The sequence below is a fragment of the Lissotriton vulgaris genome, unplaced genomic scaffold, assembly GCF_964263255.1.
Source record: "Lissotriton vulgaris unplaced genomic scaffold, aLisVul1.2 SCAFFOLD_300, whole genome shotgun sequence".
In the NCBI taxonomy this organism is placed as follows: domain Eukaryota; kingdom Metazoa; phylum Chordata; class Amphibia; order Caudata; family Salamandridae; genus Lissotriton; species Lissotriton vulgaris.
The window spans coordinates 385,369-529,547 of record NW_028250131.1 but is presented as its reverse complement, the minus strand read 5'-3'; the positions used below and the strand labels follow the sequence as shown (position 1 = coordinate 529,547).

Here is a 144,179-nt window from a genome sequence, read left to right as displayed (position 1 = left end):
ACGAGCTCGTCGGCGCTCGAGATTCCGCTCGAGATTGCATCACCTCTTTATCTTGCGCGAGGCTTGTCACCCGCGCCAGCTGCTCATCTGAGAAGTGCTCGCGCTGCAAGACGTCAGCAGGGAGAGACATTGGCGCAAAGGCAGATCAGCGCGTGGTGACGTAATCACGCATTCATCTCAAGCGCGGCGGCCATTTTGAATTGGGATTGAATCAGATCGCGTTTCCACAGCAACCGATCACCGCAATTCTCCGTTTTTTTTTCACTCGTGTTTCTTTTAAAGTTGTTAACTAAGAAACGAGGATACTTTTAGAAGGAAACAACAGAGAAACAAGGATATCTTCACTACTCTGGTATCACACATTTTTTTTATTATTCAAATTATTTTTCTTACTCTGAAGGAAAACGCATGGGACAAGGTTCACATCAGGAAGTTACAGAAGGCTTATATAGTTATTTACTGTTGTGTTTTGACTTACCTGCTATTTTGTTTGTTCAGAAGTTATTTACAAGACATTTATATGAAACTGTGTTCACTTGTTTTATCTGGCAAATTAGTTATTATTATTTTGTTTTATTATTTAAAAAAAAAAGAGGCACTAAAATAGAGAATATGCAGTTTGACCCACCTGAAATTTTTTTGCAGAATAAGGGTGATCCACCCATTCCATGGACTCGTTGGAAAGAAGAATTTTTCAACTACATGAAGGCAATAGATGGGGAATGCATGGGTGCTGAAAGGAAGAAAAGTATTCTTTTACACTGTCTGGGTTCTGAGGGGCAAATGGTATTTAGAGCTTTACCTCCTATTCCACCTGAGTTAGGTGAAGGAGAAGGTACTAATGTATATAAAGAGGCTCTTCTTAGAATTGAGAAACGTTTTAAACCAGTTTCAAATATAGCACTAAATAGGTATAAATTTTACACTCGTGCGCAACAAGAATCTGAATCGTTTGATGAATTTATGACTGCATTGAGATCTTTGTCTATTCATTGTAATTTTGGTACCATTTGTGATGAGATGTTGAGAGATCAGATTATAGTCCATGTGAAAAACAAGAAAACGCAAGAACGCTTATGGGAGTTAGGTGATCCAAAGTTATCTGAAGCAATTGCTATTGCGAAGTCTTTAGAACAGTCTGAGAAATGGATGCTCACTGTCCAAAAACATGTTACTAATAAGCCTGATTCCCATGATGAAGTTTGTCTGATTAAACATAAAGAAGGGCAAATCAATGAAAGTCAACATGCAATTGCCAATACCAATAGATTCAACAACACAAGTAATTTTAAGAGGTATGGGAAATCTATGATTTGTTATAAATGTGGTAGTAAAATGCATGTTGCTTCATATGCTGGATGCCCTGCTATCAACAAAGAGTGCAGGAAGTGTGGAAGGTTAGGACATTTCTCCACTGTTTGTAGAGATTCAAGGATGTCTATTCAAAGTCCCAAAGATAAAGTAGCAGTTGTTACAGAAGGTCCTTCAAAAACTTGCAGTTGTGCCTGTATTAGTTCAGAGTATTGTGATACACCCAATAAAGGTTTTGTAGTTTATTTGGCTGAAGAGATTTCTTTGATCGATGACAATGATCAGCTTATTAAGAAACCCATTTGTGGGGAGGAGCCAAGATGGCGACCGGAGCGGACGTGTAAGCTCCCGGCTCCGCCAGTCCTTGCGCCCCGTCGAACTATCCTGCCTGCTATCCTGTTTGCTTCATCGGCTGCTCCGACGGGGGCGACGTGCTGATCTCGCCCATGTTTTTCCGGACTCTCGGCTCGTCCGGACGGCTGAGATACCCTGGTGCCGGTCCCGACGCCATTGCCCCAGCGCTCCTCGCTGCCTAATCCCGGACCTCGGCGGAGTGGGGACGAGCAACCTTCCTGTGGAGCGCTCGCATTCTGGAGGGAGCTGCTCTCCCTGGAACGTGGATATCAGCATCCCGGGCGCTGCGTAGTGCGGACCATCGTGCTTGCCTCGCGACTGTCGGGAAGATTGCACGGCACTCCGGCTCCATTGTCTCGAGTTGAGAGGGGGCGTCTTGGCTCCATTGCGGGACTCGCCCGCACATTGCTGCCTGCCCGTTCGCCCAAACCGCCTGGCATTGCTGCCGTGGGCTCCTCACTGGCGACGCTACTTAGCAGCTCGCAGCGGTGGGGGACGGAGCGAACTCCTCGCTGACCCGCGGGGCGGAGAAGACCGTCCGCCATTGCCCCTTGCCTCTGATGTCATGGCCGCGCCGGTGACCGAATTGCCTGCACCTTCTGATATTGGGGGCGGGGGGGGCATACTGCCAACCCTGTCCTACGGAGATGTCCTGTTTGCCCTACGTGAACTACGGGCGACGCTGCGGCGAGACTCCCAGGAGCTCTGTGACAAGCTCGACGACATCGCCCTGGACCTGGCGCAGATTCGGAGGGACTGCTCTCTGCAACAACAGATCGCTCCCCTGACGGCTCCTGCTGAGGATATTGTGTTGCCGAATGTTTCCAGTGCGACTGTGCTCCGCCATGCCATGCTTGGCGCTTACAGACGATCGTATACTGACTCTGCCGGGGATACATTGTTCCCGCACTCGGCTACTGTTTCAACACGATCGCTGCTCATACCGGAGGTGGGACTGCTGGCTATTCTACTCCTGGCCCCCTTGCAAACTCATGCATTTAAACCTTCGCCTTTTCCCCTGCTGTGTTTGGTCTTTCAGAGTACTTTTGGGGCTCTCTGTATTGTAACCAAAGCATTATTGGGTAGGTGGTGTCATCCATTTTGTGCTTGTGGGTCTCCCCCCTCCTCTCTGCTTCCATCTTGTTTCTTTGTTGATGAGGGGGTCGACGCTCATAGAGGGTTGTGTACTGAAGGGCATCCGAAATCAGGTCAGGGCTAGCCTGCTTGTTTGCTGTATTGCTCTCTTACCTGATGGGGGTCGGGTTCAAAATGCCGAGTGGGGGGAATGTGTGGACCGCACGCAGAGTACAAATTGAATTTTCCAGCTGGTTGGGAGCTATTGGATATCGCTTGGCTCTCGCTCTTGGCGCCTCCTTTGTGTTACTGCATTCTTGTTCACGGCACAGTCGGAGCCTCAATTGACTATCCTGATACCTAGTGAGCCGTCGGCTCTGTTAATTTTTTGGGGTGTCTGACTTGCCAATAACGACTACTGGGACGGGGGGTTGCCTGTAACGGGTGGCGTCCATTTTAACTCTTTGTCTCTGCTCTGCCCGGGGCGGTCATCTTAGTTTTTGTTCTGGCTGAGGCGGGGTTTTGGGTGGGTACCGTGGTGTATTGGTCGCTTGCGACTTAGATAGCACTAGGGGGGTCCGGGTATCAACTTGTGTTGGCCTACTTGATGTGATTTGGAATCACGGCGCCTTCTTGGCGCGCATCGCCGCTACAGCTCCTCGCATTTATCCACTTCTTGTCCATCCTGACACCTTTGACTGTGCATTGGAGCTGCTCATATCCTGTGTTGTTGACCTTAGTCCCCCTAGATTTTAATGGCGTGGGATTCGCTAATTGATGGGAGTCCGGGAGTTTTGTGATTGTATTGGCTCCTCCCCACCTCCTTCAGTGGGAGATCTGGGACTACTTTTCCTTGCTCCCCTTATCACTAGTGAATGTTTTTCTTTGTCTTTCTTCCTCTCTCTTTCTTCCCTTCCTTTTCTTCCTAAATTTCGGGTTTTTTGGGGTGACAAGCACTCTGCTGGGGGGGGGGGGGGGGCAGGCCGTAGCCTCTGCATGTGTGTAGGGTGGGGGGTTATATTTCATTTTTCCTTGGTTTCTATGGTGCCTATGTATTTCCTTTTTATAATTTTCTCTTTTCTGTTCTGGGTCTGAGTGACCGGGGTTCAGTAGGGGGCGGGTGGCGCTGGGGGTGGTACGTGGACGCGAACTGTTTCCGCTGTTGACTTGTGCAATATTACCATCCTGACTGGAGGATTCTCACTAACTGTTGGTTCTCTTGATGCTGCCTGCCCATGCTGTGAAGCGAATGTACGGACTCAGTTCTCCTTGCCTCTATTCTTCACCGCATTATTTTTAGATACAAAATTTTAAAATTTAACCTTCAATGCTCCTTCTCCCTGGCGGCATGTCTTCGTTCAGTGTAACTGCTGTTAATTTTAGCTGTATTGCCTGATGGCGCTGGGGACACGTAATGTTTGCACATGTGCTTCAAAGTATCGTGGCCGGCCTGCCGGTTGTAGGCCCGTATTTGTATCATGTTTTAAGCACAATAAAGGTTTTCAAAAAAAGAAACCCATTTGTGAGATGTTTGTTTTGGGTGTCAGCCTTAACTTGATGGCTGATTCGGGTTCACCTTGGACCATTATTACCAAGGATTATTTTGAAGAACGGTTAAAACAGGTTCTGAATTTCAAAGACATTCTTCCCTCTGAGATTAGTGCAATTAGTTTCAATGGTACTAATGTAGCAATGTTAGGTCTTTTTCAAGTCAAAATTACTTTCAAATCCAGGACTGTTGAGATTAAATTGTATATTGCAGTCAAAGGCGTGAATGTCATTGGATGGAAAGATTTGTGGAAATTTGGTATTATTTTAAATCCCCGTGCCAAAGATCCTGTTATTTTAGGTGAAATTTTTGAAGATAATAGCATTTCCTCTATTTCAAATGAAGGAGGAACCGATATTATTAAAAGTGAATTTAAGGATGTTTTTTCTGATAAGTTAGGTATGCTTAAAAAATTTTCTCACAAAATAAAACTGAGATCTGGTGCTGTTCCGGTTAGGCAAAAGCTGAGAGGGGTACCCATTAATGTGAGGGAAGATCTGAGGAAAATGTTAGATGATTTAGTGGCTGAAAAAATCATTGAACCAATTGATTCTGCAGAATGGGTTTCCCCGATTGTTTTGGTCAGGAAACCGGACAAATCTTTGAGAATGTGTGTGGACCTCAGGGCACTTAATTTGGCCATTATTGTGGACTGTCATCCCCTTCCAAATATAAATGAGGTGGTTTCTATGTTGGAAGGTGCTAAGGTTTTTTCTACCCTGGATTTAAGATCGGCCTATCACCAGATCACACTTACTGATGAATCCAAGTGTCTAACAGCATTTATTACTCCTCATGGTCTCTTTCAGTATAACAGAATGCCGTTTGGTTTAGCCTCAGCTGCCTCAGTTTTTCAAAGGGTCATGTACAATATTTTAAGGGATGTGGATCAGTTTGTAAAGTGTTTTCAAGATGACATTTTAATTTTTTCTGGTACTGTGGAGGACCATATTGGTCATTTACGATCTGTGTGTGAAAAGTTAAGGAAAAGCGGTTTAACCTTGAAAGCCAGCAAGTGCAAGTTATTTCAATCTTCAGTTGAATATTTGGGACACACATTATCAGGTGATGGTGTAGTGCCGAAAAGATCGAATGTAGATGGTATTAGTAATGTTCCACCGCCAACAAATAAAGACCAGTTATTATCCTTTGCAGGAATGTGTGAATACTATAGTAAATTTGTAAATAATTTTGCCACCAAAATGGAGCCTCTGAGGAAGCTCTTGAGACATGGTAATTCGTTTGTTTGGGAAGGGGAACAACAGGTAGCATTTGAACGCATCAAGTCTGATATTTTGCATGCTCCAACACTTAGACCTTTCTGTTTGAATAAATTGTGTGTCATCACGGTGGATGCCAGTATGTATGGTCTTGGGTCTGTTTTGTCTCAAAGGTCTGGCAAAGATGAGTGGAATGTTTGTTTTGCGTCCCGTACCCTCAATGATACGGAACGTAGATATGCGGTCATTGAAAAAGAGCTTTTAGCTTGTGTTTGGGCTATTGAGCACTTTAGAAATTTCATTTGGGGAAATAAATTTGTTCTGAGAACTGATCACAAACCATTGGTTAACATTCTGTCCCCAGATGGAGGTTGGAATGCCACAGCTCGCATTTCCAGACTTACTTCACGACTCCAAGAATATTCTTTCACTCCGGAGTATGTCCCTGGTAAAAGAAATGTGGTGGCAGACTTTATGTCTCGTCATCCATCTCCAGTTTCTGTGTGCAAGAGTTTGAATGACACTGATGTGGTCACTTGTTTGCAGGATGTCCTTTCTACCTCTTTCAATGAGATTTCTGAAGACTTATGGAAAACTGCTGATGAACAAGATCTCACTTTACAAAATATTAAAAAATTCATTCTGGAAGGTTGGCCTGATAAAAAATTGTTAAAAGAAAATTTTATGCCATTTTTTAATATTTCAACTGAGCTTGAGTTGGAGAATGATTTAGTTTTTAAATCTGGTAAATGTGTTCCACCTTTTGATATACAAAATTTGATTCTAGATCTTGCACATAAATCACATCCAGGTATGTCGGCCATGAAAAGATTGATTAGGAATTATTTCTGGTGGCCATCGTTGGATCGTTTGGTTGAACACAAGGTCAGAGAGTGTTCTGTTTGTGTAGGAAACGACAAAATGTTGAAAGTTAATGTTCCTCCATTGAAGACGACCCCTTGGCCCACTTTGCCTTGGAAAAAACTTGCCTTTGATATTTCTGGTCCTTTTATGTGTCTTCCCTCTGATTCCCGCTATGCACTTGTTCTTATGGATTACCACTCAAAATGGCCAGAAGTTAAATTTGTTTCTTCTACTTCCACCAATGTTGTGGTAGAATTTTTTAAGGAAGTTTTTTCTAGAGAAGGCTGTCCGTCCACTTTGGTCACGGATAATGGCGTGCAACTTACCTCACTAGAAATGGAGAGTTTTCTCAAATTACATTCCATCAAGCACAACACTGTTTCTTTTTATGAACCACATGAAAATGGTTTGGTGGAGCGTTTTAATAGAGTTTTGAAGGGCTTTATATCTGAGGTCTGTAAGTCTGGGTCAGATTGGAAAACTTCCTTAAGAGAAAAGTTGTGGTGTTACAGAATTACTCCTCATTCAACCACTGAAGTCAGTCCTTTTCGTTTGCTTAAAGGACGTGATCCTGCTTCTACCATTTGTCCTTGGTGGTTCAGGGATAAATGTCTCAACAAGTCTTTTTCACAAGAGTTGGTTGAACAAGCATCTCAGAAAGTTGAGAATAAACAATCTAAAAGTAAATTGTGGTATGACAAAAAGTGGAACGTTAAATCTCCTGATTTTTCTGTGGGAGATGTGGTGAGGATCAAGAGACCTGGTATTCTTTCAAAATGTTCTGATAAGTTTAGTAAGCCAATGAAACTTGTAAAAGTTTTTAGAAATAGTGTCATTACCCAGGATGGCAGGTTATGGAATTTTAAGCGGGTTGCAAAGTGTCCCACTGTGCAGCAAACTTCCATTTCCGCTGCTCCCAAGCCTACCAGCAGTTCCATTGCTTCAAGGGTTAAGTTATCTAACCGCCCCAGATCGTTTCCTGTGAAATTTCATGATTATGTTTCTTAACCTTTTTCTTTCTTTTTTATAAAAGGGAGATGTGTTACATTTTCACCTCATTGCATTTTCCTGTACCTTTAAATCCTGCATGTTTTTCTTTAAGTGTTCTTAGAACACTACTGTGTTCTTGCCTACAGGTCAGTTGCACTGTTCCTGTGGACCAAGAGACTACTGTTTATGTTGCTGTGCTGCTTAATAAATCAACCTGCATTCCCACCAGTTCCTGTGGATTATTTAACACATGGTCCAGTAAAGGGCCTTCTCCTGGGTTCCGGCTTCTAGAAGGCGTGTCTTTAGAGTGCGATGGCAGACCGTGTTGAAGGCGGCTGACAGGTCCAGGAAGATGAGGGCTGATGTTTCGCCATTGTCTAGTTGGCGCCTGATGTCGTCTGTGGCAGCGATGAGGGCTGTCTCGGTGCTGTGGTTTCGTCTGAACCCGGACTGGGACGAGTCCAAGATGTTGTTGTCTTCCAGGTGGCGTGCCAGTTGCATGTTGACGATTTTCTCGATGACTTTTGCCGGGAACGGGAGCAGGGAGATGGGTCTGAAGTTCTTGAGGTCCTTGGGGTCCGCCTTGGGCTTCTTGAGGAGGGCGCTGATTTCGGCGTGTTTCCAGCTTTCGGGGAATGTCGCTGTTTCGAAGGAGATGTTGATGACCTTCTGTAGTTGCGGTGTGATGGCAGCGTCTCCGTTGTTGAATACGTAGTGTGGGCACGGGTCTGACGGAGATCCTGAGTGGATGGAGTTCATGACCTTGCGTGTCTCGTCGTCGTTGACGTTGGATCAGGAGGTCAGGCGGTTGGCGCTAGTGGTGTTCACAGGGGAGATGGGGTCTGGCGTAGTCGGGGTGGTCAAGGTGTTGAAGCTGTCATGGATGTCAGCGATCTTGCGGTGGAAGAAGTTGGCCAGTGAGTTGCACAGTTCTTGTGAGGGCGGTATGTCGTTGCCGTTGGCGCTGGGGTTGGAGAGTTCCTTTACGATACTGAAGAGCTCTTTGCTGTCGTATGCGTTGTTATCCAGGCGGTCTTTGAAGGAGGATCTCTTGGCTAGTCTGATGAGGTGGTGATGTCTGCGGGTGGCGTCCTTGTGGGCTGCGCGGTTGTCCGCATTGCGTTCGTGGAACCAAGATCATCTACAGCGTACCCCAAGGGTATACTCAGACATGAGTCCCTTGCTCACTACACCATCATTGGACTGGGTAAGAGTGGTCTGCTTAATTCAGACACTCTGTTCATCACCACCCCCTTTTCTGTATCGTTTTTGGCCACTATAGGTGTGGCAGGGTATACTCAGACATGAGTCCCTTTCTCACTGCACCATCAGGATTCAAGCAAGCCGGGCCGAAGACGGCTGAAATGCCAGAAACCGGTCCCCGGTAGCTTGTCTCCTTTCTGGTGAAGAATTGGCTTGGTAGTTTAGTCTGCCCTGTTCCCATGATGCACTGGGCCAGGGACAGACTGATTTGCATATAGCCAGGTTCTGAGCTGGGATGGTGCAGTGAGATAAATAACGGTGATGGATCAAGCCCTGATCTTTGGACTGGGTAAGAGTGGTCTGCTTAATTCAGACACTCTGTTCATCACCACCCCCTTTTCTGTATCGTTTTTGGCCACTATAGGTGTGGCAGGGTATACTCAGACATGAGTCCCTTTCTCACTGCACCATCAGGATTCAAGCAAGCCGGGCCGAAGACGGCTGAAATGCCAGAAACCGGTCCCCGGTAGCTTGTCTCCTTTCTGGTGAAGAATTGGCTTGGTAGTTTAGTCTGCCCTGTTCCCATGATGCACTGGGCCAGGGACAGACTGATTTGCATATAGCCAGGTTCTGAGCTGGGATGGGGCAGTGAGATAAATAACGGTGATGGATCAAGCCCTGATCTTTGGACTGGGTAAGAGTGGTCTGTTTAACTCAGACACTCTGTTCATCACCACCCCCTTTTCTAAATAGTTTTTGGCCACTATAGGTGTGGCAGGGTATACTCAGACATGAGTCCCTTTCTCACTGCTCCATCAGGATTCAAGCAAGCCGGGCCGAAGAAGGCTGAAATGCCAGAAACCGGTCCCCGGTAGCTTGTCTCCTTTCTGGTGAAGAATTGGCTTGGTAGTTTAGTCTGCCCTGTTCCCATGATGCACTGGGCCAGGGATAGACTGATTTGCATATAGCCAGGTTCTGAGCTGGAATGGGGCAGTGAGATAAATAACGGTGATGGATCAAGCCCTGATCTTTGGACTGGGTAAGAGTGGTCTGTTTAACTCAGACACTCTGTTCATCACCACCCCCTTTTCTAAATCGTTTTTGGCCACTATAGGTGTGGCAGGGTATACTCAGACATGAGTCCCTTTCTCACTGCTCCATCAGGATTCAAGCAAGCCGGGCCGAAGAAGGCTGAAATGCCAGAAACCGGTCCCCGGTAGCTTGTCTCCTTTCTGGTGAAGAATTGGCTTGGTAGTTTAGTCTGCCCTGTTCCCATGATGCACTGGGCCAGGGACAGACTGATTTGCATATAGCCAGGTTCTGAGCTGGGATGGGGCAGTGAGATAAATAACGGTGATGGATCAAGCCCTGATCTTTGGACTGGGTAAGAGTGGTCTGTTTAACTCAGACACTCTGTTCATCACCACCCCCTTTTCTAAATCGGATCAGGAGGTCAGGCGGTTGGCGCTAGTGGTGTTCACAGGGGAGATGGGGTCTGGCGTAGACGCAGTGGTCAAGGTGTTGAAGCTGTCATGGATGTCAGCGATCTTGCGGTGGAAGAAGTTGGCCAGTGAGTTGCACAGTTCTTGTGAGGGCGGTATGTCGTTGCCGTTGGCGCTGGGGTTGGAGAGTTCCTTTACGATACTGAAGAGCTCTTTGCTGTCGTATGCGTTGTTATCCAGGTGGTCTTTGAAGGAGGATCTCTTGGCTAGTCTGATGAGGTGGTGATGTCTGCGGGTGGCGTCCTTGTGGGCTGCGCGGTTGTCCGCATTGCGTTCGTGGAACCAAGATCATCTGCGGCGTACCCCAAGGGTATACTCAGACATGAGTCCCTTGCTCACTACACCATCAGGATTCAAGCAAGCCGGGCCGAAGACGGCTGTAATGCCTGAAACCGGTCCCCGGAAGCTTGTTTCCTTTCCAGTAAAAAAATTGGCTTGGTAGTTTGTTCTGCCCTGTTCCCATGATGCAATGGGCCAGGGACAGACTAATTTGCATGTAGCCAGGTTCTGAGCTGGGATGGTGCAGTGAGCTAAAAAACGGTGATGGGTCAAGCCCTGATCTCTTGACTGGGTAAGAGTATTCTGCTTAATTCAGAAGCTCTGTTCATCACCACCCCCTTTTCTGAATCGTTTTGTCCACCCTTAGCGTGGAAGGGTATACTCAGACATGAGTCCCTTGCTCACTGCACCATCAGGATTCAAGCAAGCCGGGCCGAAGACGGCTGTAATGCCAGAAACCGGTTCCCGGAAGCTTATTTCCTTTCCAGTAAAAGAATTGGCTTGGTAGTTTGGTCTGCCCTGTTCCCATGATGCAATGGGCCAGGGACAGGCTAATTTGCATGTAGCCAGGTTCTGAGCTGGGATGGTGCAGTGAGCTAAAAAACGGTGATGGATCAAGCCCTGATCTCTTGACTGGGTAAGAGTATTCTGCTTAATTAAGAAGCTCTGTTCATCAGCACCCCCTTTTCCGAATTGTCCACAACAGGCATTGACTTTTCCAAATTAATCCTGTCAATTTGTCTTTAGTGTTCAGCTTCTTCCACAGTTCATTGTAAGTGGCGTATATGAATCAGTTAGAATGTGGTGACCTAGGACCCAACAAGATATCTTGTAATTTCATGTCATCAGAAAGGAGAGATAGATGTTCCTTAACTGCAGATAATGTGGAAGGTTGTGACCACTGCTGTGTTGAAGCAGGTTCTGATTATCAAAAAATAGAAGCCCTTCTCAATCAGGCAATCGGGAACAGTTTAAGTGTAATTAAACAATAATGGCCAGGTATAGCAGCCACATCTCTTACAGTTGCGTGCTGGAATTCAATTTGCATTAGGGACTTGGCATGCTTATACTGTACACCTGGTACAATAAAGTGAAGCTTGTCCCTATTGGGCAGGAAATACTGGTATAGTGGGTCAGAAATTGTGTGTTTACATGCTTGATCCCACTCTGATAGAAGCAGCCATAAATACCAACTGGAGGTCACATTCTGAGGTGGTCCAGGTTGCCAGGTGTGTCATGTGTGTTAAATAGGGGAACGATTGCTACTAGGCATTTTTTGAGCTTTATCTGATGAATGCAACTGACCGGCTGCTCATCCTTGGCCAGAATGCAGGCTCTCTGCTGTGCATTTATTTGTATTTGAGTGTGTGCATCTGACTCGTTACTTTAGGTATTACATCCTGGGGCCATATGTGATTTACTACGGCAGTCTTCTAGGTGTGTTTGAGGCTTGTTCCATATCTCGTGTCTCCATCACATGAAGTGCTCGGGGTGAACAGAGGGCAGCTGTGTTATGTTGATCTGATTAAGGGTCACTCTGAAACCGTAACAAGTGTTTTACGCCGGGACGCCCCGTTGCTGGGGCAGCTGTTGCGCTTTACAAATACATAACATAACATAACACATGGTGAATTTAGGTAGCGCAGGCAACAGTTGTTCCGTGGTATGCTGGACTCCTAAGAGCGGGATCTTTCCATAAATTACTCGAAGCTAACATTCCCCCCTCTAATTGAGTTATCAACTACTACCGTGTCTTGAGGAAAGACGCAGGAACATCTCAAGGCCCTGGTCCGAACTGAGATTGGGGGCCCCTATTCAGAGCAGATTTGGATTTATGATCCAAATCCGGCACTTTCATCCCCTCTTTGTCCATGTCACTGATAGTGCACATGCTCACTCCAATTCAAAATGTGTTTACATCTAATATTCAGAAATATTAAACATTGTAACACAGCAGCAGCTCAATAATATTACTGAAAATAACCTCTGTGACCCCCTCACATTTCTCATATGTCAGGTCCTGTTTTGATCGGTGTGAAAAGAAATGTATGCTTGTTGCATGAAACAGTCACAACATTTGTCACACTCTTCCGCACTGTATCCTACCCCTACTCAACACCTCCCTTAACTCTGGCGCAGTCCCCAGGTCGTTTAAGGAGGCGGTACTGGTGCCTCTGCTAAAAAAAACTGGCGCGGACCCAGCGGTCCTCACCAACTACCGGCCCATCTCCCTCTTGCCTTTCCTGTCTAAAATCCTGGAGGCACATGTTACTACTTGCCTCTCGCAATTTATCGAGGAGTCCAACTTCCTGGAAACAAACCAGGCCGGCTTTAGACCAGCCCATTCCACTGAGGCTGTGATTCTCGCCGTGTTGGACAACCTCAGAAGCAATGCTGACAGAGGACTCCCCCAGGTATTAGTCCTACTAGACTTATCGGCGGCATTCGACACGGTGGATCATAACATCTTACTCCACCGTGTCGAGGCCGCCGGAGTCTGTGGGCCTGCCTTGTCCTGGGTCAAATCTTTCCTAGAGGGTAGATCTCAAGCAGTGAGCTTGGGTCCCTTTAGCGCCACCAGTGTTCCTTCATCCTGCGGGGTCCCCCAGGGATCTTCTCTGTCCCCCCTCCTTTTTAATTTATACCTTCAACCTCTCCTTCACTCCCTAGGTAGGTGGGACGTCACAGTGTTCAATTACGCGGACGATTTACAAATTATTTTCCCCCTCACCTCCCCTGATGCTGTCACCAACTTCCAGGCGGTCATGACACACATCCAACACTGGATGAACCAAAATCAATTAAAGCTCAATCCTGGCAAAACTGAGCTTCTCCTCCCTGGGAGAAGTGCCCCCCATTGGGGCCCTCAGTACTGGCCAACTGAGCTTGGGTCACCTCCCTCTCCCATGGCGATTGAGAGTGTACCATTGTCCAGGTCTTTCATTGGGAAGAAGGTACAGCCACTGTACCTATCTTCGCGCATATACACCCTTCGATTCTGGTCCTTAAGTCCAACACATACCGATGCTGCATCACCATGAGGCAGATGGTGCGCAGTTTTTCTTTGCGTTGTGGCCATCTTCGTGGTGTTCATAATTTTCAGCAATTGCCACCTGGTGATCTGCAGCCACCGAGCGTAGGCCTTGGTTTCCACTGTGATGAAGCCGGTCGAACCTCCTACACCTATCTGTGCATCGGTGAAGAGCCTGAACTCTTCAGGAATGTCTTGAATCTGTCCCAACCAAAGTACTGACCTGACCTGCTTTTGAATACTTGGTGTAGAAGCGTGGTGCCTTTACTGATGGGGTGGTCATGCAGCGCAGAAAGATCTTCTCCAGGTATGACCAATGTTGGCATGTAATAATAATAATAATAATAATAATAATAGCTTTATTGCATGATTAATTAAAATCTTCACAATCAAATAAAACATATATTCACAGAAAGCAGCTTCATCATTAAATAATGCTAAAAGAGATTACAAATGTACGGTGATCCTATAAAAGTTGCAGAAGAATAAAAACTGATAGGAGAGGCAGTTCATCAAAAACGCTTGGTCTCATAGTTAGTTACGCCCCGTGAGGAAATGTTTATAGAACATTGTAAGGGCGATGAACTGTGAGCGTACCCAGGCTTGCTGCTGACAGCTTGTGGACCGTTGCAGTAGGCGTGGATCTGATCAAGGTCCTAATGGTCGGTGATGTTGTGCTTGTCTCATGAACCAGATGACATGGGCTGAGGACCAGAAGCTTGTGGACCTTCCAGGGTTAACTTTGTGTTTGCTTTCCTCATAAACCGGACAAGGCTGTAAGCAAGGCGAATGTTGCAGCCTTCGAATCAGGCCTTTACCGCTTCCCTGCATGATCGAACCTGACTTACGATCAGGTGCTGCTTTAAAACAGGCCGATGCAGATGCATAGTTGGTGTATTACATCTTCATTTTGGTCTCCACACAATCTGCAGCAGTTTGAGGTGTCTGTATGTTTCCACGAAGGGAGGTAACGCTTTGCTGGTAGAATTCCCAGCCTCAGATGTAGGAACCGCTCTTTTGTAATTCTTGAAAAACCTGCTCCTAAGTATGACTGGGGCTTATTGACTTGTAGCTCTTGATTACAAACCAGCCGTGGGCCCTCCTACTGAGGGCAGCTTTATCTTTTGCGAGAGATACTATCTTTACTGACTTGTTTACCAGGTCCTTGAAACTTTTTGGGGATGAACAGGAGTCCCTTAGGTCATGTAGAGCTAACAGCCTGATTGCTGATTGAAGGTAACTCATAGCTGGACTATCGTTTTCCTTATGATTTCCGTCCACAGGTGTGAGTTCAATGTACCCTGCTCGGCTCCCTTTATTTGAAATCAGCACGTAGCGTAAGCCCCCTTCCGTGCGATTTGCTGCTTTTGGAGTCCGAACTCTAGTCTTATCTGGGCAGGAGAGGTGAATTGCGGAAGATTAAATATTATTCTTATGGCCTTAGTGACCACTGTATCCAAAGTAAGCTTGTCTCTCCCTCTCATTGATTCACTTCCATACATGATCGAGGGTAGTAGTTGGGCTCGAAGCACTTCTAATAGTGGGAGAAGACTAGGGCCAGTTATTTTTTGCTTAATGTTTTTTAATGCAACTGCCAGTGCGGTCCCTCTGCCTTTGATGGTTGCTTTCTGTTTGGTAAATGAGCCGTTTCTTTCAAATATGACTCCCAAATACTTATACTTTTCGGTTGGCACCAGCAGCCGATCCCCCATTGACCATCGTAGGTGGCGTTTGTTGATTCTTTGGCTTAATGCCATTACTTTGGATTTTTCTACGATTATGGTCAGCCCATTCCTGTCGGCAAAGATGCTTGTGGTGTTTATCAGATGCGGGAGTCCGATTGGAGTAGGGCTGATTAGTAGCAGATCATCTGCGTACAAGAGGTTGAAAAGGGTTAGGCCCCCCAAGTTCGGAGCGTGATGGTTGCACTTGTCCAGCTCGGTGGAGAGGTCTGAGACAAAAAGGTTGAACAGGGTTGGGGCCAGGACACAGCCCTGCTTCAGCCCTTTGGTAGTTGGTATTCTCCTAGACAGGGTATCGCCCGCTCCAACTTTAATCTGGACCCACGTATCAGAGTGAAGCAGAATTAGCTGGTTTAGAAGGTTTGTGGGAAGTCCCCACCTTGTAAGTTTGGCCCAGAGTATCCCCCTATCGACGCTATCATACGCTGCTTTGTAATCAACAAAGCAGACGAATAGCGGTTTGTTGATGTTTTTAGAGGCGTCAATCAAGAGAGAAAGGGCGAGAATGTTTGTCGTAGTCCCCAGACCTTCCTGAAAGCCAGTTTGATTAATAGGAATTAGGGCTTTTTCCTGTGCCCAGACTGTAAGTTTGTTTAGTAAAAGCCCTGCATAGAATTTGGCTTTAATGTCAATTAAAGCAATGAGCGTGTCATTTTTCGAATCAGTCATGGCGCCCTTTTTGTGGATCGGTGAAATGATTGATCCTTTCCAGGAGTCGGGGATTTTCTCAGTTTCCAGGATGTTGTTGTAAAGGGGTAATAGTGCTTCAACCCAGTAATTTGAGTCCTGTTTAAATATGATGGGCGGAAGGCCGTTGGGCCCAGGAGCTCCGTCTTTCCAACCTTTCATGATTCTACCCCCAAGCTGCTTGCTTGTAAAGATGATGGGAAGGTCCGGTCCTTCGAATCTGGAGTGCTGTTGCGCACTTTGGAGCACCAGTGAGACTTCAACGATTTTGCTGGCTTCTGTATTGAAGTGACTCAATAAGTACTTTGCCCAGGTATCCTCAGTTGTATTTGAGTTGATTCCTGGAGCAGATGGATTCTCTAGGGTTCTGACGGTCTGCCAAAACCTGGCGCTATTGTTGTTTTTTGCATTGTATGTCAGTTTAGCCCATGTTGATTTATCGCTTTCTTTTTTAGCGAACCAAATAATTGTTTTCCTGCGTGCCTTGAGCCGCCTTAATTCGGACTGGATGTTATCAACTGGGCCGTGTATGTGGAGACTGCGCAGTACCCTGTTGATTTTGGTTTTTAACTCCCTTAGTTCGGCATCCTGGTGTCGTGAGAGGTGGATTCTTTCGCTTCTTGCCTGCTTGCATAAGGCGGCCCCGTCACTCTTTGATCTTGCTACTCCATCTGTTGGCTTATTTTTTGGCTTTATTGGGACGAAACTTTCCTTGAAGTTCTCCCATGCCGTCAAATGGTTAGTGCTCGGCTGCTTACTTTCCTCCCCTCTTTTTTTTGCAATAGCCTGGAGTTGTTCTGGATCGCGAGTCTTGCATTTGATTCGTCGGTGGCTTGCTGTTATCATTAAGTTTGAGTCCTCCTTTGGAAAGGTGGTTGCTGTTCCGTGAGCATCGAGTACAAACTCTTGGGGTTGATGGTCGCTGTAATCCTGCTTTCCGATCATAAACCCTTTTATTAAGTTGAAGATTGATAGAGAAGTGAAAGTGTAGTCGATTGCGCTGTTAAATTGGGCAGTGTGGAAAGTAGCGGCCTGTGGGCGGTCTCCTACGAAACGCCCGTTTAATGCAACCAAAGACAGATTCATCAGTTCGATCAAAAGGTCCCTCGAAACTTTGGATGGTTTGCCCCATCTGCAGTTATCCAGACTTGGGATTCCCCATGCTGCGTGACGTTTTGCTGCAGAACTATCCGGGTCGAAACCCCTGTAAGGGACATATTAAATTCCCCAGAAACGATATAGTTTGAAGATGGTTCCTCAGTGATGAGTTTTGTCAATTCGGCTACCAAAGTGTTTGCGCCGATTTTTTTATTGAGGGGGTGAATATAGGAGTTGACAATTGATAAGGGTTCTTTATTTCTGCAGCTTGATATTTCAAACTGTATTATTTGTATTCCGTTTGTCGCGGTGTTTATGCTTGTTAGCTCCTTCGCTGATGATATGGATTTAATTGAAGCATAGGTTGTGAGCCCGCCTTTCAGATGGCCAAATTTTGAGTTTCTAGTCCCTGGGAGATGGTATGATTTGAAACCTTGTATGTGGAAAGGCTCTTCCAGCCATGTTTCTTGAAGTAGGATTATGTCGAATTGCTGGAGATACATTAATAATCCTTTGTCAGAAATTTTTGCACCAAAGCCGTTTGTTCCAGGAGCAGAATTTTAGTTTCAAAGAGCTTGTTGTTTTTTCTGCTCTCTGTCAATGTGCCTCGGGTCTGCAGTTTATTGTTTTTGAGATCCATGACTAGTCAATTGATGATTCCCTTCCTCTTTCGTCCCGACCCTTCAGGGTAGTTGCTCCGCTGTATCGTGTGGCCTCGCTGGAGGTGCTTCTTGCTCCTTTGAGCACGGAGATGCAGGGACCAGGATTGGCATTATTTTTTGAGTTGTCGACGTTCGATTCATGGAACTGGTCGAGAAGGGATTCCGGATATCCCACTTCACAGTGGGCATATAGTCTAATCCCCCAAGCTTGCATTTGGGGCTCCTCTTTGAGAATTTTCTCTATTATTTTCTGGTTGATCCAGGTAGTTTTTGGTGCTTCCTGGTCCAAAAGGTTTTTGAATGTTTTGAACTGAACAGGTACTAAGTCTTGTGATCCAATCCCTGCCAAATTACTAATGGCGGTTAGTATTCAAAGAATATGCCCTCTATTGAGAGTATCTCCCCGACCTTTAGATTTGTAATCGGGGATGAACAGTATTGACTGGGTAGGATCCCGTTGGTGGCTATTTGTTAAGGTGACGAAGTGCGGGACCGTTTCCCTCTCCACTGGGGAACAGGATGACTGTGTTGCTGGGCCCTCTCTATTTCCTGATTCTGGATTTGTCCCTTTCTTCCACCACCCTACGTTGCGGGAGATTAATCCGGCTGGGCCTTCCCTTGTTCCTATTTCCATTTTTAATTTAGAATTAGCTGGACTTGCTAGCTTGGGGGAGATCATTGAGGCTGCCTTTAAGGAAGGGGGGGTTCCCCTTGTGATTGGAAATGCCGAATTGCTTGCTGACTGTTCCGAAGTGTTGATGCTCGCAGATTGTTTCAGTTCCTTTGAGTGTGTGGTTCCTGTGTTTTCTAGTGCTGTTGTGCCTGGTGCCGAGACAGTGGTGGCAATGGGTTGGGGAATTGAAGGCTCGCTCCGTGGTCTTTGTTCAGACTTGTGTTCACTTCGAGCTTCGTTTGGAGCTTGGAAGAAAGTGTTGATGGCAGGAGTGGTATACCTCCCTTTCCTTCTTTGTTTTCGCCGTTGTTTAGAGGTTTGGATTTTGATTGGCGAAGCTTCCCCTTCAATTGGATGGATTGAAAGTTTTTTGAAGATGCTGGATCCCTGCACCGCCAGTGGTTGATCTAAAGGGGCCGTGTTGCTGGTGGAGGCGGGGCTTGGGTGGGTGCTCGCGCTGCCCCTGCCTTGGGTTCCTAAGTCATCTCGGGGAGCCAAATTGATGGCCGCTGCATTGCTGGAAGGTAGTTAGATTCTGGCCTCAGCAGAGATAGAAGCCGGGAGAGTTCTGTTCTTGTCAGTTAGGAGTTGGCCGTTGTGGTCCTCGGTAGACGGATGCCTGTTATATTTGAGATTTCCTGTTTGTTTAATGTTGTTAAAATGTTGTTTACCTAAATTGGTTAACTCTGTTGTGTTGATATTTTTTAAATCCGTTAGGAGGTCAGCCATCACCGTAGGTAGTGTTGCAAGTTTGTCGATGATTAGGTGACACGAACAGCTTGGTGGAATTATCGTTGTTTCGGCTTGAACTTTTGTGATAAGGTTATTCAAATCAGATAGCTTCCTGTCGATGCTGGTAACGTGTAGGGCTAGACAGTAAGGTAGGGTTAGCTGTATATCCATCTTGTCAGAGTGGTACTCCATAGCCTTTGTTGTAGGTTGCCTTGTGTTGAGCAGAGGAGCCCAGATTATGGTCTCGGCTGTTGGCGTGTCTTCCTTAGTGATTGCCTTGGTTCATGACCCCCTATTTCACCTTTGGACGCAGAGGAATATGTGGTGACGAGATTTTCCCATTCATCGTTTGAAAGTGCGGGTGCATTGCCTAGGACGAAAGCTGAGACCTCTACATCATCTCCACGGGCCACCCCTGGGCTGCTGATGACTGCTGGCATGCAGAGGGTGACCAGTGAGCAGACCCCTCTCCAGTCTGGGCCCAGCTAGGTGTAGTCGTGGTCGCCACATTACCATTAGTATTCCATCAAGGTGGAGGTGCCTCACTGCAGATCATTATTATCGGTTAAACTCTTGCATTTTGCTGTTCACTCCGACAGGTATTGTCCTCTCCCCCCTAAAACACAAGGAATACACTGGTAGCTTCCTGGCCACACTGGGTTTCTTCTTACCTTCTATCCATGTGTACACTCCTGCCTCTGATCTCCAGGTGTTGTGTCTTGGCATTGCATCAATGTTGTAGCAGAGAGAACCAGCATTACAGGAAGGGGGCCTAGAAGCAGCTGTAGTCCCAGAGGCACTGGAAAGGGAATCTGAGTTTGAGAGAGTGGACTGATAGCAAATGAACCTTGGATCTGTTGTGGCTGCGCCCGTAAAGCAGGGTGTTCCTTAGGATCCTTTTATGCCCCTTGCTGATATTGTCTGACAGCTGGACCCTCACCTCCCCCCTCAAGGCAGGCATCCTCTAGGTGTTGTGCTTTTTCAGTCTCTGCTCCTCTCATGGAAAGGGTCAAAGTCCAATCAGTCATAAAAAGGTGGCCATAAAAAGGCGGCCAATGCACAGACACTGTCTCTGTGGTGAGACTTTGCTGCTAGACACAAAGCGCTTTTAAAAACTGTGTCATTGAATTTTAATATTCTTAAAAATTGAGTGCTGCTACTGAATCCTATGAATTTGATTGTGTGGTGGGGCGCGATTCGCTGGACGTTCTTCACCATAGTTGAGCTACTGTTCTCCTCAGTGGCTATTTTGTTCTAACTGGCAATCAAAAAGAGAATGGACACTAGTTTCTGCAAAAAACCAAATAGTTTTTTATCGAGAACCCTCATAGACTTCCTGGAATTGTATCGTAGCGGTATATCTTTTTTCCGCCCCGTCAGGAGTCATGGCATAGTCATAGGGTTAACGATTAACGTGCAGGATGCCTGCCTCACCAGAGGCTACTTCTGGTATTTACAGAAGTGTCCAGAAATAAAAAGTGGGTTTGGAAAAATTTTTAAAAAAATAATGACTAGATCAAAAATAGACTTTATTTACAAAAACAGGAGACTAATCACTATACTTAAAACCGTTGTGACATATCGGTAGTCGAGTTATTGAACTACCATATCGTTTTCAAAAAAGGTGTCGACATGTTTCAGCTCTCGGGGCCCTACAGGGTCAGGGGAGCTTTCGTCAGGACAAGGACAAATAACAAACATACATGAAAGCACACACACTTGTTGTGTGATTCGAATATTTGATGAAATGGAATTTCCAAGCTGTATTAAACAAAAAGGAAGAAAAAACCAACAATCAAATTGTAAGTTGGTTTTTATGTGAGGCACGGCATTCTAGAGCACACATTATGTACTAAGCATGATTGATGCTATATAAGACTACCCTTATTGTAGAAGTAATCTAGAGGAGAGGTAAAAAGGGAGAAACTACAGGTCTAAAATGAGGGGAGTGGGAACCAGGCAAATGGCCGTTAGGTGATCAATGTCTTAAAGACGGATGTCATGCAGAAGTCTTTATTTGGTGACCGAGTTGGGAGCAGAACATTGGGTAGTGATCATGATCCAAATCTCTGCTCTGTAACCACACCATACATCAGGCAATCAGTGACTGTTTACAACTGCCGTGTGTAACGTATCCAAAGGATACCCATGCATTCATTAAAGTTTTACCTTTTTTAGTTGAGTTATTTGGCATCAACAGGGACTGGGAGTCGCTCCTGGAGTTTTACTGAGTGGGAGACAACAGAGGGTCTATGGTTATTAGCAGAGGCGTTCTTACCTGGTTGATGCAGGAAATGTCAGGAAACGCCATTCTTACCCATGCGGCCCGGATTTCGTGCCTAGTGCTGACTCTGCCCCTGGTTCAGGGTGGGTCTAAACTCTCTGCGCTTATATACTGGTCGCAGACACTAAAAAAGGACTCATGGCTGGAAAGAGAATTGACACTGTAAGGTGGTGGACTCACTGGTGGAGTATTATGGTATCCTTTGGGTAAGATGATTGGGTCCGTGCGGTTATCACTCCATTGATTGGCAGGATTAACCGAACTGATGCCATGGAATGTGGTCATTCATACCTACTACGTCAGTTCTCAATCGATCGACCCATCTCTGTTCTTTGTTGAATAGGACTTGCTCAGCATTTTGGTCTTTGAAGTCTAGCATTTCCAGAACTGTCCATTTTAGATCATCACACGTATGACCAGCTTCTACAAAATGGGCACACAGTTTGGTTGTGTTCTTTTTCAGCCTCTCATTGCTCCGGTGTTCTCCTATACGGAGTTTGACTTTGCGGCAGGTCATGCCGATATATTGTTTTTGGCAGGGGCATGTGATTAAGTAAATCACATGTGTGGAGTTGCAATTCGTATGACTCCTTTGTGTCCAGAGTAGGTTATCATTCAATTGAAGAGTTTTCGTACAAGTGGTAAATTTGCAAACCCCGCATGTGCCACAAGGGTAATGTCCAGTGACTGGTATCATATTGATGTCTCTGATGTTTGACCTAGGTAAAGATTTTTTCGGTCTTGTGTGAACAAGAATGTCTTTTATGTTTTTCGTTCTTCTGTTTGCAAACCTTGGTTTAGGCCAATTTAAGTTTCCAGAGGTGAGTATTTGCCATTTTTTCTTTATATGTTTTTGGACTTCGTAGGTGGCAGGGCAATAGGTTGTTGCACAGGTCACGAGATCTTTCACCGGTTCTTTAGTGACACTTTGTAGGAGGCACTCTCTTGGCTGGTGTTTAGCTCGTTTCTCGCACTTCTTTATTATTGCCGGTGTGTAGTTTCTTTTCTTTAATTTCCGACTGAGTTCCTCGGCTTGTTTTTTATAATCAATTGTTTTGCTGCAGTTACGTTTGTGTCTGAGAAATTGGCTGTACGGAAGGTTGTCTCGTAATGGCCGGGGGTGGTAACTGTAGTATGACAGCAGGCAGTTTTTGGCCGTCGGCTTCGTATAGGTTTTTGTTTCTAGTTTTCCATAAAACAAAAACCTATACGAAGCTGACGGCCAAAAACTGCCTGCTGTCATACTACAGTTACCACCCCCGGCCATTACGAGACAACCTTCCGTACAGCCAATTTCTCAGACACAAACGTAACTGCAGCAAAACAATTGATTATAAAAAACAAGCCGAGGAACTCAGTCGGAAATTAAAGAAAAGAAACTACACACCGGCAATAATAAAGAAGTGCGAGAAACGAGCTAAACACCAGCCGAGAGAGTGCCTCCTACAAAGTGTCACTAAAGAACCGGTGAAAGATCTCGTGACCTGTGTAACAACCTATTGCCCTGCCATCTACGAAGTCCAAAAACTTATAAAGAAAAAATGGCAAATACTCACCTCTGGAAACTCAAATTGGCCTAAACCAAGGTTTGCAAACAGAAGAACGAAAAACATAAAAGACATTCTTGTTCACACGAGACCGAAAAAATCTTTACCTAGGTCAAACATCAGAGACATCAATATGATACCAGTCACTGGACATTACCCTTGTGGCACATGCGGGGTTTGCAAATTTACCACTTGTACGAAAACTCTTCAATTGAATGATAACCTACTCTGGACACAAAGGAGTCATACGAATTGCAACTCCACACATGTGATTTACTTAATCACATGCCCCTGCCAAAAACAATATATCGGCATGACCTGCCGCAAAGTCAAACTCCGTATAGGAGAACACCGGAGCAATGTGAGGCTGAAAAAGAACACAACCAAACTGTGTGCCCATTTTGTAGAAGCTGGTCATACGTGTGATGATCTAAAATGGACAGTTCTGGAAATGCTAGACTTCAAAGACCAAAATGCTGAGCAAGTCATGTTCAACAAAGAACAGAGATGGGTCGATCGATTGAGAACTGACGTAGTAGGTATGAATGACCACATTCCATGGCATCAGTTCGGTTAATCCTGCCAATCAATGGAGTGATAACCGCACGGACCCAATCATCTTACCCAAAGGATACCATAATACTCCACCAGCGAGTCCACCACCTTACAGTGTCAATTCTCTTTCCAGCCATGAGTCCTTTTTTAGTGTCTGCGACCAGTATATAAGCGCAGAGAGTTTAGACCCACCCTGAACCAGGGGCAGAGTCAGCACTAGGCACGAAATCCGGGCCGCATGGGTAAGAATGGCGTTTCCTGACATTTCCTGCATCAACCAGGTAAGAACGCCTCTGCTAATAACCATAGACCCTCTGTTGTCTCCCACTCAGTAAAACTCCAGGAGCGACTCCCAGTCCCTGTTGATGCCAAATAACTCAACTAAAAAAGGTAAAACTTTAATGAATACATGGGTATCCTTTGGATACGTTACACACGGCAGTTGTAAACAGTCACTGATTGCCTGATGTATGGTGTGGTTACAGAGCAGAGATTTGGATCATGATCACTACCCAATGTTCTGTTCCCAACTCGGTCACCAAATAAAGACTTCTGCATGACATCCGTCTTTAAGACATTGATCACCTAACGGCCATTTGCCTGGTTCCCACTCCCCTCATTTTAGACCTGTAGTTTCTCCCTTTTTACCTCTCCTCTAGATTACTTCTACAATAAGGGTAGTCTTATATAGCGTCAATCATGCTTAGTACATAATGTGTGCTCTAGAATGCCGTACCTCACATAAAAACCAACTTACAATTTGATTGTTGGTTTTTTCTTCCTTTTTGTTTAATACAGCTTGGAAATTCCATTTCATCAAATATTCGAACCACACAACAAGTGTGTGTGCTTTCATGTATGTTTGTTATTTGTCCTTGTCCTGACGAAAGCTCCCCTGACCCTGTAGGGCCCCGAGAGCTGAAACATGTCGACACCTTTTTTGAAAACGATATGGTAGTTCAATAACTCGACTACCGATATGTCACAACGGTTTTAAGTATAGTGATTAGTCTCCTGTTTTTGTAAATAAAGTCTATTTTTGATCTAGTCATTATTTTTTTTAAAAATTTTCTAAACCCACTTTTTATTTCTGGACACTTCTGTAAATACCAGAAGTAGCCTCTGGTGAGGCAGGCATCCTGCACGTTAATCGTTAACCCTATGACTATGCCATGACTCCTGACGGGGCGGAAAAAAGATATACCGCTACGATACAATTCCAGGAAGTCTATGAGGGTTCTCGATAAAAAACTATTTGGTTTTTTGCAGAAACTAGTGTCCATTCTCTTTTTGATTGCCAGTTACTCATACAGGGGAACCGAATGGACTCCGTATCCTCTTCCCTCCCTTTTTGATATCGAAGCTATTTTGTTCTAGCCACAGAGTGAGAGAGGTTAGCAGTCTAGTGGCTGCCACCTGGGGAAAGCTCTATGAGCCCGATCTGCTATAAAATGGCTTCCATTGCGCAGATGCGCTGAAGGTGCACCTAAGGCAAGCCTGTCAGTGCATGAGGCCAGAACCCCTGCTCCCTTGGTATCGCCTAGGATTACCCACTCTGCCCCTTAACCGCTGTTATTCAGACCACTTTGTACCAAGGTTTGCCTACACCCGTTTGCCTTTGGGGGAAACGGCATGGCTGGAGTGCACTGCAGACATTGTCTTTTTGCTTCAACTATTGAGGGTAACTTCACTATTTCTGCTACTACTTCCTCTAAGGTTAACTCAATGTCATTAACTTAAAAAATGCACAGCATTAACTTTTGCTCACTGACCTGCCATTCTGCTGATATCCCAGTCCTTGTCCTGGATCACAGGCTCAGCGTCTTATTCCTCTCAGAAACATGGCTCACTCAATCTACATATGTAGAACCTGTTGGGCAGACCACCAGTCAGTGCTCTAGTTGTAAAGTAAACTCTTTCTGGCCAAACCACAGGAGCAAGAAAAAAGCACAATGGAGTGGAGCCAGACAACTGAAGGGTAAAGGAAAGAGAGGGTCTCTGATCTACAACAGACTTTCCCAATTTGCATCGACCTGAAGGAAGACTAATCTTTACCCGTAAACATGCAAAACCATTATACAATCTAAGACATAACCACCTACAAAGAAGCTTTACTTTCCACAATATGTAGTTGGCGAGTCTTGTATTTCATTGTGAAATCTGAAATCAAGCGACCAAAATGCCACACACATACAGGGAATGTGAGAATAAAACAAGTGGTTTAAATCATGTTAGCTCTTCAGGAAATGCAGTCATGGGAAGCAGACAAATATAAACCCGACCCAGAGACACTAACCAAGAAAGAAGAATGATACACAAGCAGCAAGATCTTTAGTTTGTCATCACTACTAAAGAGCCATCAGCAAACACACACACAGGAGAAGCAACGTGCAATTGCAATGAATGTGTGAAGAACTTTAGTCAGTTAGCACTCCTAAAAGATCATCAGCGAACACACACAGGGGAAACACTGTACCATTGCAGTGAGTGTGTGAAGAAATTCAGTCGTTTATTAGACCTCCAATTACATAAACGAACACACACAGGGGAAAAACCATTCAAATGCAGTGAGTGTGTAAAGAGCTTTAGTGGGTCATCAGACCTACAAAAACATAATCAAACACACACTGGGGAAAAACCTTACCATTGCAATGAAGGTGTAAAGAAATTCAGTCAGTTATCAACTCTCAGGATCCATCAGCGAACACACACAGGGGAAAAACAATTCAAGTGTAGTGAATGTAAAAGTAATTTTAGTCGTTACTCAACATTAAGGAGCCTTCAGCGAACACACACAGGTCTGCCAAGAATCTGTTCCATCACTAGTTCCATCCACAAACTACATTGGCTGCCAGTGGAGAAAAGCATCTAATTTAAGATGTATTGCCCACAGAATCATTTTTCTCCAATCTCCTGCTATTCTGGCTAGCCTCATGGTGCCCTATAGACCTACTCGTCAGCTGCGCTCTATGGTACAGCATCTAGCAGTTGTTCCTCGGTTTTAGAGAGTACGGGCCGGAGGGCGCTCCTTCCGCGTTTGTGCCCTAAGCTTTGGAACTCCCTCCCTGCACATATTAGAAACATTCAAAATCATTTTCTCTTCCGTAAATCCATCACAACTCCCCTCTTCCCTGCATAATTGCCTCCTGGGTGTTCTTGGTTTGCTTATGGCGGTGACATTTTAGCGATGGGGCGCCCCGTTGCTGGGGCAGCTGCGCACTTTATGAAACCCCTTAGCATAACATAACATAACAAGCAAAAAGAAACCCTTGTTTTATAAAATGCCAGTGAATGAATGGACATAAAATGTATCTGCTGCCTCTTGAGCAAACAGTGAAACTTTGTGATGCAGTTGGCACGTCCTCAGACCACAAATAAGATAGATCGTAGCAGTCTGAATCATCTTTTGTGTTGCTTTACCTGTCAAATACACAGTGTTCTCATAGCCCAGCCCTGCTTAGAGGAAGGAGTTCGCCGATATAATATGAATATCAGGAGAAAGGATACATCTTCAGTAGCCAAAGATAGTAGAAACTAATGCTTTCCACTGATGTCATTTTAACAAAGTGCTGAGTCCGGGAAGTTTTTCCTACTGCCGACCATCATCATCACCACCACCACCACCACCACCACGCAACCAGTGAGGAAAAGCAACAAGACTGCTCTTCAGCACACCCATCCTATACATAACACACTACAGGAGTTTGCTCCAGGGTAAAAATCGCTTTAATTTCACGTTAACAGCAACAAGTTCTAAACTGGACAATTTTTAGTTAGGAACAAACCCAATACCTCATAAATCTGCATTAATGATTGTGACCGGGTGTAGGGGTGAGGGGTTAACCGTAGGTCCGATAATAGGCTCTGGGACAGGACTGATAGGCAAACCCGGTATTGAAGCAGAAACTGAATGGACAACAGGTCTTGGGAGTAAGGAGGGTTTTATTGGTATAGTACGTTTAGGGTTTGGTTGCAAAGTTCTCTTGGTCCTAAACGTTAGTCTCTCCCTAGCAAATTGACTGGGATCCGTCTTTGAACCGTGGTGTTCTCCTTCTCTTGGGTCTTTGGTCTTCCGGTCTTGTCCTCAAGGTCTGGTCAATGAGGCGTCTCGTTTTTCCGGAGCCCATGTAAAGGAAGACCAACAGAGAGGGAACCGTTAGTTCTACAGTCTTTTGGGGATTTGCACCTTGGGGCCGTGTGAAGTGGGGAAAGGTCACCAGTGTTGAACTTACTGCTATGTAGTCGGTGACGTGGGGAGGGTACAGAAAGTGAGGGTGAAACGCGGGGTAATGAACACAAGAGGAGAGGGATACGAGGAAACATAGACGGGGTTTTCTATACACTATTTACACGCACGCCGTTTTCCCACCCACACCGCCATACGGTCCCGTACCTGGGATAGCCACGCTCCTCCCCCGGGAGAGTGGCACGGCGGCTCACAGGGTCGTTGGCCTCCTGGCTCTCCGTGGGGTTCGTCTCTTTCGGCCTGCTCTTCGGAATTCCTTCGGTGTCCTTCTTTACCGACTTCTCTGCTTCTCTCCAACCGCTCTCCGACGCCGCTCCTCGCCTTCTCCTCCTCCGGGGTGATGTCACACGCTTCTGTCCGTACTTCCAGCTCTTTATCCAATCTGGCCTCGCAGACGAATACAGGAGGAGGGGTCACCTCCTCCTCAGAGTACGCCCAATTAAAGGCGCCGCGCTCTTCTTCCACGTCGTCCAGTCCTGTATCCCAGGGGTCAGTCTGTAAGGAAGGAGGTATGACAGGATCAGTAATGGGAGACCACCATTCCTCGGTAGCGCTCCGCCTCGCACCTTTACAATGATACATAACCAAACATCCAAACACCACCAATGTATGGACATCCAAGAGCCTTTTAAACACCACATACAGAGGTGTGTATCAAAATCAAACCCAATTTACTTTAAAGTTACATGAACTAAATTATGATATAGCAAGAACAATCATGATGCTATGAAATGTACACAATGATGATTTGGTTTTACATATTAATAAGAAATGTATATTTTTTGATATATAATAAAACAAACGTAGTATGTGTTAGAACATGCACAACGGAAGATAGATAAGTTGTTCCAATTGTTGCGTGTGCCTCTGGGGTCTCACTCTCTGGTCAAAGGAGTGTGAAATGAATATGAAAAAGTAGTGTCTGCTGGTTAGGGGACGTCCCCCTGAGCACAGCATGAGACACGCTAAGCAGGTATTATGAATTTGTGAAGAATCATACATATTGTTGTGCAACATGACGCTGAAGATGACGACTTGTTAAGGGACCTAAGACCCAAAAGCACCCATATGGCTCCGGTCAGCCACAAAAGCCTTGATATTTTTGAGAACTTAGTTAAACATGATTTACAGTCATTTAATTTCCAATAGAAATCAAAACAACGCAATCTAACCATCAAAGAAACGGAAGTGTTGAAACGTTTAGCCAACAACCCAACCAGCCCATGTCAAAATACAGATAAATGATGGGCATTGGTAACCATGGACACTAGTTTTTGTAGAGAACAGGTTCAAAATCATATTATGGACACTGATACTGATTCTATGCTTGACTACGATCTCACTTAATAGTTTTCCAACATCCTCAAATGTTTGTTAAAGAGAGCAGTCGACAACGGAGTCCTCACTGAGAAAGTGAGCAGATATCTTACGTAAACCATTCCCAAGTCGCCCGTAATGTACGTTACCCAAAGTACATAAAAATCTGCACCTTCCTCAATTTAAACCTATTGTTTCTACAAGATGGAGCATACACAAACCCGTACGCAAATTCTTTGATAAACATCTACAACCCTTTGTTCAAAGTATGAGAACCTACATTAGAGAAACTACAGATTTTATTTCCAGAATTAATCAAATCTTCTTTGCTGTGGATGACGACATGTGGCTATGCGCAGTGGATATGAAATCCTTAAATACTCCCATACCACTCCATACCACACGACTTGGATCTTAAGCCACTTAAGACACTTTGTTACATTCCAACTTCGACTTCAACCATGAACGTTTCCTCATGGAACTGTTACACTTCACGCTCTATCAAAGTTATTTCAAGTGGGAATACTAGTGTTTTTTTACAGTTCACTGAGACTTCAATGGGCAATTGTGCCGCTCCAGCTTATGCTCACATTTTCATGCACAAATTTGAGGAGAACAATAATTTGAGGTTGACTACCTGGAAAGAACACTCATTAGTTTTTCTGAGATACATCGATGATATTTTCAGCTTATGGAAAGGGTCACATAGCAGTCTAATCACTGCACTCAATTCTTTGAATGAAATTCATGACAGAATTCAATTCACTTATGAGGTTCATGAAAATACGATGGCATTCCTAGACGTTAAAATCAACAGAGTCTCTAACAAGCTAGAAACCAACATTTTCAGAAAGATACATGAACAACATGCTGCATTACAACTGCATTCCCCAATAATTCTTTAAAAATCACCTACCATACTCGCAACTTTTGCGAGTCAAACGGATAGTGTCATACCCTGTAACTTGCTCTGAACAAGTCAACAACATGTTAACTAGATTTGAGATATATGGACACCTTCAAAACGTGTTGGAACACACCAAACTACGAAGTGCAGCTAGAACCCGGGCTGATCTACTCAAAAGAAAGATCAGAAGAGGATGGTAGTGGAGTCCAAATTTTCCACCATGAGCCTTCGCTATAAGAAGTCCATTAATAAACATTGGTCGATTCTAGCCATGGAACCAGATTTCAAGGGACTCTTCGTTGAGAGACCAATCTTTGCATACAGTAGAGGCAAAAATATCAAAGAGCTGCTCACACAACAACCCAAAGTTGTCAATAAGAATACTTACAAGGATCCACACCCTGTTACATCTGCAGCATTTGTAACAATGTTGTAAAAGGAGCTTGGATGACGCATCCAATGAAGGGGACAAGAATCAATCTCAGAGTGACAGCGAACTGTGATACCACCAATGTCATTTATCTTTTGAAATGCCCCTGTGGCCTAGTATATGTGGCAAAGACTGAAAGAAAAATCAAATCCAGAATCCAAGAGCACAAAAGCAACATTTGGACCAAAAACACGGAATCAGTGATTGCTGCTCACTTTCTCGAACATTACAGTGGAGAAATTGGAAGGAAGAGATAATAATAACTGTCGTTGTTGTCTTCTTCAAAGAGGAAATCATTAGATTACATTTCTCAACTCACTCAAGCCCAATGGCTATAATGACAGAATGGAATTTTCTTGTTATCTGTAACACCAGCATGGACTCTTATAATGCTCTCTTTTCATTTAATGATATCATCTCATAGTAATTTCTGTAGCTTGAGTGTAATTACTTTCACCACCAATCACACTCGTTTATCTACTTACACATTTTTCTTACTACTCTTATATGTTCAGAAAACCGTTTTTTATTCTAACGTTTTGTTCGCGCACTTTGTTCTTGGTGAATTCCTTTTGCATCTTTAGGTTATCAACTCTTGAATACACTCACTCCTCTCCACTTCACTGGTCTCTCATGTTAGTTTCACTCTTACTGCTCCACTTTCACTCTTCAGCTCATTTTACCATTGCACAACCCTTAGTGTAATCATTTTTTATTGTCATTGTCATTATTGTATCTTTTTTTTCTCCATTCAGCTTCTTATCTTGTGCAGCCCCTGCTGTATTCAACTCTTATTGTTATTTCCATTTTCTATATAGGAACTTTTTTTAAATATGGGCATCATAACACGGGTGCTTTTTCCTGGTGTGTTTTCACATTAGAATGGTATATATTTTGTATACAGATTGTGTCCTTTTTATTCAGTTACATGTCATCTGGTCAGATTTTGTCATTTTGATATGCATCCTGTTATTTCTGGTATTTGCACTCGCATATTCACATTGTGTTAACCTCATAGATGCTCGTAAACATCCCTCCCCAGTGCTGCGCTGTCCATTGGAACTAGTGCTGAATGGACGTCCAATGGTCGTGCGCAGCACTGGGGAGGTAGTGCTGCCGTCGGCCAACGCCCCGACGCAGCACTTAAGGGGTTAAACACCGTATTTACACATGTTACAAGATGGCACCCACCCGCGAGCACCCACACTCCGACCTTTCAGTCCCCTTTCACTTGTTAATCTTCACTTGTTAAACACCCAGCCTCCCGCTTGGGTTACACGTCTGGGATCATGCTCAATATCCTAGCAACAATACTGCTGAAAGTACACCAGCTCATTTCGGGCTTAGATCTTGGCACTCACATTCTTTGTACACCCTATGGTTACGTTTGTTGTGATATTGTGTTTTCTGTTCATCATGAGTATCGCTCCATGGCTTTTCTGTGCACTCTGCACATCCGGCATGTTTATTTGCAGCACGCAGTTCTAGACCATTATGATTTAGTTAAACACTTGGTTATCGTGTTACAGTTCACGTACTCACCTCACCCGGCATGATCATAGTGGTCATGATGTTCTACACTAGATGGCATGACCCACGAGTCAAGGACTCGCTGCCCATATTATTTTTGTAATATTTTTGCAATGTTCCAACGTTTATTGTGGGTCACACGTTTATGTTGATTTGAGTTGGCACTTGTTTTTAGGTTATTGTCATAATTTGACTCACCCATGCTTTACATGATAATGTGATTGTTAGTTGACAATACATTTAAAGGTTCCCTCTAAGTATCATTGCTTTATTTTTTGTAGATGATGCACCCTGACGAAGGGCTGTAATAGCCCGAAATGCATCAGGAAAACATGTTTATATGAATGATGGTCGCACTCAAGTTTAGAACTTGATCCCTTGATATGAGATACCAATATCAATCATGAATAAATTCTCATGAACGCACCATTCAAGATCATAGCAGTCCTTGAATGATCCTTCACAGATTCATAATACCCGCTTAGCGGGTCCCACGCTGTGCTCAGGGGGACGGCCCCTAACCAGGAGACGCTACTTTTCATGTAATAAAACAACACGTTTATTTGAATTCATGGTATTTGACTGCTGATTGTATAGGAGATCTTAAATGTGATTTATTCCCTAAACTATAAAGATAATTTGTGCTTTCAGCAAGGAGCCTAGTTTATTTGGCAATAGAGAGGTCAAATCTCGATAGCATGACTGCTTTTAGCAGGGAGTCTGACGCAGGTGGTATTCGATGGGACTATTCTCGCCAGTATGCCGTCTCTCAGAGTGAGAGGCGCTAAAAATATATCTGTATCCTGGCACTTCTCTTGTTAATAATCCATAAAAATACCACAGACTGTTAAGTACTTGAAAGCAGTCTGCCATACAAGGGATTTAAACATGAATTTGTCAAATACGAAATGGACTTTTTAATTTTTATTTTTGAGGTTCTTAAAAAGCCCTGCTTTATCTAATAATGTCTGATGGGTTTTCTTCGAGAGCCCTTTCTCCTTCAGAGGTTTTCCATCTACATACCCAATGGGATTTCCGATGAAACGCTGACAATCCGTCCATTTCTAAACAGGGCTGGTGGGTCGACCGTTGGTTTGGCTGGTATAATGCTTAGTTGCATTTTTGATAGAGTGGCCTGTCCACCACACCCTGAATCCAGCTCATCTTTCTTTAGTGATTTTTCTATTTTGAGTTACATTTGAAGACTGTCCCTTACCTTTATAGTTTGACAGGTGGTCCACAGTCTGCCAGAGGAGCAGGCGTAACAACTTCCACTACCCTGTTGTACTACCGTCCACCATATTTAGTAATCTCCTCCCTGTGTCTTCAGAGGAGCGACAGGAGCTCCTCTAAAAGCACCTACAGTTTGCTGAGTGGCTGCTCTGTTTCCCATGGTTGCCCAACTGACTTTTTTGTTTTACACCTTGTTGTAAAACAAGGCATTAGTTGTGAGGCCTGCTCAAATAATGGGTCTACATTTGTCCTTCACTGGGAATCAAACTCCTAACCTGACTGAGAGCGTCTCATACTGACCATACAGTATACATATTTAAATCACAGTGGCTGACAGTCTGGTTGTTCAATTAACGCATTAGCAAGAATACATGCCTAAGCATCACTTGGAATGACAGGTACTTATCATATTTGGTAACATGATCAATGCAAGTCAATCACAGCCCATAAAAGGCATCGTATTCATAATCACTTGATTATGAATTTATAACCAGGCACCATGGCAAGAATGCATGGCAACATAAATCCAATTTTGCATATATATATATATTTTTTATAAATATTATTTATAAGTTTTCAAACCACAAAAGCAGTGCATCTGACCAATATACATACAATGGTTATCTCATTCATGTCCTTAGGCTCCAAAGGAAATTCATACTAAGAATAGTGTACCAAAAAACATAAACAAAAAAAAAGACAAAAAGGAAGGGAAAAAGGATTCAGGAAGTGCAAACAACGCAGCATTAGCAGCCAGTCCTCATCACAATGTTCAATCCTCTGTAGAGCGGGTCAGCATATAGGCGGTGTATGGTCCCCACACATCCTGAGGCTGTGACGCACTCGGGAGCTCTTCTACGTAGCAAAGTAGTTGATCACGGCAATAAACAATGTCCTGTAACCAATTTTTCAACAGAGGGGCAGATTTACCATCCCAGTTCAATGCCACCCTTCGCTTAGCCAATTGCAAAGTCAACACCACCAATTTGCGGGCCCCTGACAGTAGCTTGGAAACATTGCCCAATAGACACATTTTCACATCTCTTTCAAGCGACACACCCACCATTTCAGTTAACGTAGTGATCACTCCATCCCAGAAAGTGGCCACTTTAGTACAGTCCTAGGCTAAATGCATAAAGTCTGCAGCGCCCGTATCACAGCGCTTGCAGGACGATAAGTCCCGCAGCCCATATCGGTGCAGTTGGACAGGCGTATAATACATCTGGTGTACATACTTGTAATGAAGGAACTTAAAATTCCCATTAATCACAAAGCTCCCAGTCATTGGACAACACTCCTCTAACTCCTCAGCCATAAGAAGCTGTGCAAGACACGCAACCCACTTTGCTTTGAAGGTAACCTGCACAGCACCCTCCTCTAGTTGCGAAGTATGATACAACGTGTAACCTGTTTCGTCTGGGTTTGTGTAGTGTAAAGTAGCTGCAAGGCCCCCAACTCCAAGGGTTCCTCAGGAAAGCATGGGTATAAGGTTAGTAAAGCAGAGCGGAGCCGAGCATAAATAAACGTGGACATTGCCTCACTCGTCCCCTCGCTCATAAAATCCCGTAAAGAGAGAAATGTCCCCCCTGGAAAGACATCCCCCATGGTTCGCACCCCAGCTGCCTGCAATACCTTAAGGGCACCTGCCTCACCCGTCACGGACAATGCCACATGATGTAGCAGAGGCATCGCCAATGCATACAGAGGAAGCCGCCTCGCCCGCCGACCCATCACATACATGCAACGCCCTTGCCGTGTATTGAACCGTATCTACCTCATCAAGTTCAAACACCGAATGTGGGTTCGTAACCATTGCCTTTAGAGGTAAGAGGTGGACCGCCCTGGCTACAACCACCACATGCGGCGCATTCTGCCAATAAAACGCAAACTGTGCCTGAGCACAAAGATAATACAATTGCAGGTGCGGTACTGCAAACCCACCCAGTATATATGGTTTTGTCAGAGTGTCCCAGCCAATGCGGGAATTCTTGCCCCCCCAAACCAAAGTGATCAACAGTGAGTGTAAGGTAGTCAAAAGATGTTGCAAAAAGGAATAGGGACATTAGCAAACAAATATAAAAACTTTGGCAGCACTACCATTTAAATTATTGCTACTCTGTCCGCGAATGTGAGGGGCAGACGAATCCAGCGAGCCACCTGATCCTCCAATTTTGATATTGCCGTTCCAAAATTGGCCTGAATGACTACCTGGGGGTCCCTATGAATCCAGACCCCAAGATACTTTACGGGGTCTTCAGCCCACTCCAGGGGGTAGTTCAACACGTAGGGGTTGGTACAATCTGTAAGCGTAAATATTACCGACTTGCTCCAATTAATAGTTAATCCAGAGAACCACTCAAAACTGACATACTCCCGTATGACCGGCTCAAGATGTGTCTCCGGCTCCCTCAAGTACAAAACCATGTCATCAGAATACATGGACACTGCCAAAGGCTGTTGATAAAATCGCAAGGCAGATCCAGCATGCCGTTGTTGCAACACACATGCGAGTGGCTCCAACACGACTGCAAAAATCAAAGGCGAGAGCGGACATCCTTGTCGCGTTCCCCTCTTAATTGAAAACAACTCTGACGTATGACCATTGATACGCACTCGGGCTATGGGTTCAGTATATAGCAACTTGATCCATCTGGTGAAATAATTTTTACGTCAGTGTTCATAGATTTAAGCACTCCCGCACGCAGGCCGATACATGCGCCCCGAATAGTGACCTTGAATGCCTCCCACAAAGTGCACATACTCTGTACAGAGCCAAGATTGTCACTAAAGTACTTTTCACCGGCATACCGGAGGCCTTCTTTAAACACGGGATCTAGTAAAGCCGAGGGCTGCAGTATCCATCGGAACGGGGCCAGAGCATAAGTGGGCACCTGCAGACCCAGCAACACAGGAGCATGGTCCGACAGAGTGCGGGTAAATGCTTCACACAGGTACTGACATCTATTGTCGCGAGCCAGTAATCTAAACGGGACCATGTATATGTGCATGTGTATAGCATGTACCCTCCCTTACCCCGGGATGTCGCGACCTCCAAACATCATGCTGTCCTGAATCTCTCATGCCGTCAAGCACAGCCTGCACAGCTTTTTTCACAGATACAGAGGCTCCCACACTCCTATCCAGCCCTTGATTTAACACCACATTAAAATACCCCCTCCCACAAAGTATGGCAGATGTCGGCACTGTGTAGACTTTGTTCCATAGCACTTTAAAAAACTCAATGTCGTCAATATTCGGGCCATAAATATTCACTATTGTGATGACAGTACCACACAGCTTCCCCTGTACAATTAAATACCTGCCGGCAGCATCAACCTCCTCAAAGCTACATCCAAAATGTACATTCTTTTTTGCCAACACTATCACGCCCCGTGCATACGAGGATTAAGTAGAGGCAAAACGCACCCCCGCCCACTATTTCACCACAGCTGAGACTGTATGCTGACGAAGATGAGTTTCCTGAAGAAATGCTATTTGAACATTGTGACGATCCAAACACGCCAGTACCTGCCTCTTTTTCTTTGGGTTATTTAACCCCCTGACATTCCAGGTAATCCAAGTAATCTTCCCTGCCCCTTCCATTACATGCAAAATCGAAACAGCCCAAAGAGCATATCAACAACCTCTGCACTACCAGACATATGAGATGAAATATGAACACTCCAATTGGTACAGATGCGCAGAAAAATATCCCAACCGCAGACACCCCCCTCCCTCCCTAGCATCATAACCATTCCAAGGACAGCCCTAGCCCTCCCGAATCCCCCCAATCTCCCAGGCCCACCAAAACAACACAAACCAAAAAACAGAGAACCAAAAAGCCAAATCCCACCCTCCCACCGAGGTGCACAAACACACTCACCCCTCTGAACCCCACTACACAACATCTTGGGGTGATTCCACATGAGGGACAGCAGCGGCCCATTGAGCCCCTCAAGCAAGAAAAGAGAGGGGCGGTCAGGGCTCTTTTCCATCAAAGTACCCCACAGCCAAACATGTGTATGACTCAACCATTCCAAACGGACCTCTGAACAGACCATATACCCTTCAACACCCCAAACTAGGATCAAGGCCCCCCGTGCAACAAAGAACACAAGATGTATCTAAATACACCAATCTACCCCTGTGCGCAGTTCAACATTGCCACCCAAACAAAGCCTAAGCAATCAAAGCACAAGAGGGTACAATTAAAGAAAAACAGTGACATACCCTTCCATGCGCCCTGGCAAATCACATTTATCAACACTTCAGCAATAAGCGTACAGCTCCGCAAGGCAGAGCACCAGAGCTTTTCTAGAAGGGGAAAAGGGGTATGTATGAGCACACAGAGGCCAACAGTCTCTAGTTCATAACACATTAGAGTCGAAAAATAGTAAACCGGCATCCCATAGAGTCATCAGTCTTCACCATCCTCCACGGTCCCCGCATCCTTTGCCTTCTCCTGACGTTCCAGCTGTTTAACAAACTGTAAGGCATCCTTAGGCGTAGAGAAGAACCTCGGCTTGCTACCATGATGTATTCACAATTATGCCGTATAGAGCATTGCATATTGGATGTGCAACGCTTGAAGCCTTTTCTTTACCGGTTGACACTGCCTCCTGGCCTGTTGTACGGCTGCAGTAAAATCAGGATAAATCGCAATCTCCATCCCTTGATACTGAGCCTTGCCCACCTCACACACCAGCCGAAGAGTGGTGTCCCTGTCCCAGTAATTAAGGAGCCGGGTGATGAAGGGCCTAGGAGGAGCTCCCGGGACAGGTCGTGGCGCAAGGGAGCGGTGCGCTCTTTCCACCACCATAAGCGAGGAGAAGTGTTCCGCTCCAAATATAGACTTAAGCATCTCCTCGACGTACAACTCCATCTTCCCCACATTGGTCGTCTCCGCCACTCCCATAATGCGCAGATTATTTCAGCTCGACCTGGCCTCCAAATCCTCATTCTTGGACTGTATTACTGCAAGTAACTTATCCATTTGTGCACACAAAGTGGTGACCGCTTCTGCCCTATCTGTGGATATACATTGTTCCTCCTCCGTCAAGCGAGCACCATGCTTGTCCAACTTGGACGCCATTGTATCCTTGCGGAGGTTCAGATTATCTATTTTCCCATCTATTGTACGCAGACTTTGTTGCATGGCCAGCACCATGCCCTCCAGCTTACTTCAGCCACTAGCCTCCATGTCCTGTTTGGCGTCCGACTCCGCAGGGGCAGTGGATTTCTTCTGTCTCTTGTTGTCTCAGGACAACTTGGACTGCAACTGCCTGTCTGTTTTCCCCAGAACAGCCACACCCACTCCACCTGTCGCGAACCCACCAGCACAGCACTCCTCCCCAGCGAGGACCACCACCCAGCGTCCACCTACTGGTCACCGGCAGAGTCCAACTAGCACCGTGAGGGAGAGCCCCAGCGCAAGCTCATCAGTTGGCCAGCAGGCGCCAAAGCAGTCTTACAGTCTCCACGTAGCTCCATTAGAGCAGATGCAAGCTGCGGGTGCCACATGCACACCGTGGCACCCAGGGAGCAGGACCACAGTGACACCTGACTCCAGAGGCAGAGCAATATCAAAATCAGCAGGGACTCAACAATATGTCACCAGGCTCCACTGTGGGGCACACAACCCCTCATGATCTAGCCCAGATCCAGCACAGATGGCCCCATAAACAGTTCCAGCTCCCCAGCAGTGTTTCCTAGGCAAGTCGACTTCAGCGCTATGGATATAGTAGGCTGCGATATGAGCACCAGCCCAATACCCTCTCCAGCCGCTCCAATGGTCACGCCAGCAGCCAGCAAGGACCTGCGACGATATGCACAAGGTGGCGGCGCGCCCCAGCACCAGAATCAGGCCAGAGGTCCACAGTACTGTAGCGTACCCGGAGTATAGCCACAGCAATCGCACCAAGCAGCATCACAGCGTGTCACGGTAACCGCCTCCCCCGCTGACACGCCGCACCAGCACCCCGGTGAGCCAGAAAATGGCCGCTGCAGCACAGCTCCGCTCGGCACCGCTTCGCGGCCTACCTGCCCTCCGGCCCTGGAGTACGGAGCGGCCGCCCAGCACCGACCTATGTCCCTCCGCTGCTGCCAGGCAACCCACCCACAGACCTCCTCACTGGCCGCGATCACCAGGAGCCTGCACACAGCGTCGGCTCCTCATCAACAGCGGCGGCATGGTCAGCAACAAAGAGCCCCAGGGGACCCAGCAGGCAGTCGAGGATCCAATTACTGCCACAACGCTCCGCGACAGCAGTCGGCCACTCAGGCACAACATGAGCAGGCCGCAGTCTACCAGATTCCGGTACACCGCCAGGTAAACGCGTCAGTGCACCGTAAAGCCTTCAATGTGATGCCAGCAGCTTGGGGTTTCAAAAGCCTGCACTTAGAGGTGTGGATGTCACGCCAAAAACAGGATAATTGCAGGATGATAGCCCCGACCAGCAGAGCTGCACTAAGGTGCGGCCATCTTGCTTCCGGCTCGCTAGCGCCCCCCTAATTTTGCATATTGCATGTGACTTCCCATCCCCAAAAGAAACTACATTATGTAAATGCACCACTTGTGCAATTGCACCTTTACACCTCTAGGGGATCTCTCCACAAAGACAATCCATGTTCAGCCTTTCACACCTCTGTGTAGTCCCGAGCATCAGCTCCCAGCTCAAGAACAAAGGTTCCAGCATTAGGTAGGCTTGATTAAACATGAATAACCCTTGAAGGGTTCTTTCCTTCAATCCCCAGAGACTGAGGGTGGGGACGTTCTACTTTTGTGCTGGGGGAGTCTGCATTGCTCCTGCAGCTCCCCCTGCACCTTTGCCAACAAATAGTGGTGACCCCATCTTCCTGGGGCCACCACTCGCTGAAAACGCTCCGTCCATCATCCCCTTTGGTATCGCTAAGTTCGCCCTAAGTTGGCAGCGTATGCTCAGACATGAGTCTCTTGCTCACTATGCCACTGGATTCAAGATAGCCTGGCTGATGAGGGTTATGAACCCAGGATGCTTGTTTCCAGTCCAGGGAAGACATGGCTTAGCAGTTCGGGCTGGACTGTTCCCATGAGACACAGGGTCAGACTGATTTGAATATGGCCATGTCTGTACTGGGGTGCCGGAGTGAGCTAAAGAATGGTGATGGATTAAACCCAGATCTGTTGACTGGGGGTGAGTGTTTGATTTGCTCAAACGCCCCATCCATCATCCCCTTTGGTATCTCTGTGTTCGCCCTAAGTTGGCAGACGTAAGTCCCTTGCTCACTTTGCCACTGGATTCAAGATAGCCTGGCTGATGAGGGTTATGAACCCAGGATGCTTGTTTCCAGTCCAGGGAAGACATGGCTTGGCAGTTCGGGCTGGACTGTTCCCATGAGGCACAGGGTCAGACCGGTTTGCATATAGCCATGTCTGAACTGGGGTGGCGGAGTGAGCTAAAAAATGGTGATGGATTAAACCCAGATCTCCTGACTGGGGCTGAATGTTTGATTTGCTCAAACACTCCGTCCATCATCCCCTTTGGTATCGCTCTGTTCACCCTAAGTTGGCAGGGTATGCTCAGACGTGAGTCCCTTGCTCACTATGCCACTGGATTTAAGATAGCCTGGCTGAGAAGGGTTATGAACCCGAAACCGGTCCCAGGATGCTTGTTTCCGCTCCAGGGAAGACATGGCTTGGCAGTTCGGGCTGGACTGTTCCCATGAGGCACAGGGTCAGACTGATTTGCATATGGCCATGTCTGAACTGGGATGGCGGAGTGGGTTAAAGAATGGTGATGGATTAAACCCAGATCTGTTGACTGGGGGTGAGTGTTTGATTTTCTCAAACGCTCCGTCCATCATCCCCTTTGGTCTCGCTTTGTTCGCCCTAAGTTGGCAGGGTATGCTCAGAAGTGAGCCCTTTGCTCACTTTGCCACTGGATTCAAGATAGCCTGGCTGAGGAGGGTTATGAACCCGAAACTGATCCCAGGATGCTTGTTTCCGGTCCTGGGTAAACATGGCTTGGAAGTTCGGGCTGGACTGTTCCCATGAGGCACAGGGTCAGACTGATTTGAATATGGCCATGTCTGAACTAGGGTGGCGGAGTGAGCTAAAGAATGGTGATGGATTAAACCTAGATCAGTTGACTGGGGGTGAGTGTTTGATTTGCTCAAACGCTCCGTCCATCATCCCCTTTGGTATCGCTTCTTTCGCCATAAGTTTGCAGTGTATGCTCAGAAGTGAATCCCTTGCTCACTTTGCCACTGGATTCAAGATAGCCTGGCTGATGAGGGTAACGAACCCGAAACCGGTCCCAGAATGCTTGTTTCTGGTCCAGGGAAGACATGGCTTAGCAGTTTGGGCTGGACTGTTCCCATGAGGCACAGGGTCAGACTGATTTGCATATGGCCATGTCTGTACTGGGGTGCCGGAGTGAGCTAAAGAATGGTGATGGATTAAACCCAGATCTGTTGACTGGGGGTTAGTGTTTGATTTGCTCAAACGCTCCTCCCATCATCCCCTTTGGTATCACATAATACATACACAAACATAAGATTTTATAATTAAAACTTCAATTATCTCTAAAAAAAGAGAACATAAAAACCATTTGAGATATCAAAACAATTGTAAATGAGAATGATATCGCAAATATATAGTATAAATTCACAATAAATTTCCACACAATTATATTGATCACTTAAATGATATTTTTTTATACCTGTGCACATTTAATTTAATTATTTTCTTAGTACAATATGGCACTAAAGGTTATGTTACAGGATTTGTCTCTGTTAAATATAAAGCCACTCATATTTAACATTTCTCTTTAAAGCAATTGCCTTAAATAATAATATAGTTTGCTCAATCCCAAAATATTCACTAACTCTTTAGAGTAGAGATACAAGTTCTATTAAACGGAACAGTTTTATTTTGTTAATTTATCTCATTAAAAAAAGAGGTCTTTGAATCTTAAAAATACATTCCTACTCCTAACTTCTAGAGAAAAAGTGTAAACTCTGCTAATATATACCTGTTTCTTATAGGTTCATTTAATTGACAATACTTGTGCTGCATCAATGTAAGAGTCTCAAACTTATATTGTGTATCATTAATGATTGCATTATGTCTCAGCATACGGTTAGTGTAGATAAGTATACCTTTACTTAATGTATGCATTTATTGTCAGGATAACGTCCTCAGTCTTCCGACGAACACCAAATTATTATCAAATCTTTATTTCTGAACAACAAGGACCGCATTATGACTATAAGTCACAGTAGTGGAAGACTAATGCTGTATTTAATAAGATTGAGGCTTCCAGTGTCTGAAAAGACTCTTGGTAGGGTGTTATGTATACCAAGTCTGTATCCTACATTGTAGGAAGAGAGAGAACCAGCATGACAGGAAGGAGGCCTGGAGGCAGCTGTAGTACTTAAGGTGCTGAAAAAGGCATCTGAGTTTGAGAGAGTGGACTGATCCCAAAGGAACCCTTGGACCAGAGGTGGGAACGCCCTCCGAAGCCAAGTGTTTCTCATAGGCATGTATTTCCTGTGCTTGACACCTTAGCCTGGCTATCGCCCCTAGGGACAGGCAGTCTCTAGGGACTGTGCTTTCTGTGGCTCTGCTCTCCTATGGTAAAGGGACAAAGTAGTAACAACCCAGTCAGTACGTGTCCATGCAAGAGTACGGAATCAGAGGAGACAGGAAAGCATAGGATCGTAGCTACGGACTACCCGGAAAACCCCATTCGGCCTTGTTCTACCTAGCATTAATTATCAACAAAGAGCCACGCACACTTTCAACAGACTGCCTGCTAAAAGGACTATTAGTCCCAACAGAACTGTTTGTCTGCTGTTGAAGGAGGATGGGCCACATCTTCTACATGCTATATAGTGCCAGACTCTCAAATGCAGCGCTGGACGCCACACCACTGCAGCTGCCTGGTAAAGGGACTACAAATCCCAGGAAACCTGTTGTCTGCTGGGGCAGGAGGACAACATCTTCAACCTGCTTTGTAGCCCTTACTGTCTCCTGCAGCACAGGATGCCAAGCGCACGTCTTCATTCAGCCTATAACTGTTAGTTTAGCTGAGAGGCTGCTCTGCATTTCCCTGTATGCAGCCAGCTGCACAAAGTAACTTTACAGCTGGGAGCCCCTAAGGTAATTGTGAAAGTGACACAGCTCAGAGCTCTGCAGTCACTGACTGTCTTCATAACAAGTTCAGTTCTGTTCAGTTTCATAAAGCTGGCTCAGGCTCGCTCACCGCAGGGGCCTCTCATGAGTGCCCTCACTTATATTTGGGTTCTTTGCAGCAGTAAGGTCAGTTGAAATAATTAAAGGAAAAGATTGTGAAAGAACAGATTGAGGTACTTTGTGAGCTTTTAAAAATCTATTGGGCCCGAATCACAGAACTAACTTAAGACAAAATCCTAAACTTACTACTTTTGGTATTCACAGAAGTTAGTATTTTGTCTTAAGTCTGTCTTAAGACAAACTTAAGACAAAATCCTAACTTCTGTGAATACCAAAAGAAGCAAGTTTAGGATTTTGTCTTAAGTTAGTTCTGTGAATCGGGCCCATTGGGTCTGTCAAACAAACGTAAGTTATTGTATAGCAGCCAAAGAAACTAAATATCAGTTTATGAAAACAGCTTTTATTACGCAACACTGTTGTCTCAAAAGTGTGCAAACATCAACCGATTTCACGAAAAACGAAACCAAATAGTACAGTTGGGAAAAAAGCGCTCTGACGTGGCAAGCACTGGGTGCATCTTAGCTGTTTATTTTCTTACGGCAGGTTGTTAGGGTAAGATGTAGCATTATAAGTATAGTTAGCTCTGTAAGTATATATATTTAAAAGTAAAAATCTGTTGTAATTCAAGTCTGTAAAAATGTATAATACTAGCAGCCCGTCCCGACGTTGTCCGGGTATGAAACAGAATGTGTGCAATGTGTGTAATAGGCAAGGGAAATTTATTCTAAAATCTCGCGGTAGACAACATTTTTAGCATGAAGTGTCACAATAGTTAGGCATGTGTGTGCAGATACTGTGTGTACCTCGGAGTAAGAAGTATTAGCAGATGTCTCTAGTGTGTATGTACTCCACTTCCATAGGTAAGCATGTGTGAAAGTGCATTCAGTTGTAAATTTCGTGTCCCCGCAGGCATGTTGAATCACGTCATCCCCCGCTTGAGGCCCGGCTCCAGTTTTGTTTGATGTTGTGCTTGTGGTGTAAAGTCGTTGATGCAGAGAGTTGAGTGAGTGACAGCGCGCGCTGGAGACGCTGCACGTGTGGGAAAGTGCAGTCAGTTCATAGGTTAGTGTCCCAGCAGGCGCGCTTAGTCGCGCCATCCGCCGCCTGACCCTGGCTCCAGCCCTGGTCGATGTTGTGCGCCTGGTGTCAATTCGTTTATACAGAGAGTTAAGTGTGTGACAGCGCGCAGGAGACGCTGCAGTTAGTGTCCCCGCAGGCACGGTCCTTTATGCAGAGAGTTGAGTGGCTGACAGCGCGCAGGATACTGTGCAGTTATTGTCCCCGCAGGAACGATCAGTCGCGTCTGCCCCCGCCTAAGCCCCGGCAATTGCCGCGCCCATTGGCCACGCCCCTTGCTCCCGCGCAATTGCCGCATCCATTTGCCTTGGCCACGCCCTCGGCCCAATGCACACATTTGTTTTCCACACGCCCTCAAGGCACGCTCGATTGTTGCCGGTTGTCGTGCCCATTGGCCACACCCCTTGCTGCCGCGCCCATTGGCATTGTTCACGCCCCCAGCACAACACACACGCTTTCTTTTTTTTTTCGTCAGGCCGCGCCCCGCCCACGCCCACTCCCACAAGGGACTACTTTCCTGGTAAGGTTCTTTTACCTTTCAGATGTATATGCTGGGCATCTGTATAGCCTTTGTCCTTCTGCTGCAACTGTCCTTTCCAATGCTGTATTGGGTGTTGTGATTGGTGCTGTGGTTCCTGAGATTACCCGCCTCAAAGGTTTGGGCTCTCTCTTTATAATATTAGTATGGATGGAAATTGGTTTTAAATGGTTGAAATAAATGTATGCGTCCAGGATGTGCATCTGTCAGTGACATACAGTCACAGGGAGAGTTTATAGTGTAAGTGTGATTGAAATTAAGAAATAAACAAAGCATGTTGAGAAAGATATTTAAAGTATGCAGTCTGGATGTGCATGTAATGTATGTATACTTGCATCTGCTAAGAGCATAGTTACAAGGCAAGTTTAAAATATATGAGTGAATATCATTAAAATAAAACTATTGAATGAAGTATTTAAAAAAACTCTGGTATCGAAATACATTCACACAGAGTATCCTTGTGAGGCTAAAAGTGTTTGCAAGCAGACATCAAGGGAGCAGGGAAAAGTATATCCCACAACCCAAACAGTGGAAGAACACACAAGTACCATGGCATGCTTCAAGGAAAGTCATAAATGACACAAGACGACATGGCATGGTAGAATGCGCTGACCAATGAACAGAAACATACATATCGACAGACCTGATTCTGGTGGGATACTCATGATTTTGTAAGCAAAAAATGCCTTTATTTTATATGTGACAAATACCCTACTAAAAGCCCACCAGTAAGCCCAACTATAGGTTGGTCAATCGATGTAAGGCTGTGACTGAATGATACTAGGTAATTGAAATATAGAACATGGAAGGAAATATAGAGCAAACAATTCACTGAGGAGAAATGGGACAAGCTACGGGGCTACTCACAACTGGTCTCAAGAAATGCCACGTGCAAATGCTAATTTTTTTTATCTATCTGCATCAGAAGTGTCTTTGGCAATGCCTGTGATGTCGGGTGACTCTGGTCAGTGGTGACGGAGATAGTGTCACTCATAGTCATTGAAATGTCACTCATAATTAGACTGAAAATATGAAATATGTCACACATAGCAACCTGAAACCTTGGTAGCTATGTATGGATAGTCTTTTAAAAGCAAATAACAGATATGGCACAAGTTTACATGAAGAGGAATGAATGCTGGCTCACTCTCAGGTACTTACTTCTACAACGGAACACTGGTGCTGCTGCAACAGGCGGACCCCCTGCATGGCCAGCCTACAACAACTCGTCGTGGACTCCCGGGCCTGTGGTGCAACCAACACCACCCCTGCATGATTCATGGTCCTGAGCTACTGTACACACACTGGTGGTGACAGCACTCACTTTAACACAACCTGAAGGGGGGAGAGGTGACATCCCTACTCCGACCTCCCCAATGTATGACTGCAAAACACACAAAGGAGTGGGAAAGTGGATAATAAAAGGTGGCACATGCTCGGGTAGAGAAAAAACTGCCCTCACTCACAAAATTGTGACATGCTTCATCTTTGGGCTTGCTTACTAACACAACGCCTGGTGTGGAGCAAAGGTGAGGGGATAACAATACAAACAATGACAATTTGGGATCATCGAAGAAAAGTGCAGCTAGTGAAAGTTAAAACTAGCTTGGATGTGTACCTACTCGAAACTTTATTCCTGGGTCATTGGCTAGTTTTTAAAATGTGAAGGAAGGTGGTGACAGGAGAAGATTAAGATTCCTTCACCGCTCCTTACTGCCAAGGTGGCGACATGTTTCTGCCATTTAACTCATGCCCACAGTGTCGGGTCACTTCGGCATTCATCAGGACACTCCGGATCACAAAACGTAGCACCCTCGGATCCTGGTTTCGGTATCTATGGAATGCATTCCTTCCAACATGGGGTTCCCTATTTCAAGCACAGTTTATAATCTGTGGGAAAAGCACACGGAGGGGAGAGAATTATTACTAGATTGCCATTTGATCCTTCACGAAGTATCAGGGAGTGGAAAATAAAACCCCCTTGGTGCTTCTTCCCTCTTTGCACCACATCCACGCACCACCTCAAAGCTCACAGTACCCCATAGGTATAATATTTCGAGCATTGCATCCAAATCGGACTAAAAATTTATCGTGGAACAGTGTCCACACCACATAACACTGAGGAAAACGCTTTTACCGTCACCAAAATCCATTTCAATCAAATGCTCCCACTAATGCTGCGCAAGAAATTCTCACTCACTGAGTTTCACCAATTGAATCGCTAGAATTAGCGAGGTGTTGGGAGGGACCCTCTTTAGTCAAACTCTATAAGGAGATGAAGCATATGCATAATGGTGTTATAAATAGGCATGCTTATTTAATATGTATAAATGGGAGAAATCAATACATCTGGAAACAACTGAAAGTGCCACTACACGCAGTCGTAAGGGTCAATGCTCCAGTTCGCGATATACTTGCATATACCACCACAAATGGTCATAATTAAAGTAAGAGATCACGTATTAACTTGCCGGTATAACTACTCACCCAGTACTGTAATCTATGTCCACATCTTTTAGATGTTCCGTCCCAGACCCCATCCCTAGCTCCTTACTTCGTGAAGGTGGGTAAGAGGTGGACATTCTCCAACTCTTACCATGTAGGTGTCGAGTTGCTATCCTCCTCCTATCCTAAGACTGGAGAAGTTCAGGTTACACGGGGGACGTAGGAGTCACATGATCTCACCGTCTACGGCGTCATGTGTCCGATGTTCAGATCTATACTTTGATTTTATTTACAGGTTTTTGTAAAGATAACTTTATTGAATGCTTGTCTATTCCTCAAGTTAGCAAGGTAGCCACTAATAAGTTCAAGTTCAGAAATTTATATAGCGCACTACTCACCCAGAAGGTCTCAAGGCGATTGGGGAGGCGGGTGCATTTACTTATCGAATATCAAAGTTTTTAGTTGCTTTCTGAAGGAGAGGTGGTTTTGAGTAAGGCGAAGGTGGGTGGGGAGAGAGTTCCAGGTTTTGGCCGCTAAATAGGAGAAGGATCTTCCCCCCATGGTGGATCTGTGGATCCGCGGAATTGCGGCGAGGGCTTGATTGGAGGATCGAAGTTGGCGGGTGGGGGTGTAGAAGGACAGTCTAGTATTGAGGCATTCGGGTCCTAGGTCATAGAGGGCTTTGTGTGCGTGGGTGAGGAGACAGAAAGTTATTCTCTTGTTGACGGGGAGCCAGTGGAGATCTTTCAGGTGGTTGGAAATGTGAGCTTGACGAGGGATGTCCAGTATGAGTCTGGCTGATGCGTTTTGAATGCTTTGGAGTTTTTTCTGTAGTTTGGCTGTGGTTCCGGCGTAGAGGGTGTTTCCATAATCCAGTCGGCTGGTGACCAGTGCGTGGGTGAACGTCTTTCTTGTTTCATTGGGGATCCAACGGAAGACTTTTTTGAACATGCGTAGGATGTTGAAGCAGGATGATGAGACGGCATTGGCTTGTCTGGTCATCGAGAGGGAGGAGTCCAGGATGAAACCCAGGTTGTGTGCGTGATCCGTTGGTGTGGGTGCGGTTCCCAGGGCTGGTGGCCACCAAGAGTCATCCCAGGCTGAGGGGGATGAGCCTAAGATGAGGACTTCCGTTTTATCCGAGTTCAGTTTTAAACGGCTGTTCTTCATCCACTCGGCTACTTCTTTCATTCCTTCGTGTAGATTGGTTTTGGCGGTGTTCGGGTCTTTTGTGACGGAGAGGATCAGCTGGGTGTCGTCTGCGTAGGAGATGATGTTGAGGTTGTGTTGGCGTGCGATGGATGCAAGGGAACTCATGTATTTGTTGAAGAGGGTGGGACTGAGTGATGATCCTTGTGGTATGCCGCAAATGACTTCGGTGGCCTCTGATTTGAAGGGGGGGGAGGCGGACTCTCTGGGTTCTTCCGGCGAGGAACGAGATGATCCAGTCTAGAGTTTTCCTTGTATTCCGACGTTGCTGAGGCGTTGTATGAGGATGCTATGACAGACTGTGTCGAAAGCAGCGGAGAGGTCAAGTAGGATGAGGGCAACTGTATCTCCATTGTCCAGTAGTGTACAGATGTCGTCTGTTGCTGCGATGAGAGCGGTTTCGGTGCTGTGTTTGGCTCGGAAGCCAGATTGAGAAGGGTCGAGGGATTTATTGGATTCGAGGAAGGCGGCTAGCTGGCTATTGACGGCTTTCTCAATGACTTTGCAGGGGAATGGGAGGAGTGAGATGGGGTGGTAGTTCTTAAGTTCGGTGAAGTCTGCTGTGGGTTTCTTCAGAAGGGTGCTGAGTTCGGCATGTTTAAATAATGATAAACAAGCGGGGCAATCTAGCGCTACCAACTCTAATGAATATTAGGAGTGGCAGAGTTGAAGGAGCAATTGATGACATCGCGGAGATGGGGTGCGATGGTGGGGCCTGCTTTGTTGAAAATGTGGTGGGGACATAGGTCGGTTGGGGATCCTGAGTGGATGGAGTTAATCAGGCGGATGGTGTCTTCGGTGGAGATTGGGTTCCAGGCGCAAAGGTTGTTAGAGGACGGTGTTGGATCGGAGAAGGGTGGGGTGGACAGGTCTTCGTCCTGGTTTTCAAAGCTGTTATGTATTTCGGCGATTTTGTTGTGGAAGAATGATGATAGAGAGTCGCAGAGGTCTTGGGAGGGAGAGATGTCGTTGGTGCCAGCGGTGGGGTTAGTGAATTCTTTGACAATGTTGAATAGTTCTTTGCTGTTTTGAGTATTGTAGTGAAGTCGATCCTTGAATGCTGATTTCTTGGTGGATCTGATTAGTTGGTGGTGTTTGCGGGTGGCGTTCTTGAAGGTGGCGAGGTTATCGGTGGTTGGGTTTTTTCTCCAGGCTTTTTCGAGAGTACGACAGAGCTTCTTGGATTTCTTAAGGTCATCGTTGAACCAGGGGGCTTTATTGCTACCTTGCTTGATTAGATGGATTTTCAAGGGTGCAAGTTCGTCAGCACTCTGGGTAATCCATTGGGTGAGGTTAGTGGCTGCTTGGTTTGGGTCCGATGATTTGGTGGGGGGGTTTTGGTGAAGCGATGTGAAGAGTTGTTCGGTGGTGATTTTGTTCCAATTTCTTCGCGGAATAGGTAGTGGGGGGTTGTGGGTCATTGACTTTTTGTAGTTGAAGTGAACGCAGCTGTGATCCGTCCAGTGGAGAGCTGTGGTGTGATTGAAGGAGATGTGCTTACTGGAGGTGAAGATAGGATCGAGCGTGTGTCCGGCGTTGTGGGTGGGGGTGTCTACGAGTTGTTTGAGTCCTAGATTGGCCAGATTATCCAGAAGGGTGGAGGTGTTGCTGTCGTTGTTTTTTTCCAGGTGAAAGTTGAGGTCTCCTAGTAGAATGTAATTCTCGGAGGGGAGGGCATGTGGGCTGATGAAGTCAGCGATGTCTTCGCTGAATTGTGTGCGGGGTCCTGGCGGTCTGTAGATGAGGGTGCCTCTGAGTGTGGTTTTGTGGTCGGTGTGAATCTGGAAGTGAAGGTGTTTGGCGGAAGCAAAGTTGTCGTCGGAACTGGTCGTGATGCGGATGGTGTTCTTATGGACGATGGCGATGCCTCCTCCTGTTTGGTTGGTGCGGTCTTTTCGCATGATCTTGTAGTTGTCCGGGATGGCTATGGCGATGTCGGGCGCTGATGAGGCGTTCATCCATGTTTCTGTGAGGAAGGCGACGTCCGGCGATGTAGTGTTGAGTAGGTTCCAAAGTTCAATGGAGTGTCTGAGCGGGTGTTGATCAGTATGCACTTTAGATGGTTAGTGTCGGAGCTCTGTTTGGAGTTAGTGGATTTGGTGTGGGTCCTGATGCAGCCGAACTTGCAGGAGTGGCAGGCGAAGGGTCCGTGGGTGTGAACTGGGGCGGCATGGTAGCAGTTTGGGAGACGGCCCGGGTTGAGGGCTGAGAGGGTAGCGGCGTCATAAGTAATGCGGGAGGATTTGCGGGGAGCAGGGGGTCTGGCGCTGGGCGCGGTCCAGGCGTGGACGGGCGTAGACGGGCTTACCTTTGGCGCACCATCGGCGCGCTTGGGGCGCTGCCGCTGCGCGTGAACGCTGCACGCAAATGCATTTGTCATATTTGGATAGTGGAAGGGGAGGGCTGAGGGAGGATCAGCTGGGAGGCGGAGCGGGGTGGAGATCAGGGCAGGGAGGCACAACAACGACAACAAAAACAAAATGGCAGCAAGCCAATATCGCAACAGGATTGGGGCACAATTGTAAATACCGCGATGCAGATGGCCGTGGCGCCGGCACAATCAGGCACAAATAAGTCTGCAGGCAGCACAGCACAAGTTAACGAATCGTACAAGCGCACCTTGGCGATCAAGCGCTACGAACTAATTTAACATCAGCAATTTAATAAATAATGATGAACAAGCGGGGCAATCTAGCGCTACCAAATCTAATGAATAATTATACAGGCTAGAGCAGTTGTGGGTGCAAGGCAGCAGTCTGGCGGTAAGCGCTACGATACCAGGCGAGGCAGGGAGCAGCGTGTGGAGCGACCTCTTCTGCTGGGAGCAGGGCGGTCACAGCGTTATCGCGGCAGAGCGTGGGTAAACAGTATCAGTGGGAGGGAGGATCAGCTGGGAGGCGGGAGCGGGGTGGAGATCAGGGCAGGGAGGCACAACAACGACAACAAAAACAAAATGGCAGCAAGCCAATATCGCAACAGGATTGGGGCACAATTGTAAATACCGCGATGCAGATGGCAGTGGCGTTGGCACAATCAGGCACAAATAAGTCTGCAGGCAGCACAGCACAAGTTAACAAATCGTACAAGTGCACCTTGGCGATCAAGCGCTACGATCTAATTTAACATCAGCAATTTAATAAATAATGATAAACAAGCGGGGCAATCCAGCGCTACCAACTCTAATGAATAATTATACAGGCTAGAACAGTTGTGGGTGCAAGGCAGAAGTCTGGCGGTAAGCGCTACGATACCAGGCGAGGCAGGGAGCAGCGTGTGGAGCGACCTCTTCTGCTGGGAGCAGGGCAGTCACAGCGTTATCGCGGCAGAGCGGGGGTAAACAGTATCAGTGGGAGGGAGGATCAGCTGGGAGGCGGGAGCGGGGTGGAGATCAGGGCAAGGGAGGCACAACAACGACAAGAAAAACAAAATGGCAGCAAGCCAATATCGCAACAGGATTGGGGCACAATTGTAAATACCGCGATGCAGATGGCAGTGGCGCCGGCACAATCAGGCACAAATAAGTCTGCAGGCAGCACTGCACAAGTTAACAAATCGTACAAGCGCACCTTGGCGATCAAGCGCTACGATCTAATTTAACATCAGCAATTTAATAAATTATGATAAACAAGCGAGGCAATCTAGTGCTACCAACTCTAATGAATAATTATACAGGCTAGAACAGTTGTGGGTGCAAGGCAGCAGTCTGGCGGTAAGCGCTACGATACCAGGCGAGGCAGGGAGCCAGTGATCAACTTTATATATTTAGGGTGTTCCAAGGAATATCATAAGTCAATCCCAACATGTGGCTTTTTATTCTGTACACCCACTTCTGTTCCCTCATCAGGAGTAATTTCTTTTTATCTCCTGTAGATGGTCTGATTCTGGGTTAGTCCAGCACCGTCCAGGATAGGTCCTTTACTGTGTGGGGTTCCTCTAGGTAGTGTGTATTTAACTTTGTATTGGATTTCTGGCATTGAATGGTACTTCAGTTTTCTTACTCCTAAGGTTCGCATTAACTCGTGTCTCTCCTACGTTTTCCTTCATCAGGTTTTTTCTATTGCCACATAGTTGTTTGAATTTCTTGTTTATTCACAAATAGATGCTCATGGGGCGAGGGAGCATCATGGAACACAAGGTTGTTAGTAAGTAAGCCCAATGATGAAGCATGTCACCATTTTGTGAGTGAGGGCAGTTTTTTCTCAATGAGCACGAGCCAACTTTTACTATCCACTTTCGTACTCCTTTGTGTTTATTGCGGTAACAGTACTCATTCTGGCAGGGGGGCAGGCTGCAGACTCGGACTGGCATCAGCTTTATTGCCAGCACTGGTAGGCTCAGCCTGTGTGTGACATGGTAACTCACGGAATCCATACCGCTGGGCTGGGGAGCATATGGCAATGCTGTCCAGCTTCACCAAAATGGCAAGTCAGGCCTGGCCAACTTTGGGTCTGGGAATCGATCCTCATCCACAATGACGTGGTGCGAGCGGCAAAGAGGACCTGAGCTACCATTAATTTGCCCAACACACTGACAAGTGTCAGTGAACACTTCCTGAAATGCCACGCACTCGCAACGCTGCGGGTAGCGTGGGCCGGCAGAACTGCAGGGTTACCCCGTGACTCAGCCCCCCATTTATTAAAATGCCTCAAGGCTTCACAATTATATTTTAAGTATCTAAGTAGCCATGCCATTGGGTAGTTACTCCTCAGTGATGCCGCGTTGTATCGGCCCGTGGTGTGTCCAGTCCCAATCCATTGTAACAAAGTAGAGAGCTCCGAGGGGAACATCGCGCAGCATGCATTGCCACTCAGTCATGGTGCATTATAGCAGCTGAGGAGGCGCTATAATGTGTGACTTTGGATTTCAGTACAGTGATGCGGACCACCACACTGATATGAGTTAGTCTAATGCCTGATGCGTGGTAAGTGGCAGGGCTGGCCATACTGATGCAACTAAACTGAGGTCGTGGGTACGTGGCGCTCCAGCTTACGTGGCAGTCGGAATCTCAGCTATAATGAGTGATTTTTATTTTGCTTCTGAGAGTTGTTAGTGAGTGTGTTTTGAAATACAGCAGCCTGCCAGGCTGTGACCCAGACTACTGTTAGCTGACTATAATTATGAATGGTGAGGCAGCAGAAATCTGTGTTGGGGCCTATCACATCCTACAAGAACTAGTTGCAGCAGTTAACAGTAGTGTTGTGCTTCTGACTGTACAAGGGCACTAGGTTGGTGCCATTCCATTTCTGGTGCTTTGCAGCACTAAACGTTTTACTTTCTTGTTCATCAGATGGGTGTAATTTCTGATATTTATACGCTTTCCTCTTCCTCTTCGCTTAATTATGCTGGCCAGAAAGTGTCACTCCTAGTCATTGAAATGTCACTCATAGCAATCTAAAACTCAGCAGCTATGATAAGGAATAACCCAAAAACACAGGAAGATTAGAAAAAGTCTGACTTCTGCCACACTGTATTTGGACTGGTGTATGAAATTGCATGTTATTTTTCCCTATTTACTTTGCTATGTACCGTGATGAGCATCTGAAAAACCAGATATATAAAGCATTAAAAAAAAATCAATGAAAAATGAATACGCTGTCCAGTTTAATTGCACCACTATCACATATTCTCATATATTTAATGAAATATAAACTGTCTCTCCCAGTTGATAACTTTCTGTAAATACTCTTTAGTCCTCTGCATCAGTGTTTTGAAGTCGCACATGTGAAGTGAAATTGTAAATACTTTCTGAGACATCTAAAAACCCAGGCATTTCCTGACACAAAATGCTTGTTTGTGTATATTCACTCGAGACTGGATGTGATGGTTCTTTAAGTGGCCAGCAGAGGGCGCGCCTCGCCTGCTGATGAAATCCTCTGAGCACATTGTATGAAAGGGAGAAGGGTTTCCTGTTCCAGGGCAGCGGTGGCAGAGACAGTACAAGCAGCAGATGTTGACATCATTTCCGGCCTCTCCCTCTGTGTCCAGCCTGCTGCAGGGGAGGATGGTCGCCTTGTCTGTCTGTGCAGTAATCTTCCTCTTCAGAGCCTCACACCTGCCCCACCCCAGCCCTAGGAGGAGGAGAGAGCCTGGAAATGTCTACACAGGTTTCTGCTCAGGTAGGAGATTGTCAGCACCTTGTGCTGTGTTTGTAAATGTGTATGTATAGGCATTTATATAGCGCACTACTTACCCGTAGGGTCCCAAGGCGCTTCGACCGCTGCGAAACCCTTCCTGGCTTCCCTGAGAGATGGTCCCTTAATGGGTATCTCCAGGGTGAGACCAGGCATCCCCGGCGGTCTGGTGGGGCCGTTAGTGAAGATGAGGCAAGCTAATGCCCAGAGTTGCCGAGTGTGATCGCTGATCAGAGTGGGCACCGAGGCGAGAGAATTATCGAGTCCGCTGACCCTAGTCCAGAAACCTGCCGCGCCGGGAATCGAACCCTGGTCCCGGGCCGTCCTCTGCTCTCGGGTCTGCCGCCTCTAACCAGTGAGCCACACTACTTCACCCAGTGAGCCACCCAGTGAGCTACTTTGTAGAAATGGACTGAATAATCCTGGTGGAAATCTCCTTCAGGAGCCGGACTCGTCTATCCAGGGACCTCGGGGGGGGGGCTTTCCGTTCTGCCCTGGGGGTGTTTGTGGTCATCTTTTGTTTTAAGGAGAGGATCTGTGCACTGCACTGCATCTTAATGCACTAAGAGGAATATGTGCACTGCATCTTACTGCACTATGAGGAATCTGTGCACGATGCACTGCATCTTAATGCACTGTGACAGATCATTGCACACATCACTTTACAGCACTATAAGGAATCTGTGTCACTACAATCCATCTTACTGTACTGAGGAATTTGTGCCACTGCACTGTGAAAAATGTGTTCACATTGCACTGCATCTTAACTCTCTATGAGAAATCTGTGCACACTCTTTTCTCGGCTTTCGCTGTTAGTTTGTTGACTTGCCCCCTGTGTCAGAAGCATGTCCACCAGCCAGCTGAACGTCAAGGCTCCCCTGCTGCCCCATGCCCTGTTGTCCCTGTTTTTATATCTCAGTCTAGGTAAAACCTCAGTCATTGCAATAGTTTTCAGCTGCATAGGTTGGCTTATTGCATTATCTGCTGCAGAGGTTGTGTGTCTGCTGCAGGGAATCTGGATGTGTGTATTGACCTTGGGTCTGCCAGGTAGGAAGCCTTTGAAGCAGTGGAACGTACAGGTCTGTGTTTTAATGTACCTCTGCAGGTTGGATGTGTGTGCATCTGAAAAGGGTAGAGTTGTCTTTGCAGGCTGTGTGTGTGTGTGTGTGTGTGTGTGTGTGTGTGTGTGTGTGTGTGTATGAGGCGTGTCTACAATGTGTCTTTTTCAAGTGTGTTTGTCTTAGCAGATGTTGGAGGGTCTGTCAGTCACTCTTCTTGCCCTTCCCTCTCTGTACCGAAATGTTTATGATCACTTGCTGTAAGAGGGTCTGCTCGGTGCAGAATAGTCCGGTACTACTCGGCACACTGTAGACGTCTGAGCAAAGTCACATGTGAAGTTCTATTTCTTCCCCATAGTTTGGAAGAATTAGGCAGCTTTGAGTGAGACTTCAGCACGACCTCCAAAGATGTGACTGCCACAGGCACCCAGGGTTACTTGTATGACAATGCTACAAGGGGTTGCTGCGCTCTCTCGTCAACGGTGTGTTGATGAGGATTGTGCTATGATGCGAAGCCTTCATGAAGGATTCCAAGAGACTCTTGAAGTCATTCTGCTCTAGTTGTCACTTCAGCAGGAAGGGGAGAACAAGATGAGCGAGCAGAAAAAGCAAGAAGAGGCCAGAGAAGAGAAATAAGAGGGATACCCCCTCACAGCAGCAGTTCACGCAAGATAATTGTCGGCCCAGTGCCAAGCAGCCGATGTCCATTAAGAGGTGTGAAAACACCCCAGGACATCGGCTGAAGCTCCAGCAACCTTTTGTTTTTTAGCTCTCATGTGTGGGGGATGTAGGGCACAACTTGAATTGGGAGTATTTTGCCACAAATCGGAGTGGGCCGGTGAGAAGGGTGGGTCGCTTCAGTGATTAATTTGTAAAGAAAATTAGTGCCGGGGCGCTCGTGAAAAGGCAGCTGGCAGCAGCCCATTTCTCCTGTTAACACCACCTACAATAGGACCAACTACTAATCATGAAAGCGTGTGGGGGGTGGCTTAACAGGCAGAGCTGCCTTCAGGCCGAGGAACCAGGTTTGAGTCTGGGGTGGGCTCAACATCCTGTGATTGTGTGCAATCACTTAATCTCCCCTTAAATAAATGCGCTGGGGGTGATAAAGTGCTGCTGCTGATCACTGGAAACCACCAACTCAAATTTAGCACGGAGTACCCTTGCCTCGTGGACGCTGTAATATCTGACATCTACAGGTAGCAGCAAAAAAAGTTAGTGCGTGCCACTATCTGCTCACATTTTTATACCATCATTAATAACCCTGAAATAAGTAAATGAGACAGGCAGCTATGCATGTAGGGTGCTCAGAGCATGAACTAATTTTCTATCCACAACAAAACAAAACTATTGATGACATCAGGAAATGCAGGGTTGACACGAGGATATTCAATAGGGGGTAAACAACAACAGACAGGCAGAGGCAGAGGGGACACCCATACATGCCTCTCCCACTGAGATTTCATGATTCAGAGCTTTCCCAGTGCCCAGCAGCTGGGCCGGGAGCTCGGGGTGGTCCATTTCCGCAGGGGGTCATTCCTAAATCTCCCCACCCCTTTTACAGGTGGTGCCGAACATCTCCATGGGGAGCTGATGTCGTGTGTCACACAGACCATCCACGCCCACTGCGATACCCAGCCAAGCCTAAAGGCTGTGTTGTGACTGACTTATACAGAAATGCACATAAATCCAAACAAGTTGGGAGACAGTTTTGTTGTATTATGTACACAGAGGGAGAGAATTGCCTGATATAAAATTGGAACTGCAAAAGAGAGTTGTAACAGGTAGAATATGCTTTGAAGAAGACATCTACACGGAGTGAAGCAATTAAAAAAACAGCTATAACAACCTAGTGCAAGTGTGCATGCCAACTTAAATAAATGTGGAAAAATACTACCTTTAGCGTTTTTTTTTCTTGCGTCAAAAATAAATGTGGATAAATACAGATAAAATGACCAAAAAATAAATATGGATAAATACAGACGGAAATGTGGAAAAAATAAATACCATAAAACCGGGAGCCCTATTTATAAATTACCAGGGGCCAGATGTAGGAAGCCTAATACCGGTCGGTAACGGCCGAAATTACCGAATTTCGTCCATTACCGACCGGTATTAGGCTTTTCAGATGTAGGAGGCCAAAATGAAGGATTCGGTAATTTACCGAATCAGTATTTTAAGGAATCGGTAAATTACCGAATGAGGAATACCGAATACCGAATGTGGAGAAGTGTGGCTCACTGGTTAGAGGAGGCAGACCCTGATGCAGAGGTCAGACCCGGGACCAGGGTTCAATTCCCGACGCGGCAGGGTCTTGAGCTCAAAATGTCCACGGACTTGATAATTCTCTTCTCGTGCCTACTCGAATCATGGGTTCACACTCTGCAACTCTGGGCAATAGCTTGCTTAATCTCCACTACGGCCCTACCGCGATGGGATGCCTGGTCTTCACCTTGGAGATGCCCAGTAGGGGTTATCTCGCAGGGAAAGCTAGGACGGGTTCCCAAAGCAAGCGCTAAGAGACCTGTTGGTGATTTGGCGCTATATAGATCGAAATTAACATAACATAACATAACATTAAGGCACCAATTCGGTAATTTACCGAATCCTTAATGTAGGAAGCACTCAAGTGAGTGCTTTTCTCAGTTAAGGATTCGTTATTTACCACCAACTACAAGTTGGTGGTAAATAACGAAAACCGTTAAAAAAGCAATTTTGTGCTTTTTTAACAGTGCCATGTGGCAGACATACATGCCTTTATGGCATGTATGTGTGCCACATCTGCACCCATGCACTATTCAGGGGTGCAACATGGTGTCAATGTGACACCCTGCCACCCTTGTAAGTCTTCCCCCTATTACCGATTCGGGCCCATAGGAATGAATAGGAATTACCGATTCGGTAAATACCGAATCGGTAAATACCAAATGCTACCGATTCGGTAAATTTTACAGAATCATTAGCTACATACCATTTACCGATTCTAAAATAACGAATTGGTAAAATTCGGTATTTTAGAATCGGTAAATAGTATTTACCTACATCTTGCCCCAAATGTTGAATTATATTTTAGGAGCTAAAAATGTGATTTAAGTGTGACTGGAATGTGAGTCTTCAAGTGTTATAGGTGTAATGTGCTGTTTAGCTGTACCAATACGTGAACCAACTTTATAGCCACGGATCTGGGATATAATCCCAATCACCGAATGGTGTAAATGAACCAAAGGGAGGAATCAATGTATTTTCGGGTTACTAATCGCAGCTCAAGTGAGATAGTTAAGAGGTCCCAGGTTCCAACCGTCCTCCTTTATAAATGTGTTTATGCACATTCTGTCCAGATCTGTGTTACCTTTGTATCAAACATACCAATACTAATAAATTCTGTTGCAGGTGGCCCTTTCTAGAGTGCTTTCCCTTTTTTTTGCTTTTGTCCCTCCCCGTTTTCCGCTGATCTATGTACTAGCCTAAGGACTTTGATCGCTTTTTACTCTGCCATTCAGTACCAAAGTGATGTGCTTGTCATATACATACTGGTGATTAGTGTATACATGATTGGCTAAGTTAGCTGTAAGTACCTTGTCTAGAGGTAAGACATATACCTAGGGCACCTCCTGGCTGGGGCCAGCAGAACTGGTTGTGCCACCCATGGAGGTAGTTCTTTAAATGTGCCACAGCTTTGCCATGGCGGCGCCTGTGTGTGCAGGCTACTGTCACTAGACTTGGCATTTAAGAAGACACTTGCCATGGTTCTGCATGTCTTTTGTCATATCTGAGTTCTACTAAGAACAGAATATGGGTGGGGTCCAAGGGGAAGTGATATTTTTAAAGACCTACATGTATCTTGTCCCCCAACTAGCCAATATAATAACACACGAAAGATACCAAGGGTCCTTAAAGAATCTTGTAATTAGCACTCAAATGTAGTGTCTAGGGAAAGAACAAAGATGGAACCGTAGGAGAGAACAAGAAAAGAAACAGACAAATACCCATCAGCCCACCCATTGGCGGATCTTCGTCATCTGGGTTTTTTAAGAGGAGACTGGTATCCGCTGGGCACCTCAATAAGAATGTTTTGAGAGGTGTTAGTCACGGATCCTCCAGTTAGATTGACAGCCAGTAGATAGAAGTAGTGAGCTGAGGGTACAGGTTGCAGTGTTTTTAACAAGTAAAACAAAGGAAAAAAGTGATTTTATAAAAATACCTGTTGTGACGTCTAAAGGTACTTTATTAGATGTGACCATCACAACGGCATGGTTAAAAACAGAGTGAAGATAGTATGAAATAATTACTATCCAACAAAGATATTAGGTGGTCGACATGTTTCAGCCCCTACGGGCTTTCATCAGGACCTATGCTGTACACTACTGCAACAGTGAATGATAACAGAAGAACAAATATGTAGACCTACCAGTCCGTTTCAACTTTTAGACAGTCTCATATTAAAGTGACTTGAAATCTCCAACAGAAGGGAAGACACAAAAGGAAATACAAACAACAACGCAGATATCAAAATTACAGAACATCTGATTTGTTTAAGTAAATGTGCCCAGACATATTTTATATTGCACTCACCCGTATTTGAAGGGGAGAAAACCTCACCTCGCCTGGCACTCGCTCAGGACACTGAGGCCACGCTCTAAGCCAGGATAAAAAACATAAAAATTTACAAGGAAAATTTTATATGTAAGTACCTTGCCTGAATGTGCAAGGATGTTCCTACAGTGACTTACAACAAAGAGGGGGTTGTGATCAATGGCAGAATTACATAATTTCAATTCCGATAGTGGCAAGCCTCTGTGGTGTGAAAAAGGGTTTTCAAGCGCTTTTGTTAAATAGAAAACAAACTATATTTTTCAAACACCAAACAGTGTATCAAAAATAGCATGAAAAGACACCCATTGCGTAAATAGTATATTACATTTTTCAATTTCCATTATCAATTTTTAATTTATGATATTCAATCAGGTGGTGAGTCCAAAACAGGAATGTGCATAGAGGACTCCCCTCCGACTTCTTCAGAGCGCATTGATCAAGCGATAAAGAAGGTTTCTGACAAATATTCAGAATTGGAAATCAGGGTGTCATATGATACCAACAAAGAGAAAGAGAATAGACACACAGAATGTCTCATACTCAACATAAGGACAAAAAATTATTATCAAATAGTGGCACGAAGAGAGCAAGCTCACACTCACCTTTCCGTCGTTACCTCGGGCTTGTAACTGAGCCGAGGGGAAGGTGGTGAGAAAACCTGTCTCTTCGGGTTAAGACGGCCCTCAGCGGACCAGAATGGAAGCATTGTATATTACTTCAAGTATGCCCTGATAGGTTCCAGTCTTCAGCCGGAAACCGGAAACAGTTACGCGTGTCCGGTAAAAGCAGACACTGCGCAGCTGTTCCGTCTACACCAAATGCGGACCTATATGAAAGCTCTGATCGTTTCCGCTGGAGCACAATGATTGGTTATTTTAACCGGAAATGCTTGACGTGAAATGATGCACAGGAAACGATAACGCGTGTTGCGTAATAGCAAACACTGCGCAGGTATTACGTCTTAAATCCCTGCGGACCTGTATGTAAGCTTTGTGAGTGTCCGCTAGAGTGCAATGGTTGGTTAGTTTCACGAGGCTGGGAAAATTGAAGCCTCATGATGCACAATTGGCGTACACTGATTGGCTGTTTTAACGGGACCTGGAAACCGGAAAAGTACTCAACTCTGTTTCACGGTCTGTAAGTTATCAGGAACGAGCCTCACATGTATAGAATTAGTGATAGCCAATGGTGACTTCAGGGTCAGATGCTCGTTGTAAGATCGAAAAACACCTGGCATTATTGCATTTTGTCGACCCTCAATGCATAGAGACACTGTGTCTTCCGGAGCATATCTGAATGCTCTCGTGCAACAGAAAGCGAAATCCCTTTTTAGGTCTCGGCTTCGAGACCTATTGTCACGGAGTTCACTCTCAACGGAGCCAGAGCGGTGAACGAGCGCCGATTGCATCTCGTGGACGCGCACGCCGAGCCTCCTGGAGCCGTGCACATCTCTTGCTCCACATTCACACTCACGGAAGCACACACTCGCGCACGCACACACTCGCGCACGCACACACACACACACACACACACACACACACACACACACACACACACACACACACACACACACACACACACACACACACACACACACACACACACACACACACACACACACACACACACACACACACACACACACACACACACACACACACACACACACACACACACACACACACACACACACACACACACACACACACACACACACACACACACACACACACACACACACACACACACACACACACACACACACACACACACACACACACACACACACACACACACACACACACACACACACATACACACACACACACACACACACACACACCCTCCCTCTCTGCCGCCCCCCCTCGATCCCCACTCACCGGGCTCTTTCCCTCGCAGTGGGTCAGTCATGGCAGCAGGCAGACTCGGTGTCTTCTCCGGGGATCTTCAGCTGATGTGCACGCCCACGCTGCGTCTCGTCTCGTGCGCGCCCGCCACGCTGTTTCGCGCCTGTTGATCCTCAGCTTGTTGCTTACAGTAAGTGGGTTGAACTTGAATGTACTCGACAAAATATCCTTATATAACTAAAAAGTGAGCATCATCTTCATCTCACGTTTGTAAAGGTAACCATGAACACCAATTGTGTTAAAATATATTGAATACGATTGATCACCTTCCACTCGCCCATACATATACTTTAAATTCCTTATTCATATTATTAGAACAAAGCAACGCAGAAGATAATTTTTGGTTGTCTGTTGGTGGGGAGATGGGGTTAGCACTCTCTGCCCTCTTTTCCTATCATTGACTCTTTGGCGCCTATAGGAAAAACCCAAGCTGCTTATACTTTAGAGGAATTCTGCATAAGGAATATTATAGTGTGAGTGCAGAGTGCGCACAGTTCAGAGTGAGCAGAGTGCAGAGTGTGAAGTAGTGAGTGCAGAGTGTGAGTGCAGAGTGCAGAGTGTGAAGTAGTGAGTGCAGAGTGAGTGAGCAGAGTGTGAGTGCAGAGTGTGAAGTAGTGAGTGCAGAGTGAGTGTGCAGAGTGTGAATGCAGCGTGCAGAGTAGTGAGTGCAGAGTAGTGAGTGCAGAGTAGTGAGTGCAGAGTAGTGAGTGCTGAGTAGTGAGTGCAGAGTAGTGAGTAGTGAGTGCAGAGTGTGAGTAGTGAGTGCAGAGTGTGAGTAGTGAGTGCAGAGTGTGAGTAGTGAGTGCAGAGTGTGAGTAGTGAGTGCAGAGTGTGAGTAGTGAGTACAGAGTGCAGAGTAGTGAGTGCAGAGTAGTGAGTGCAGAGTAGTGAGTGCAGAGTGTGAAGTAGTGAGTGCAGAGTGAGTGTGCAGAGTGTGAATGCAGCGTGCAGAGTTGAGTGCAGAGTGTAAGTGCAGAGTGCAGAGTAGTGAGTGCAGAGTAGTGAGTGCAGAGTAGTGAATGCAGAGTAGTGAGTGCAGAGTAGTGAGTAGTGAGTGCAGAGAAGTGAGTGCAGAGTGCAGAGTAGTGAGTGTAGAGTGTGAGTAGTGAGTGTAGAGTGTGAGTAGTGAGTGCAGAGTATGAGTAGTGAGTGCAGAGTGTGAGTAGTGAGTGCATAGTGTGAGTGCAGAGTGCAGAGTAGTGAGTGCAGAGTAGTGAGTGCAGAGTAGTGAGTGCAGAGTAGTGAGTGCAGAGTAGTGAGTGCAGAGTACTGAGTGCAGAGTAGTGAGTCCAGAGTAGTGAGTAGTGAGTGCAGAGTAGTGAGTAGTGAGTGCAGAGTAGTGAGTAGTGAGTGCAGAGTAGTGAATAGTGCGTGCAGAGTAGTGAGTAGTGAGTGCAGAGTAATGATTAGTGAGTGCAGAGTAGTGAATAGTGAGTGCAGAGTAGTGAATAGTGAGTGCAAATAGTGAGTGCAGAGTAGTGAGTGCAGAGTGCAGAGTAGTGAGTGCAGAGTAGTGAGTGCAGAGTAGTGAGTGCAGAGTAGTGAGTGCAAAGTAGTGAGTGCAGAGTAGTGAGTGCAGAGTAGTGAGTAGTGAGTGCAGAGTAGTGAGTAGTGAGTGCAGAGTAGTGAGTAGTGAGTAGTGAGTGCAGAGTAGTGAATAGTGAGTGCAGAGTAGTGAGTAGTGAGTGCAGAGTAGTGAGTGCAGAGTAGTGAGTGCAGAGTGCAGAGTAGTGAGTGCAGAGTAGTGAGTAGTGAGTGCAGAGTAGTGAGTAGTGAGTGCAGAGTAGTGAGTAGTGAGTGCAGAGTAGTGAGTGCAGAGTAGTGAGTGTAGTGAGTGCAGAGTAGTGAGTGCAGAGTAGTGAGTGCAGAGTAGAGTGCAGAGTAGTGAGTAGTGAGTGCAGAGTAGTGAGTAGTGAGTGCAGAGTAGTGAGTGCAGAGTAGTGAGTAGTGAGTAGTGAGTGCAGAGTAGTGAGTAGTGAGTGCAGAGTAGTGAGTAGTGAGTGCAGAGTAGTGAGTAGTGAGTGCAGAGTAGTGAGTGCAGAGTAGTGAGTGTAGTGAGTGCAGAGTAGTGAGTGCAGAGTAGAGTGCAGAGTAGTGAGTAGTGAGTGCAGAGTAGTGAGTAGTGAGTGCAGAGTAGTGAGTGCAGAGTAGTGAGTAGTGAGTGCAGAGTAGTGAGTGCAGAGTAGTGAGTAGTGAGTAGTGAGTGCAGAGTAGTGAGTAGTGAGTTGTTGAGTAGTGAGTGCAGAGTAGTGAGTAGTGAGTAGTGAGTGCAGAGTAGTGAGTGCAGAGTAGTGAGTGCAGAGTAGTGAGTGCAGAGTACTGAGTGCAGAGTAGTGAGTCCAGAGTAGTGAGTAGTGAGTGCAGAGTAGTGAGTAGTGAGTGCAGAGTAGTGAGTAGTGAGTGCAGAGTAGTGAGTAGTGAGTGCAGAGTAGTGAATAGTGCGTGCAGAGTAGTGAGTAGTGAGTGCAGAGTAATGATTAGTGAGTGCAGAGTAGTGAATAGTGAGTGCAGAGTAGTGAATAGTGAGTGCAAATAGTGAGTGCAGAGTAGTGAGTGCAGAGTGCAGAGTAGTGAGTGCAGAGTAGTGAGTGCAGAGTAGTGAGTGCAGAGTAGTGAGTGCAAAGTAGTGAGTGCAGAGTAGTGAGTGCAGAGTAGTGAGTAGTGAGTGCAGAGTAGTGAGTAGTGAGTGCAGAGTAGTGAGTAGTGAGTAGTGAGTGCAGAGTAGTGAATAGTGAGTGCAGAGTAGTGAGTAGTGAGTGCAGAGTAGTGAGTGCAGAGTAGTGAGTGCAGAGTGCAGAGTAGTGAGTGCAGAGTAGTGAGTAGTGAGTGCAGAGTAGTGAGTAGTGAGTGCAGAGTAGTGAGTAGTGAGTGCAGAGTAGTGAGTGCAGAGTAGTGAGTGTAGTGAGTGCAGAGTAGTGAGTGCAGAGTAGTGAGTGCAGAGTAGAGTGCAGAGTAGTGAGTAGTGAGTGCAGAGTAGTGAGTAGTGAGTGCAGAGTAGTGAGTGCAGAGTAGTGAGTAGTGAGTAGTGAGTGCAGAGTAGTGAGTAGTGAGTGCAGAGTAGTGAGTAGTGAGTGCAGAGTAGTGAGTAGTGAGTGCAGAGTAGTGAGTGCAGAGTAGTGAGTGTAGTGAGTGCAGAGTAGTGAGTGCAGAGTAGAGTGCAGAGTAGTGAGTAGTGAGTGCAGAGTAGTGAGTAGTGAGTGCAGAGTAGTGAGTGCAGAGTAGTGAGTAGTGAGTGCAGAGTAGTGAGTGCAGAGTAGTGAGTAGTGAGTAGTGAGTGCAGAGTAGTGAGTAGTGAGTGCAGAGTAGTGAGTGCAGAGTAGTGAGTGCAGAGTAGTGAGTAGTGAGTGCAGAGTAGTGAGTAGTGAGTAGTGAGTGGTGAGTAGTGAGTGCAGAATAGTGAGTGCAGAGTAGTGAGTAGTGAGTGCAGAGTAGTGAGTAGTGAGTGCAGAGTGCAGAGTAGTGAGTGCAGAGTAGTGAGTGCAGAGTAGTGAGTGCAGAGTAGTGAGTGCAGAGTAGTGAGTGCAGAGTAGTGAGTAGTGAGTGCAGAGTAGTGAGTAGTGAGTGCAGAGTAGTGAGTGCAGAGTAGTGAGTGCAGAGTAGTGAGTGCAGAGTAGTGAGTGCAGAGTAGTGAGTAGTGAGTGCAGAGTAGTGAGTGCAGAGTAGTGAGTAGTGAGTGCAGAGTAGTGAGTGCAGAGTAGTGAGTAGTGAGTGCAGAGTAGTGAGTAGTGAGTAGTGAGTAGTGAGTGCAGAGTAGTGAGTAGTGAGTAGTGAGTGCAGAGTAGTGAATAGTGAGTAGTGAGTAGTGAGTGCAGAGTAGTGAATAGTGAGTGCAGAGTAGTGAGTAGTGAGTGCAGAGTAGTGAATAGTGAGTGCAGAGTAGTGAGTGCAGAGTGTGAGTAGTGAGTGCAGAGTGCAGAGTAGTGAGTGCAGAGTGCAGAGTAGTGAGTGCAGAGTGTGAGTAGTGAGTGCAGAGTGCAGAGTAGTGAGTGCAGAGTAGTGAGTGCAGAGTAGTGAGTGCAGAGTAGTGAGTGCAGAGTAGTGAGTGCAGAGTAGTGAGTAGTGAGTGCAGAGTAGTGAGTGCAGAGTAGTGAGTGCAGAGTAGTGAGTAGTGAGTAGTTAGTAGTGAGTAGTGAGTGCAGAGTAGTGAATAGTGAGTGCAGAGTAGTGAATAGTGAGTGCAGAGTAGTGAGTAGTGAGTGCAGAGTAGTGAGTGCAGAGTAGTGAGTACTGAGTAGTGAGTGCAGAGTAGTGAGTGCAGAGTAGTGAGTAGTGACTGCAGAGTAGTGAGTAGTGACTGCAGAGTAGTGAGTGCAGAGTAGTGAGTAGTGAGTGCAGAGTAGTGAGTAGTGAGTGCAGAGTAGTGAGTAGTGAGTGCAGAGTAGTGAGTAGTAAGTGCAGAGTAGTGAGTAGTGAGTGGTGAGTAGTGAGTGGTGTTGGACAGGCCACATGAAGGGCTCGCTCCCTCACCGCATGACAGGGCCCGGACACCGGCTCTCCAGGTGCTACCCACAGAAGCAACCCGCAAACCGTCCCCTACGGGACTCCTGCTCCCGGACATCTCTGTATCACTGGCCCGGGCCACTGTCAGCACCATTTGCCGGCCCGGCCGCCATCTTGGACACTGCACCACGAGGCCGCGTGGCCTCAGCTCGACCCTAACCCTGGGCCTGGCCAGGCCCCGACATCCCGGCACCACCATCCACCCAGGAGGTGAACGGACCACTTTGCAGGTCAATGGGAGAAAGGAGTGTCGATGGCTCTCCCCCGCCAGGTACCGATCGCCCCCAGTCTCCCCGGGCGCTGGCTCCACCCCCCTGCTGGGTGTCTGGACTCCCTCATCCCGGACCTCCCGACCTCCAAGTGCGAGGGTCCGGACATCAAAGGGCGCCAGACCTATAACTGGGGCAGCTCCAGAGCAGGAAGGCAGTTGTATCCTGGAGTCGAGAGACACCGTGAAGAACTCATCCTTGACGGACTGCTGGCGCTGCCGCAGCCCTGCCTTGTGAACTGTCGTCCTGCCTGCTGGCGCTGCCGCGGCCTTCTGCAACCTTCATCCTCGTTGGACCTGCTGGCGCTGCCGCAGCCTTCTTGCAACCTTCGTCCTCGTCGGGACCTGCTGGCGCTGCCGCGGCCCGTTCCTATCTACGACCACCTCGGGACCTGCTGGCGCTGCCGCGGCCCGTCCTTCTCGAACGCCGAGCTCGAGGATTGTGAGCTACCATCGTCTCATCGCAGTACCAGATTGGTAACAAAGACTGTCCCGCTACCCCTTTTCCCTGTCAGAGACTAGAATTGAGAGGATCCTCGTGTCCTGATCTCATTGTACCGTACTACCGTACTTCAAGAATTGCCTATAAAGAACGTTAACCTTATCCTTGTGTGGTGTCCATCTGTGGGGGGGGAGTTACTTGTCTGTACGATCGCTGGAGACGGCCCTCACCGGAGGCCTCTCCCCTTGTCCTCGGCCGACCCTCCCGGTCCCCGTCTAACATTGGTGGCCAGCGGAGCGATCCGAACCAACGCGTAATCGTACAGAAAGTAACTCACCCCACGACTAAACCACAATGTCGACCAAAGAGAGCGGATCTACAGAGAAATTCCAAATGGAAAAACTGGAGGAGTACAGCCATCGAGAATTAAAACAATTTTGTATGGAACTGGGCATTGCTACCACCGGTCTGAGCACAAAAGATGACTTTAAACACGCCCTAGAATCGTGGGCAGAAGCAAATGCCGCCGGACCCCGGGACCAAAACATCGAAACACCGGAGACGAGCACCGCTCCGTCCGAAGAAAGGAGAGCGGGTCTCTCCCGGGAAGAGATCCAAGAACGAGAAAAAAGCAGACTGCACGAATTAGAGTTGGCACGGCTCAAGTTGGACGGAGAACTAAAAGTAGCGGAACAAAAAATGAACCTAGAACACTTATGGCTCCAAGAAGAGCGGGAAGAAAAGCAAAGACAAAGAGAGCTCGAAGAAAAAAGACTGGCATACGAACACGAGCGCAAGCTAGCAGAGATAGAACTACGGAAGCAGAACAAAGACCTGGGGGTGCCCGAGCAACCGCGCACCCCAGGAGCTACAGAACCAAAGGTCCACATCCCCAAAGATGTCCGAGAATATTTCCGAAACGACGACATACAACAGTGGTTCAAGGCCTACGAGATCGCCATGACCTCCCACCGGATCGATCGAAGTGACTGGGGAGCCGGTCTATGGGGGAGGTTCGTCAATGAAGGCCGCAATGCCCTGCTACATTTCCCGGACCATCAAATGACGTCCTATGACCACATGAAGGCCGCCCTCCTCACTCAATATGGGCTTACACACGAAATGTACCGCCAGAGGTTCCGCAACTGCATCCGAATCCCGGGTACAACTTGGGTGGAATATGTGAACTATTTCAGCCGAGCCTTCGAGGGATGGATCAAGGGAAGCCACGTAACGACCTACGAACAGCTCTTCAACCTCATTGTGTGGGAGCACCTCTCCAACAACTGCTTCGTCGAGCTCAGGCAGCACTTCCTCGACAGTAAATTGACTGATCCACGGCAGCTCGCCGCCGAGGCTGACCGATGGGAGAGCACCCGAGTGGGCCGGAGTGGGCCAAACGAACAGAATAGAAACAACCAAGGTCATCAACGTCCCCGAGGAGGAGGAGGAGGCCAGGGCCGGGGCAGAGACGCCGTCCCGGCCGCTCCCGCTACCAACACCCCGCCCCCGGCCGGCCGGGGTAACCCCCCGATGCGCCCGGGGTTCTGAGCCAATGTCACTTGTCACCGATGCCAGCGAGTCGGCCACTACGCCAGTGACCCGAACTGCCCAAAGAACCAGACTCCTGGGCCACGCCAGGTAGCTGCCGCCGCCCTAGGAGAAGAGCAAGTCACCGAAGAGCATGAGGAATACGAACAGGAGCAACCAGAGTGGGAACCGGCCGCCATGGTCCTGGCGTGCCTAGGGGGAAGAGACATGATCCTGCGGGCTCCCCTACCCGCCAACACCAGAAAATACAGCCAGTGGGTGAACATAGATGGGCGCAAGGCTGAAGCCCTGCGTGACACGGGGGCCAGTGTGACGGCCGTCCGCTGTCACCTGGTGACCCCGGAACAAATCCTGCCGAACGTCCTCTGCCCCGTCCGTTCAGCCGACAATTCTGAGAGCCTGTGTCGGATGGCCTGCGTCCCCTTCGAATGGGGAGGAGTATCCGGCATGTTGAAAGTGACTGTCCGCGATGATGCCCCCGTGGACTGTCTCCTGGGGAACGATCTCGAGAGTTCCCCGTGGGCCGCCGTGGAAAGAAGAGAGCACCTGGGGATGTTGGGCCTCCCGGACTCGGCATGCGTAACCACCCGGTCCATGGCCGCCCGCACCATCCCCAGACCTGAAGAACCCGAATGGCCAGCACCTCCTCCCCCGATCGCTCCAGTGGGAGACGCCGACCCTACCGACCCCCCGGAACAAACCCAAGAAGGGCTCGCTCAGCCCCAAGACCTTCCAGATCTGGCTCAGTGGCGTCAAGAAGGGGGACCCACCCAGGAACAATTCCGTCAAGAGCAAAAGACCTGTCCCTCCCTCGAGGGACTGCGACAGCAAGCCCTCGCCCAGAGCGCGGGAGATACCGCCGGGGCCCACTGGATCTATTGGGACAATGACCTGTTGTACAGCGAACAAAGAATCGCGGAGTTGGGAGCCGGTCGAGTGTTGGTGGTGCCCCTCCGCTTTAGAGACTTCCTGTTGAATTTGGCACACGATGTCCCCCTGGCTGGACACTTGGGACAGGACAAAACTTACAACCGCCTGGTGACCCACTTTTACTGGCCAAAAATGAGAAATGACGTCCTCAACCACTGCCGGTCCTGCCCCACTTGCCAGGCCAGCGGGAAGAGCGGCCGCAAACTCAAGGCACCCCTGCAACCATTCCCTGTGTTTACCACCCCGTTCGAAAAGGTGGGAATAGACATTGTAGGGCCCCTGGACCCCCGAACAGCACAAGGGCATCGATTCATCCTGGTCCTGGTGGACCACGCCATCCGCTATCCCGAGGCCGTTCCCCTTCGAACTGTAACAGCACCAGTGGTCGGCCGAGCCTTAATGGGGATCTTCTCCCGAGTGGGCTTCCCCCGGGAAGTCGTCAGCGACAGGGGCACGAACTTCATTTCAAAGTATATGAAATCCCTCTGGCAGCAGTGCGGGGTCATCTACCGATTCACAACGCCCTATCACCCGCAAGGAAACGGACTGGTTGAGCGGTTCAACCGCACACTCAAGGGGATGATTATGGGGTTGGAAGAGCCCCTACGCCGCCAGTGGGATGTGCTACTCCCGTGCCTCCTCTTCGCCTACCGAGAAGTCCCCCAGAAGTCCCTCGGCTTCAGCCCCTTCGAACTCCTGTACGGACACCCCGTTCGAGGGCCCCTCAGCCTAGTCAAAGAAGGTTGGGAGATGGCCCCCCTGAAAACCCCTCCAGACGTCTACAAGTACCTCCTGACCCTCCGCAATCAGACCAGATGATTCAGAGAGATCGCCAAAGCCAATCTTGAGGCCAGTCAGGAGGACATGAAGAAATGGTACGATCAAAATGCCTCCTCCATCGAGTTCGAACGTGGCCAGCAAGTATGGGTGATGTCCCCCCATCGAACCTTGTGCCTTGCAGGACAAATGGACGGGGCCCTTCAAGGTGGTCGAGCGCAAGAGCCCCGTCACCTATCTCATCGACATGGAATCTCCCCGGAACCCCCTCCGGGTCCTCCACGCCAACAGACTCAAACCCCACTTTGTGCGCTCGGAGCTCAGCCTACTGATGGCTACAAACAGTGGAGCGGAAGAAGACTCCGAGCCCCTCCCTGACCTACTGAGGACCCGTGAGAAAGATGGTTCAGTGGACGGGGTCCGACTCTCCGATGCCCTGACCCCGGAGCAGCGCCAAGACTGTCGGGCCCTCCTGCTGCAATTTGCGACCCTATTTTCCCTCACCCCCGGGGTCACCCCCTGGTGCTTGCACAACGTGGACACTGGGGACAGTCCCCCTATCCGACACCGGGCGTACCGCGTACCAGATCGGGTACGCGCCTGCATCCAGGAAGAAGTATCAAAAATGCTCACACTCGGAGTCATCGAGCCCTCGGACAGCCCCTGGGCCAGCCCAGTCGTGCTGGTCCCCAAAGCTGATGCCCCAGGCACCACCCCTGAACTCCGATTCTGCGTCGACTATCGGGGCCTGAACGCTGTCACCCGAACCGACGCTCACCCCATTCCCCGAGCAGATGAACTGGTCGACCGCATGGGGGCTGCCCGCTACCTCAGCATCTTCGACCTGACAGCGGGCTACTGGCAGATCGGCCTCACCCCCAGGGCCCAAGAACGATCCGCTTTCTCCACCCCGGATGGACACTACCATTTCAAAGTGATGCCCTTCGGCATGAAAAACGCTCCAGCCACTTTTCAACGACTGGTGAACCAGGTATTGGCGGGCCTTGAAGAGTTCAGCGCCGCCTACCTGGACGATATCGCGGTATACAGCCGCCACTGGTCAGACCACCTCCACCACCTCCGAGAGGTCCTGCAGGCCCTCCAACGGGCCGGCCTCACAATCAAGGCCAGCAAATGCCAGATTGGCCAGGGGTCCGTGACCTACCTCGGACACCAAGTGGGAAGCGGTCTGGTGGCCCCCCTCCAGCTCAAGATCGCTGCCATACAGTCCTGGCAGCCCCCCGTAACGCAAACCGAGGTCCGAGCCTTCTTGGGGCTCACTGGATACTACCGGCGGTTTGTGAAGGACTATGGCAGCATTGTGGGGCCCCTCACAGAGCTCACATCCAAGAAGCACCCAAAAATGGTCAACTGGACTCCAGACTGTCAAGCGGCCTTCGAGAAGCTGAAGGCCGCCATGTGCACCGCCCCTGTGCTCCAGGCTCCCGACTACAGCCGGGAGTTCATCGTCCAGACTGATGCCTCCGACCATGGCATTGGGGCCGTCCTCTCCCAGCTGAACCCCGATGGAGTTGACCAACCAGTGGCCTTCATCAGCAGACGCCTACTGGCCCGAGAACAGCGCTGGAGCACCATCGAGAGGGAGGCCTTCGCAGTAGTGTGGGCCCTCAAGAAGCTCCGGCCCTACCTCTTCGGTACCCACTTTCGGGTGCAAACAGATCATCACCCCCTGCAATGGCTAATGCAGATGCGGGGGGAAAATCCCAAACTATTGCGATGGTCCATCTCCCTGCAGGGGATGGACTTCACTGTGGAGCACCGACCTGGCCAGGATCACGCCAACGCGGATGGCCTGTCACGCTTTTTCCGCCTCGACGAGGAAAGTCCCCAAGAGGATGGGTGACTCTCCCCGCCTTCAGCTGGGGGGGAAGCATGTTGGACAGGCCACATGAAGGGCTTGCTCCCTCCCCGCATGACAGGGCCCGGACACCGGCTCTCCAGGTGCTACCCACAGAAGCAACCCGCAAACCGTCCCCTACGGGACTCCTGCTCCCGGACATCTCTGTATCACTGGCCCGGGCCACTGTCAGCACCATTTGCCGGCCCGGCCGCCATCTTGGACACTGCACCACGAGGCCGCGTGGCCTCAGCTCGACCCTAACCCTGGGCCTGGCCAGGCCCCGACATCCCGGCACCACCATCCACCCAGGAGGTGAACGGACCACTTTGCAGGTCAATGGGAGAAAGGAGTGTCGATGGCTCTCCCCCGCCAGGTACCGATCGCCCCCAGTCTCCCCGGGCGCTGGCTCCACCCCCCTGCTGGGTGTCTGGACTCCCTCATCCCGGACCTCCCGACCTCCAAGTGCGAGGGTCCGGACATCAAAGGGCGCCAGACCTATAACTGGGGCAGCTCCAGAGCAGGAAGGCAGTTGTATCCTGGAGTCGAGAGACACCGTGAAGAACTCATCCTTGACGGACTGCTGGCGCTGCCGCAGCCCTGCCTTGTGAACTGTCGTCCTGCCTGCTGGCGCTGCCGCGGCCTTCTGCAACCTTCATCCTCGTTGGACCTGCTGGCGCTGCCGCAGCCTTCTTGCAACCTTCGTCCTCGTCGGGACCTGCTGGCGCTGCCGCGGCCCGTTCCTATCTACGACCACCTCGGGACCTGCTGGCGCTGCCGCGGCCCGTCCTTCTCGAACGCCGAGCTCGAGGATTGTGAGCTACCATCGTCTCATCGCAGTACCAGATTGGTAACAAAGACTGTCCCGCTACCCCTTTTCCCTGTCAGAGACTAGAATTGAGAGGATCCTCGTGTCCTGATCTCATTGTACCGTACTACCGTACTTCAAGAATTGCCTATAAAGAACGTTAACCTTATCCTTGTGTGGTGTCCATCTGTGGGGGGGGAGTTACTTGTCTGTACGATCGCTGGAGACGGCCCTCACCGGAGGCCTCTCCCCTTGTCCTCGGCCGACCCTCCCGGTCCCCGTCTAACATTGGTGGCCAGCGGAGCGATCCGAACCAACGCGTAATCGTACAGAAAGTAACTCACCCCACGACTAAACCACAATGTCGACCAAAGAGAGCGGATCTACAGAGAAATTCCAAATGGAAAAACTGGAGGAGTACAGCCATCGAGAATTAAAACAATTTTGTATGGAACTGGGCATTGCTACCACCGGTCTGAGCACAAAAGATGACTTTAAACACGCCCTAGAATCGTGGGCAGAAGCAAATGCCGCCGGACCCCGGGACCAAAACATCGAAACACCGGAGACGAGCACCGCTCCGTCCGAAGAAAGGAGAGCGGGTCTCTCCCGGGAAGAGATCCAAGAACGAGAAAAAAGCAGACTGCACGAATTAGAGTTGGCACGGCTCAAGTTGGACGGAGAACTAAAAGTAGCGGAACAAAAAATGAACCTAGAACACTTATGGCTCCAAGAAGAGCGGGAAGAAAAGCAAAGACAAAGAGAGCTCGAAGAAAAAAGACTGGCATACGAACACGAGCGCAAGCTAGCAGAGATAGAACTACGGAAGCAGAACAAAGACCTGGGGGTGCCCGAGCAACCGCGCACCCCAGGAGCTACAGAACCAAAGGTCCACATCCCCAAAGATGTCCGAGAATATTTCCGAAACGACGACATACAACAGTGGTTCAAGGCCTACGAGATCGCCATGACCTCCCACCGGATCGATCGAAGTGACTGGGGAGCCGGTCTATGGGGGAGGTTCGTCAATGAAGGCCGCAATGCCCTGCTACATTTCCCGGACCATCAAATGACGTCCTATGACCACATGAAGGCCGCCCTCCTCACTCAATATGGGCTTACACACGAAATGTACCGCCAGAGGTTCCGCAACTGCATCCGAATCCCGGGTACAACTTGGGTGGAATATGTGAACTATTTCAGCCGAGCCTTCGAGGGATGGATCAAGGGAAGCCACGTAACGACCTACGAACAGCTCTTCAACCTCATTGTGTGGGAGCACCTCTCCAACAACTGCTTCGTCGAGCTCAGGCAGCACTTCCTCGACAGTAAATTGACTGATCCACGGCAGCTCGCCGCCGAGGCTGACCGATGGGAGAGCACCCGAGTGGGCCGGAGTGGGCCAAACGAACAGAATAGAAACAACCAAGGTCATCAACGTCCCCGAGGAGGAGGAGGAGGCCAGGGCCGGGGCAGAGACGCCGTCCCGGCCGCTCCCGCTACCAACACCCCGCCCCCGGCCGGCCGGGGTAACCCCCCGATGCGCCCGGGGTTCTGAGCCAATGTCACTTGTCACCGATGCCAGCGAGTCGGCCACTACGCCAGTGACCCGAACTGCCCAAAGAACCAGACTCCTGGGCCACGCCAGGTAGCTGCCGCCGCCCTAGGAGAAGAGCAAGTCACCGAAGAGCATGAGGAATACGAACAGGAGCAACCAGAGTGGGAACCGGCCGCCATGGTCCTGGCGTGCCTAGGGGGAAGAGACATGATCCTGCGGGCTCCCCTACCCGCCAACACCAGAAAATACAGCCAGTGGGTGAACATAGATGGGCGCAAGGCTGAAGCCCTGCGTGACACGGGGGCCAGTGTGACGGCCGTCCGCTGTCACCTGGTGACCCCGGAACAAATCCTGCCGAACGTCCTCTGCCCCGTCCGTTCAGCCGACAATTCTGAGAGCCTGTGTCGGATGGCCTGCGTCCCCTTCGAATGGGGAGGAGTATCCGGCATGTTGAAAGTGACTGTCCGCGATGATGCCCCCGTGGACTGTCTCCTGGGGAACGATCTCGAGAGTTCCCCGTGGGCCGCCGTGGAAAGAAGAGAGCACCTGGGGATGTTGGGCCTCCCGGACTCGGCATGCGTAACCACCCGGTCCATGGCCGCCCGCACCATCCCCAGACCTGAAGAACCCGAATGGCCAGCACCTCCTCCCCCGATCGCTCCAGTGGGAGACGCCGACCCTACCGACCCCCCGGAACAAACCCAAGAAGGGCTCGCTCAGCCCCAAGACCTTCCAGATCTGGCTCAGTGGCGTCAAGAAGGGGGACCCACCCAGGAACAATTCCGTCAAGAGCAAAAGACCTGTCCCTCCCTCGAGGGACTGCGACAGCAAGCCCTCGCCCAGAGCGCGGGAGATACCGCCGGGGCCCACTGGATCTATTGGGACAATGACCTGTTGTACAGCGAACAAAGAATCGCGGAGTTGGGAGCCGGTCGAGTGTTGGTGGTGCCCCTCCGCTTTAGAGACTTCCTGTTGAATTTGGCACACGATGTCCCCCTGGCTGGACACTTGGGACAGGACAAAACTTACAACCGCCTGGTGACCCACTTTTACTGGCCAAAAATGAGAAATGACGTCCTCAACCACTGCCGGTCCTGCCCCACTTGCCAGGCCAGCGGGAAGAGCGGCCGCAAACTCAAGGCACCCCTGCAACCATTCCCTGTGTTTACCACCCCGTTCGAAAAGGTGGGAATAGACATTGTAGGGCCCCTGGACCCCCGAACAGCACAAGGGCATCGATTCATCCTGGTCCTGGTGGACCACGCCATCCGCTATCCCGAGGCCGTTCCCCTTCGAACTGTAACAGCACCAGTGGTCGGCCGAGCCTTAATGGGGATCTTCTCCCGAGTGGGCTTCCCCCGGGAAGTCGTCAGCGACAGGGGCACGAACTTCATTTCAAAGTATATGAAATCCCTCTGGCAGCAGTGCGGGGTCATCTACCGATTCACAACGCCCTATCACCCGCAAGGAAACGGACTGGTTGAGCGGTTCAACCGCACACTCAAGGGGATGATTATGGGGTTGGAAGAGCCCCTACGCCGCCAGTGGGATGTGCTACTCCCGTGCCTCCTCTTCGCCTACCGAGAAGTCCCCCAGAAGTCCCTCGGCTTCAGCCCCTTCGAACTCCTGTACGGACACCCCGTTCGAGGGCCCCTCAGCCTAGTCAAAGAAGGTTGGGAGATGGCCCCCCTGAAAACCCCTCCAGACGTCTACAAGTACCTCCTGACCCTCCGCAATCAGACCAGATGATTCAGAGAGATCGCCAAAGCCAATCTTGAGGCCAGTCAGGAGGACATGAAGAAATGGTACGATCAAAATGCCTCCTCCATCGAGTTCGAACGTGGCCAGCAAGTATGGGTGATGTCCCCCCATCGAACCTTGTGCCTTGCAGGACAAATGGACGGGGCCCTTCAAGGTGGTCGAGCGCAAGAGCCCCGTCACCTATCTCATCGACATGGAATCTCCCCGGAACCCCCTCCGGGTCCTCCACGCCAACAGACTCAAACCCCACTTTGTGCGCTCGGAGCTCAGCCTACTGATGGCTACAAACAGTGGAGCGGAAGAAGACTCCGAGCCCCTCCCTGACCTACTGAGGACCCGTGAGAAAGATGGTTCAGTGGACGGGGTCCGACTCTCCGATGCCCTGACCCCGGAGCAGCGCCAAGACTGTCGGGCCCTCCTGCTGCAATTTGCGACCCTATTTTCCCTCACCCCCGGGGTCACCCCCTGGTGCTTGCACAACGTGGACACTGGGGACAGTCCCCCTATCCGACACCGGGCGTACCGCGTACCAGATCGGGTACGCGCCTGCATCCAGGAAGAAGTATCAAAAATGCTCACACTCGGAGTCATCGAGCCCTCGGACAGCCCCTGGGCCAGCCCAGTCGTGCTGGTCCCCAAAGCTGATGCCCCAGGCACCACCCCTGAACTCCGATTCTGCGTCGACTATCGGGGCCTGAACGCTGTCACCCGAACCGACGCTCACCCCATTCCCCGAGCAGATGAACTGGTCGACCGCATGGGGGCTGCCCGCTACCTCAGCATCTTCGACCTGACAGCGGGCTACTGGCAGATCGGCCTCACCCCCAGGGCCCAAGAACGATCCGCTTTCTCCACCCCGGATGGACACTACCATTTCAAAGTGATGCCCTTCGGCATGAAAAACGCTCCAGCCACTTTTCAACGACTGGTGAACCAGGTATTGGCGGGCCTTGAAGAGTTCAGCGCCGCCTACCTGGACGATATCGCGGTATACAGCCGCCACTGGTCAGACCACCTCCACCACCTCCGAGAGGTCCTGCAGGCCCTCCAACGGGCCGGCCTCACAATCAAGGCCAGCAAATGCCAGATTGGCCAGGGGTCCGTGACCTACCTCGGACACCAAGTGGGAAGCGGTCTGGTGGCCCCCCTCCAGCTCAAGATCGCTGCCATACAGTCCTGGCAGCCCCCCGTAACGCAAACCGAGGTCCGAGCCTTCTTGGGGCTCACTGGATACTACCGGCGGTTTGTGAAGGACTATGGCAGCATTGTGGGGCCCCTCACAGAGCTCACATCCAAGAAGCACCCAAAAATGGTCAACTGGACTCCAGACTGTCAAGCGGCCTTCGAGAAGCTGAAGGCCGCCATGTGCACCGCCCCTGTGCTCCAGGCTCCCGACTACAGCCGGGAGTTCATCGTCCAGACTGATGCCTCCGACCATGGCATTGGGGCCGTCCTCTCCCAGCTGAACCCCGATGGAGTTGACCAACCAGTGGCCTTCATCAGCAGACGCCTACTGGCCCGAGAACAGCGCTGGAGCACCATCGAGAGGGAGGCCTTCGCAGTAGTGTGGGCCCTCAAGAAGCTCCGGCCCTACCTCTTCGGTACCCACTTTCGGGTGCAAACAGATCATCACCCCCGGCAATGGCTAATGCAGATGCGGGGGGAAAATCCCAAACTATTGCGATGGTCCATCTCCCTGCAGGGGATGGACTTCACTGTGGAGCACCGACCTGGCCAGGATCACGCCAACGCGGATGGCCTGTCACGCTTTTTCCGCCTCGACGAGGAAAGTCCCCAAGAGGATGGGTGACTCTCCCCGCCTTCAGCTGGGGGGGAAGCATGTTGGACAGGCCACATGAAGGGCTTGCTCCCTCCCCGCATGACAGGGCCCGGACACCGGCTCTCCAGGTGCTACCCACAGAAGCAACCCGCAAACCGTCCCCTACGGGACTCCTGCTCCCGGACATCTCTGTATCACTGGCCCGGGCCACTGTCAGCACCATTGCCCGGCCCGGCCGCCATCTTGGACACTGCACCACGAGGCCGCGTGGCCTCAGCTCGACCCTAACCCTGGGCCTGGCCAGGCCCCGACATCCCGGCACCACCATCCACCCAGGAGGTGAACGGACCACTTGGAAGGTCAATGGGAGAAAGGAGTGTCGATGGCTCTCCCCCGCCAGGTGCCGATCGCCCCCAGCCTCCCCGGGCGCTGGCTCCACCCCCCTGCTGGGTGTCTGGACTCCCTCATCCCGGACCTCCCAACCTCCAAGTGCGAGGGTCCGGACATCAAAGGGCGCCAGACCTATAACTGGGGCAGCTCCAGAGCAGGAAGGCAGTTGTATCCTGGAGTCGAGAGACACCGTGAAGAACTCATCCTTGACGGACTGCTGGCGCTGCCGCAGCCCTGCCTTGTGAACTGTCGTTCTGCCTGCTGGCGCTGCCGCGGCCTTCTGCAACCTTCATCCTCGTTGGACCTGCTGGCGCTGCCGCGGCCTTCTTGCAACCTTCGTCCTCGTCGGGACCTGCTGGCGCTGCCGCGGCCCGTTCCTATCTACGACCACCTCGGGACCTGCTGGCGCTGCCGCGGCCCGTCCTTCTCGAACGCCGAGCTCGAGGATTGTGAGCTACCATCGTCTCATCGCAGTACCAGATTGGTAACAAAGACTGTCCTGCTACCCCTTTTCCCTGTCAGAGACTAGAATTGAGAGGATCCTCGTGTCCTGATCTCATTGTACCGTACTACCGTAGTTCAAGAATTGCCTATAAAGAACGTTAACCTTATCCTTGTGTGGTGTCCATCTGTGGGGGGGAAGTTACTTGTCTGTACGATCGCTGGAGACGGCCCTCACCGGAGGCCTCTCCCCTTGTCCTCGGCCGACCCTCCCGGTCCCCGTCTAACAAGTGGTGAGTAGTGAGTAGTGAGTGCAGAGTAGTGAGTGGTGAGTAGTAAGTAGTGAGTAGTGAGTGCTGAGTAGTGAGTGCAGAGTAGTGAGTGCAGAGTAGTGAGTGCAGAGTAGTGAGTAGTGAGTGCAGAGTAGTGAGTAGTGAGTGCAGAGTAGTGAGTAGTGAGTGCAGAGTAGTGAGTAGTGAGTGCAGAGTAGTGAGTGGTGAGTAGTGAGTAGTGAGTGGTGAGTAGTGAGTGGTGAGTAGTGAGTGCAGAGTAGTGAGTAGTGAGTGGTGAGTAGTGAGTAGTGAGTGCAGAGTAGTGAGTAGTGAGTGCAGAGTAGTGAGTGCAGAGTAGTGAGTAGTGAGTGCAGAGTAGTGAGTGCAGAGTAGTGAGTGCAGAGTAGTGAGTGCAGAGTAGTGAGTGCAGAGCAGTGAGTGGGGAGTAGTGAGTAGTGAGTGCAGAGTAGTGAGTAGTGAGTGGTGAGTAGTGAGTAGTGAGTGCAGAGTAGTGAGTAGTGAGTGCAGAGTAGTGAGTGCAGAGTAGTGAGTAGTGAGTGCAGAGTAGTGAGTGCAGAGTAGTGAGTAGTGAGTGCAGAGTAGTGAGTGCAGAGTAGTGAGTGCAGAGTAGTGAGTAGTGAGTGCAGAGTAGTGAGTAGTGAGTGCAGAGTAGTGAGTGGAGGGTAGTGAGTGGAGAGTAGTGAGTGCAGAGTAGTGAGTGCAGAGTAGTGAGTGCAGAGTAGTGAGTAGTGAGTGCAGAGTAGTGAGTAGTGAGTGCAGAGTAGTGAGTGCAGAGTAGTGAGTGCAGAGTAGTGAGTAGTGAGTGCAGAGTAGTGAGTAGTGAGTGCAGAGTAGTGAGTAGTGAGTGCAGAGTAGTGAGTGCAGAGTAGTGAGTGCAGAGTAGTGAGTAGTGAGTAGTGAGTGCAGAGTAGTGAATAGTGAGTGCAGAGTAGTGAATAGTGAGTGCAGAGTAGTGAGTGCAGAGTAGTGAGTGCAGAGTAGTGAGTGCAGAGTAGTGAGTGCAGAGTAGTGAGTAGTGAGTAATGAGTGCAGAGTAGTGAGTGCAGAGTAGTGAGTGCAGAGTAGTGAGTAGTGAGTGCAGAGTAGTGAGTGCAGAGTAGTGAGTGCAGAGTAGTGAGTAGTGAGTGCAGAGTAGTGAGTAGTGAGTGCAGAGTAGTGAGTGGTGAGTGCAGAGTAGTGAGAAGTGAGTGCAGAGTAGTGAGTGGTGATTAGTGCGTAGTGAGTGCAGAGTAGTGAGTAGTGAGTAGTGAGTAGTGAGTGCAGAGTAGTGAGTAGTGAGTGCAGAGTAGTGAGTAGTGAGTGCAGAGTAGTGAGTGCAGAGTAGTGAGTGCAGAGTAGTGAGTAGTGAGTGGTGAGTAGTGAGTAGTGAGTGCAGAGTAGTGAGTAGTGAGTGCAGAGTAGTGAGTAGTGAGTGGTGAGTAGTGAGTGGTGAGTAGTGAGTAGTGAGTGCAGAGTAGTGAGTAGTGAGTGCAGAGTAGTGAGTAGTGAGTGCAGAGTAGTGAGTAGTGAGTGCAGAGTAGTGAGTGCAGAGTAGTGAGTGCAGAGTAGTGAGTGGAGAGTAGTGAGTGCAGAGTAGTGAGTGCAGAGTAGTGAGTGCAGAGTAGTGAGTGCAGAGTAGTGAGTAGTGAGTGCAGAGTAGTGAGTAGTGAGTGCAGAGTAGTGAGTGCAGAGTAGTGAGTGCAGAGTAGTGAGTGCAGAGTAGTGAGTAGTGAGTGCAGAGTAGTGAGTGCAGAGTAATGAGTGCAGAGTAGTGAGTAGTGAGTGCAGAGTAGTGAGTAGTGAGTGCAGAGTAGTGAGTAGTGAGTGCAGAGTAGTGAGTGCAGAGTAGTGAGTAGTGAGTGCAGAGTAGTGAGTGCAGAGTAGTGAGTGCAGAGTAGTGAGTGCAGAGTAGTGAGTAGTGAGTGCAGAGTAGTGAGTGCAGAGTAGTGAGTGCAGAGTAGTGAGTAGTGAGTGCAGAGTAGTGAGTAGTCAGTGCAGAGTAGTGAGTAGTGAGTGGAGAGTAGTGAGTGCAGAGTAGTGAGTGCAGAGTAGTGAGTGCAGAGTAGTGAGTAGTCAGTGCAGAGTAGTGAGTGCAGAGTAGTGAGTGCAGAGTAGTGAGTGCAGAGTAGTGAGTAGTGAGTGCAGAGTAGTGAGTAGTGAGTGCAGAGTAGTGAGTGCAGAGTAATGAGTGCAGAGTAGTGAGTAGTGAGTGCAGAGTAGTGAGTAGTGAGTGCAGAGTAGTGAGTAGTGAGTGCAGAGTTGTGAGTGCAGAGTAGTGAGTAGTGAGTGCAGAGTAGTGAGTGCAGAGTAGTGAGTGCAGAGTAGTGAGTGCAGAGTAGTGAGTAATGAGTGCAGAGTAGTGAGTAGTGAGTGCAGAGTAGTGAGTAGTGAGTGCAGAGTAGTGAGTAGTGAGTGCAGAGTAGTGAGTAGTGAGTGCAGAGTAGTGAGTAGTGAGTGCAGAGTAGTGAGTAGTGAGTGCAAAGTAGTGAGTGCAGAGTAGTGAGTGCAGAGTAGTGAGTAGTGAGTGCAGAGTAGTGAGTGCAGAGCAGTGAGTGCAGAGTAGTGAGTAGTGAGTGCAGAGTAGTGAGTAGTGAGTGCAGAGTAGTGAGTGCAGAGTAGTGAGTGCAGAGTAGTGAGTAGTGAGTGCAGAGTAGTGAGTAGTGAGTGCACAGTAGTGAGTGCAGAGTAGTGAGTAGTGAGTGCAGAGTAGTGAGTGCAGAGTAGTGAGTGCAGAGTAGTGAGTGCAGAGTAGTGAGTAGTGAGTGCAGAGTAGTGAGTGCAGAGTAGTGAGTGCAGAGTAGTGAGTGCAGAGTAGTGAGTGCAGAGTAGTGAGTAGTGAGTGCGAAGTAGTGAGTGCAGAGTAGTGAGTAGTGAGCGCAGAGTAGTGAGTGCAGAGTAGTGAGTGCAGAGTAGTGAGTAGTGAGTGCAGAGTAGTGAGTGCAGAGTAGTGAGTGCAGAGTAGTGAGTGCAGAGTAGTGAGTAGTGAGTGCAGAGTAGTGAGTAGTGAGTGCAGAGTAGTGAGTGCAGAGTAGTGAGTGCATAGTAGTGAGTAGTGAGTGCAGAGTAGTGAGTAGTGAGTGCAGAGTAGTGAGTAGTGAGTGCAGAGTAGTGAGTGCAGATCAGTGAGTGCAGAGTAGTGAGTAGTGAGTAGTGAGTGCAGAGTAGTGAGTAGTGAGTGCAGAGTAGTGAGTGCAGAGTAGTGAGTGCAGAGTAGTGAGTAGTGAGTGCAGAGTAGTGAGTAGTGAGTGCAGAGTAGTGAGTGCAGAGTAGTGAGTAGTGAGTGCAGAGTAGTGAGTGCAGAGTAGTGAGTAGTGAGTGCAAAGTAGTGAGTGCAGATTAGTGAGTGCAGAGTAGTGAGTAGTGAGTGCAGAGTAGTGAGTAGTGAGTGCAGAGTAGTGAGAGCAGAGTAGTGAGTAGTGAGTGCAGAGTAGTGAGTGGTGAGTGGTGAGTAGTGAGTGGTGAGTAGTGAGTGGTGAGTGCAGAGTAGTGAGTGGTGAGTAGTGAGTGCAGAGTAGTGAGTAGTGAGTAGTGAGTGCAGAGTAGTGAGTAGTGAGTTGTTGAGTAGTGAGTGCAGAGTAGTGAGTAGTGAGTAGTGAGTGCAGAGTAGTGAGTGCAGAGTAGTGAGTGCAGAGTAGTGAGTGCAGAGTAGTGAGTGCAGAGTAGTGAGTAGTGAGTGCAGAGTAGTGAGTGCAGAGTAGTGAGTAGTGAGTGCAGAATAGTGAGTGCAGAGTAGTGAGTAGTGAGTGCAGAATAGTGAGTGCAGAGTAGTGAGTGCAGAGTAGTGAGTAGTGAGTGCAGAGTAGTGAGTAGTGAGTGCAGAGTAGTGAGTAGTGAGTGCAGAGTAGTGAGTGCAGAGTAGTGAGTGCAGAGTAGTGAGTAGTGAGTGCAGAGTGCAGAGTAGTGAGTGTAGAGTGCAGAGTAGTGAGTGTAGAGTGCAGAGTAGTGAGTGCAGAGTAGTGAGTGCAGAGTAGTGAGTAGTGAGTGCAGAGTAGTGAGTAGTGAGTGCAGAGTAGTGAGTAGTGAGTGGTGAGTAGTGAGTGGTGAGTAGTGAGTGCAGAGTAGTGAGTAGTGAGTGGTGAGTAGTGAGTGGTGAGTGGTGAGTAGTGACTGCAGAGTAGTGAGTAGTGAGTGGTGAGTAGTGAGTGCAGAGTAGTGAGTGCAGAGTAGTGAGTAGTGAGTGCAGAGTAGTGAGTAGTGAGTGGTGAGTAGTGAGTGCAGAGTAGTGAGTGGGGAGTAGTGAGTGCAGAGTAGTGAGTAGTGGGTGCAGAGTAGTGAGTAGTGAGTGCAGAGTAGTGAGTGCAGAGTAGTGAGTGCAGAGTAGTGAGTGCAGAGTAGTGAAAGCAGAGTAGTGAGTAGTGAGTGCAGAGTAGTGAGTAGTGAGTGCAGAGTAGTGAGTAGTGAGTGCAGAGTAGTGAGTGCAGAGTAGTGAGTGCAGAGTAGTGAGTAGTGAGTAGTGAGTGCAGAGTAGTGAGTAGTGAGTGCAGAGTAGTGAGTGCAGAGTAGTGAGTGCAGAGTATTGAGTGCAGAGTAGTGAGTAGTGAGTGCAGAGTAGTGAGTGCAGAGTAGTGAGTGCAGAGTAGTGAGTGCAGAGCAGTGAGTAGTGAGTGCAGAGTAGTGAGTGCAGAGTAGTGAGTTGTGAGTGCAGAGTAGTGAGTAGTGAGTAGTGAGTGCAGAGTAGTGAGTAGTGAGAGCAGAGTAGTGAGTAGTGAGAGCAGAGTAGTGAGTAGTGAGTGCAGAGTAGTGAGTAGTGAGTGCAGAGTAGTGAGTGCAGAGTAGTGAGTGCAGAGTAGTGAGTAGTGAGTGCAGAGTAGTGAGTAGTGAGTGCAGAGTAGTGAGTAGTGAGTGCAGAGTAGTGAGTGCAGAGTAGTGAGTGCAGAGTAGTGAGTAGTGAGTGCAGAGTAGTGAGTGCAGAGTAGTGAGTAGTGAGTGCAGAGTAGTGAGTGCAGAGTAGTGAATGCAGAGTAGTGAGTGCAGAGTAGTGGGTAGTGAGTGCAGAGTAGTGAGTGCAGAGTAGTGAGTAGTGAGTGCAGAGTAGTGAGTAGTGAGTGCAGAGTAGTGAGTGCTGGGTAGTGAGTGCAGAGTAGTGAGTGCAGAGTAGTGAGTAGTGAGTGCAGAGTAGTGAGTAGTGAGTGCAGAGTAGTGAGTAGTGAGTGCAGAGTAGTGAGTGCAGAGTAGTGAGTGCAGAGTAGTGAGTGCAGAGTAGTGAGTAGTGAGTGCTGAGTAGTGAGTGCAGAGTAGTGAGTGCAGAGTAGTGAGTGCAGAGTAGTGAGTGCAGAGTAGTGAGTAGTGAGTGCAGAGTAGTGAGTGCAGAGTAGTGAGTAGTGTATTTAAAATGCAAGGTTTGCAGAGTTGGTCTCCAAGGAGACAAAGATTAGGTGCACAATATTTTGGAACACTGTATCCTTCAACGTTGAATAAACAAGAGCTTTACATAGGAATCTCTTCCTACTAAGGTCGGGCGGATTTTAACCTTTCACCCACTCCAGACGTCTATTGGAGTATTTACGGGAGAAAGGGGTCTGTGTGAAATATGCACGACTGAGTTACTCTAACGTCTTGCGTTAGTTTATCGCCTTACCAAACGTTGGGCGCCATGTAGTGTAGTTCCTAGTTTCCCACTAGGCCCTGCGCATTGGAATAACATAAACAGTAGTATCGACGTAGAAGTGCGGATCTTCCAGGCCTCCACTGACTATGCTAAACTTAATTGGGTGTGTTACCAACTAGCTCAGAGGTCACTGGAAACTTTCTTCTCTGCATGGAAGTGATCAGCTTCCCTGGCATAGATAAGAAGAGATTCAGCTTTCCAACAACCGTGCAACATGACAACTTTGCTCCTCAGATCAAGAGTCAATCTCTAGGGTCGTGTGAAACAATAGACATGTATTTCACTCAGTCAGGTTAGTGCTGTTTACTTTCACAATATGTAGAGAATAGAGAGACGGGCGTTTGTCAATAAAGGGTTAACATTTATTGAACAATCTTTCTTCTCGTACAAGAGAAATGTATTGCCACAATTGCAAGACTTGTTATTATAAAAAGTACGTACAGTAAGATAAGTATTGCAAGATAATACTGTAAAAGCATTGATATGGTTTCTTAGCCATACAATGGTTTAAAAGTAATAAAACATATATACAGTCATATATACATTAGGCTAAAATACTCAACTGGTGTTTCTAGCTAAGCCTACCCCGGTGTGCCTGACCTAAGCCTAACACGTGGAAGGGGAGTAAGTAAGTAGCTTTAAGTTAAGTTGGTTTTGCCAAGGTTTGCTTCAAGAATTCTCTTCTAAGGGTTTAGTCAACACCATACCTCTGAATAGAATGATGGGAATCTGGTATTTCCTTCAGGGGGAACTCGGTATCCCAGTCACCCGCGAGGGCAGACTAGAAGCGCTGGAGCTGGATTTCTCTGTTCAGCGCGTCGAGGAGGAGGAGGGGGGACAGCGTCCGCGGGCAGCTTGGCATCTGCTGGGCTCTTCGCAGAGGGACGGCTGTTCAGCTCCTAAGCTTACCACACCATCGTTCGCGCTTTAGCAGCGATAATGGTATCAGTAGCTTCACCAACAGCAGCGGGGCAGCAGGCTGCAGCAGCAGGGTGCATACAGCATACAACAGCTAGCAACAGGGTAGCAGGCTGCAGCAACAGGCTATTGCTTAAGGCAACGTTGGTAATATTTATACCTGACAGGTGCCTGGTTTGACGCAAGTTTGCTGGACATAAGACGTCAATTAAAGATGTCACTAGGAAGTGATAGCTATCAGTTGCTCATTAGAGTTCCATTACTAATCAAAACACAGCAAGCAGGGATTTCCAGGTTTGCTGAGTTTTTATCTTGTTGAAGAACTCGGAGTGTTAATCTAGGAATATCAGATAGTGACTTCTGCTCTGTCATTGCACTAATTGGTTGCAAAGGAAGTGGCAGAAAACTATTCTGGAATGTGGCTCTGTTCGTGTGAGGCCAGAGATGACTTTCTGAATATCGCACTTGAACGGTTATGCCAATATAGGGAATAAATGGATTTATAGCCGAATAGGGGCATAAGGTCGCAGTATCGATCAGGAACCTAGATAAACACGCAACATAGTGAGTGCAGAGTAGTGAGTGCAGAGTAGTGAGTAGTGAGTGCAGAGTAGTGAGTAGTGAGTGCAGAGTAGTGAGTGCAGAGTGCAGAGTAGCGAGTGCAGAGTGCAGAGTAGTGAGTGCAGAGTGCAGAGTAGTGAGTGCAGAGTGCAGAGTAGTGAGTGCAGAGTAGTGAGTGCAGAGTAGTGAGTGCAGAGTAGTGAGTAGTGAGTGCAGAGTAGTGAGTAGTGAGTGCAGAGTAGTGAGTAGTGAGTGCAGAGTAGTGAGTAGTGAGTGCAGAGTAGTGAGTGCAGAGTAGTGAGTGCAGAGTAGTGAGTGCATAGTAGTGAGTGCAGAGTAGTGAGTGCAGAGCAGTGAGTGCAGAGCAGTGAGTAGTGAGTGCGGAATGCAGAGTAGTGAGTGAAGAGTGAGTGTGCAGAGCAGTGAGTGCAGGTGCAGAGTGGTGTGTGCTGTTGAGTGCAGAGTGGTGTGTGCTGTTGAGTGCAGAGTGGTGTGTGCTGCTGAGTGCAGAGTGCTGTGTATTGGCAATGTAAATGACAATGCCATCTATTTATGATTTAAAGAAAAAAAGAAATGTCATGAGCAATGCCAATAGCTCCACCTTTAATGATGCCGAGACCATTGCATTGTAAATGCTTGTTATGCGCAATGTAGCGCAACATCATTACAACGGTATAAGCAATCGAATGTACCGAAGTTATTTTGATTTAATAAAGAAGGGAGAAGAAACCATAATCATGAACAACAAGCATTCTGTTATGCTGAAAAAGCGGTCAGAGTGTCAGTCAGTATCAGATATCAGTCATGTACAAAAACATTATGTTACGCTGTGAGAGCGTCCAAGGTGTCAGTTAGTACTTAACAAACTGTGTGCACTCACTAATAGATGGGGATCTTATAAAAAAAACTCGTGCTCATCAAGAGATTTCTATAGGAGCAGACGTCAGATGGAGGAGAACCGTCTGTATAAGTGTAGGCTCTCCAATCGCCAGTAGCTGCCGCATCTACTGATCTCCAAATGGAGAAAAGGTAATAAGATAGTAATGACTCCTTTACATAATGTTCTTAAAGATGAATCCACGTTATCTCATCATTTAAACCCATGGTATCACATTTGAGTTTAAAAATCAATTTCTTGGAGGAGCTACGACACCAACCAAGATGGCCGCATAGTCTCCCGGCTCCGCTGACCTCCGTCCTTCGCTCTATTATCCTGTTTCTTATCCTGATTACCTGCACCGGATCCGTGTGTGTGATCCGACCCGCATTCCAGGGGTGCAATCCCGGAGTTTCTCCGCCGTTGCGGAGCGGAGCTACGTCGAGTGTCGCATTGAGGCCTAACCCAGCAGGGAAGCTGGGGTCTCGAGTTCTGGCTCTGCCGGGTCCGAGTTGAATAACAACGGACTGCTGAATGTGGTTGGGTCCGGTCTCTGGAGCACTCAGACTTTTTTGATTGTTCCGCTACCAACAGCTGCCTGGTGCCCTACAGTAGGTGAGGTGACGAGTGACGTACGGTGCTGTGTCGCGGGGGTCCCTGACCGGGGGTTCGGCATTCACATAGCCGATTCCCCCGGGTCGGTGCCTCGCTGCGTACTACTGCTCGCTAACCGTCAGTCCCTCATGGCTTACTCCTGCTCCGCCTAATTTTGCCCAAGAGAAGGCGCCTCTCCGTGGGGACCACCATGTTGGAGGACGAAAGGCATCTAGCGGAGCAGGCTCGAACTGGCCCGTCATTGCGAACGGTGCTGGAGGCACTCATGGCACTTAAGGGGACTATTGAAGTCCAGACTTGCAGTTTGTTGTCTGCGACGGATGGACTCACAGGCCTGAGACCGGATCCTGACTCAACACCCGCTACCCGGCAACCAGCCCGCTTTTCAATAGATGTTTCGGAGACGTATTTTGGCCCGGCGCCGGAAGCAGGGTTTGCCCCTATTGTAATGGATCTACCTGATTGTACTGTACCTGGTCACCCAATGGAACCGTTGGAACCCCCGATTGAGTATCCCTCGGAACATTTACATGTCGTCCCCATTTTGGAACTTTCTACTTTCTATCTTTTGCTGTTTCGGACCATGTCGACTCCCCTCCCCTGTCGGTCCTTCAAGATGGCGGATGGGGTAAAGCTTGGCTTCGAAGGCAGGGAGGGGCAACATTGGTACCAGCCATCTACGTTGGGACCGGCCGTTCTTTTCTCATCTGTGTCCTCCTGTTCCGCAGACTTTTGCAGTATTTTGTGGAATGGGCTTTCCTTAATTGACGACTTCAATGAATTTGATCGACGGGGCCAGGGTTGAGATTTTATTTGGGTCTCTCATTGTGGCACTATGTTTAACAGGATTGTTTTATTGACCTAACGGAGTCCGGGGCGGGGCTGGCTAAGACGGGGGAAGGAGACTGGGAGTCCGTAGAAATATGCCCTCCTCCGATTTCCCTCATCGAGTGGGGTTCTTTGCCTTTTCCTTCCTTTCCCTTTCTTCTATATTTCGGGTTCTGGTTACCGGGCGACAGGCACGCTGCGAGGGGGGTGGCCTTAGTCATCAGCAGGGGTGCAGGGTGGGGGGGTGTGGGGATGGTGTTCGTTTTTATTTTTGTTCTATGGCCTCTTTTCTTTCTTCTCTTCTCTTGTCTCTTCTTCTTTTTCCTTTTCCGGGTTAGTGTAGTGGGTTCGGCTTTCTTGCATCCTTGTTTCTACATCTGTACCTTGACTTTTCTGAGGTTTTGGTGCTATGGGGCGGAAAATAATGATGGCGCAGATGAATAATAATGTGCTAGTTTATCCTGTTGCCGTATGTCTTAACGCCGTAGACTTACATTATAGCGAGCTTATTTTGGACACGTTGTTCTTTTGCTCGCCCCCCTTTGTGATCCGAGACACTGTACGACACCTGATCCTTTCTACTTACTATTGTAAAATGAAAACCTCCCATCCTGTTTCCGTATTGAACTGCCTTTGCAACCGATGTGCTTTGTGGATGGAGTTCCTATGCTCCCAAGGGAGGCGGGTTTGAAGTTGGACTGTAATACCCTACTGAAACGCTTAGCGGCCAGCCCTGGGGGTTGTAGGCCCTTGTCTGTATTTGATTGCAAATGTTAAATAAAGGTTTAAAAAAAAAATTTAAAAAAAAAATCCATTTCTGTTCTTTTGTGAACAGAAAATGGGAGATGTCACTCACATGTGGGGGTATAAATGGTTGCTCAAGTACGAGCCATTCAAGATCGTCAGCTGAATGTTTCGTTGTTTGTTGCGTCTGATGGTACTTTTATGTTCATGTATTCTTAACTTTACTTTTCTCATCGTCATCCCTGCCACTTTTTTCGTTTAAAAGAATCTCTAATCTACGAGAGGAACTGGTACACACAAGACCACCACACATTGCTAAGGACAACACCACCACATTGTGGAACCTCTCTCCTGTGCAGGGACATCACCCGTGTGGGAACTGCTCCGTGTGCCCACAGACTAAAAAAACAGCATCAGTAGATATTGGCACACCACGTCCCTGGATTCTGAAAAGACACACAAACTGTAATAGTGAGAGAGTCATATACCAAATCACCTGCCCTTGTGCCCTTGGTATAGAGGGATGACGACAAGAAAAGTAAAGTTAAGAATACAGGAACATAAAAGTACCATCAGACGCAACAAACAAGCGACTCGGATGACAAATCATTTCATCACAACGAAACATACAGCTGACGATCTTGAATGGCTCGTACTTGAGCAACCATTTATACCCCCACATGTGAGTGACATCTCCCATTTTCTGTTAACAAAAGAACAGAAATTGATTTTTAAACTCAAATGTGATACCATGGGGTTAAATGATGAGATACCGTGAATTCATCTTTAAGAACATTATGTAAAGGAGTCATTACTATCTTATTACCTTTTCTCCATCTGGAGATCAGTAGATGCGGCAGCTACTGGCGATTGGAGAGCCTACACTTATACAGACGGTTCTCCTCCATCTGACGTCTGCTCCTATAGAAATCTCTTGATGAGCACGAGTTTTTTTATAAGATCCCCATCTATTAGTGAGTGCACACAGTTTAAGTACTAACTGACACCTTGGACGCTCTCACAGCGTAACATAATGTTTTTGTACATGACTGATATCTGATATTGACTGACACTCTGTCCGCTTTTTCAGCATAACAGAATGCTTGTTGTTCATGATTATGGTTTCTTCTCCCTTCTTTGTTAAATCAAAATAACTTTGGTACGTTCGATTGCTTATACCAATGTAATGATGTTGCGCTACATTGCGCATAAAAAGGGATTTAGCTTTCTGTTGCACGAGAGCATTCAGATGTGCTCCGGAAGACACAGTGTCTCTATGCATTGAGGGTCGACAAAACGCAATAATGCCAGGTGTTTTTCGATCTTACAACGAGCATCTGACCCTGAAGTCACCAGTGGCTATCACTAATTCTATACATTTGAGGCTCGTTCCTGATAGCTTACAGACCGTGAAACAGAGTTGAGTACTTTTCCGGTTTCCAGGTCCCGTTAAAACAGCCAATCAGTGTACGCTAATTGTGCATCATGATGCTTCCGTTTTCCCAGCCTCGTGAAACTAACCAACCATTGCACTCTAGCGGAAACTCACAAAGCTTACATACAGGTCCGCAGGGATGTAAGACGTAATACCTGCACAGTGTTTGCTATAACGCAACACGCGTTATCGTTTCCTGTGCATCATTTCACTTCAAGCATTTCCGGTTAAAATAACCAATCATTGTGCTCCAGCGGAAACGATCAGAGCTTTCATATAGGTCCGCATTTGGTGTAGACGGAACAGCTGCGCAGTGTCTGCTTTTACCAGACACGCGTAACTGTTTCCGGTTTCCGGCTGAAGACTGGAACCTATCAGGGCATACTTGAAGTAATATACAATGCTTCCATTCTGGTCCGCTGAGGGCCGTCTTAACCCGAAGAGACAGGTTTTCTCACCACCTTCCCCTCGGCTCAGTTACAAGCCCAAGGCAACGACGAAAAGGTGAGTGTGAGCTTGTTCTCTTCGTGCCACTATTTGATAATAATTTTTTGTCCTTATGTTGAGTATGATACATTCTGTGTGTCTATTCTCTTTCTCTTTGTTGGTATCATATAAACCTTCTTTATCGCTTGATCAATGCGCTCTGAAGAAGTCGGAGGGGAGTCCTCTATGCACATTCCTGTTTTGGACTCACCACCTGATTGAATATCATAAATTAAAAATTGATAATATACTATTTAAGCAATGGGTGTCTTTTCATGCTATTTTTGATACACAGTTTGGTGTTTGAAATATATAGTTTGTTTTCTATTTAACAAAAGCGCTTGAAAACCCTTTTTCACACCACAGAGGCTTGCCACTATCGGAATTGAAATTATGTAATTCTGCCATTGATCACAACCCCCTTTTTGTTGTAAGTCACTGTAGGAACATCCTTGCACTTTCAGGCAAGGTACTTACATATAAAATTTTCCTTGTAAATTTTTATGTTTTTTATCCTGGCTTAGAGCGTGGCCTCAGTATCCTGAGCGAGTGCCAGGCGAGGTGAGGTTTTCTCCCCTTCAAATACGGGTGAGTGCAATATAAAATATGTCTGGGCACATTTACTTAAACAAATCAGATGTTCTGTAATTTTGATATCTGCGTTGTTGTTTGTATTTTCTTTTGTGTCTTCCCTTCCGTAGCAGATTTCAAGTCACTTTAATATGAGACTGTCTAAAAGTTGAAACGTACTGGTAGGTCTACATATTTGTTCTTCTGTTATCATTCACTGTCTCAGTAGTGTACAGCATAGGTCCTGATGAAAGCCCGTAGGGGCTGAAACATGTCGACCACCTAATATCTTTGTTGGATAGTAATTATTTCATACTATCTTCACTCTGTTTTTAACCATGCCGTTGTGATGGTCACATCTAATAAAGAACCTTTAGACGTCACAACAGGTATTTTTATAAAATCACTTTTTTCCTTTGTTTCACTTGTTAAAAACACTGCAACCTGTACCCTCAGCTCACTACTTCCATCTACTGGCTGTCAATCTAACTGGAGGATCCGTGACTAACACCTCTCAAAACATTCTTATTGAGGTGCCCAGCGGATACCAGTCTCCTCTTAAAAAACTCAGATGACGAAGTTCCGCCAATGGGTGGGCTGATGGGTATTTGTCGGTTTCTTTTCTTGTTCTCTCCTACGGTTCCATCTTTGTTCTTTCCCTAGACACTACATTTGAGTGCTAATTACAAGATTCTTTAAAGACCCTTGGTATCTTTCGTGTGTTATTATATCTGAGTACTCCCTGGGGACATGGTGGGGTGTCAGGAAGAGGTAGGGCATGTGCGTGTGTACTCTACATACACTGGTTGTGAATGGCACCGAGTAGTTTGTTTGTTACAGTAGGGCCTGCTCCTCGTATTGGATTGGCTTGAGGGATCTGTGGAAAGGCTATTGAGCTGGATTTCCTGCATGCAGAAGAGTGTCCGTATAGTGTTTGGTATCGATGAGTTCATAATGGCGAACCTGCTCCGGTGGAGGGAGTGAATTTGACCTTATGATGTTGGAAATACCACTTTGAGGAAGTGGGAATGTTTGTACTCATGGCTCTTTATGCCTATCCACCTGTCTCCAATTCACAGCTGGCTGCTGGGGCGATGGCTACCTCTGTGCAATTTATGATAAGACAGCTGTAAACTAGGGTCTCAGGGTATACTGTAGACCTCTCACTAGGAGGGGCCTTCCTGTGTTGGTTAAGAGGGGGTGGAATTGGCACCTGCATTCCAAGTGGCAGGGTTGTGGCCCCTCTAAAGATACTGTTGAAGCCTGCCAGTGTAGGATGTCAGACATGACAACATTTAGAGAGGGCCTGTGCATTACAAAGGTGGCCTCATCTTCATAGGTCATTGTGGGTATAACCACTGGGGATGTGCCTTTAGGAGTTAAAGACGCTTTGGGGATTGGAAACATACTACGCTGGTTCGATGCTGGGACATTAACAAGAAGAACTATTGGGGAGGGGGGCTGCAACTGGATTATCTGCAAACTTGTGGTGGCCTGGGGCTTGTTGTGCTTTAGGAAGGGGACTATCACTTGGTGGATTTTGCCTAGATGTTGCTGGCCTGCAGCTAATTGCCAACTGTTGTGGCCCGGGTCTCCAAGCACTCTCCAAGGGCTGGTTGACTGGCCTCCAGTCAACGAGTTCCCATGTTTGTTATTCGGTTACTCTTCGTGGGATTTTACCTACACATTTTGTACAAGGTCGTCTAGAATGTATAACTTGTTAAACTGTTTTCTTTGCTCGTTTTGCAACAGAGCCTAATATTTAGCCATAACATGGTGGCATCTCCAGCACAATAGTTTTATCCTATAAATGGTGTTCCGTCCCCTTGGATGCAGAGAGGAGAATTCCGGCAGAGAGGACTGTTCTGGAATTACAGTAGTGCCTGACATGCAACCCTGCGTAAACTAAGTTTACACTCATCATGCAGACCACCTTACTGCTTGCACCAGGTATGGGGACTTAGGCCAATCCCAGAGATCGCAAATATATCCCTATGCTCACCAAATAAGGGTACAACTAGACAGATATATAATTTGCAATGGGTGGGATGTTTGTCCTATACAGTCTGGTAGTAATTCAAATTACTTTAGTTTTTTTAGTTTTACATTTTTTTATTTGGTTTTTACATTTCCACACATTGAGTATACCAACAACAGAAATTATTTCATCTTGGAATTACATTGATCTTTGTCTAATAGTCATCGAGAAATCACATCAAAAAATCACTTGTACATGTTTTAACATTGCAGACACGGCATGATAGTCGTCTCGAGGGTTATCTCATGACCGACCTCTGATGAGGTGAAAGGACGGGTATGAGCCCTCGGCTGTGCACTTCAGTTTTTGAGTCAGAGATCTTCGTCTGCCCCTTCTGTGTTCCCTTATGGTGCGTTCTCGCTCGGTGTTGGATTAGCATGTTTCCATTGAGATTTCATCGGATTCTGGATCGTCAGTCTGGGGAAAAAACCATAAACCATGGGGGTGAACTGGGGGGATCTGGTGCGGAGTTACTGGTGGAAGGTGATTGGTTGTGGTTACTGTCCATGGTACTATGTCAGCCACCTGGGGGGGGACCGTGTAGAGCATGTTGTATGTGTTCTATGGGGGTCTGTGACAGTCACACAGTATTGCCCGTATTATGTGTCGATGTCTGGTCATGTATTATCGCCTACCTGCCTCTGAGGAGATACTTGTGGAGTCTGCGCAGGGGATGGTGTCAATGAGGATGGTTACGTTGTTTCGTGAATAAATCGGTGCATCAGTTGTGCCCATTCTCGGGAAATGGGGTGTTTATGTATTCCCCTCACTTCCTCCTCCCGTAACACATCCTCCTCTGCTGCTCCCCATTTCTTCATGGCCCCTATCCAGGCAGCCTCAGGGGGCCCTTACGCCTGCGGGACATGCATAGGGCACTGGCTTCCCATGAGGAGAGGGTCAGATTGTTTCTTGTCTCCCGAAGTGTGTGGTGCACACGGTCCCAGTAGTGGTGAATAATTGGGCAATCCCAGAACATATGTTTAAAGTATGCTTTGGGAGTCTGGCATCGAGGGCAGGCAAAGTGTGTGTCAGGGTAGAAGCGTTGAAGACGCTTTGGGGTGAGGTATGCCCTATGAAGTATATTGAATTGGATGTTCCTGAAGCATGCATTTCTGGAGACTTTCTTGGGGTACTCTAGGGCTTTTTCCAATTCTTTATGACCTATTTTATCCACCCATGTAGGTCGTAATGTGCTCAGTGGGCGGAGGGTCAGTTCCCGAACAGCTTTGTATAGCCAGGTCACTAAGTGTCTGCCCACCCCCATATGAAGTATGGCATGTATTACTGGGTGCGTAGGGGGTTCTCCCACATGTGGATCCCAAAATGGGCCGCTATTGTCTATTAGCTGCAGATGCAGAAGGAACTGCCCTGGGTGAAGGTCATATAGTTCTGTCAAGCTGGCGTATGTCATTAGCTGTCCATCTTCAAACAGGGATTCCATTTCTGTGATAGAGGAATTGGTCCATACTTGTAGGGCACGGGTAGTGTAATTTTGTCAGTACGGGGGAATCCTACCAACGGGAATAAAGGTGAGTACGCGGGTTTCCCTTTGGACATCTAATGTATTTTCAGCATACATGAGCGTGCTATTGTCACCTGTAAGGGGTAAGTACGGAGAGGTTTGGTGCCCGGGAGAAGCAGTCTCCGTATGGCTGGGAGGGGTATCCGTCCCTGCTCTGTGATTGTCTCTCCAGTGTATCGTTCTGCTGTCCAGTATGACAAGCATTGAAGCTGCGCTGCCAGGAAGTATGCTTCAAATGATGGGGCGCCTAGCCCTCTTTGGGTTGTGGGCAGGATCATGTCTAGCTCTCTGTAGAAAGAGTGTGGGGTATCACTGGAAGGTTGGTGAAATGATAAAGGAGCCTCGGGACCATTATCATCTTTGCAAGGGCCACTCGACCAATGGGGGCGAGAGGTAGTGTCTTCCAGAAATGTGCGTAGCCCAGCTACTACCTTACGGTGATTCCCATCGTACAGGTCTGTGGGTGAGTGAAAAAGTTGTACACATAGGTATCTAGGAGCTGAAGTGCTCCAGATGAGGGTGTGGGCTCCTATCGATATGTCCCGCGGGCCAAATGCGGGCTCAATGGGAATATCGTGTACTTGGCCCAATTACCCTTGAGGCCTGATGCTATCGCGAAGTCACTCTGTGCCGACCAAATAGGGGTAAGGTCACTATTAATATCTCGGACATAGATCAGGAGACCATCGGCATATAGTGACACACAATGCATTGTAACCGCTATTGGTATACTCCATGCCTCGCTTTCCTGTCGCAACCTTATTGCCAGGGTTTCTACTGCTATGGCGAAGAGGAGGTGGGATAGGGGGTGTCCTTGCCTGGTTCCTCTTTCTACTGGGTAGGGAGCAGAGATGTATTTACCTATCCTCACTCAAGATGTTAGGCCCTTTTTAGAGAAGTTTCATGTATTCCATCATTATGGGGCCCACCCTAATACTACGAAGAACGGCAAATAGATACGGCCATAAAAGAGTATCAAAGGCTTTTTCGAGGTCTAAAATCAGGCATGCTGCTTTTGGGAACTGGACCTACGCCCTGTCTTGGATGTGGAATAGTCTACATATGTTTAGCCAGGTGTTATGCCTTGGTATGAATCCATTTTGATCAGGGTGAATCAGTGGCGCTAGGTTCTGGGTGTATCGGTCCGCCAGAAGTTTCCCTAATATTTTACAGTCTGCGTTCAGCAGCTTTATTGGTCTGTATGAGGCAGGGAGGGTGGGGTCCTTATGGAGTTTGGGGAATGTCACTAGGATGGATTCTTGGAGTGAACCTGGGAGCTCCTTTCTATTTAGTGCGTCTTCATACATGGCGACTGCCCTGGGGATAAGGTGAGCGGAGAATGTGCTGTAATATTCATGCGGGAAGCTGTCCATTCCCTGGGCTTTGTTACGTGCTAGCTCTCTGATGGCGTGAGTGATCTCTGGGGCTTTTATCTTGGTCTCCAACTATTTTCTGTCAGCTCGTGATATGTGCGTTTCTAAGAAATTGAGTGATTACCCAGTGATTTGTTTGTGTTGGGGCTTGATAAATACCCGAGTATTAATCGTAGAAAATGTGTAGGATCTCTATTTGTGAATGTCTCGAGGTCCCTGTATTGTCTAGGAGCTCCGTGACCGGTTTAGTAGCCATGTCCTGTTTGGCCAGCCACGCTAACAGTGGGCCCGCTTTGTTCCCCTCTTTGTGTACTCTGGCGGCGTAGGCACGGAAATCGTATTCGTGCAGGTCTTTCAGTGCTTCTGCATGGGAGGTTTTGGCTGCTGCTATGTGGTTGGGGGCTCCGGTGGTGTCGCTTTGTTTTGTTAGTGCTGCTAGCGTCTCCTCCGAATCTCTTAGTGTTCTTTCGAGTGTTTTACGCACTCCCACTATGTGCTTTATGCAGTGTCCCCTTGCAGCGACTTTAAATGCGTCCCATTCTGTAAGTCTAGATTCCGCTGTGCCAGAGTTTAGGGCAAAGTGGTCCTGGATGTATTCTCCGTGCTCCTGCTGAAACACCTGATCTGTGAAACAGTCCTCCGGAAGTCCCCAGGTGGGTATGGTTGAGTGTGGGGGCCTCCACCTGAGGGTCAGCATGTGGGCATCATGGTCTGAGAGTACTCTACCCAGATAATCGGACTGTTGTTCTCCCGGGAGCATGGGTATGGAGCAGAGGAATCTATCCAGGCGTCCATGTAAGTTGTGTGGGGCAGAATGGAAGGAGTACAGTCTAATGCCTGGATTTCTTTCTCGCCACAGGTCTACTAGTTGCCAGTGTTTCACCCAGGTTTGATATTGGGTTGTCTGTTTGTTTGCCGGGTAGTACGGGTGTGGGGGATGGGACCGAACGAGGTGGATATCCAAAACCCAATTATAGTCACCCCCTAGGAGCCAAGGGACTGAGGTGTGCTGAGCTCTCCCGTTATGCGCTTCCAGTATTGATCTTGGTCTACATTGGGAGCATATATGCTGCCCAATAGGAAGGACTGGCCCTCCAGTATTCCCGCCATTAGGGTGTATCGACAGTCTTTATCTATGACTCGTGTCTGTTCCTTAAAGCGGATCCCGGGCCTAATCCAAATGAGCGTACCCCTGGCGAAAGTGGAGTATTCTATGTAAACGGCCCATTTCGATTGCTGATATATGTGTCTCCTGTAGGAGCACTATCTGCACTTGTTGCCGCTTTCTATAGGCATAGACGGCATAGCGCTTGTTAGCAGTGTGCATGCCTCTGACGTTTAATGTGATAATTTTATCTGTGCCGGGAACTTTATTGGCCATTGCACTCAATGAGTATGGACAATTCGTGTTTGTGTGTTAGCCCGCCATCTCTTTCTGAGACCCTCTCCCACCAGCTGACACGTGTCCACTTGTGAAGTGCAATCTCACCAGTTTGCTCCGCTGAGGGTATTGGGTGAACCTGAAACAAGGGATAGGGAAACTTGGATAGCTGCGGGATTTCCCAACTGAGGGGACATATCGCCAGGGACGGTACGTCCAAACTGTACTTCATGTACTGTCTTCGCTCTTTGCGGAAGGGTGGTCGCTTGGAGGCACCTGTCTTTGGCGTCCCGACTGCCTGCTGGATGATGCTGAGTCTATATTGCAGAGAGTGCCTCGTGTATCGATGATTGCGTGTCGTGACCTAGTCCAGCTTGTCCTGCTGTGTCGCTTCTAGGATCCGGACTTATCATCCCAAGCGCTCATGATCTCGTTTTTTAGGTGCAGGGGCTAAGGCCGGCTTGTGTAACACGTTGTTATGGTGGCTCCTCCGTCACCTCTGGACATATATCTGCGTATCTGCTGTTTGTGGAGTGACAATGGGGGTGTGACTGAGCCGTCCCGGGAAGAGCGGGCGTCACTTATTTCTTCTTCGGAGGTGAACGGGTGAGGGCCTTTTTCCGCATCCGAGTTGTCTTCTTTCGATCTCCCCGCTGCTGCTGCTTGCAGTGCTCTCCTACATTCTGCTATTATTTGTTCCAGGTCAGGGGAGCGCTGGGTGAGGGAATACGTGTGTGAGCTCAGCTGTGTAAGGGTGACTTTCCTGTGTTGACGTCTGTGGCTGCTCACAGGTCTGTGGTTGCTGCGAGCATCAGGTCCTGAGAGCCATTGTTCCACCCAGTCACTGGCTTCCGCTGGGTCAGTGAAGAAATGAGCAGCTCCATCATGCAGGATTTTCAAGCGGGCCGGGAAGAGGAGAGTGCATTGTACGTTTCTCTACCATAAAATGCGCTTGACTGCCAAGAAGGTGGCTCTTTGCTGTTGAACGGCGCAAGAGTAGTCTGGGAATAGCATTACGTGTTTATCCTCCACTTGAAGTGGTCCCTTCTGTCTGGCCGCTCTGAGGATAGTGTCTCTGTCTTGATAGTGAAGCAATTTCAGGAGGAAGGGCCGGGGTGGCGAGCCTGGTGGTGGTTTAAGGGCCGGCACTCAATGTGCCCTATCTATGGAAAAATATGGAGGCAGATCCGCCGTCCAGGTGAATGTCTTCATCCATGTTTCCATGTGTCTAACAGGGTTAGCCCCTTACGCTCCCTCTGGCAGGTTTAAAATGCGGATATTTTGTTCCTTCGAGAGCGGCCTTCCATATCGTTCGTTTTGCTTTCTAGGGACCGTACCTTTAGTTGCTGCTCTTGTATGGCGACTTGATGGGTTCCCTGCCGATGGTGAGTGCAGTACAGGCGGCCGCGTCCTCAACTACTGGTCACTTCCGTGGCCTTATTACTATTGACTGTTTGCTTAACTGCACAGCACTCCTGCGGTCACCTTATTACAATGTCTGTCTCTCTGGGGCCCTCCGAAGCATGCTTTGAGGCCTGGCGCCAGTCAACGACTGTGGCGGGCCGTAGTATAGCCTCTGCTAATATCCGGTGGGTCGGCGGCAGACTTTGGCAGCAGGTTTGTAGCTCGCTTGATGGGCGGCCGCGAGCGTTGGGTGATGAAGCTGTGCTGCTAACAATTGCACTCTTGTGGGCTTGCGGCTCTGAAGTTAATGGCCGCCCGCCTGACCATCCACCCCAGCCCCAGAGGGATCGGTGAGATGGGGCCCCGGCAGGAAAGGGATGCAGATCGGTGCGGCGAGGGGCACCAGGTCCAGACAGCCGTGTTCGGTTCCCTCAGGATGGCGCGAGCCACCTCCCTGTCAATACCTCCACGCCTAGGCCTCTCCCCCCTGCACTCCGATTCATGGTGCCGAATTGGGGGGACCACAGCTCCCAGATGCGGGCAGACGACGATCAGGGTGATCCGCGGTGTGGGGCTGTGTAGGTATAGCGGCTGATGTGTGGATCCTCAGTGTCGATGATCGTCCCCCTAGCGCGGTGGGTGTTGAATTGCCTCTCGTTGCGCACTGTGTATCAGAACCTTACCTTCTGTCCCAAGTGTCAGGACAAGGTAATCCAACTCCAATAGGGCACAGCAACCCCAGACCACAGAGACTAACTGGGGATTCCACTACCCGCAAGGAGTGGAGAGACAAGGAAGGACCACCTGGGCGATCTTTCAGGAGAGGTGGGTCTAGGAAGAGCAATCCTGCAGAGGGACGAGAGAATTGAAAGAAAGGTAATTAATCAAAGGCATACATTTGTGCAGCATAAATGTTATCTCACTTTGTATGCAAACCCAGACTTACCATCATCTGGCGAAGAAGAGCTTTGAATACCAATGCATATACATCTTCGACAATGTGGTACATAGTCCGTACTCCTTGTATGAGGGCAATGTTTACAAAGAGTAAATTGCCTTGAGCAAGTGCAAAGGTTCTTAACAGAATGGAAGTAAAAAGTGATCTTCCAAGATTTTTCAAGAAAAAGGGGGTCGCAGAATAGCTGGGCAGGGTGTAATTAGGGATTAATAATGATGATGAAGCATGACACCAAGGGCCCTTTTGGTGTGTGAGGGGTATTTTAACAAATACTGTGTATGCCTGATATACTCTGGCTCACAGGAAACCTTCTAGAGGTGGACCTTGTTGTTTATTTATACCATTAACTGGAGAAGGGTCCGCCCACCTGAGTGCTTTCTAGCACTACCTCTTCACTCCCCCTTTTGATTCTTTGTAATTAGGGATTGTCTTGCCAAAAATAATTATAGAAATCCACTTCGGCCCAAAAGGACTTGCTGTAATCCAATATGAATAAAGCATCCAACTTCCCAGAGATTTTTGATGTTAAAAAAAAAATGAGTTTTTCAAACCTTCAAGAGTAGCAAGAAATACTTTATATGAGGATGACTTAATCCTTTACAAAAACATGAAAGTCCTCATAATATTCCACACAAATATTATGCTTGATTCAACAAAATAAATAAAAATAAATGCATGCAAACAATAAAAAAGAAAGTACCTGAGCCTCAGGAGTGTTTCCAAAACACTCTGCATTAAGTGAAGAAATTCGCAAATGAAGAAAACAATTTGCGAGTGAAAAAAACAATTCACAAAGTGAGGAGAACAATCCCTTAAAAAAAAAGGCAGCACAACGCGTCCAGCGTCAGCACGAAGGAGAAAGGGAAAGCAACACTCGCCTTGCGTCCGAGGCGGCTGGAGGCGGAGTTTGGAAAGCAGCGTCGTGTTCAAGAAAACAATCGCGTCATGCCGAACGTGAGCAGGCAACAGAACGCGATCAGAAAGGGAAAAATAATTAGCATTTCACGAAGGTGGCAAATCCAAAAGGGAAGTTTTGAGGAAGCGCTGGGAAGCCAGAACTCGAGCCAAGGAGGGAACAAATATGAAGGAGGTCCAGAACAGTAGTTTCCAGCAGCGAAGTCTCCCGTCTTCACTCGATCACTCGAACAGGAAAGGGGAGTGGTCCCATGCAGAAAGAGAAGCCAAGCAATCAATGTTGTAAGCTGACTGCCTACATGCAGGAATGGGTCAGCTGATCGCCACTAGGCAATCTGGGAAGGCATACAAGGTAAGGATTCTTCACAAGGCATTCTGGGATTAGTAGTTCTTTGATCTACCAGGGAAGAAAAGGGTGCAAGAGGCTCGATGGCTGATACTGTGAGCTCCAGTACCGAGTGGGAAGGGCGATCGCTGCTGCGCAGAGCTGGTCGCAGGCAAGTTGGACTCCTTACCGTGGGGGGCCAATGACCGCCACAGGCCGGGTCTCAGGTACGGGGCCCAGGTACGGGGCCTTCTCTTGCTGCGGGGTCTCTCAAGGCCGCTCGGGTCCGGCATTGCGGTCTCACCTTTGGGTCCCAGTTATTGCAACGGTGGCCCAGTATGTCTGCCTTCACTGGACGGGACAGCAGTGGGCGGCCCCCCAGGCTGTTGCAGTGGGCCGCCGGTGCCTCGACACCACAGCTTTAGGTCGTTTGGCACTTGGTGGGGGACGCCATCTTGACTCCGCTGCTGGATCATAGGGGTGGCCACTTACTCGGTGTGGGATGCCGCTCCGCCTCTCATTTCGGGGTGAGGAGAGGGGCTGAGGGGTATTGTCCAGGTGGGCATCTTGGCTAGCAAGTTTGCGGAGTGTTTCGGCATCGATGGGCGCAGATAGCGCAGGCAGAGCTCTAAGGAGGCACGTCCGCCATCTTAGTGTGCCAGGCCACGCCCCCCTTCAAAATGCCTCAAATTACTTTGTTTAGGTGCATCTGCCTAATGATTGCAGCACATTTGCTTCATATTAGACCACAATAATTATAATAAATGTATTGTAAACTTTCTTTAAGTCTTTCTTACGTTTACTATGGGCATGCATGAGTACGTAAGTGAGTAACAAAAGGGGAGGGTCCGTTTCCACAGTGCCCTTGGGGATAGATGGTCGTGTTTGAGGTTGCCGAAATCACCTGTTACTCCGGGAAGATTAGGAGTTCAGGTGAGGCACTGTGAGCTTGCAGGATTAGGCCAAGAGGTGCAGACATTGTAGAGAGACTCTGTCCCTAAACTCTGACATCCTGTCATCCTATCATCCTAACACACAGTTCTGCTTTACCAGCGCAATCTGTGCAACAGGTTCAACCATTATTACTGTGTGGTTATATGATTATATTATTCTACTCCTACCTAACACTACCTATCCTATTGAGAGCATAGTGGGATACTTGTCAGATACCTTGAGATAGCCTAAGCTCCCATACCTGACTGTCCTGTCAGGTATGGGACACTAACCCAACCTGTGTAGAATGGTTAGCATCCATCTTTTTGGCAACAGTCTTTCAGTGTGTGTTAAATTATAAGACAAAAACAATTCTGCTCCGTTTAGATATTTCCACGACACACGGTTTGATTTTAAAACCTGCAATTTCCACTCAATTGCATGATCGTTCTCAGTTGACGTTGCCCATGCTTTAAGAGACACTTGCCATTAAGTGTAACATAAAATGCATATGATACAATATTTTTCAGAGAATATCTGTGATTTGACAATGCAGTCATGCCATTGTCCACAACAGCCAATGCATTTTCCAAATTAATCCTGTCAAGTTGTCATAAGCGTTCAGCAGCGTCCTGCTGAGAAGTTTTCCACAGTTCATTGTAAGTGGCGTATATGAATCTACATGACCAAGGACCCAAGAAGAAATCTTGTAAATCCATGTCATCGGAAAGGAAATATTAGATGTTCCTTAACTGCAGATAATGTGGAATGCTGTAACCATTGCTGTGTTGAAGCAGCTGTGGGTTATCAAAAAGTAGAACAGCGGGGCTGGGCAATCAGGAACAGTTTAACTTAATTAAACAAGAATGTCCTGGAATTGCAGCCACATCTACAGCTTTTTCTTGAATTCACTTTGCATTCGGTACATGGCATGCTTTATTCTGTACGCCCGGTGCAATAAAGGGAAGCTTGTGCCCCTTTGGGCAGGAAATTCTGGTACAGTGGGTCATAAAAATTGTGTTTAGATAATTTATCCCACTCTTATAGAAGGGACCATAAATACCAACTGGATGTCACATTCTGAGGTGGTCCAGGTGTGTTGTGTGTGCTTCCTGCTATGCACTGTTTGGACTTTAGCTGATGAGTGCAACTGACCGGCTGCTCTGGCATCGTCCTTGGACGGAGTGCATGCTCTCAGCTGTGAATTTATTTGTGTTTGAGTGTGTGCATCGGACTTGTTTCTTTAGGTACTAGATCCTGGGACCACATGTGATTTTTCTGTTGCAATCTTCTTGGTGTGTTTGAGGCTTGTTCCATGTCTGGTGTTTCCATCACGGTAAGGGCTAGGGATGAACAGAGGTCAACTGTGTTGTGTTTCTTGATAAAGGGTCACTCTGCCCAATTATACTTCTTAATCAATAGGCCTTCCAGAATATTCCTTTGTTCGATTAAATCAGTTGAGGTGTGGATATCCAGTGTAACATAATTCACTGAATGGCCTATTTAATGCTTCACCATACCTTAAATTTTTTGTGTTTACAAGCGCTTCGTCAGCAGGGTGCCGACAGAAACTAGAGTGCTGCAAGGCGGCACCGGGATACAGCATAACACTTCCTGCAAAAACCAAGTAACCGATAGTACAAATTAGCAAAAAAATATTCACCAGGAGAAAGCAGAATATAATACTGATTTATTGACTCTCGCACATTAGACTGAGCTTAGTTGGGACAGACTTTTAATCACAGCTGCTGGTCCAGAATCACAAAACAATAATCACTTCAGATGAAGGAGCCATTTAATTAGATGAGGTGGAAAGGTGGAAACTGAAAGACAAATTATGCCAACGTAGCATTATATATAAAACACAACAAGTTGTGTGTGTGTGTGTGTGTGTGTGTTTGTCTGTCTGTCTCGTGTGTTTTTACAGAAAACATTTACGCGCCCCCCGGCTGCTGACATTGGACCCGGGTGTGGCTGGTTGATCTGTATAGGTCTGGGAAGGGGTGGGGTGTGTGAACTGCGGGCAGGAATGTGCAGCTGGGGCAGACAGACACCATCTAATGCAGAGGATTTTAAGCCCAGGCTGAAGGCCTGTCTGCATGGCTTGCACTCGCGCCACTGTCCATCCACAGACTCCCTGACCCTCCTTCAGTCTTTTCTGGCTGTTCAGATCAAGGCATTACTTGTCTTTCATGACAGCTTCGAAATCCTCGGCAAGTAAGATGTCCTGGAAGTCCTGCTGCTGGTGCTGCTGCTGTTTTTATGCAACTATCGATCATGGTGACTGCTCTTTGGAACAGCACGGGAGGGAGGCCAGATTGCAGAGCGACCGGTTCTCCAGAATCCACGATCCCGGGGGTCCAGAGATGTTGTAGTTCTGTGTTGGAGCAATAGGAGGCAGCCATCACCTTTGCGTTCCCCGCATCACCTGCACATGAGGAACGAGCACCATGATTGCTGGTTGCAGGACAACAATCTCCTTGCTGATTGGCCAAAATAGCTTCAGAGGTGGGGAGATTAACAAGGTTGGTTACAGGAGAGCTCTTGCCCATTTTCTTCAACAACCTTTATTGAAAACGGTAGCTTTCTAATTAGGCTTTTATGTCCAACTTGGAAGCGTTTTAGTGAAGAAAAAATCTTATGTCCTATTCCTCTGTTCCATAGTAACACTTTCAGCAGTAGGATGCATTTTGTAAAACTAACGTGTACACTAGGTGTAGACATCATAAGTGTACCATTTGCGAGTCAATGTAAGTAAGTACACGGATATTTTAAATTTAACAAAATCAATTATCGCATGCATCAGGTTCCTGGCAGCCACATGGGCTGGTCAGCTGTTGCAGGGGAGTTGGGGAGGCGGGCCAGTCGGAGCCCAGCTCAGCGGCTGATTACTATGGCTCGAAGAGTCTTTTGCCGCTGATGAAGACATGGGTGGGGCTAGAGGGGAAGCAGATGAAGCTTTGATGCTGCAAATAAAATGAAAGTGCGGCGCTTGGAAAATTGGCAGCACCATTGTCCCAGGTGGGCTCGTAGTTGTGCCTGCATTAGGAAAAACTCATTATAGAAAATAGAGCATGCACCATGTTACAACCAAGTAAAGGTGCTAGTAGCCAGGGGAGGATACAAATGGCAACATGCCCATACTAAGGATGACTAATAAGCCTCATAATGAATCAGACGCCAGCATTTATGAAGGACAAATACACAAGCTAATAAAAAATTAGGGCGGGAGATTGAGTGAAGCTTCTCTCCGAACCGTACAGAACTACCACAGATCTCCGCAGACAAGCGCCTGCACACTGGCTCAGGCTCGACCTAATAAAGGACTGTACCCGTTCCAGAGACTACTCTAGATGAAATGAAAAATACGTTTTCCTTCCCAGTCCCGCTTTCATAACAAAGGTTTTTGATTTGTTAACAAGCAGACCCAGTTCAGCCTTGAAAGTTGAATAAGAGCCAATCAAGCGCTCTAGGGCCAGGGGTGTCCTGGAAATCAAAACCGCATCATCTGCATAGAAGAGAGCAGTCAGCGATAAGCCACCTGCTGATGGAACATCTCTGCACTGTGCAGTCAAAACTTCATTACATTTATTGGTGTACAAGGAAAAAAGAACAAGGACAAGGACACACCCCTGTCGCACCCCCTTTTTAATTTTAAATATTTCCGAACATTCCCTCTGTTTACCAAAACTGACTACTGCCCCTGCCTCTCTATAGGTCTCCCTAATAAAAAGAATTATGGAGTTGTCCACGCCCATCGCCTCCAAAAGAACCCACAATTTTGAGTGGTTTACACAGCCGAAGGCCGCGGATAAGTCCGCATAAGCCATATAAAACTGGCCTTTTTTTGCACGAACATATTTTGCTCGTTCGTACCCATCCCCTTTCTAAAACCGTATTGTGTCTCAGCTAAAACATTATTAACATATGCCCACTCCTCTAGTCTATTTTGGAGCAATCTCTCCATTAGTTTGGCAGCGCTATCCAGCAGGGAGATTGGGCGGTAATTTACCGGATTCGAGGGATGCCCCTTCTTATATATGGGCATAATCACGGATTGTTTCCAAGCTACCGGGGTCCCACTTTGGAAACTGTATTAAAAACTTGGGTCAAGAGTGGAACCCAAACATTTTTATGTACAAAGAAAATATCCCCATCTGACCCTGCTGCCTTTAGGGCAGGCGATTGAGAGAGTGCAAGCTCAATTTCCTCTAATGAGAATTCTATCTCCAGATGGGCAGTCATCAAGTCCTAAGGTTTTTTTGTAGCGCTATTCATCTCTACAATAAAAATGCTCTGGGAGTGCGACACCCGGGTGGATTGATCTATATGAATATCAAGAGAGAGGCCGCCCTGATCCTGCTGAAAAGGGGCATTTACCACCCTCCAAAATGCCTTGCTATCTTTACTCCTCGAAGCCTCACACAAATTTACCCATGATTCATCCTGTAACTTCTTTTGGCTCACCGCCCTAGCTGTCTCATAGTCAGCTCGTAGCTTCCTTATCAAATCTTTGTTTCTGGGACTTGTTTTAAGAGCAGTGCGAAGATCTTTGGAGGCATTTGAGTAATTTGTCTCAAACCCCCTTATCGTCGATGGAGTGTTTCTTGTAGCTGGATGTAAAAGATTAGAACTTATAGATGTTAGAATTTTACTAAATGCTATTACTACTTGATGACTATCAGTGTTGGTGTCTTAGCAGGATTCAGTGTCAGGTAACAGCTCCTTTACATCCTTTGGGAGAAAGGAAATAGGGTTCATTTTCTCCCATTTAAGAGTAGATCCACTCTTCCTACTCCGAATCAGTTTTGGGGCAAATATAGAGCTTGACTTAGCAGAAAGAGGCCGAACAAAACAAAAAAAGCATGATCACTGAACTGTGTCAACGCGGCTATGGAGGACTTAATTCATCTCTTAAAATTAGTCTGAATAATTGTAAAATCAGATGTCAAGGTAACTCCAGTAAGTTGAAAAGTGGGGAGGGGTTGACCAGTCATGGGGTGATACAGGTTTATTACAACTAGGTCCCAAGTTAATGAAAAACAGTTTGAAATCTTTGCGTAGTTATGATGCATAAAATGGACTAGCAACAAATCATTAGTGTCAGTTACCCCACAAATACGTTGGTCTGAATTGGGGCTACAGTACACATGAAAATCCAGAGCTCAAATAAAAATAATTGAACATGATTGGTATGTTAACAGAGTTTCCAATATTCCTGCCAACTCATCTGTCACCTGTGTACAATTCTTAAAATTATCTTTATAAAAATGAATGCATAACAAATCAATTTTCCCAGAACCTTCAGCCACGATGACATGAAAATGGGGCGCGTTATTGATAAAGGTCAACTTACCTAGGGTGATCGTGTTTGCTGCAATTCTGAGTAAGCCTCCTTTAGATCTGCCTGCTGCTGATGGAACTGCTGGCGTAACAAAAGAGCTGTAGCCGTTTATAGATAGACTGCTCTGTCCAATTTTCCTGAAAGCAGATAATATCAGAATTCGTAAACACTTTATACCAATTTTGATTATCCTTTTTGTTTTCATAGCCCGCTATATTCCTAGAGAGAAACTTTATATCACTTAGGGACTCCTGCGACCAAATTGCTGTTGGTACTTGTGAGAAGGATGATGTAGGGTCAATTGGTAAGGATGTAATACTGCTTAGTGGATCTAAAATAACCAACTGAACCCTCTCCACGGGTACCAAACCAGAAACCATTTGAAAATCGTTATAAAGAACAGACTGAGGAGGCAAATAATTTAGTGGAAAGTTCAGTCATTCACATGCCTCCATATCGTCCAACAATGGGTACCTATTTGATAGAGCAAGGGCATCAAAAGCCACCTGGGCAGGCTTATGACCAGTTCTCACTAAAGAAAGGACCTGAGTGAGTACGGTGGAACTACATACTGGTGCAGACCTTTAAAAAACGCCAAACGAGACTGCATACATCTGAGACTGGAGTGAAGGGGCAACCGGTAAACTCCCTAATGGGTCTCTCACTAGCCATTCATTATCAAAGATTAAAATAAGCAGTCATTATCGGTTGTTTTTACATCAGACCCAATTCACTGCGTTCTTCTGGCCATTATCAAATGATTTTGGATGAGATGACCTTGATTAGAGTTTTGAGTCATCCAGTGTCGAGCCTTGGCTCGACACTGAAGATTTTCTAAGATTAGGACGTAATAAAGGCACGTTGACTAAAATTTGAACATAGTGACAAGCTGCAGGAGGGAAGTTCATGTATTGTTGATTTGGTCTGCTATTGGCCTGAGTAGACGGGAGATTTACCATAACCTGTGGTCTTGATAAGTTGTGTGATTGCCCCTTACGCATAGAATCTGATATGGTCACCTGCGGTGGGCAACACCTAGGGACCAAATCTACATGGTCTGGACCTATAGGATCCCTGCTGGGGGCCAACTGATTTTCAACACAAGGATGACCAATGGAAGTAGAGGGTGATTTAGCTAACTCACGACCAAGGATCATGTTTTCACAATTAAAACGCAAATTATGACTTTCACAATTATAGTTTTTTAAGAGTTTTACAGACATCAGAGGGGATGACCTTAAGTGCAATCTATAGAATCTAAACGGGCATAGATTGGTTGCAAAAGTTGTTTAAAGTTATCAAGAAGATCACACCAATATGACGGAAATGTAGTCTCTGAATGTTGCTGGCCATTCATACATGTGGAACTCGCTGGCATAGCGGCCTTTCTGATCTTGTTGGCTGGTCACATGGAGGGCAGTATCGCATAACCTCTTTTTCATTTACCATGTACAGAGGTAGCGTCAGTCGGTTTCCCACTAAATGTAGAGACAGGCTTGGAATGTTCGGGGGTTGGTACAGAGACTGCCGGAAATTCTGGAAGAGAAACCCCATATAGTTTCTTTACACCGCCTTTAGTTGGAGAAACAACTTGATTAGATGACTGCCCTATCCCTGACTCCAACGAAATTCTCTTTTCTGAAAGTATGATTTATCGATGTTGCCTTGGCCAGAAAGGTATCTAAAGAGGTAACAGTTACCGCCTCTGTTGCTCTCAGCTTTTTCTTGCCCAAGGTGGGCCTGTAATGGGGAGTGTAGAAGTTAGAGGGGGGGGCCCAGCCCAGCCTCCGACGGGCATGGAGGGTCCGCCCTTGGCCCGAGCGAGGCCCATGCATTGGTACCACACTGCTGCCTATAAGCATCTCCGGGTGCCGGAAGAGTGATGCTTTGTGCAGTGGAGCCTGGGGGCTGTAGTTCGTGCCCTGGCTCTGCTCCGATGCGGCCCCCACAGCGGGACCTAACTGCTGCCTTTAAGCGGCTCCGGGTTGCGGTAAGAGTGATGCATTGTGTGGTGGAGCCTTGAGGCTGTATTCACTGCCATGGCTCTGCTCCGATGCGTCCCCCACTGCTGGACCTCACTGCTGCCTTTAAGTGCCTCCGCACACAGGAAGAGTGACGCAGAGTGTGGTGGAGCCTCTGACCTGTAGTCAGTGTCCCTGCTCTGATGCATCCCCAGGGAATCTCTAATAGAATGCTCTACCTTGCACTCACTTCAATTGTCCAACTTAAGCATAATTGGAGACTTGAATCTTTTCTTCATCTTGATCTAGTCAACAAGAAAGACATCCAGGACTTTACTAATGACCTGGCCCCTTTCCAATTAGCTCAGTTAGTAAAACATTCAGCTATGAGGCCGGCCATCTTCTGGACCATTTTTTTTCCAACCTGGCCACCCTTCAAACTGCTCCCCCTGTTCCAGTGACCTGACCAAACCATTATATGGTGCCTATGACCATTGATACACCTAGCTTTGAAAACAACATTACCGGTAACCCCACAATGAGAAAGCAGTAGCATAAACTGGACCCTTTTGCCTTTTCAAGGTTTATCGAAAGGAGTGTGCCTCTATTAGACTCCAATAGAGAACGGGCGCAGACTTCCACCAAAGCATGGAAATATTCTCTATTGTGAACAACCTGATTAAACCCACCTCCACTCCTGGATTAGCAGAAACTTCTAACAGCCACTGCAGCAAGCTTGGTCAATTATCTTTATCTTTACTTTAACAGGGGTGCGAAAACAGTCAAACCTGTCTCTCTTGACACAGGGACCTACCACTCGCAATGGGCTCCCCTGGACCAATTGGCTCTACTTGACGCAGATTCTATTTCTACCTTAATGCATCAAGTGAAATCTGGATCTCTGGATGATCCATTTAAACCTGAATATATTTAAAAATTTCAAGAGAGCGTCACACCCATATTTCTAGAATTAGCCAAACTTGCTGAGCACTGAAGAAGTATCAATATCATAGAAACACGTCAAGGTTATCCGTCTTCTAAAAAAGCCTTCGCTAAATGCCACTCAGCCAGAAAACTATTAACTCATTTCTCTTCCGTCGTTTCTGTCCAAGGATGAAGAGAAACATGTAAACAATCTCCTAACCAAAATATTAGAACAATATAAAATGTTAGATTGTTCCCAAAATGGATTTAGAACATACAACACCGAAAGCGAAATTGCTCTTTTAACAGTTACTGAATCCCTTTGCAGTACTGCAGATGCTGGCAAATCCCAGGCTCTGATACTCATAGATTTAAGTGTGGCCTTTGTGACTGTCTCACATGCAATAATATTAACTCGCTTCACTGACCTGGGGGTACAGGGCAAAGGTCTGGCCTGGTTTACCTTCTTTTTAACGGAGTGGTCTTCTAAAGTTATACCCCCCTTTCGTCTCATCACAAAGAGGACTGGCTCCTGGCATCCCTCTGGGCTCGGAGCTCAGTCCTACCCTTTTTATTATTCACATCAGACCTCTGGTGGAGGTAGTGAAATATTTTGGAATATGGCCAAATAGATGCACGACAACTGTTTAAACTGAACTAAAAAAACAGAGATCCAAGGAGTACCCAGCCTAGCTGCCTGGATGCAATTTTACATGCCCTCCAGAACACTACGCTCCACCAATCTATACCTGGCCCACATCCCTCGTCACAGCAGAGCCAGAACGGGAGGTTTCTCCTTCCATGTCTTAGCTCCGACCCGATGGAATTCTATGCCTCCTAACCTTAGAAAGCTTTTCCGGAAACAGTGGAGGACACAGCTCTTCTCCATCTGGACTGACAATTTTGCCTCTCTGCCACTGTGTTTCTTAGGATTCTTTTATGTCCCTTGATGATATTGTCTGACACCTGGACCCTCACCTTCCCCTCAGGCCAGGCAGCCTTCAGGTGTTGTGCTTTCAAAGGCTCGGCTCCCCGCTTGTAAAGGGTCAAAGTGGTAACACCCTTGCAGCAAGTGCCTTTATCAGCCGCAGTATTAATATATAGTGCACACCAATTCCCAGCCCAGTAAAGGCCTGAAACAGACCCAAAATGGAGCATGTACCTGCATGTTATATACTTCCTAGAGCGTTACCTTTATTATATACTTCCTGGAGCGTTACCTTTATTATATACTCCTTTATTATATACTTGCTGGAGCGTTACCTTTGTTATATACTCCTTTATTATATACTTCCTGGAGTGTTACATTTATTATATACTCCCTGGAGCATTACCTTTATTATATACTTCTTGGAGTGTTACCTTTATTATATACTTGCTGGAGCGTTACCATTATTATTTTCTTCCTGGAGCGTTACCTTTAATATATACTTCCTAGAGCGTTACTTTTATTATATACTTCCTGGAGCGTTACATTTATTATGTACTTCCTGGAGCGTTACCTTTATTATATACTTCCTAGAGCGTGACCTTTATTATATAATTCCTGGAGCGTTATATTTATTATATACTTCATGAAGAGTTTGCTTTGTAATGTAGCCTTGAAAGTGTTACTGCTGTTATACAATTCCTAAAACTGAAGTGACAGCAACACATCCTGAACCATCTCTTCTTACACAATCCCTTCTTGTTTAACCCCTTCGCCGCGGGGTTAATTCCCCCACGGCGCTGGGGGAGGGAGGGTGCACGCAGCGCCACGGTGCTTGTGTCGAGCTCGGCTTGTCACGCTGCACGGTGGTGCTGTGCTCATTACGAGTTAAGCTCGTCATGGCCACACCCGTTTCCGTAGAACGCTAAGCACAGCAGGGGAATTATCCCCAAGTGTGAGCGCCGCGCGGGTCATGACAAGCTCAGCTCGTCAAGAGCACAGCGCAACCGTGCCTCATGACAAGCTGATGTCGTCATGAGCACGGGAGGGGTTAAATGAAATCTTAGCCATGTGCGTCTTCGTAAAGCTGTACCTCTAGCAAGTGGGCACTCCATGTGTGCTCTTTCTGTACTAAGTTACTGTGTAAACACCGAAAAATCACCTCCTTTTCTGAATTAAGTAAAATGTGACATGTTCTATAGAACATTTAGTTAAATATCTGTGTATGGTGAAATATCTCTTGGTAACTTTCGTTAATGGTAATGACCAGATGTCTTTTACAACTAGTTAAGTATTGCGTATTCACATGCTCTTACATTTCCATTTAGTGATTTTAAATCTCTTTACATCCAATAGGAAACCAGCCTTGAATGCATAAATGATCGTGAATAATGACAGTAATCGTGAAAATCTGAAAAAAGTGGTTAGAAAAAAAAAGCTCCAATATTTAGGAAAAGATCTGCATAGAGACTGAGGAACCTGAACATAAACTGATAGATGCTGGAAGAGGCAGTCAAGACCAATTCAGTGGATGTAAGAGTCTGAGCTGTGCACCTCCACGCAACAGGACTAAGAAATGACCTCTAGAAAATTAAGGCAACAACACTAACAAACCACTTCCTGTATAAACAGGCCTCCACAACCAGCTTTGATCATGTGTTCGGTATGAGGTAGACACAACATTTCTCTGCTTCCTGTAATGATGGCAGACCACCATTCAGCGTGCTAGGTGTATTGTAAACTGTTTCTGGCCAAACCACAGGAACAAGAGAAAAGCACAAGGGAGAGGAGCCAGACAACTGAAGGGTACAGGAAAGAGAGGGTCTCTGATCTACAAAAGACTGTCCCAATTTGCTTCGACCCGAAGAAGACTGATCTTCACTCATGAACATGCGAAACCATTCCACAATATAAAAACATAACCACCTACAAAGAAGCTTTACTTGCCACAATTATAATATATGTAGTTGGTGAGTCTTGTATTTCATTGTGAAATCTGATATTAACCATCCAAAATACCACAGACATACAGGGAATATGAGAATAACACAAGTGTTTTATCAACCATGTTAGCTCCTCGGGAAACGCAGTCATGGGATGCAGACAAATATAAACACGACCCAGAGACACTAACCAAGAAAGAAAAATCATACACAAGCAGCAAGTGCTTTAGTTTGTGATCACTACTAAAGAGCCATCAGCAAACACACGCAGGAAAAGCAACGTGCAATTGCAATGAATGTGTGAAGAACTTTAGCCAGTTAGCACTCCTAAAAGATCATCAGCGAATACACATGGGGGAAAAACCGTACCATTGCACTGAGTGTGTGAAAAACTTCCGTCAGTTATCACAACTCCAAGTTCATCAGCGAACACACACAGGGGAAAAACCGTACCATTGCAGTGAATGTGGGAAGGCATTCAGTCAGTTATCAATTCTTCAAAGACATCAGCGAACACACACAGGAGAAAAACCATACCATTGCAGTGAGTGTGTGAAGAGCTTCAGTCAGTTATCACAACTCCAAGTTCATCAGCGAAAACACACAGGGGAAAAACCATACCATTGCAATGAATGTGTGAAGAGCTTCAGTCAGTTATCACACCTGAAAAAACATCAGCAAACACACACTGGGCAAAAACCGCACCATTGCACTGAATGTGTGAAGAGCTTCAGTTATTTATCACAACTACAAGTTCATCAGCGAACACACACTGGGAAAGAAAAACCATACCATTGCAATGGTCACTTATCAATTCTTCAAAGACATCAGCAAACACACACAGGAGAAAAACCATACCATTGTAGTGAATGTGTGAAGAGCTACAGTCAGTTATCACACCTGAAAAGACATCAGCAAACACACACTGGGGAAAAATCGTACCATTGCACTGAATGTGTGAAGAGCTTCAGTTATTTATCACAACTCCAAGTTCATCAGCGAACACACACTGGGGAAGAAAAACCATACCATTGCAATGAATGTGTGAAGAGCTTTAACCTGTTATCAAATCTCCAAAGACATCAGCGAATACACACTGGGGAAAAACCATACCATTGCAGTGAATGTGTGAAGAGCTTCAGTCGGTTATCACACCTCCAAAGACATCAGCGAACACATACTGGGGAAAAACCATACCATTGCAATGAATGTCTGAAGAGATTCAGTCAGTTATCAATTCTTCAAGTTCATCAGCGAACACACACAGGGGAAAAACCATACCATTGCTCTGAATGTGTGAAGAGCTTCTGTCGGTTATCACACCTACAAAGACATCAGCGAACACATACTGGGGAAAAACCGTACCCTTGCAGTGAATGTGGAAGTAGTTTTAGTGATTCCTCAAATCTCAGGATTCATCAGCGAACACACACAGGAGAAAAGCCATTACAGTGCTGTGAATGTGTGAAGAGCTTCAGTGGGTCATCAGACCTACGAAAACATATTCAAACACACACTGGGGAAAAACCATACCATTGCAATGAATGTGTAAAGAGATTTAGTATGTTATCAAATCTTCGAAGACATCAACGAACACACACAGGAGAAAAACCATAGCATTGCAGTGAATGTGTGAAGAGCTTCTTTCGGTTATTGGCCTACAAAAACATAAATGAACACACACTAGGGAAAAGCCATTCCAATGCAGTGAATGTGTAAAGAGCTGTAGTGGGTCATCAGACCTACAAAAATCAATCAGTCAATCAGTAAACCAATCAATCAATCATTTGTTAAGCGCCCTTCATACCCAAGAGGGTCTCAAGACGCTGGGGGGAGGTGGGGGCCGCTACTGATCGAACAGCCAGGTCTTTAGTATCCTCCTGAAGGTCAGCAGGTCTTGGGTCTGTTGTAGGCTCAGTGGGAGTGTGTTCCATGTCTTGGTGGCGAGATGGAAGAAGGATCTCCTGCCGGTGGTTGTTCTTCTGATGTGCGGGACGGTGGCGAGTGAGAGGTCGGCAGAGCGTAGCTGGCAGTTGGGTGTGTAGGAGGAGAGCCGTCTGTTTAGGTAGGCTGGGCCGGTCTTGTGGAGTGCTTTGTGTGCATGGACGGGAGGCCAGTGCAGGTTTCTCAGATGGGGGGTGATGCGGCTGTGTCGTGGTATATCGAGGCTCAGTCGTGCCGAGGCGTTTTGGATGCGTTGTAGTCGATTGATGAGCTTGGTCGGGGCTCCTGCGTAGAGGGCGTTTCCGTAGTCGAGTCTGCTGCTGACGAGGGCCTTGGTAACTGTCTTTCTTGTATCTGTCGCGATCCATCTGTAGATCTTGCGGAGCATACGGAGGGTGTTGAAGCAGAAGGAAGAGACGGCGTTGACTTGCTTGGTCATTAAGAGCGTTGAGTCGAGGATGTGCGTAGTCGATGAGGGTCGGGGCGGCCCCAGTGCCATTTGCCACTAGGAGTCGTGCCAGGCTGACGGGTTGGAGCCGAGGCTTGTCCGAGTTCAGCTTCAGACGACTGATCTTCATCCAGTCGGCGACGGCCTTCATTCCTTCTTGGAGGTTGTCTTTGGTGGTGATGGGGTCCTTGGTGAGGGAGAGGATCAGTTGAGTGTCATCGGAGATTATGTTGAGGTTGTGCTGTCGGGCGACGTGTGCGAGCGGGGTCATGTAAATGTTGAACAGTGTCGGGCTGAGGGAGGATCCTTGGGGTACGCCGCAGATGATCTCGGAGACTTCGGAATGGAACGAGGGGAGGCGGACGCTCTGGGTTCTGCCAGAGAGGAAGCAGGTGGTCCATTCCAGAGCCTTGTCTTGGATCCCTGCGGTGTGGAGGCGTGCGCGTAGTGTGCAGTGGCAGACGGTGTCGAAGGCGGCGGAGAGGTCTCCCCATTGCAGTTTCCCCATTGTCTAGCAGGGTCCTGATGTCGTCGGTGGCGGCGATGAGGGCGGTCTCGGTGCTGTGGTTGCTGTGGAACCCTGACTGGGAAGTGTCCAGGATTCTGTTCTCTTCAAGGTATCGGGTTAGCTGTCGATTAACGATTTTCTCGATTACCTTGGCCGGTAAGGGGAGTAGAGAGATGGGTCGGAAGTTCTTGAGGTCTCTTGGTTCTTCCTTGGGTTTTTTGAGTAGGGCGTTGATCTCGGCGTGTTTCCAGCTCTCTGGGATGGTCACGGTCTCAAGGGAGAGATTGATGATGTTGCGTAGGTGGGGTGCGATGGAGCTGCTTGCTTTGTTGAAGACGTGGTGCGGGAATGGGTCTGACGGAGAGCCGGAGTGGATTGTGCTCATGGTCTTGATGGTGTCATCGACGCTCACGCTGGTCCAGGCTAGCAAGGGGACGTGGTCCATGGTGTGCAGAGGGTCTGTTGTGTTGCTGTTTGTTGGGGCTGTCTCGGTGTTGAAGCTGTCGTGGATGTCTGCTATCTTGCGGTGGAAGAAGGTGCAGAGGGAGTCGCACAGGGCTTGTTACGGCGGGATATTGTTGGTGTTGGAGCTAGCGTTCGAGAGTTCCTTCACGATGTTGAAGAGCTCCTTGCTGTCGTGTGCATTGTTGTCAAGGTCGTCTTTGAAGGAGGTCTTCTTGGCAGCCCTGATGAGGTGGTGGTGGTTGCGGACGGCGTCCTTGTGTGCTGCGTGGCTGTCCAGAGTTTGTTCACTGTGCCATTTCTTCTCTAGTTTCTGGCAGGCTTGCTTGGAATCTAGGAGTTCTGGGGTGAACCAGCTGGCCCTCTTGCTGGTGTCTCTGTGGGGGGGCTTCTTAAGCTGAGCAAGGTTGTTGGCACAGTACTCAATCCAGCGTCTGATGTTGTGGGCAGCGACGTCGGTGTTGGAGGGTTCGGTGGGTGGGCTGAGAGCGAGGTTTTCATGTATTCTGTGATTTTGCTCCAGCAGCGGCGGGGGATCTGTTGGGTGCGGTGGTGTGTGGTGGGTTTCTGGAAGGTGATGTGGATGCAGCGGTGGTCGGTCCAGAGGCAGTGGTGTGGCTGACGGAGACGTGCGGGCTTGAGGAGAAGACGGGGTCGAGCGTGTGGCCGGCGGAGTGGGTGGGCGTTGTGACGAGTTGTCTCAGTCCGAGGTTGGCGAGGTTATCGATCAGGGTTGTGGAGTTGTTGTTGTTGTTCTCAAGGTGAAATTTCAGGTCTCTGAGGAGGATGTAGTCAGTGGAGGTCAGGGCGTGTGTGCTGATGAAGTCGGCGATGGAGTCGCTGAACTGGGGGCGGGGTCCAGGGGGTCGGTAGACGAGGGTGCCTTTGAGGGTGGAGTTGGGGTCTGTGTGGCTCTGGAAATGCATGTGTTCGGCGGTGCTGAGCGCGTCATCTGTGCTAGTCGAGACCCTGATGCTGTTCTTGTGGACGATACCGATTCCTCCTCCGACTCCGTTGGTGCGGTCTCTGCGGGTGATCTTGTAGCCGTCTGGGATGGCTATGGCGTTGTCGGGTGCGGAGGAGTTGTTCAACCAGGTCTCCGTCAGGAAGGCGACGTCTGGGGAGGTAGTGTTGAGTAGGTCCAAGAGCTCGAAAGCGTGTTTACGTGCAGAGCTGGTGTTCAGTAGTATGCATCGGAGGTGATCGAGGTCTTTCTTGGTGGGTGGTTCGTCGGCTTTATGGCAGGTGTGCGTTTCGGGGCGACCTTAAAGCAGTTGTGGGTACGTCCAGGGTTGAGAGCGTGCAGAGTGCGGGCGTCGTAGTGGCGGCGGTCGTTGTGGTGGGTACGGGGGCCAGGGGTTCTGGCGCTGGGCGCAGTCCAGATGCGGGCGGGCACAGACGGGCTTGTCATGCACCAGCGGCGCTACCGCGCTGAGGCCGGCATGAGTAGGGAGGTGGGAGTGAGGAGCAGCTGGGAGTCGGGAGGCAAGGCCAGCAAATGGGCAGTCAGGTGGGCGGAGCCGCAGGGGACGCAGCGACGGGCGGTGAGGGGCCACGAAGGAAACAGAAGGCAAAAGTGCACAGCAAGTGAGGGGGAAACGAGTGGCACAGAGGGCAGAAAGGTCACAGAAAGGGCAAAAAGGTCACAAGAATACAGGGGGAAACGAGTGGCACAGAAGGCATAAAGGTCACAAGAAGGGCAAAAAGGTCACAGAAAACGGGGGAAACGAGTGGCACAGAGGGCAAAAGGTCACAAGAAAGGGCAGAAGGTCACAACAAATGGGGGGAAACGAGTGGCACAGAAGGCAGAAAGGTCACAGAAATGCAGGGGCAGCTAAGCAACAGAAGGCAAAAACGGGCGGAGAGACATGGGGGCCGCGAGGGGAGCAGAAGGAAAAACCGCGCCGAGAGACACGGGGGCATACAGGGAGAGAACAGGCACAGGCGGTGCTGTGCGGAGGGGGAGCGATCTACCTGGAAGGATCAAGGGTCGCTCTCCTCACCGTGCAGCGGCCGGCCTATATGGGGAGGTGGGAGGGAGGAGCAGCTTGGAGGTGGGGGCAGAGAATGGGCAGTTAGGGTGGCGGGGCCGCAGGGGACCCAGCGGCGAGGTTCACCAAAGGAAACAGAAGGCAAAAAGGCACAACAATTGACGGCGAAACGAGTGACACAGAGGCAGAAAGGTCCCAGGAAAGGGCAGATGAGGTCACAAAAAACGTAGGGAAACGAGTGGCACAGAGGCAGCAAGGTCACAAGAAAGGGCAGAAAAGGTCACAAAAACCAGGGGGAAATGAGTGGCACAGGGGCAGAGAGGTCACTAGAAAGGGTAGAAAGAGGTCACATAAAAAACAGGGGGAAACGAGTGGCACAGAGGCAGAAAAGTCCCAAGAAAGGGCAGAAAAGGTAACATAAAACGGGGGGAAATGAGTGGCACAGAGGCTGAAAGGTCACAAGAAATGGCAGAAAAGGTTACAAAAACGGGGGGAAACGAGTGGCACAGAGGCAGAAAAGTCCCAAGAAAAGGCAGAAAAGGTCCCAAAAAACGGGGGAAACGAGTGGCACAGAAGGCAGAAAGGTCACAGAAATGCAGGGGCAACTAAGCAACAGAAGGCAGAAACGGGCAGAGAGACATGGGGGCCGCGAGGGGAGCAGAAGGAAAAACCGTGCCGAGAGACACGGGGGCATCCAGGGAGAGAACAGGCACAGGCGGTGCTGTGCGGAGGGGGAGCGATCTACCTGAAAGGATCAAGGGTCGCTCTCCTCACCGCGCAGCGGCCGGCCTATATGGGGAGGTGGGAGGGAGGAGCAGCTTGGAGGCAGGAGGTGGGGGCAGAGAATGGGCAGTTAGGGTGGCGGGGCCGCAGGGGACCCAGCGGCGAGGGGCAACAAAGGAAACAGAAGGCAAAAAGGCACAACAATTGACAGCGAAACGAGTGACACAGAGGCAGAAAGGTCCCAGGAAAGGGCAGATGAGGTCACAAAAAACGTAGGGAAACGAGTGGCACAGAGGCAGCAAGGTCACAAGAAAGGGCAGAAAAGGTCACAAAAACCAGGGGGAAATGAGTGGCACAGAGGCAGAGAGGTCACAAGAAAGGGTAGAAAGAGGTCACATAAAAAACAGGGGGAAACGAGTGGCACAGAGGCAGAAAAGTCCCAAGAAAGGGCAGAAAAGGTCACATAAAAAGGGGGGAAATGAGTGGCACAGAGGCTGAAAGGTCACAAGAAAAGGCAGAAAAGGTCACAAAAAACGGGGGAAACGAGTGGCACAGAAGGCAGAAAGGTCACAGAAATGCAGGGGCAACTAAGCAACAGAAGGCAGAAACGGGCAGAGAGACACGGCGGCCGCAAGGGGAGCAGAAAGAAAAAACAGACAGAGAGACACTGGGGCAGTGAGGGGAGAAGAAGGTAAACCGGGCAGAGAGACATGGGGGCAGCGAGGGAGAGAACGGGCACAGGCGGTGCTGTGCGGAGGGGGAGCGACCTACCTGGACATATTCAAACACACACTGGGGAAAAACCATACCATTGCAATGAATGTGGAAGTAGTTTTAGTGATTCCTCAAATCTCAGGAGTCAACCATCTGATTGCAATGAATGTGGAAATAGTTTTAGTCTTTCCTCAAAATTAAGGAATCATCAGCGAACACACACAGGGGAAAAACATTCAAGTGCAGTGAGTGTGTTAAGTGCTTTAGTCAATTATCAGAAATACAAAGACAACAACGAACACACACAGGTGATAAACGACTACCACTGCAGTGAATGTGAAAGTAGTTTTACTCGTTACTCAGCATTAAGGAACCATCAGCATACACACAAAGGTGATAAACCACTACCACTGCAGTGAATGAGGAAGTAGTTTTAGTGCCCCTTCAACATTAAGAAATCTCCAGCGAACCCACTTAGGGGAAATGCCATTCAAGTGCACCACACAAACACAAACAGGAGAGAAACCATACCATTGTAGTGGATTTGGAAGTGTTGTCGGAAGAATTTATAGCTAACTACAGAGATTAGTGGTAAAATCTATAAACACAGCACAAATGAATAAGTTTAACAAGCACAGACTGGAGAATATTTCTAGCTGATTTTGATGTTTGGTAATTTTGTGCAATAACTCGTTCAATGACAGCTGCTAGACAACAACGTCCAAAGGCACAAGAAGTCAAAGTAGGAAATTATGACCAGTAACTGAGAGTTAATGCTTGCAGCGCACAACATTTACCTCCGAAGCACTGACTTGGGAGACATGATGCTCAATTCACTCATCACATGCATCTGTTAATGCACCCACCATAGTAGCACTTCCCCAGAGGTGTCCAATATCAAGCTGGGACCCTTGGGAAATTTGCTGGCTCACCACTGAATGTAAATGATTCACGGCCAGATTAATTTGATATGAATATATTTTAGACCTTTCTTATTTACAGAGAATCAACCAACCAACTCCTAACTGGTGAAAGGACAGAATCTGTGCATGATGGTGAAAGTATTGATCAGAGAGAGAGCTGACGAAAAGTTTAGTTCTTAATACGTTTCTGAAAGATTGACAGATAAGTAAAGAATCTTGAGCAGTAAAGAATTCCAGCACTTACAGTCCAGATCTATCAACTCCCTACTTTACATTTGTTGAACCTTGTCACTGGAAAAACAATCTGGATTTGGAAGTAAAGGAACACAAAAGATACTGATTTTTGATACAAATGATATTCAGGTTTGTTTTTACAAGTAAAAATAAACTCTTGTTTCATAAACTGCCGGTGAATGAATGGGCATAAAAAGTATGTGCTGCCTCGTGAGCAAGCAGTGAAACTTTGTGATGCAGTTGGGACGTCCTCCGACCACAAATAAGATGGATCGTAACATTCTGAATCATCTATAAGGTGCTCTTGTGTTGCTGTAGCTGTCAAATAAACAGTGTTCTCATAGCCCAACCTTGCCTAGAGGAAGGAGTTCACCGATATAATATGCACATCAGAAGAGAGGATACATCTCCAGTAGCCAAAGGTAGTAGAAACTAATGCTTTCCACCAAGTTCATTTTAACAAATTGTTGAGTCTAGGATGTTCTTTCTGCTGTCGACCATCATCATCATCACTACACCACCACACAGCCAGTCAGTAACAGGAACGAGACTGCTCTTCAGCACACCCATCCTTATACATTACACACTACAGGGGTTTACCCCAGGGCCAAACTCACTTTACTTTCACGTTAACAGCAACAAGTTCTAAACCGAACAAGTGGTTTGCATGGCCATTAGTGGCATAAGAAATTTGAAACCCGAAACTTTATTAATCTGTATTAACAATACATAACCAAACATCCAAACACCACCCATGTATAGACATCCAAGAGCCTTTAAAAACCACACTACAGACGTATGTACCCGGATCAAACTCAATTTACTGTAACAGTAACATGAACAAAATTATGATACAGCAAGAACAATCATGAGGATATGAAATTTACACAATGATGACTAGATTTTACATATTAATACGAAATGTATGTTTTTAGATATGTAATAAAACATCACATTTTTTTGAATTCATGGTATTTGACTACTGATTGTATAGGAGATCTTAAATGTGATTTATTCCCTAAACTATAAAGATAATTTGTGAATCTCGGGAGACTGTGTTATAGTCAACTTTGATGACCCAGATACAGCTGAGCACATTTGCTCCTGGGGTACGCCTGCAACGAAAGATGGGATTGATGCAAAAAGACTCTCCTACTTCTACCCCCCAACACCCCGCTACAATGAGGGTCCAGAATGGAACTGGACCCAAGTAGGAAGCTGGAACACGAGTAGGGACTGGGTTAACTCGTCAGGGTACGGTAGTAGAGATCCCGGCCCTACTGTAGGCTGGAGAGGGATACCAGTCGCAAACAGATTTAACTGTTTAGAAATGGTCGATTGACTACCATTGCGTACTGGTCAGGGAACTAGGGGTCAAATGCTTTTAGGGCTTAAACCCCTACAACCCCCTCAACCACCATCAAGTTACTTGAGATCCTCCTCCATAAAAATAAGCCCTGACGTACGGTACTAGAGTCCCCAATCTCTATCACCGAATCAAAAAAGCCACCTTGTATTGTGGGGAAGGTAGCTCCCGCAAAGAATGCAGAAGTAGGCTCACCCCAAGTGAACTCTGTAACTGCTGATGTATCCTCCAAAATACATCCTACTGTCCCGGAGTTAGATTTAAATGCATTTTCTGGTCCACTAGTCCCCATTTCCTCTTCTGAAAATAGCGACCCGACAATCCTTACTTGGCCCCTTTCCGTTTTATTCTGGAACGTTGCGGGGCTCCGTTCCAAGTTAAAACACAAACCATGGCTAGACACAGTTAGAGTACACCAAATAATATGCCTGCAGGAAACCTGGGCCATTGACCCACTGCATATTGTAGGCTATAAAACATACCATGTTCCAGCTAGCTCCAAAACTCTTGGCAGACCTAAGGGAGGTCTTGCAGTATATATTGCAAACAACTTACCTTCTATGGACATCATTGTTCTCCAGTCTGGCGAAAATTTTCAAATCCTAAAGGTCACTTTCAATAAATGTATGGTGTATTTTTTGTTTAACTTTTACAACAATCTCCAGTTAACTGAATGTGTAAAAGTTTTATCCGAAATTACTTCTTTCTTAATTGATCAGCGGAACAAACATATTTCTATTATTTCCTATGTGATTTGGGGGGGGGGATTTTAATGCTTCATTATGTAGCAACTATAAGAAAGGTATCTGTGGTCTCCAAGGTAAAAATGGATGCTGCCTGACTCATTTCTCACATACCAAGCTAGGTAACTGCCTGAATGAGTGTCTATTTTCACTAGAGCTGGAATATGCGAATAACATTGTAGACCCACCTGCTGATTTCTTGCCTACATTTCATGGTAGGGGTCTATCAAGTGGTATCGACTATATTCTATGCTCTCAGACAATAAAGGGACAACTGCTAACTTTTAAGACAGGCTCAGATATCAGCAGCGACCACTTTCCTAATAGTGTTAGCCTATTAATTAAAAAGGCTTCACCCTATCAAATTAGGACTAGTTTACTGAATCAACATATGCTGTCCATGGATAAAGTAAATGGCTTCTCTGTGAAATGGTCTAAAATCGACCCAGCAGCCATTACCAGTAAAGTGGTTTCCAGAGCCCTCCCCTGGATGAACAACTGTTTAGCACTAGACTCCTCTCCTCAGATGATCATAGCTAGCTTCTTAGAAATTAGTAGAACCATACGGGCTGAACTGACGCGTACCCAAAAATCTAGAAAACTGAACGCCATGGGCTGGTTCGATTCAACCTGTTGTAAAGCCCTAACGGACTTAAAAAGAGCACTTCATAAGCAAGTAAGAGATCGCGTCGAAATCACTAAACTTAGAAAGGCCTATAAAATAGCACAGCGTAATCGTAGAGCCGAAATAAAGAAGAATTTGTGGGCACAATTACATGAGAGCTGCCAACGTAACGACAGCTCTCTGTTCTGGCGCACGATAAAATCTCCTTTCCTGGTAGACGCCTCATCCGTTCAGCATCTCGATGTGGCAGTGACAGCTGACGAGTGGGTGGCTCAATTTTCTAAAATATTTGGTGGTCCCCCTGAGGTCATTACCAACGAGGGTCACGTGGCAGGTGACCGTCCTGGGGACCCGATTCTTCCCATTGATCTTCTCTTTGATCACAAGGAGGTCATCAATGCGTTGACATCTTCCAAAACTGGCAAGGCCCCCGGTCCAGATGGGGTTCCACTAGATATCTTTCTACATACTGTGGAACTTTGGTCACCCCTTGTCACCCAGGTTATGGCAGCAGTCGCAAAAATAGGCCTAATAGATTCATGGTCCACCTCCATCTTGCTCCCAATTTTTAAGAAGGGCGAACGCAACAATCCAGCATGCTACAGACCCATTTCCCTCCTGGACTCCTTGGGGAAAGTCGCTGGTCGGCTGATCCTGGAACGCCTCCAGGACTGGGCGTCTACAAATAACATCTTGACAGACCTCCAGTATGGGTTCCAGGAGGGTCTTGGTACTGTCGAGCAGGCATTGAACCTCGCCCTTCTGATTGGTAAATATGTGGGGGCTAAAGGTGGTAACCTGTATTTAGTCTATGTTGACCTTAGCGCAGCATTTGACTGTGTTATTCACTCAAAGCTGTGGTCCATCCTCAGAGAAATTGGGGTAGATCCCCCTCTCATTCAATTTCTCCTTGAGCTCTACACAGACGCCTCTGCATGTGTCAGGTACGGTATTGACGGTGAATTATCCCCCTCATTTCCCTTCAATAAAGGTTTTAGACAGGGCTGCGTCCTGGCTCCCTACACCAACGGGTTGGAAGTGGCTATGCTTGAAGGGAGTCAGGACCTTCCTTCTATCAACAATCGCCCCATTCCCGCTCTGTTATATGCAGATGATTCTGTATTTTTAGCTAGAACCCTAAACCAGTTACAAAGACAGTTAAACAAATACTGTCAATTTATGCTTTCTTTGGGTTGAAAAGTAAACAAAAACAAAACCTTTGTCATGCATTTTGGCCCCAGGGCGAAGAATTCTAAACCAATTTTTATTGATGATGTTAGGCTGGAATGCACCAGGGAATACCCCTATTTAGGAATCTTAGTGGACAACAGATTATCCTCTAGTCTTCGTGGTAGTACGTAACGACGTAGAGCGCGGGTGCCATTTTGGGAGCACATTCCAGCGCCCAGACCCGAGCGATACGGACAGGTTCCAGACGCTCTCGTGATAATTAATAAATACTTCAAACCTTTCCCCAGTAGTGTAAGCTTCATTTAGGTGACTCCCCTCATCATTACAGTGGAGACGAGGTCGCAATTTCAACAAAAAAAAGGAAGGAAACACCAGGACCCACCAAAGTAAAAGAACCAGGGAAGACACGAGGAGCAGTGACCCAGGGGAGGCAGTGCAGGCAGCAAGAGAGCGTGGCAGTAGACAACACCACCACAGGCAAGCACCAAGAGCAAGTGCAAGAAAGGAAAAAGGGGCAGGAAACCTCATAGAACACGGAGGTAGGAGGGCAGCCCCATCACAAGCAGAGCAGACCTAGCACCCCACGGGGGAGGAACAGGCACGACCAGGCACCACAAGAGCGCGCCAAAGAGGGAGGCAACTCACATAGGGGGACCAACAACCATAGGAAGGAAAGAGAAAAGCAGAGAGGAATCACGCCCCACCAAGAGCATCGTCACTCACTAAAGCGCCTACTGAACATCCAGGGCCCAGTTAGAACAAGTGCAGCACGGAGAGGAGGGTGCCTGGGAGCCCCAACAGAACCAGAAACGCAAGCGCGCCAGGCAGTCCCAGGGGAGAAGAGGCAGTATTAGAAAGACGCGCTGAAATGTGTGTGCAGGCGTCTTCACTAACGACTCCAATCCCATTCCTACACAAACCGGGTAAGCCCTTGATGAAGTGAGAGGATTGGAGAGAATATTTCATGAACTACTTAGAAGCCCTAGAGGATGAAGATGGAGAAGAATTTCCCAGCAAGAGGAGGAAGAGAATACTATTGCACAACTTAGGTCAAGAAGGAATCAGAGTCTTCCAGAATCTAGTCCCCACTCCACAACATGCCGCGGACGACGACGTGTGTTTCGGCACGCGATAGAAGGCCTTAACAACCATTATAGACCGGCGGTGTGCACGTCCATAGATAGATACAACTTCCAACAGAGGAAACAAGCGACGGGTGAATCGATAGATGACTATGTCGCAGCATTGAGGAAACTAGCAATCACGTGCAAATTTGGCGCCCTGCATGATGAGTTTATCAAAGACCAAATAGTCATGCACACGACTAACACGAGGATCCAAGACAAACTAGGGGTGAACGGTGACGGTACCCTGAAGGAAGTCATAGCCATGGTGAAAAAGGCGGAACTTTCCAAAAGATGCGCAGACGCAGCGAAGAGAGAGACCGCCACGAGGCACATGGTCAACAAAGTCGACGAAGCAGAGCCACCAGAGAGAGGCAAAATGACGACAGCGGAAGGGAAGACGCAAAACAAATGGACCACACGACCCACACAGCCAAAGAAACCGAAAAAGAGGGCACAAACATGTGCTACAGATGTGGAAGCCAGTCCCACGCGGCATACGTCAAGCGTTGCCCTGCATTCTGAGCAAAATGCATGCAGTGTGGAATCATAGGACACTTTGAAAAGGTGTGTTGTCGCAAGTTGAAGAGACCAACAGTGAAATACGTGACGCAAGACCTGGGAACAGAAGAAGGAGGGATGCAAGAAGAAGACAATGTACTGTGCGTGGAGAAACAAGTGCTAGGCATTGACTGCTGACACTCCAGGAAACCACAATGTGACATGGTAATAGGAGGTGTACCGATCAGGATGGTAGCAGATTCGGGTTCCCCGTACACCATTGTACAATGGACAGTGTGGAGCGACCTGAAGTTTGAGTTCAAAGATCGCAGTGCAGAGTGCAAACTATATGTAGCAGAGAAGGGTCCGTCTGTCCTCGGGTAGATGGATCAAGGCGACTTGGGCATACAATTGAACCAGGAGGGGACGCGCAAGTCCTGATGACCAGCACGGAGCATCAACCGAACTTCAAAAAGATGAAAAGCGGTTTCCCCACAGTGTTGGGAGGAAAAGTGGGTAAACTAGCGAAATTCACGCACAGAATAGATCTCAAGGAGAACGCCACGCCGGTTTCCCACAAAGTAAGGAATATACCCATAGTGGTCAGGGAAGCAGTACAACAGGAGTTGCAGAGACTGGAAGACAACAGGATCATCGAACCAATAAACTGCTCAGAATGGCTTTCTCCGTTGGTGGTGGCGATGAAACCTCATGGCAAGGTCCGGCTATGCGTGGACTTACGCGAACTGAACAAGTGCATCATTGTGGAGAAATTTCCGTTAATTTTTTTTTTTCTTTTGTCCTCCTAGATGCCACCAGAAAATATCAACTCTAGATGGGCTTTCTTAAGGCCACTATCATAAACCAGCCGATTCCTCCCTGGAGTCTGTGGATAGCCAGTGGAGATCGCCCAGAGGTAGGTTGTTACCTGATCCTACTCCCATTCACAATGTATCTTGCCACTTAGGGAGGACAGGACCACTAACCTCTGGCATAATCATTGGACTCATTGGAGGTTATCTCTCAGACCATGCGTTTAAGGCAGACCAGATTTTGATGGCGCTTTCCCCACCACATAACATGTCTAAACGACAAACCGCCATTATGTTTCTTAAGCAGTCTACAAATCTGGGGGGATTTACAGACTTCCACTCCCTACAGATCTCCCTCCTGTCAATAACTATGACGTAAAAAATAAACTGTACAGTACAATTTCTATTATCATAATCAGGGGGAAGGTAAAAAAAAATCAATCTAGCGCTGCAAGTAATTGGTGATAATATAACCTCTTCTAGGAATTCACACACCTCACTCCAGTAACTCGTAATTTCAGGGCAGTCGACAAAGATGTGTCTGTCGTCTGCAGCTGGAGATTTACATCTTGGACAAAAGTATACTTCTGCTGAGAGCTTAGAGGGCTTCGCTGGAGTCCAATAAACCCTGTAGAGCGTTAACAGGTGGTTCCTCCTATGGTTGGACGGTTTTATGATATTCTGAGAAAGTGTAAACGAGTCCGTCCACACCTTCAGCACCTCCCCTGGATTTTGCACTGTAAGATTATCCCCGAGCTTGGTAGTTGTTGGACCCGGCCTCGTGGCGTGGTCCTACCCCTCCCGCATAGCGGGCCCGGGACGCCATCGGCCCTCCATCGACCGCTGTCGCCCCCCTGGCACCACCCTCCATGAACTCTCGACGAGAGCAGCCACCCTAGCAACCCACGGCTCTCCCCCCCTGGAACACGGCGAACCCTGCACGCCCCAACTCTGCAGGTCCGGCTTCCACTCCGGACCACCATTTCAGGCCCGACTCCATCTTGGGCCCATCACGTCCTGAGCACGTGGCCTCGGCCCGACCCCGGCCAAGGCCCCAGCGAAGCCCCGACATCGTGGCACCAAGATCCCCCCAGGTGGTAGAGTGGCCACTCAACAGACCTAAGAGGAGGGGAGTTTTGATGGGCCTCCAGCCGTCCCCGGACGCCTGGTATCGATCGCGCCCCGGCCTCCCTGGGCGCTGGCTCCTTCCCCCTGCTGGGTGTCTGGACACCCTCATCCCGGCCGTCTGACCCCCCAGGCGCGAGGGTCCGGACATCAAAGGACTCCAGTCCTATATCTGGGCTAGCCCTGGATTAGGACACCAGTTGTATCCTGGAGTCGAGAGCCCTGCTGACGCTGTCGCGGCTGACCCCGAAAAAGAACTCACTACCTTGAACCTTGAATCCATCCTTGGAGCCTGCTGGCGCTGCCGCGTCCATCTTCGCTGAAACCATCCTTGGAGCCTGCTGGCGCTGCCGCGGTCCATCTTCGCTGAAACCATCCTTGGAGCCTGCTGGCGCTGCCGCGGTCCATCTTCGCTGAAACCATCTTTGGAGCCTGCTGGCGCTGCCGCGGTCCATCTGTCGTAATTGGCCTGTTCGCATTAGCGATTAGCTGAACCTACACGTTGTCCTCCTTAACTTGGCTATATATGATAAACGCCATTTTGAATGTTACGGCGGCCATCTTAGATCATGAGCGGCCTCGTGGCCGACGTGCCCTTTAGTCCGTTGTCCGTTCCACTGACCACTCTTGTCTGCCCAGCAACAAGCTATTTTTAGTACTGGTCAAGCTGCACATGCGCAGCTCCAACTGACCCGTAGATCTTCAGGAATGTGCACCAAACTGACCAGCGGAGTTGTGCCCCCTCTAATGAGCTGGCAGTATTCCAAAACATGACCATATATGTCTCGAAACTATGTCTTAACTTGTGCCGCCTATCTTTTATTACCCCTAAACTGTATATAAACGGGGTCACACCGATGTTCGGTGTGATACCTCTTGCATTACCGAAGGGTGCTGTTTGAGTGTACCACCACCCCATGGGGTCTTAATAAACTTGTTCTTTGCCTTTTACAGTTTCCGTGCCAACAGTTCTTGAGTGTGAGTGGGTTATCTCCGGAGCGTGTAGGCCTTGGGAACCCCCAAATACTTCAAATGGCGACCACGAAGGGACTCATCGGCGACTCGGATGCCCGAAGGAGAGGTCGTGACGAAGGCTTGGAAACCCGCCATGGGCGCGCGCTGCCACGAGTGACCCGAGTCTTGGCTGCCACGGTGTTTTTTCCTTTCCTTCCGATCTGACCTTCCAGGTGGCGCCGGTCTCCGACTGAGTCTGCGAAGTGTCTGCATCATTGAGAAAGTGCCGTTTGGCTGATTTGGCTTACAAGACCTTGGCAGTTGGAATCTGGACAGTTGGGAATTTGGTAAGCTTTGTGTTCGGTAAGGTAGTCTTCGGACGCTTACTGAAGTTCTGCGATTTGTGTTCGGTAAGGTAGTCTTCGGACGCTTACTGAAGTTCTGCGATTTGTGATCGGTGAGGTAGTCCGGACGCTTGCCGAGTCCTATGAACTTTGATTTGAGTTAGCTAACATTGTGAATTTGTGATCTTTGAACTTATATGTGTAGTGCACTTCACATAGGCAGGCATGTAGAGATGTTTCTCTAACTTTGTTTTTTTTCCTTTGAGCGGCACAATCGTGTGGAGAACTGTAAGTGCCATTTTGTCCGGTGTCACGCTTTCGTGATACTTTTTGAACATGCCTGTTTTCAGCACACTCCGAGGAATGTGTTGTCTTGGAGAAGGTACCTCAATTAGGTTAGCGGAATCACAGCCGGCTCCCCCAGAGGGAACTCAAAATAGGGACATGTATATAAAATTCGGCCTTCCACCTATTATGTACAGTAAATTATGGCATAAGTACACCAAGGCCGATCCTGAATTGCAATGGCCTCTACACGGGTCGTATGATTTGAGTAAAATACAATTTGTAGAGCAATGTATGTTTCAACGCAGGTCTAGACAAAACATGTTTGATTGCGTGCGAATGTGGGAGAAAGCGGCGCGTGAGCGAATGAAGCGTGAGGTTGCCTTGGCGGACAAAGAGCAGCGCAAGGCTGCTCGGGATAAGGCTTTACAGCTTGAGGAAAAGGAGGCTCAGGAGAAGAAAGAAAGGGAGGAACGGGAACGTAATTTGCAAACGACTGGTCAATTTCCTATTCGCTGACCGCTTTATCCTGTCCTTAATAATGAAATTGATGATTTTTCTTTGTTAGATCGGTCACCGCCTCCGTACGTTACGCCGACGGCTCCAGCTGTGGATTCCGATGATGGCGGACAGGATAAGTCGGGCAAGAAGGGTGTATCTGCTCTCAGGTTTACTGCGGAGAGGTCCTCTCATCTACGTAGTTGGGCTCGCAAAGTGAATAAGCGTAGTGTTACTCAGGATCAATTGATATCAGAAAAAACAGGGTGGACGGATCTTGAATTGATGTATTTTCTGTCTTCCTTGGCTGATGAGGTTGTAGGCGCATATCGTGAGCTTTCTGATACGTTAGAGCCCAAAGTGTTGTCGGTGTACCGTGAAAATTTGACTAAAGGTGATTTTGATCTTTCAGATGTCGATGACCTGTTTGCGCAATTGATCAAGCTGCGGGATGAGACAACTCGATTGCGGGAGGAGCGGAAAAGGAAACAAAAGGAGTCTGAATTGGAGCATGATGGGCAGGCCAGAGAGTGTTCTCTCCGTGGTTCAGATAAGAGTTCTGCGTTGCATGTTATGCCTATGCGTGAAGCTGCGCCTTTGTATGTCCCGCCGAGGGGGGAAGGTACGGATGAGGATAAATTGTCAAAGGATGCGAAAGGGTATTTTGTGTATAACTGGGTTTACACTCCATGGAATAGAGCAGATGTCATGGCATTGAAAAATTCTTTACCTGATCTTCGGAAGAATCCAGCGGCATTTTATGAAGGGGTGGAGGGGGCTATATCGTCTTGTGTGATGACTCTCGTGGACATAGATTTGTTTTTTGGGTTGATATTACCACCTGATATGTGGCGGCAGATTCGTAAAAATAATGATGAAACGATATTGGGGGGGACATGGAAAGAAATAAATGCTGCAGATTTAGATAGGGAACCAGCATGTAAGCCTTGTCAGCTAATCCTAGATCTCCCGGCAGCTATCTTGCATAAATTAAAAACGCTTGTTCCCTCCAAAAAGATTGATTGGACCATGTTAACGTCGTGCAAACAGAAACCAGATGAAACGGTTTCAGATTTCTTTACGCGCTTCGAGGAGGCCTTTCATGATTACAGTGGTCAATCTTTAACAGACGATACGGGTCGGCATTTGTTTGTAGATAAGTATGTAGCTAATCTCCTACCAGAGATTGCAAAGCGATTGAAGTCGAGTGAAAGTTCCTGGGCCACGGCGACCCCTGCGTCCTTGTTAACTATGGCTCAGTATTATGAGCGGCAGGAAGTGGAGGCTAAAGAAAGTGTAGAGAAAAAGGCGAAGGAATTGAAAACGAAGGTGATGTTGGCGCAGGTTCGGGGAACACAGGGTAGAGGGAATGATAGAGGTAGACGAGGTGGAGGAAACGCATCGTATGGTCGTACGGACATTGCGGAGGATCAGTGTGCTTATTGTAAGGAGTTTGGGCATTGGGCCGAAGATTGTCCGGTACTTCGTGAACAGCGTAGTCAGCGTGGTCGAGGCAGTGGAAGGTCAAGAGGAGGTTATACTGGAACGAGAGGTGGCGGAGGTGATCGTAGACAGGTTGAGGAGAGGGGCCGTGGCCAGGACGAACGAAATACGTTTGATAGACGGAATCAATATCAGATTTCGGAAGGAGAGAATGTGGAACATCAGGATTATGTGCATGCATAGGATTGCGTAGGATGGGGTAAGGAATCAGTTGAAGTGCCGGTAGATCAGCAAGGTCCATATGTAACAGCGGGTATTTTGGGTTCTACTGATCAATTTCTAGTCGACACAGGAGCTACTCGTAGCGCTCTGTCGAAAAACTTGGTTCCGAGGGCTCCCCTGTCTGGCGAAATGATTACCCCTTGCACTATGCATTGACAAATACTTTAGTTTTGGCCAATTTTTGTTATCACCCCATACCCCAGACAATATCCTGGGCATTGATTTGCTTAAATATTTCCGAGCAACAATACGCTGCGCTCCAGAGGAAGTGCGGGTTATTCTGAACGACAACTACCCTGACCCTGATGATTGCCCTGACCCTGACAGATTTTATGCCATTCTAGACATCCCTGCTTTGGCCTCTCTGCCGCACACGTTGTGGGCGACATCGGATACGGATGTGGGAGAGATGCGCATTCCACCAATACACATTACTGTTAAGGAGGGGGCCGCTCTACCACGAGTGCCACAGTATAAGATCTCGAAGGAAGGTGAAATTGCACTGACACATATTGTTCAGGACTTGATTTCTGCAGGGGTGGTGGAGGAGGTCCCTTATAATGTTTGTAACAGCTCTATTCTACCGATTCTTAAGAGAGACTCAGATGGCAAGATCTACCGATTTATTATTGATTTGCGTGAAATAAACAAAATTGTCATTCCCCAATACCCAGTGGTGTCCGATATCACGACTTTGCTTACTTTGGTTCCACCGACGGCCACCACTTTTAGCGTTATTGACTTAAAGAATGCGTTCTTTTCCATCCCTGTTCACCCAGATAGTAGATATCTGTTTGGTTTTACGCTCAATAATAAATCGTATAGATTTTGTCGTGTTCCCCAAGGATATACTGAAAGCCCTAGCATCTACAGCCAGGCTTTGAAACGACAACTAGATTCCTTTAAATTGCAGTCTGGCGTTGCGCTCATCCAGTACGTGGATGACCTTCTGCTTGCCGCCGACTCCTATGCACAATGCGAACAGAGTACGCTTGCATTGCTTTCCTTTTTGGCGCAACACAATCACAAAGTTTCCAAGAAAAAGCTTCAATATTGTAGACCGCAGGTGACCTACCTCGGTCATCTGTTGTCTAAGGAGGGGCGTGCATTAACATCTGATCGAATTCAAGCAATTTTAGACACACCAGTCCCCCGCACGCAGAGAGATGTGCGTGCCTTCATAGGGTTGACGTCCTTTTGTAGGCAATGGATCATGGGTTTTTCACATATCATAAAACCTTTGCTAGCATTACTGTCCATAGCCACACCGATGCCTCTTGAGTGGACAGATGAATGTCAGAGAGCTTTTGAACAGTTGAGGCAGGCCCTTTGTTCCGCACCCGTGTTAGGGACACCAGACTACACGAAACTTTTCACATTGTACGTACACGAGAATGATGGGTGTGCGTTGTCAGTGTTAGTGCAGTTACACGGGGATAAGCAGAGACCATGTGCATACTTCTCTGCCATTTTGGATCCTGTAGCACGAGGGCTGCCTGGGTGTTTTCGAGCGGTAGCGGCAACAGCAGTAGCCATACGACAGAGTGAGGGCATAGTGTTATCACACAAATTGTTGGTGTTAGTTCCTCATGCAGTAGATGCCCTGTTAAACCAAACAAAGACCCAATACCTCACGAGTGCACGACTTACAGGATACGAGCTGACACTCTTAGGGCCACACATAACATTGAAAAGATGCGCTACTTTGAACCCTGCCACCTTATTGCCCTATCCGGCCGAGGAGGGTCAGGAAGAAAAACATCATGATTGTGTTTTCCTGACTGAGGAACAGACAAAGGGTCGTGTCGATTTACAGGATGTGCCACTTCCAGATGTGGATGGGGAACTGTGGGTTGATGGATCGTGTTTGAGGCTGCCAGATGGTACGACTTCCGCAGCATATGCGATCACGACTCTTAAGACGGTGGTAGAAACAGCTAGAATACCACAAAAATCGGCTCAGGCAGCAGAGCTGATAGCTTTAACAAGAGCCTGCGAATTGAGTGCCGGATTATGTGTGAACATATACACGGACAGCCGGTATGCCTTTGGAGTGGCCCATGACTTCGGGCTTCTCTGGAGGGAACGTGGGTTCCTGACATCACACGGGGAGCACATTATGCACGGAGAGCTAGTGCGTGATCTCCTAAATGCGTTGCTCAGTCCTAAAAAAGTAGCGATAGTGAAGTGCAGTGCCCATAAGAAGATTACGGATAAAGTGGGTCAAGGAAATGCCTTTGCAGACAGCATAGCAAGGCAGACGGCTATGTCCCGAACTAGCTCCCCTATGTACGTGGTACAATCACAGGCTGAGAGATGGAGTGATGCTAGAGCAGAGATACGGGATATTCAAAAATCAGCCACAGAATCTGAACTTGCGGCTTGGGCAGCAGATGGGGTACTAGATGACGAAGGTTGTTGGAGAAGCAAAGACATGGAGAAGTGGAAATTGCCTGCGGCTTACTTACAGGCGATGGTCCAGATGACTCATGGACTGGCCCATGTCGGAGCTCTTGCAATCACTCGTCTTTTAACACGAGTTTGGGAACATCCCGAGATTGCGAATACTGCAAAGAGAGTAGTGCAGACCTGCCTGGTATGCTTGCAACACAATCCTGGGAAGGGGACCCATACTCCGAAAGGAGGGTTCGTTCCACCTTCTGCACCGTTTGAAGTGCTTCAAATGGATTACATCCAACTCGAGCGCTGCAATAACCTGAAGTACGTCCTAGTGGTGGTGTGTGCTTTTAGCAAATGGGTTGAGGCCTACCCCACGAAAGACAATACGGCTTTGACAACAGCCAAGGTGTTGCTTAAGGAATTCTTTCCTCGCTTTGGAGTTTGCAAATTCTTATGGAGCGATAATGGGCCCCATTTTGTTGGAAAGATTGTGGAATATGTACTGAAGGGGTTAGGGATTCAGCAAAAGTTCCACGCTGTATTCCACCCTCAGTCAGCAGGTTTGGTCGAGCGGTACAATGCCACCTTGAAGCTTAAGCTGGCCAAAATCGTGGCGTCTACATCGTTGAAGTGGCCAGATGCGTTGCCGCTAGCACTACTATCTCTCAGATCAGTACCCCACTCACGAACTGGCCTTACGCCCTATGAGGCGGTGTTTGGCCGCCCTATGAATATCTGGGGGGTGCCCAAGCCGCGATTAATACATGATGTGCCTTGTGTTATGATGAATGATTATTTGGCACGATTAACAAATGATTTGCTTTCTATTCATCAACAGGTTCGAGAAGCGCTCCCTGATAACTCCACTGGAGAGGGCCACGATCTTCGTCCTGGTGACCATGTAATGGTCCGTTCGTTTGAAAGAGCAAGCAGTTTGGAGCCCAGGTGGAAGGGCCCCGAGCAGGTCCTCCTGGCGACCCGCACCGCAGTACGAGTGACCAACAGGAAGCGGTGGGTGCATTCGACACATTGTCGCCGTGTCTCTCCGGATCTGGTAACTCCTGCTGTGTTGACTGATTATAAGGAGATCTTGGAGAAAGAAAAGAGCCCAGCTGTGACGTCGGCTGAAGTGGAGGGAGCCTTCCCGGACCAATCTGCTACCGGAAGAGAGCGCTACGATCTACGCCCGCGATAAGAAGATTTTTGTTCCTTTTTAATGACTGGTTGGTTACCGCTCCAGGTTTGTGAAACGGAAACCGGGAATTCCAAGGGGGGGGGATCAGTTCTGCCAGAGTAGCGACACCCGTCTTGACCCGGAGAAGAAAACAACGGCTACCTCGGAGTTCAGCACCGCATTTTTCTTTTTTTAGGTATACACGCACGTGTATCTGAGACAATTTGTGAAAACATTGTGAACAATTTGTGCCACTTGAGACTTTGCACAAACTTTCTTGAACTATGGCACCAACGGCATCTCGTGATAAGAAAATATTGGGTGCCTTTCTCTTTGTCTTGACCATTGTGGTGATAGCTGTTATAGCCTGGGTAGTCGAACTTGTGGTGCCTGTACGTGAACATTTGCTGCCGACTACCCCGGCACCGTCTGAACATTTTCATTTTACATTGCCTTTCCATGAAGAGCGCCATCGCCAAACGTACTTAAATAACAGCTTCATTCAGATTCTTCACCACACGCATAATATGACCAATACCTCTAATTGCTGGGTGTGTGGAATGTTGCCTGGGCACCAGAAGAGAGGGGGCACCCCACTTATCCCACTCCCGTTTTCGCACAATGGGTCATGTAACGCCTGGTACACCCTCCTCTTTACTCTGAGATGGCCAACTAAAGGGGGTTGCTTTTCCGTTTGAATAAAGTATGTTCCCATGACAAGGATGGGTTTCCCCGGGCTGAGGGCACACGTTTCGAATATGGTAGAGTACAGGCCTGACAATGTATCTGCTCCACGTGTATATAGCAATCAGCGAAATGTGAATGTATCTAGTGCTCATGTCATAAATGTCATTGCTACAAAAGCCGATTTATGTATTAGAAACAAGGGCACGATTGCAGTGGGGAAAAGTGAATGTAACGTTACTCTCACGTTTGATAGCCCGAATGGCATTTCATTTGTTGCATCTCGAAACACCTATTTTATCTGTGGAACGAAGGGGTACCATCAGCTTCCAGTGGGGTGGTTGGGCACGTGCTACGTATCGTTTGTGCTACCTCCGGTATTCATTGCCCCTCCAATGTACCACAATGATTACACATTGTACCACGATTTCGTTTTGAACAGGGTTAAACAAACTGTTGCCCTAGAGGACATTGATCAAACGGACACTGCATTACAACAGTATGTGGATTTTAATCTGGGACTATTCTCCTTTGTGGGGGCTGCATTGAACAGCCGGAAAATAAGACGACTGACACGCGTGTCGAGGCTGTTGCGAATGACACTGCCGTTGCCCTGGGGAATATTACCGAGGAACTACAGATTTCCAGAATTGTCACCCTCCAAAATCGAATGGTTTTGGACGTTGTTTTGGCTGATCGTGGGGGGGCATGTAGAATTATCGGAAGCAGCTGTTGCGTATACGTCCCGGACAATTCTCCATCTGTGTATGATGCTATTTCCAAGCTGCATAAAATAGCTGCTGAGATACACCCAGACAATGGGACTTGGACACTTTCAGGATGGTTCTGGTCCATGATTGCGACGTGGGGCTGGAAACTGTTGACAATTCTCTGCATACTTGTGGGAGCAATGTTCTTTATATGCTTGTGTATTCAATGTGGCCCCGCCTTATGTTCAATGTGTCTATCAGCTTGCTTACCATCGAGGCGAGCTCTTGCCCATGACAAAATGATGCTACACAAAGAGGTGACACAAATTATGTTAATAGACATCGAGGACGAACATCCTGACTATGTTCATTATGAGGTAGATTCAGCTAAACGCTAAAAGGGTCGTCTGTCGTAATTGGCCCGTTCGCATTAGCGATTAGCTGAACCTACACGTTGTCCTCCTTAACTTGGCTATATATGATAAACGCCATTTTGAATGTTACGGCGGCCATCTTAGATCATGAGCGGCCTCGTGGCCGACGTGCCCTTTAGTCCATTGTCCGTTCCACTGACCACTCTTGTCTGCCCAGCAACAAGCTATTTTTAGTACTGGTCAAGCCGCACATGCGCAGCTCCAACTGACCCGTAGATCTTCAGGAATGTGCACCAAACTGACCAGCGGAGTTGTGCCCCCTCCAATGAGCTGGCAGTATTCCAAAACATGACCATATATGTCTCGAAACTATGTCTTAACCTGTGCCGCCTATCTTTTATTACCCCTAAACTGTATATAAACGGGGTCACACCGATGTTCGGTGTGATACCTCTTGCATTACCGAAGGGTGCTGTTTGAGTGTACCACCACCCCATGGGGTCTTAATAAACTTGTTCTTTGCCTTTTACAGTTTCCGTGCCAACAGTTCTTGAGTGTGAGTGGGTTATCTCCGGAGCGTGTAGGCCTTGGGAACCCCCAAATACTTCAAATGGCGACCACGAAGGGACTCATCGGCGACTCGGATGCCCGAAGGAGAGGTCGTGTTCTTTGCCTTTTACAGTTTCCGTGCCAACAGTTCTTGAGTGTGAGTGGGTTATCTCCGGAGCATGTAGGCCTTGGGAACCCCCAAATACTTCACATCTTCGCTGAAACCATCTTTGGAGCCTGCTGGCACTGCCGCGGTCCATCTTCGCTGAAACCATCCTTGGAGCCTGCTGGCGCTCCCGCGGTCCATCTTCGCTGAAACCACCTTGGAGTCCTGCTGGTGCTGCCGCGGCTCGACCTTGCGGAACCCCCCAGCTCGAGGATTGAGAGCTGTGCGCAGGGTATCCCTGTACCCAACCGGTACTGAGACTGTCTCGCTACCCCCTGTTCCCGATTACCGAGAGTTTACGGATCCCTCGATCCGCTTGTACCTATTGCCGAAGATAATCAACCTTTATTACTGATAAAGCCTAAGAAACTATGCTCTTGTGTGGTATCCATTTGTAGTGGTGTGATTGCTCTGCTGTACGATTATAGGAGAGGAACCTCACCCAGGAGGCCTCTCGACAACGCTCGGCCACTTCCAGAAGGAAGGGTGGGCCTAGGGGTGGTCAGTCAGACATCTTCTGCCTCCCCCGGGACCGCCTTTCTAACAGTAGTTTCAGCTCCTAGATTGTCATTTGCTCCCACAAGTGTATTGTACCAGAGCGCAGCTTCCCCTTTCCATCCTCCCACCCTATTAATAGATAAAAAAAATTGGGATCTCCTCTTCGTTAACCCAACGCTGCCTCCCCCACCAGTAAGACAACTGATAATATTTGAATCTTGTAATGTAGCCCCCTGTTATGTTCGATAAGGATTCCCAACTTAACAGTGCCGAGTTGTTACACAGGTACCCCCATTTCGTAAGGCCTGCCGCTCTCAAAGGGAGAGCCAATCTATCTAATAAGCAATCCGGTGTACCAGGGGAATCCCGAATTGGGGCTTGTGAGTGGTAGTAGGGTATGTCAAAAATTTTACGCATTGACTGCCAAGTATTGAGTGCTGTCCTTAAAAGTTTTAAACGAACCTTTTTAAAAAACTTCTGATCTCCATATTTATGGCGAAAAAAGACTGAAACATGCGGCAGGTCCAATAGCATAGCCTGAAAAAGTCTACCATGGGATTAAGAGTCCAACTCATTTGCCAGAAGTCTGAAGTTCTTAAACTGAAAAGCATAACAATAAAAAAGTAAATCGGGAAGAGCCAGTCCGCCTAATTTCAGTCCCCTTCTTAGTTTCCTCCAGGCGATCCTTGGTGACTTAGTCGCCCAGATGAAAGAGCCAATCCTTCCTTGGAGGTTTGAGATGTCCTTTTTATTAAAAATTAGAGGGATTGAGTTAAATAGAAAAGTGGCAGGATTATCATCTTGACTAGATTTACTCTACCGTAGATGTTAAGTGGTAGAGTGTTCCATCTAGTCAGTAGATTCCTTACTTCTTTTACCACCTTCTGCCAACTAACTTTCGGAATGTCTTCTAAGTTTTGGGTAAGGAAAATTCCCAGGTATCTGATTTTTAATATGGCTTCTGGTATCTGGGTTATGCTGTTCTAAGTCATAATGTCTGTTTTGTCTTTATTAATTCTATACCCAGACACTGTACCAAAATCTTCAGCCAATTCGAATAATCTGGGGATGGCCTCTGCTGGATTGGACGTGTAGAGAAGAAGGTCATCAGCATATAATGCTGTCTTAAGCACCAGATCACCCATTTTGAACGGTAAGATTACCGGATCTGATCTCAGGGAGCAGACAAAGGGCTCGATATAAATATCAAAGAGAAGGGGGGATAGGGGGCAACCCTGCCTCGTTCCCCTTGAGATGTTAAACCATTCGGTTAGGCAGCCATTAACCAAAACTTTGGCCCGGGGGCCCCTATACAATGTCGCAATCCCTTTAATGAACATATCTGGAAACCCAAATTTTGCCATGGTTTTCCATAGGAATAGCCAGTTAACTTGATCGAAGGCTTTTGCTGCATCGATCGCAACAATGGCGAGCGGCAGTCCCCTGTCCATTGCCATGTCTACTGCTCCTACGACTTGAAACGTAAGTTTGTTGAGTTGACGGCCTGGGATGAACCCCCTCTGGTCAGGGTAGATTATTGATTTAATTATTTTTGCCAGCCTAGATGTAAGTATGCCAGAGTAGATTTTCAGGTCAGAATTGAGGAGGGAAATAGGTCTATATGACTCTATTTTTTTAGGGTCTTTATTTGGTTTTGCTATCAAGGTGATAGTAGCTTCTGACCAGGAGGATGGGGTATGCTCCCTTTCTAAGAAAATGTTATTAAAAAGTACCAGCAGTGGGGCTATAACTACGTCCATGTTATCCTTGTACACCTCCGCTGGCAGGCCATCCGGACCAGAGGCCTTATTCCTGGACATCTTTTTTACCTGGGCCCGTATCTCACCCTCCGTAATCTCCGTGACTAAAAAGGCTTTATCGGATTCACTCAACTGGGGTAACTCTCTCAGGGCCCACCATTTTTCCAGTTCCTCCACCCCACACCTGTTTTCCTCACCATATAGATCTTCCATGAATCTTCTAGCCTCTCTCCTGATCTCAAGGTCTTCTGTTATGAGTAGCCCGGAGTCTCGCTGGATTAGTGAACTAATGTTGTTCCTGTTCCTCTCGGTCCTGGCTTTCCAGGCCAGGAGTGAACCTAGGCATGGGCGGAAAATCCGTTCCGCTCGCGGATTTTGCGGATTTTCGGGAAATCCGCAATCCGCGAGATTTGCGAATTTCCTGCAAAATCCGCAAATCCGCGAGCAGCGGATTTTGCTCGCACTGCTCGCACTGTTCGCGTGAGTTCGCGCCCCGCGAATAAGTGCGAAATTGCAGAAATACGATTTAAGCAAAACTGAAAGTAACTACTTACCAGGTTCAAAAGTTCAGGCACATCATTAGTAGCCATTTCCTGTAGTGCTTCCTGAGGGGCCCCTCCAGAGTTCAGTTGCCAGTTGAAACTATTATGTGACCCTGCTCTGAACCTCAGAATAGTTACACATATGCCACAAAGGTCATGAATTACAGCTAAGGGAGACAAGCAGGAGCCAGGCTGGAAGTTAAAATCCATTAATCAGCCCCTAATTCATTATTGTCAGTTGGGGCAGGGCAGGTGTTGTAACTAATTTTGCAACAATGAAAGCACTTAGCAAGTGCAAAAGATCACTAATCAGGGCGCACTAAGGAAGCAGGTGCCAGCTAAAAAAATATTCTGTGACACATTAATCAGCCCCAAATTAATTCAGGTCACTTGAGGCAGGGAAGGTGTGCTTTGCTTTGCCGAAAATAATGTACACTGGACAACCAGAGGGTGTGGTGATGAAACAGAGGGTGGCATGGGTGGGCCAGAGGGTGGCATGAGTAGTCAGAGAGTGGCAGTGGTGACAGAGAGTGGCAGTGATGAAGAAGAGTGTCCCAAACAGGTTGGACACGTAGAAACAACAAGTTCGCAAAACTTGCGACCCGACAGGTAAGTTCGCAAATTGCGAAATTGTAAAAACCCTCGCGAACTGGCAGAAACACGGGCGAACACAAAAAAAAAAAAAATCCGCAAATTCGCTGGAATTCGCGGATTTTGCGGATTGCGAGTTCGCAAATCCGCAAATTCGCGGATTGCCAATCCGCAAAATCCGCTCATGCTTAAGTGAACCACACTGCTCTCCATATTCAAAATTACGGAGCTTGCTTACTTCCCACTTATCTTTATTTATCTTGTCCGCTCGTGCTTTAAAGCCTGTCTGCAACTACAGGAGCTCTTTTTCAAGAGCCGGGATCCTGCTTTTCTCTTCCATTACCGCTAACTGAAGCTGTTGTTCCTTCTTCTTAATCAGGTCTAAATCCTAAATATCTTGTTCTTTCCAGAGTTTTCTTTTTAGAGCGATGTGTGAACCAAGGATACCCCTCAAGTAAGACTTGAGGGTGTCCCAAACTGTCTGTTCTGAGGCAGTACCAACATTAAATAAGAAAAACTCTGACAGGCTCTCTCTGATTTTAATTTTAATCTCATCATCTAGAAGGATAGTTCTATCTAGAGTCCACCTGTATTCTGAGTGGTTAGCCTTAAAGTTAATTTTTAATTCAACAACAGAATGATCTGACAATCCTATAGGAATGTGTGAAATTAAAACAATATCAGGGAGAAAAGCTCGGTCTAAAAGAAAATAATCTAATCTTGAGTATTGTTTATACTTTTTGCTGTAAAATGAGTACTCCCTGAGGCTACCATGCTTGACTCTCCAGGCATCCTGTAGGGTAAAATCTTTCATGATGTTCCTCAAGGCTAAAAGAGATTTATTTGGTGTATTATATTTGGCATTTGAAGTACGATCTAGCTGAGGGTCCAAGATAAGATTAAAGTCACCTCCCAATATGACTGGGGCCGAGTTCTGTATCATGTACTCCTCCAACGTTTGAAGGAAGCCCGGGTTGTCATCATTAGGGCCGTAATAGACAGCAGATTGGAAAATAGAACTACCAATGGAGAGGACTGCCACCAACCATCGCCCAGACTGATCGGTTTCTCAATTATGGACCCTTATTCCCTTATTGGCACGCACAATTGTGGCTACTCCTCTGGTCGAACCTCTTTGCCTGGAGCATAGGATTTCCTGAACCCAACTGAGTTTCGCAAATACTTGGCTACATGCCTCTGCTTCAAGGTGGGTCTCTTGTAAAAGATATACATGTGCCTCAATATTTTTTAAGAATTTGCACACTCTGTGTTGTTTCTTGCGGCTTCAAATACCATTTAAGTTCCAAGAGATTAATTTTATTGGTAGGGTATCGAGCCCTGAAGTTCGAGTT

General features: G+C 47.7%; 1 protein-coding gene across 1 annotated transcript; it reads left to right on the top strand.

Annotated features, from left to right (window-relative positions):
- Positions 1–54,503: 54,503 nt before the first annotated feature.
- On the top strand, positions 54,504–120,276 carry LOC147663350 (uncharacterized). Its single transcript, XM_086950504.1, has 2 exons — positions 54,504–54,639; positions 113,553–120,276. Exon 2 carries the CDS (start codon positions 114,491–114,493, stop codon positions 115,754–115,756), a length of 1,266 nt encoding a protein of 421 aa, XP_086806630.1. The 5' UTR covers positions 54,504–54,639; positions 113,553–114,490; the 3' UTR covers positions 115,757–120,276.
- The last annotated feature ends 23,903 nt before the right edge of the window (positions 120,277–144,179 follow it).

Excerpts from the sequence above, each read along its gene's own strand:
- LOC147663350 (XM_086950504.1), top strand. The coding sequence starts at position 114,491 with ATGGGGGAAAAACCGTACCATTGCACTGAGTGTGTGAAAAACTTCCGT.